The 144179-nt window shown below is 40.8% G+C and overlaps 4 protein-coding genes across 4 annotated transcripts; 3 read left to right on the forward strand and 1 right to left on the reverse strand.

The window, feature by feature from the left end:
* The first annotated feature begins 227 nt into the window (after nucleotides 1-227).
* smad1 (SMAD family member 1) lies at nucleotides 228-16761 on the forward strand. Its single transcript, XM_054603888.1, has 7 exons — nucleotides 228-311; nucleotides 8338-8910; nucleotides 11122-11394; nucleotides 11500-11616; nucleotides 13787-14008; nucleotides 14244-14500; nucleotides 15147-16761. Exons 2-7 carry the CDS (start codon nucleotides 8511-8513, stop codon nucleotides 15288-15290), a joined length of 1413 nt encoding a protein of 470 aa, XP_054459863.1. The 5' UTR covers nucleotides 228-311; nucleotides 8338-8510; the 3' UTR covers nucleotides 15291-16761.
* A 1389-nt stretch (nucleotides 16762-18150) lies between these two features.
* Nucleotides 18151-27534, forward strand: mmaa (metabolism of cobalamin associated A). The gene is made up of 7 exons (XM_054603923.1): nucleotides 18151-18243; nucleotides 18547-18961; nucleotides 20349-20471; nucleotides 20708-20878; nucleotides 21732-21817; nucleotides 23217-23366; nucleotides 26375-27534. The coding sequence occupies exons 2-7, from the start codon at nucleotides 18568-18570 to the stop codon at nucleotides 26663-26665; spliced, it is 1215 nt and encodes a 404-aa protein (XP_054459898.1). The 5' UTR covers nucleotides 18151-18243; nucleotides 18547-18567; the 3' UTR covers nucleotides 26666-27534.
* Nucleotides 27535-44844: 17310 nt separating this feature from the next.
* znf827 (zinc finger protein 827) lies at nucleotides 44845-112268 on the reverse strand. The gene is made up of 14 exons (XM_054603924.1): nucleotides 111931-112268; nucleotides 91608-92882; nucleotides 89127-89299; nucleotides 88335-88830; nucleotides 79623-79901; nucleotides 70468-70707; nucleotides 67400-67454; nucleotides 67162-67262; nucleotides 61456-61593; nucleotides 60053-60224; nucleotides 59121-59287; nucleotides 55729-55938; nucleotides 48471-48648; nucleotides 44845-45970 (listed from the first exon to the last, which is right to left on the reverse strand). The coding sequence occupies exons 1-14, from the start codon at nucleotides 111971-111973 to the stop codon at nucleotides 44950-44952; spliced, it is 4548 nt and encodes a 1515-aa protein (XP_054459899.1). The 5' UTR covers nucleotides 111974-112268; the 3' UTR covers nucleotides 44845-44949.
* A 13243-nt stretch (nucleotides 112269-125511) lies between these two features.
* lsm6 (LSM6 homolog, U6 small nuclear RNA and mRNA degradation associated) lies at nucleotides 125512-128499 on the forward strand. Its single transcript, XM_054604836.1, has 4 exons — nucleotides 125512-125612; nucleotides 126030-126135; nucleotides 126337-126450; nucleotides 127778-128499. Exons 2-4 carry the CDS (start codon nucleotides 126042-126044, stop codon nucleotides 127810-127812), a joined length of 243 nt encoding a protein of 80 aa, XP_054460811.1. The 5' UTR covers nucleotides 125512-125612; nucleotides 126030-126041; the 3' UTR covers nucleotides 127813-128499.
* Nucleotides 128500-144179: the final 15680 nt, after the last annotated feature.

The following is a 144179-nucleotide window of genomic DNA, read 5'->3' on the forward strand; positions in this document are numbered from 1 at the left end:
ACAGACTCAGACATCTGAAAAAGAAACTCTCCAGTGGCGAGAAGCCCTTCGTACGTAGCGAGAAAACGCCATTGTTTCAAGGTTACATAATACATTTCCACACAGTGAATGAAGATGTTAGATGTGTGAAAAGTAGGTCTTGTTATTGTCAGGGCTGCATGCTCCCGCGGCGTGATACTGGCGCTCAGCGGAGGGTGAGAGGGCTCCGCGACTGACTGACGCCAGGCCGAGCAGACCCAAGACGGGCTGAGAGAGAGAGCACACAGGGGGAGACACAGGGAGAGAGAGAGAGAGCAGCAAAGGAAGGAACGGTACTGTAAACTTTTTTGTTTTATTTCTACAGCATGCTAAATGAAAAGTTTCTTTATGTGTATTTTCACCTGCAGTGGTGTGCATGTTTCTGTTTCTCGGGAAATAGATCCCAGTGGTTATCAACTCAACAGTGAGTCAATTGGCAGCTTCAAACTTTTTTTTTTCTTTCCCTTAAATCACACTATCAGACTGGAGCTGCTCATTTAGCCTCATTTTCGTGATAGTGTAAGCTTATTGTTTTAGCTACTTGTGAAAAATATCAGTGTTTTGATGCAGAACTCTAGTAATCTTGTGATCATGTAGATTATTTTACTGTATATTGCAGAAAAGTTTTTTTTTAGAGGAATGTTGTAGAAGTTCTGCTTTTGGACACTAAAAGGCTACAAATGTGGGTTTAATACTCTTTAAAGCTTGTATCAGTAGAAGCCCTAGTAAATGTGTAGGCATACTGCTGCACACTGATGATTCAGGAGGGAATAAAGATGAAACTGCAGGAATTGAACACATGGTATGGGGCTATTGGGTTCATGAAGCTATAGGTTGTGCCATACTTAATGAATTACATGGTCAACGAAATGTCAGGAAAAATGTGAAAAATGGCCATCATAATTTCCTAAAGCCCCATGAAACGCCTTCAAATTTTCCAACCCAAAGATTTTCGATTTACAATGATATGAAGCCAAGATAAACAGCAAATCCTTAAATTTTCTGGGAATATTTTGCATTCTTTGACAAATATCAATCGTCCTTGACAAACGTCTTAAATGACTGAGCAATTATCCTTTCAGCTCTATACAATATAGATTCATGGAGGTAAGCTTGTGGTTTGATGTGTTTTCTTTTGCATCATACACTTGTTAAGTGATCATACTTTGATGTCACTAAACCAGTGTAATGAATAAGGAAGTACACATGCAGTATATATAGCCACACATGTCATACCTTTACATCTTGACATTTTACATTTTTAAAATCATTTTACTGTCTTTTGGCTGAGGCTGAAGCTTATCCAACTGGTGCACTAGTGTGCTGCACAGGACATTTCTGGTTTTAGTTGTCAATATGTTAATGAATTTGTGTACATGTGTGTGTGAGAGAGAGGGAGAGAAAGGAGGGAGAGAGAGAGAGAGACCTACAGCAGCTAAGGCTTGATCTCCTGACATTATTGAAGATGACATATCAGATTACCTAAAGGACAGGAATTTGTCCTTGTCCATGATTTACATCAAATTGTTTTTTTTAGCGTTGCTACATTCTCAGGGTTATGCGCTTTTGAATTTGGTTTGAAAATTAAACAAATTGTGTTTTTAAAGGATTGAAATCACAGCCTCCTCAGTAATACAGATATGATTGTAAGATCATTTTATTAGATGCATTACAAACATATTTTTTGCCTCTGTATACTGAAGTCGAACATCTATCTATCTATCTATCTATCTATCTATCTATCTATCTATCTATCTATCATAGCAAAGGCAAAAAAACCTACTCAACAACAAGGTGTAAATATAGGTTAGCAGCATTCCTGTATCCAGACAGTCAGTCACAACAGTAGTGAACAACGTCAAAACCCTCCTGTGTGTGTGCACGGCCCCGGACTACATAGCCTGCCATGTGTCAGGGTGAGGTGTCCACCCTAACACAACACTAACCCAACACGGAGTGCCAAGCATGGTTGAGATAGCTGCTGGAAACCCCATGTGTTTGCTAGTTATGTCTGCAGTCGTGTGTGGGACTGGTGTGTCTGGGACATAAAGAATCTGATCCCAGTTCAGCCTTTTACAGTTGGTATTTTGTTTGGAAGAAGAGTGACTAGTTATATTCCTCTCACTTGTACACCAGTGTGATCTTCACTAGGTCCAAAGCTATGTTGGTGTTGGAAGAAAAGTGACCCCAGCAGTGAGTTTAAGGAGCCTCGCAGGTCAAAGCCATGTCTAGTCGCTAAGGGCAGCACCTCATGTCTGACTGTGGTTATTTCAAGCTTTGCTCTTCCACTGTTTCATAAGACACGAGAGGCTGTGGGAAATATCTGCATTTGCTGGCTACTAGGGCTGGCTGTTAGACATGGCTTAGTAACAGTTGTGCTCAGGATGGAATGATATAGCAGCCAATATTGGGTTATTGCAAATGCTGTAATCACCTTAAATGTTGGCCAATAAGTAGCAAGAAATTGCATTAAGATATGTTGCCGTTGCAACATTTCTTTGGATATATTTTTCAACCATAAAATGTCCCACTAAGTACGTATTTTGAATTATTTTTAAATTTAAAAAATATTTTTCAAAAATGATTTGAAATTTGTGTTCATTTCTTTTATCAGATAGTTCCTGATTAATGTACTTTTTATCAATTTTATAAGTCAGTTTTTTTAAAAATATGTGGCCGCAGGTGATATTGAACTTTGCAACAGCTGCTACTCTGGAGAAGTTTTCTTAGTCATTGCTGTGATTTATATTTGTGTAAAAGCATATCCTGCATCCTCGTAGTGTCACTTTCTGCTTAGTAACGACCCTTAAAGCCACTTAATCGTGAAGTGCTTGGTGAAGAGACCAGATAGATTGAGTCTTTTCCATATCTCTCTCTCCAAAACAATCACTATCTTACTTTGCCGTCACTCTCACTTTCTTCCTCTCCTTTTCTTTCTGCATCATCCCCCCCCCCTTCCTCTCTCTCTCTCTCTTTATCTACCACTCTCTCTCTTCCTGGACTCCTCTGTTTATAGCCAGTGACTCCATTTGAGCGGGGGCTAATGGAGGCCCCATCCAGGACCCTGCTGATAAATAATGTAGCTTCTTTATAATGCTCCGTCCCCGGGGAGGTTCCAAAGAGCATCATTACTGCCTCCTCATCCTACACAGCCCAGGCCTAAATTGATTAACAGACACTGGAGCGGTGCAAAATGATCCACGGGGCTAGTGTAGTGGCTATAAGCTCGCACCAGGTGGGTCAAAGCCTCCGCCTGCCCGTGTCGCATGATCCCATTCTGTGTTCCCATTAGCCTCAGTTACTGTCCGGTGGACTAACTGATGGCCATAACAAGCCACCGCTAACACAATAGCGAGAGAGAGCATTGCCCGGCCTCAGCTTTAGGGAATGTCAGAGTGGTTTTTATGGAGCTGTTGTGTAAATGATGGTTTGTGTTTCAGCTTTTATAGGGAGGAGAGCAGCCAAGGCCACTGCAGGGATCTTTGTGACTCTTCATTGACTGTGTTAGACATGGGCGATGAGGCTCAAAGGTCGATGACTACATATAGTCATACATATATTTGACGAAAGGAATGGATGTTGATAAATCAGTCTACAAAATGATCTACAATGAATGATCATCAGTTAATCGTGTAAGTTCAATCAATCCATCACCCAAACATTGCTGCTTTTCTCTGTTTTGTATTGTTGTAAATGTGTTTTAAGCAATTTAAATACAACAGCTTTGTCTGGATGTCAGGAAAAGTTAACTGACATGGAAAAATAATCCATACTTGCAGACCTAAAGAGAAATGTTAGTAAGAATCTAAATAGCTGACCACATTTCACAGTTTCAGGTCTAGTGGTTTTGTCAGCTTCAGTTGGACAACAACCAAACCAAACAGAGCCCTGTAGGTAGGATTACCAATGGGGATTTCCTCTCCCTGTGCCAGTGCCACAGATTGTTTATAAGAAATGAACATAGTCGCCATAACGTCACCCATTGGTTTTTGGACTTACGTTTTGAATTATTGATGTTCATCTTGGTTTTTGTCGGCTACCATCTTGGCTTTTTGCAAGCAGAAGTAACACGAGAGGGTGGAGCTAAGTACAATCGAAAGCTGAAAATACTTTTTTAGGCGCTAAAAAGGTTACAACTCACTCTCATGAACTGATAACACACTGTGAAAGGGTTTAAAGTGTGAGAGGTAAATACAGATAACGCTCACACCAACAACGCTGTGGTAGTTAACTGCCAATCACAAGATAGCCACGCCCTAAAGCACACCCTGCTTTATCGTCTTTTTTACTGATTGGGATCATCAGGCTATATTGAAGAAGATTTAAAATATTTGATTGAAGAAACTTTCGATTGAGACCATAAACCATGGACCAAATAGTCAAAGAAGTACGTGAGTCAGAGAAATTCTGTCATGTTCAGAGATCGTGACAATTATTAAAACCAGCAATGTGAAGTGCAAGCAAAGAGACAAATCTCTTTTGAGCAAACTTACCCACTTAAATCCGAAATGAAGGCAAAGAAAATAAACAGTGTCTGCACACAATTTTCTCTTTTTGACATCACTTATCACTTGAATTAACATAATTTAAAGCTGCAGGGCAATTCTGTTCAATTCATTTTTCTAAAATGAAGTACTTTAATTACTTTAACTCATTGAATTTTAATTGAATTTCCATGCCAAAAACTTATAAATCAAGTGAGAAGTAGGGTCATTTTCTAAAAACACTTCCAGTTGCCACCTGCTGGCCATAGCAAGCATTCGCGTTGGCTTCACTCATTAGAACGGGAGGTCGCCGCCTGATCAGACCGTTTAAATAAGCATGCGCTCAGGCCAGCAGTCAGATATTGCTAACTGTCAGGATATGAAATATCCAAGAGATATGGTCTCCAGCTGCAGCTGAATGACAGCAGAGGGTTGTGAAGACTGCTACAGATGTTACAGTACAGAACTTTCTGGAATCTTACATCTGAAATGGATTAAAGGTCGTCTTTCTGCAGCCAGTCGTGAACTGATAACTCTGGCTATTACTGAGAGGCCATCAAAGCAGCTTTGTGACTGGAGGTGGATCAAAAAGACTCCTCAAATGTCTGACTGATGGTACAAGATAATATTGAAGTTATCACTTATTGAACTTCCTTTGCTTTGTGTGAAGATGAGTCAGGTCTTGGTAACACTTAAAAATGCGACTTTTGACGTCAGAGAGTGCCTGGATGCAATAAAAGCCAAGTCTTTGAGCTCCAAGATCGGATCATAACATGGATGCAAAGTGTGGACACACATATGTGGACAAAGTGCAAAGAGTTCTGATCTGCTGCATCCGATCCCCAAAGTCACATTGAAGAGACAAGTGTAACCATGACTTCAGTTTTGCATCAGACACCGACAAGGTCACAATGTGGTGCACACATCAGCTTTGAGAACGTTCAATGATATAACAATAAAAAATGAGGATAGATAATATGTAATTGGAGACAACAGCACAGAAATCTAGAAACTTTGATGGCGGAACCAGTAGCGAGGAGAGCTTCATACCAGACTTTCTCAATGTACAGAAAATCATAAATAAAAAAGAAAATTGATCAATCCTTTTCAAAGGAATTAAGGTTTTATGGTTTTGACAATATGTTTTCATTAGTTTGGGCTCTGGCAACTTGTGATGGGCATTTTACATTATTTTGCAATATAAAGATGAATCATTACGTATTTCCTTATCTAATTTACTTAAATTCTTTGATAAGATATTTCCTGACTTAAATCAGAATTTTGCCAAGTTTGGTATATTTAGTTCAGGCAAATTTCTTGATCAATGTTTAACATTTGTAGAAAAACATGTTTCAACATTCCTCAAAGTAAGGCCTCAAAGATAGGTATAAAAATATCTGATATTTGGCACTTTAGTCTGGTATTGTGTCTCCCTCAGTATCAACATATTGGAAAGGATGCCCAGCCCTGATAACGAGAATATTTTGAGTTTTTTTAAGTTGTAGGCGACATCACTGCAATAAAGCTACTCCAGTGACTAAACAGGCGGGAACAGAGGCCACACCTATGACATTTCTGACCCGTCCTCCTCCGCTTTTAAAAGAAAACTTGTTAGAGAGAGCGAGAAAGGATGTTAATGGTCAGGGGTTGTCGTTTTAGGAAACTGCTTATTTTCTCTCCCACCCTGCACCTGTGTAAAAACCTGCAGCTTTCAGCAAGACGAAGTGATGTCACTGCTGTGCAGGCGATGACAGATATGAAGACATAACTACACACTCAGTTTCCTGTCTCTGTGATGTTGGAGAGTTGTTCTCTTTCTAGGATGCTAGTAGTTTGTGGTATCATAGTTTGGTTGTGAGACACAAGTGATATCAGTGCTGAGATGTATTCTCTATTTCCCCTCCTCACACACAAACAGACACAAATACACAACCCCAGCGTCCCCTCCCTTGTATGTTAGTAGTTCAGCGTCACTTTTGATTAGCCAATGTGACTCGGGTGGCTAAGCTAAGTATAGGTGTAACTTGCTGCCTTCCTGTCACTGTGGTTAGCAATAGTAAGAGTCCAGCCCCCCCCCCCCTCCCAACACACACTACACACAAACATATACACACACGTTGTCAACAGCACCTGTTCTCATCAAACTTCCCTGTCTGTTTGTCAGTGTGATGTAGTTTACACATGCAGTAGCTGACAAAGATAGAAATCACTACTCATCCCATAATCTGAAGGGGCCAAGAATAACTACAGAGCAGTCTTAATGATGTATTTGTTCCTGCTAGTAGGAAATCCAATATACATCAGGCTTTACTGACGGAGAGAAAGCAATGAGTCAGTGTGGATAAAAGCTGCTGGATTTTTTAAAAGCTGTTTATTTGATTCTAGGATTACATCTGAACGGTTGTGCAAAGCCAAACCCCATAACCATAACAAGGTTTCTATCTTTCCTAAATGCATTTAGAAAAACTTAGAAAGAAGGTGCAACTGGAAGAGCTCAATGTGCTTTTGTTTTCCCCTTTAAAAGTTAGAATGTGAGTACGTCCTGGTTACTGAATTGCTCCTGTGGGACCCGAGTGAATGGGCACATTTATCCTGGGGTACACATGCACTTCCTTTTTATTGTCCAACACATTGCCAGATTCCTGCTCAAACCCAGCGTTTTTAAGTTGGTGGTGTTGAAGCTTTATAGAACATTTGCCTCAGCAGGCGGCTCATTGAAAGTCTCCATATGAAAGACCTTTTCAAATTCCACACATATGCAGAGTTGTCAGGCAAACACTTTTTCTCACGTGTTTGTGACAGACCAACATTGAGGATTTTAAAAATCTTTGACTTTCAGTCATACTAAGTAAAACTACGTTTTCAAGCACTCCTTACAAAAAGTCTTCTAAATGAGGTGTTCACATTAGTGTTGACAAAAATGAACTGATTAGTCTATTGTCATATTATTAATTGATTGCTTTTATTAATTTGGATTGATCATTTAAGTATTTTAAATCCATCTTTATCAATCTAGCTTTTCAAATGAGAGGATTTGTTGCCTTTTTTTGTTTTACGCTAAATCGTGTAAACATTTAAAATTGTGAGGTTCATTTCCTTCCATGTTAAAGATCATTACACAGTCCAAATGTGTCCCAGTTTATTTCCTGTTGCAGTGTATGTGAATGAGATAAGCTGACTTGAAGTAAACATGGACCCAAGCTGCTGCCAAGCAATGAAATTCCAATTAAACGTTCATAGACTAAATTATTTGAGTAATTTTATTAAAAACTGATTACTTTTTTCACTATTTACTGACAATTTATTGGCCATTAGCTTACAATATGAAATATATGTTGAAGAAATGGCCAGAATAGCAGATTTAACCTCTGAAAGGGTATACATGTCCGTAGCGTGAATCAGGTGTTAATCCTGCAGGACAAATTCCTACAGGTTGTGTGGGCCACATACTGTAAGTGAAGTCCTTTACTGTAAATTACATTAGTGAGTGGTGGTAATGTGACAAGCCGTACGGACAGGAAGCTATCTGGAGAATGCCTGGTTGGGGACGACATTCACAGGAAGGTCTCCGTCGTGACTCGTCTGCCAGTTTCCTGTAAGCCATGACAGACATGGCTATAACGCCTATAATGGTAACATCATAGCTTCATCAAGGGTTGTAATAGTTATTTTCTGGTGAATCGTCAGTGCTGCTATAAAGGCAAAAGGGGGAGAGGTTAATGTGTACCAACTTTGTTAGAGAATGGACAAAGCAAGCAGGACTGATCTCCAGAAGTATGTTCGAAATCTCCTTTATTACTCATAGATGCTAACCTATCTCTCTTTTTTCTTCTAGCAAGGGACTGTCAAGAGGACGTGATCTTACATCGCTGAAGCTGAGGATGATCTGAAACTCCAAAAGGACACACACTTTTTTCACCCTTTCTTTCGCAAGACTAGACTGTACACTATCGCTGCTCCCACTTCTTTTGGACATAAAGGAGAGGGGAGGAGGGCGGCTTGTCCAACATGAACGTCACCTCGCTCTTCTCCTTCACCAGCCCGGCGGTCAAACGGCTGCTGGGTTGGAAGCAGGGAGACGAGGAAGAGAAATGGGCGGAAAAGGCCGTAGATGCTCTGGTAAAGAAACTGAAAAAGAAGAAGGGAGCCATGGAGGAGCTGGAGAGGGCTCTCAGCTGCCCGGGTCAGCCCAGTAACTGTGTGACAATCCCCCGCTCCCTGGACGGAAGGCTGCAGGTGTCCCACAGGAAAGGTCTGCCGCATGTCATTTATTGCCGGGTGTGGCGTTGGCCCGACCTGCAGTCCCACCACGAGCTGAAGGCCCTGGAGTGCTGCGAGTTCCCCTTTGGCTCCAAACAGAAGGATGTGTGTATCAACCCCTATCACTACAAACGAGTGGACAGTCCAGGTGAGTGATATGGTCCTGAAATAATTAGGGATACACCACATTGTCAGTGATATTAATAAACTATTACAGTTATAAATTTAGCCATGGCATTCCTTGTGTTACATAAAAATGATTCATGATCCAAGAATTTCCAAACAAAATAAATCAAGGACATCCTGGTGTCCTAGTAGTTCAGACACATACTATTTACTATGATTGCAACATTGTGACATTTTTTCTAATAAAGGGAAAACCTTGAAGAAAACTTTCAGGAACTTTTTAAGCCTGAAGTTCTTGAATTTACCTTTAATGACATGCAGGTAATGACTTATGACAAGGTCAATTATTTTTATATGCTTTAATGTTCAAAGAACACTTTTTTTATTATCATACTGCATCTAGACCTGCTATGTAAATCAAAAATACTCACTTTCTACAACATGGGACCTTTAAACACAAGTTACTTCACACAGTCAGCAAATTAAAATCATCAAATTATCATCAAATTTACAAAAACTTTCATAACGAAATTTACAAAATCAACTCCAATAATATAAGTAGAAGAAATAAAAAGACAATTCAAGTAAAATCTAATAAAAAAAACTAAAATCAAACTATGTTAAGCTGATAATGCTAGAAGAGATATAAAACAGATTCCAGAGCTGCAGTGCCCTCACTGCAAACGTAGAGCAGAAACAAGACAAATCAAACACTACTTGGCCTCTTACCAAACAGAAAATGAGGGTCAGCTGACAAGATAGAAACAGCTGTGTGCAGGGTGCTAAGTGTGTAAAGAGCCAAGAGCTTGTGTGTCTGTGTGTTCTTTCATGTGTGTGTGTGGCGCAGGAAATTCCATCTGGGGGAGAATAAGGGCTTTGTTTTGGGCATGCTCTGTGCTGCTGGCCTTGTTTTTAACATTTATGCACACATGTAGACACACACAGTCACACACACAACCTCTAGCACTTGCACGCATCTTACAAAAACCAGGATACACACACATACAGGACTGCACGCACAGTTTCTCTGAGGATGGCTGGAACAGGAAGCCAGTCACCCACACACAATGGGAGGAAAGAGTTGTTGCCTGCCTTGCACACTTTTTGTTTTATCAGCGGGTGGAAGACAGAGGGCTAAGGTGATTAAACCCCACAGCACCTGTCCGTCCACATGAACCCCCACCCCTTTTCCCCTAACACCACCCGCCTACACACACATCCTGTCAATCTGCCTGCACTATTCAACCAAACACCTGCTCCACACATAACCTTTGAAATAAACTGCTGCATTGATGCATTGGCCTGCTGCAGCACACATGTTCTACCTGCAGGAACACTGACAGCAGCGTGGGCCCCCCGTCTAAAATTTCAGCACAAGCTTTATTTGTCTGAGCAGGTATTTATAGACACAAGTGGAGCGTATCTCTGTAGTTTGTATGTACTGCACCTGAATAGCCCTCACATCAGCCAGGGTATTTATTTACCCCAAGTGATGAATTCCTCAAGAATGGCCTGCCTCAAAATGTCTTTTCAGATCAGAAACCTGAGAGTCTGGGCCAAATACCTCTGGCTAAGACCAACATTCAGGAAACTGACATTTAAAAAGTGCAGAGAAGAGTTCCAGAAATATCTTTTTGATTATTATGTTGGAATCAAATACCACAGTTCTTTTTGAGTTTGTATTGTTTTGTTTTGCCTGTGTGTGACTGTACACCATGCCTTCTTTGTTAAACCCAGTGGTCAATTAATTACCCCACTAGCCAAGTCACATAAATCACAGAACAATAACATAAAAACACCAGAAGATGAAGGTAGAAAACAAAATATAATAAATGATATAAAAGTTGTATATTGCCTTAAAACAGTCGTGCTCTTTGATTTACAACATTTCCTACAATGGCAAATAAACAGTATGGCAAAATCTGACAGTTGAAACATTTATTTTGTCTCAGTTTATGGCATTGTATCACCCAGCCTTTATCAGAAGGGAAAGAAAAAAACTCATAAATGTATTAAAGTCATAGTAATAGTGCTCAGTGGACTGAATGTTAAAAATGTTAAATGAGGTTTTTAAAGCTTTATATCCTGCGTTTGGTTTGACCTATTGGTTGAGTGTCTTTCTGATGGATTTAAAGAATCTCTACACACAAGAAAAAACGTTTTGGTGAAAGCACTGCCGATGCATCAAAGCATTTCCTGTTTTAACCATCTCAATGTCTTTCTCCCTCCTCAGTGCTGCCCCCTGTGTTGGTACCGAGGAACAGTGAGTTCAACGCCAAGCATACAATGCTGCCTCGCTTCCGCAACCCTCTACAACAGAATGAGCCGCACATGCCGCAGAATGCCACCTTCCCAGAATCCTTCACTCAGGCCAACACAATGCCCGCCAATTTTCCTAATTCACCTGTAAACAGCTACCCGAACTCGCCGGGAAGTGGCAGCAGCAGTGCCACCTTCCCTCATTCGCCATCCAGCTCCGACCCCGGCAGTCCATTCCAAATGCCAGGTGAGATTCAACGGTGAAGTTTTCTTCCCCTTGTCTTCCTTTTCCTCAGTGCTGGAAAACAACTAAACTTCACTGCTCTTTGTTTTTGCCTCCTTCCTGATGCAGAGACCCCCCCTCCTGCCTACATGCCCCCAGAGGAGCAGATGACTCAGGATTGTCCCCAGCCAATGGACACCAACCTCCTGGCTCCAACCTTGCCTATAGAGAGTAACAACCGGCCAGGTAACCATGGCAGTTGCTATCTCACACACACATACACGCGTCCTTGGGTGCAAAGTGATATCATCCACATAAAGATGTCTGCACCTGCTACCCTTGATCTGCAGGTGCAAAGATTTCTGGGAAGTCTGTTTGTTCTTAAAGTTTTTTGTTGTTTTGTGGTCAACCTCGAAATGCAAAAAAAGAAAGGAAAACCTCAGATGAGTTTGTATGCCATATCCTGTCAGATAAAACCTGAACAGTTAGTGGAAAGGATCTGCTCGTTGACAGTGAGGCTCTGTCTGTGGGTGTGAGCCCATGGGAAGCTCAAAGCCTCAACAAATTAAGCCAGGCCTCGGAGCAGTTTTACGAGGTCTTTAAAAGCCAGGGCTTATGTCATCTCTGCTGGTGGTAATGGCTTGAAACTCGCTACCAATAAGATTCACTAATTACCTCCAACTTTCAGATCGGAAATGTGGTGCCATAATTGCTGCTCTCTCGACTTCGTGGTTTTGGTTTATTGTGCTGGAGACACATGTGAACCGTGCGTTCATGAACACCTAATAGACCAGACAGCACAATGGGGATGAGTTCAGAGCCATGATTGAGTGGATTGTTCTTAATGTTTCTGCTATTGCACTATTTTGCTGGCTTGTCTGTCGAAGCACTTTGTAAACCTTGTTTTTAAAAGGTGCTATATAAATAAAGTTATTATTATATTATTATTATCTCATTTAAAGGGTCATTCCAAAGGCTGACACAAATGTTAAGCTTCAACGTCGAAATCATTATTCAAATAATTAAAATTAAAATAGCCCACAAAATAAGGAATAGTCATCTTACATTATTCATTATGTATCAACTTTAATTATTATGAGTAATTCTCAGGCGGATAGCGCTGTTTGTTGTGTGTGTGTGTGTGTGTCTTCCGGGTGCTGAAACGCAACAAAGCCAGGTATTTTATTTTAGGCCTATATGTTTTCATAGACTACAGTTTATTTATGCATCCATTTGTTTTATAGCCTACATATTAGCAAATAGTTTTAAATGGACTTATTATTATTTTGATGTGATTATTGCACATTTTGTAGCCGTTTTCTTTTCAATTACAAGGCCATCCTTGAAGTTTTTGTTCTCATCTCACATAAGGTAATAAAAGCAAAACCCCGATAGTTGAACAGGATGCTGTAAGTGTAAAGACACAATGGCGGAAGTTTTTTTTTTATACCCACCCATCCTGCTATGACTAGCAGCTTTATATCTTATTGAGAGCTGTTCCTCTTTCTGACTGAATGACTGAGTGGAGGGTGAGGGGATATCTTGACGCCTGTTTGTCTTCGTCTTTTTGGATGATATGAAAACCATATCATCAGTTGTAATAAACCAATCCTTCTCTTCAATGGTTCAATTTTGAATTGCTGAATTAAAACACAATGCAGCTGTTTGCAATCAAATTTAGCTTGCCAAGCATTGGAAAAACTGCTGAACTCTGGTCTGAACTTTAGTTTTCCACACCTGACCAACAACATATTTTTTATTTTATGAGCATGCACTCAAGGCCCAGAAATCCTGCCCACACATTGTGACAGCAGTACCGGGAAGAGCTGTTGAAATGTTTGCTGAAAGTGGGAGTTTTTTGTTCCACAAGCTGCATCCTGAACAGGGGAGCAGGTTTCTATTGTAGTCCAGTTCTGGGAAGGGGACAGACAAAACACACCTGCTAGCCAGTCCCATGCTACAGGAAGTAAAGGAGAAGTATGTGCTTGGATAAACATGATTTATTCCTCTCTCGGAGTGGGTGAGGCCGGCTGGCAGTGGCTCAGAGAGCATGGCCAGGCACAGTCTATTGACTGTTTTTCTGCTCAATAAAGGCTGGCACGCAGACCTCAGACAGTGGGCATACTTTAAGATGTATCTGCATTGATTTTGGTCAGCACAAATGTATACAAATGTAGCCAGTGGGTCCTATATATTTATTCAAATGATTGTTAATGGGCTACTGGGGATAATTTGCCAGAAATAATTGTGCGGATGAGTTAGATTTACAGCTGGCATCAGCGGCTCCTGGCAGCTTGTCTGTACTAGAGTCTGCTCTGAGGAGTCTTAAATGTGCATTAAATGTGTCTGCGTCTGACTCTGCGTGTTCGGTGTACTCAGCTCACCCCTTTGACCTGTTAATATGTTTCCTGTGCAGATGTGCAGCCCGTGGCCTATGAGGAACCCAAGCACTGGTGCTCTATTGTTTACTACGAGCTCAATAATCGTGTAGGAGAGGCGTTCCAGGCGTCCTCCACCAGCGTGCTCGTCGATGGCTTCACAGATCCCTCCAACAACCGTAACCGGTTTTGCCTTGGCCTGCTCTCCAACGTCAACCGCAACTCCACCATCGAGAACACCCGGCGGCACATTGGCAAAGGTGCAGTGCAGAGAGCGCGTTAATGACTGCAATGCACTGACTGTCAGACGAGCAGGGGAGACTAAATCAATTCATGTTGTCAATAGGAACAATAACAACAAATTGAGTAAACATTTTAGTGTATTGACTTTAAGATGACCACACTGATGTTTTAGGACCTTTTTTATCTTTGCTTATAAAAGTGACACAACAGCTCTGCTTCTCCAACATTTAATTATCTCCCGCTTCCTCTCAGGTGTCCATCTGTATTATGTTGGTGGGGAGGTGTATGCAGAATGTCTGAGTGACAGCAGTATCTTCGTCCAGAGTCGTAACTGTAACTACCACCACGGCTTCCATCCAACGACTGTGTGTAAGATTCCCAGCGGCTGCAGCCTGAAGATTTTCAACAACCAGGAGTTTGCTGAGCTGCTGGCCCAGTCCGTCAACCACGGCTTCGAGGCCGTTTATGAGCTCACCAAGATGTGCACCATCCGCATGAGTTTTGTTAAGGTAAGCTAATCAGATTCAGTAATATGACTTTTTTTTGAATGTCTAATGCTAATAATACCTTCCTACAGTTTATTTAGTATAAAGGGCTAACATTTTTACAGTAGAGTCACTGTTAATACTTAGTTTTTTTAAATGTGGGAATTTATAAATGTTTATTTAGGTGAACATTGGATTTTAAAAAATCACATAAATCTGGCTTTTTAATTATATTTGCATTGCAAACACTATAGTTGAATTATTATTTTATGTTGAACAATGTAATAAGTTGTTTTTTTGTGTTTTCTCCTCACTTTCGCTACTTTCTATTAATTGATTTGGATGGATCCTTGAGGACATAAAGGGCGGGGGTAAAGATTTGATTGAAAACCTGTTTTTATCTTTTTTTTGTAATTTCGTTGTCGGGAAAAATCACTAAACAAAAATCAGTTATTCAAATAATCTTTTTTTTTATTGGGTATAAATATCAACTATAAAATGCGACATCATGATGTAAAATATTAACATGTACTCAAGCAGAACACAACACTAACACTGGACAGGCTAAATAAAATTTGGACAAGCCTTAAAAATTAGGAACAAGTACAACACGAACTTGTACAATGTTGTGGCCTTAAATTCAAAATGTATGTGTTTTCATGTGTTCCAGGGTTGGGGAGCAGAGTACCACCGCCAAGATGTGACCAGCACACCCTGCTGGATTGAGATCCACCTGCATGGTCCCTTGCAGTGGTTGGATAAGGTGCTAACCCAGATGGGCTCCCCCCACAACCCTATATCCTCCGTCTCCTAGGCTTCACTGTCCTCAGCCCCGTGGCTGTCCGTACCCCAGCATTTCGGTCAAAGTAGCAAGAATAGGGTCACAGATTGGCTCGTTGTTCAGCCAGCCTGCCTTTTCCCATAACTGATAGACATTTTGACTGAAACACAAGCTGATCTGGGACCAGTAGGGCTGGGCGGGTTGTTAAATTGGTTTGTTCTCTACTTGAAGGATGTCTGAATTGGGCACATTTACAGTCTGGGAGAGGAGTAAGCAAAGCGAGCGTGATGCAACTGGAAGATACTTGATCTTTGTGACCAACTGTAATAATTAGACCATCAAACTCAACATGACGCAAGTATCCTCCCTGATCTTGCTCCAACAATGTCTCTTTTTCATTGTTCTATTATTCTGAGTCATTACTAGTTTTCATATAAATATTCCCTCTGAAATCCAGATATACTTGTGTAGTTACAATAATCATGGGACATTCCAGGTCACCAAAATTGCAGTCGGCTGCTGTCTACTGCCTGACTGCAGTGAGGTTGACATGAAATGTACTTAAGCCATGTAAAAAGTTAGCAGGGACTTGACCAGTATGACTGAATTTTTTATCATATCCAGATACTTAAACAAGACAAAGTGTTCTTTTTTTGGGCTTAATATTAAAGCACTACAAAGTTGTAATATAAATAAAATCCCACATCAGAGATCTTAAAAAATAATCAGAGAGCTAAATTTGGGGGAGTTTGAGAGTTAAGAGTGGGGTTTAGTGTGGGGCATGGCACTAAAAGGGCATTTCAGATTATTCAGAAAAAATGGACTAATGTTTAAATGTTGCTCATCTTGTGTTTCAAATGAATTTTCAGAAAAAAAGAATAGTGTTTAGATATATTCACTATTAGAATATGTGCTGTGCAGTATGGTTTTTGCAAAGCATAGTTTGGTTAGTGTAGTGTTACACATTTAAGACTGGTAGCTGAACACCACATGAAGCAGAGGCAAATAAAGGTGCAGTTTAGTTTGTCCATTGCTGTATACTCTGCAGCAAAAATCAAATGTGTCAAATACGGAGTCACATTGAGGACATAAATATTTCAGTGACTCCTCATTCTCTTATTACATCGACTGAGCAAAACATGTGAGATGACTGTTATGGGAAAATGTTGAGCATTCGAATTTTCATTGTTGACTGAGAAAAGAGTATCAGTTACTGATGTCCTTATATGATTTTCTTTTTTTAATTAAATGCCGATTTTGCCATTCAGTTATTTTATGCTTTGAGCAATCCTCTTTGCTGTTAAACTGTATTACTCTTTACATTCTTTTTGTATTTTTTGAACATGTTTTCTGTTGTCTGTCTGCACTTTCACACATTGCCCCTTTGTGTTGTTTTAGTTTTTCTCCTTCTTTGTGTTTTTGCTCAGTAAAACTCCCAGAAAAGCAGTTTTATTCCATGAATATCAAGCCTCTACTGGAAGATTCAATAAATTTGTTTCAATACTTCCAATATGTCTGTCTCTTTTATGAACACTGTGTCAGGGCATGTGTTTGTGTGTTTTTGTGTGCCTGTCTATTTAATTAGAGACCACCCATGCAAAGAAAATATGCATCATGGTATTGTCGGTGACTTTCAAAAACACAAACCAATCTGTGTGTGTGCATATGAACGCAGACCTTCAATTAGAGAGGCACAACAATTACAACTGGATCTGAAAGCCAACTGCACTAATGTTAAGCATGATTGCATTTTCCAGTAAATTGCAGGAAAATGCATGAAACGATGTGTTCTCCTTTGTTTTATGGGGCACATTGTGACAATCCTGGAACACTTACAACAATTTTCCAGGAAGCTCCCTGGAAAGCACCGATTCAAATGTATGTGTGCATGTGTGTTTGTGCGTGCATGACGTGGGTGGTATGGTTGCACAGTGGTTGGTGCAGCTGCCTCCCAAGAGTTTGCATGTTTCTCCCAAATTCCACAGAAATGCAGGTGAACTAGAGACTCTGAATGTCTGTTTTTTTTCAGGGAATATTCAAATTTGTCTCGTAGTATGGTTCTATAAAATGTATTTTAATGGATGTAGATTCATGCATTTTCCAACATATTTTGTGGTTTTATTTCTTTTCAGTATTGCAACAAAAATGTCCGTTATTTTACTAAATGAAGGCCAATTTATTGTATTATTGTCTGTTATGTACTTTGTGAGTCCAAGAAAATTTCAGAAATTACACAAATTAGTTTTACAGTATAGCCCAACTACATCAAAGTGTAAAGATTGAGGATTTTAAGCGTAAAATACATATTAGAAGTTGCAGCTTTAATGCATTATCTGTTTTTCTGATGATTTTTTTTTAATTCATTTAGGTATCACTACTCCAATTCCAACTGCTATGCTACGTGTTTGCCTACTATTTTATTGTCTGTAATGTCCTTAATTATCTCAACAAATGTTAATCCTTTATAATCAAAGCTTTTGGAGTAGCCTTGGCTAGTACTCTCTTAAAAACTTAAAAAGTCCCTTTTCATTTTACAAGTGCGTAGTTATAAATAAAGAATGCATTGCCAATAATAGCTTCAAAACAAGCGAAACAAGCAAATAATTAACAATCTGGGGGTCAAAACATATTGCTCCATGTTAAGGGAAAACAACACTTGTTGGTTCAGGGATGTGAAGATTACCCTCTGCTACCACCTGCTGGATAAACTTATTCATTTGAGTTACATTTTTAATTAATACTTTTACATAAACGACTCATAATGTACACATATTTATTTTTTAAACAAATGCTGATTTAAAAACACTCTGGATTTCTTCAGTCATAGAGGTTAACGTTTTTATTCCGGTGACGTAGTGCCCTACGTAGTGACGTAGTGCCCTACGTCCCCGGAAACAGGAAGTGGATGAATGGACTGTTGATATGTAACGTTCACTAGTTCACTGTAACCTTTGACCGTAACACACCTCCGTGCAGCTGGGACGAGGTCAGCCTGAACTCTCACTACAAACAATTTGTTATGTCGACAAGTGTTTTATCAACTGTATTTGTGACAACTGTATTTACACGTAATGTTAGCCTAACGTTAAAACAGCACGTGTTGTTGTCTGGAAGTTATGCTAAACACCGTTAGCTAACAATGCATGTGTTAGCATAAGGTAGAGCTAAATGTGTTGGGCAGAGTGTGCAATGCTCAAGTCATTTTGTCATTTAAATATTAAAACAATGTAGCTTATAGTCTGAAGAATCATCTCTGACTCATTGTTTTTCTTATTGTTTCTCCTCCTAGATTCCCCACATTTACCATAAAATGAGGTGGGTTGGCTTCTCCCTCCTCCGCCACATCTCTTCTCTCCCCCCCTCAGGCACCAGGACATGCTGCCTCCACCAAAGGGTCTTCACTGGTTCCCACACCTGTTACAAGACCACCATCCCTGGTCACAGTTCCCAGCACAGGAGGGGTGTGAGCACAGCCCTCAGGCCGCACATACAGGACCTGAGTGGGCCTGAGCAGAGACTGTTGGACAAACTGTATGTGGGGCTGATCGGAGGTCAGAGGGCGTCTCTGGCCGAGTCCATCACTTTGGTGGAGACCCAGCATCCTAGGAAGAAGGAGCTGGCTCAGGTGCTGCTGCAGAGGGTGCTGGCCTACAGGAGGGAGCAGGAGAGTCGGAATGGAGGGAAGCCGGTGGCTTTCCGAGTAGGTGTGTGGTCTGTGTTTGAGTGGCTAAAGTAGTTTGTTTTTTTAACTGGGCTTTTGTGAAGACGCCACCAAGGGAACTGAACTATACTATACACTCCCTGATCACTTAATTAGGTACACCAAACCAACAGGTCGCTACATATTCTGCATTAAGTAAGACTATAATGTTCAGTTTGTGTTTACACCGTCTGAGATATGTTTATTATTGAGGTCGTACTGGACTACATTATATTGAAACAAGTTTCTGATATTCTTCATCCCTCATGTTTGTAAATAGGGTGGGTAAATCATTACAAACACCTTTCAGTTTAATGCAATCCAGTATAACACAAATAATAATAAACACGTGTAGTTAACGTGATTCCTCTCTGTCCCTGTCAATCAAAACTAAACATCATCTTTTTAAAGGTACATTGTATGGCTGAGCTGTTGTATTGGATTGCATTCGATTTTACAAGTGTACCAAATGGCCACTGAGTGTATGTATTTAGATCACGTCTCCAAGTTCCTAGCAAGTACAGTAACAGACATACAAACTAACTGACACAAAGTAAGCCTATACTTTGTGTCAGTTAGTTTGTGGTAATTTGATTGAATGCAACGTTATTTATGAATGCACACCTGTGAGCACAGTACAAGTTAAATGATTAATTTCTTTGGAAAAGGATTTGAAACAGTGCCGCAGCAATGCAGGCTGTTGGGCAGAGTTGCTGGTTGTGAATGAATTTGTCCCCACTTTAAATTCCCATTTCAAAGTTTTCTTATCAAGATATAGCGTTCCTCATGTTCCAAAACTAAGTAACACAACAATCTCCTGGATGATTTAACAGTACTATAGTTTTATTGTAAGCCATATGTAAAAAATAAAATGCAACTTCTATAGTCAATTATTGCTTTGTTGTTGCAATTGTGAACAGAACATTGCACTATAGTTTATGAATTATTTCAAAACTGAACTAAAATGCAAAAGTTAAATATTTTAAACTGCTTAATGTTTTGAAGGTTTCTACAAAGTGTGAAACAGAATTGTAAACTTGGTTATTGGGTGTTCCATGAACCTTTGCAGTTATAGTTTTTATTCCAAACAGGCTTGTAACTTCTCACACTGTTAATGCTGTTAAAGTCATTCTCCTTCTCCGTGTCCACAAAGTTAAATGCAGTAAGTAAGAGCAGTGCACCACACTTCAAGGTCACACACGATTGTCTCTACACCCTGTCATGTTTTCTTATAAGAGATTTGATCTCAGTCACCAGTGTTAGTTTGAAACCTGTGGAGTTGAGATATACACTGTTTATATTTTATCTGAATGTGTTTTAAATTTATATTAAGTGATAAAAATCAGTTCTTGGTGCCATTTGTTGATAATTCGATTGATTTAATTTCTCAGGTCTGTCAGGTCCTCCAGGAGCAGGGAAGTCGACCTTCATCGAGGTGGTGGGGAAGATGTTAACAGCACGTGGACATAAGGTTTCAGTGCTGGCTGTGGACCCGTCCTCCTGCACTACAGGAGGTAAACACAGATCATTATGGTATATGATTCTGATGAAGAGCTGCTATGGATCCTTTACAATACACATTACATTTGTGTGTGAAATTGTAAGGTTATGTGTAAAGATTTAAATGTTTGATGTATATTTTGATGTCATAATTAGGCTACAACTATATTATTTGTAGACTTAACAGCAGTCCTTTTACACTAATGAATGTTAAATTCTTGACACAAACTGACTCGTCCCTCATGTGCAGGGTCTCTGATGGGTGATAAGACTCGTATGACCGAACTCTCCAGGGATATGAGCGCTTTTATCAGGCCATCTCCTGCCTCAGGAACACTTGGTGGAGTCACCAGAACAACTAATGAGGCCATTGTTCTCTGTGAAGGAGCGGGATATGACATTGTCCTCGTAGAGACCGTAGGTAAGACACTGATTCTCAAAATGAATATTCTCTCAGGCTATAATACTGTATTTTTACCAATTCAAGACAGATTTCTTTGATTTTTCTGTTGTAATATACAACTTTTTGAATACAAAAATAGGAATTTTCTGTCATTTTCTGACAAATGCTCCTCCCTTGCCTCTCCATCATATTAAACATTTCAGTAAATGTTTTCTTAAAAAACAGAAATGGTAACTCAACACATTGGCACATTTTCTTAGTAGTGCTAGATATTGATACAAAATGTTTAGATGCCAATGTGAAAATTTCAAAATGCCTTTTTTTTGTTGAACAAAATAAACCAAACCGCATAAAATTCATCAATGCTTGGTGCTGTTCTAACATTGCCTCATAATAACTTTCCAAATCAAATACACTATAGAATTTACAAATTTGTGTTTTGAAGACAGTAAATATCTGACCTAAGAATACGAAACAATCACAGCAAGCATTCGTTGTTACTCTCAGTTCTCATTTTTTGACATAGTCCTACAGAAACAATTTGGTCAATACTAGCTGTTGTGGTTTGAATTTATTCAGTGTGATGATCTTGAAGTTTGTGGAAGTTCATGATTATTCAAAAGCTTTTTTGAACCTCTGAACAAGTCTTGACCAAGACATTGTTTACTTTCTTTATTTTTTTTATATGGTGAATTGCTTTTATTTTTCTCCTGTTCCTCATACATGATACTGTAGGATACAATATTCAACTCAGGGCTCTTTATTATGGATTTAGTTTTAGATTGTGGATTTTCACTTGGTGAGAAAAAGCATTGCATTTTGTCATATTGCTGATCAGTGGTGACACTTAAATCTGCCTTTTTGTTGTTAGGTGTGGGCCAGTCAGAGTTTGCAGTGGCTGACATGGTTGACATGTTTGTGCTTCTGATTCCGCCAGCAGGGGGCGATGAACTCCAGGTCAGTGAAAAACATGATCAGCAACAAGCCCATCAGTGTCCAATGTTGTTTCAACTGAGCTGGAAGAAAGAGACTATAAGATGTTCCAGGCTGAAAAATGTTCATGTCCAATCTTGCAGGTTATAAATTTGGTTATGATAGTGGCATTTAAACAATTTATTGAATATTATTCTTTACTGTTGTCATTCGATAAACTGCAGATACATTTGTTTAATTTTGCACACACAACTTCTGAGTAAAAAGTTTTTATGAAGTGAAAACACTTTTTTTTTATTGAATAAAAATTAAATATATTATTAAATACATTTTATTATTTAATTTTTATGTAAAGATGAGTATATTGACAAAAAATACATGCTAATCAATTTATTAATTAGCTAAATTAATGACTTGATTAGCCTAACTCATTAGTATTGATATTATGGTGATTATTGTGGGACATTAAGCAGCTCAATTGTCATTTGTTTTGATTATTTTCATGCATCTTAACATGCATTATATAAAATAAACCTCATCAAACTAACATATAAACAATAAACATATTGCATTCAGATTGTAAGTAGAGTGTTTTCAACAGCACAGTTTAAATTGTTTAAACTATAAATGAATGAGTGCCACAAACCTATGTGACATATAGACATTACATAACTTAAGTAGAGCAAAATAACTTATAAAGTCCAAACGACATTGACAGCTTACATTACAGACATTCTCTATTTCTGCTATAGCCTTAAGCCACCAGCTGAATACAAAGACCTGACCTGAAAGGACATTTCAACAGGTGAAGGACACTCCTTAGAGCAGTGGTTCTCAAATGGGGGTACGTGTACCCCTGGGGGTACGTGAAGGCACCCCAGGGGGTACGTGAGATTTAAAATATATATTTAAAATTAGCATCCATTCAAAAATCCTTTAAAAATAGTTATTTAATAAATATTCAATAAAATATAAGTGTAAGTTCATAAACTGAATTCAATGCAACAATGCAATCGTCAGTGTTGACAGTTTAATAAATCAGACACTGATGGCAGAGCGCTTAGTATTACATCTTTTTTTCAACCAAAAATGCTTTGCGCTGGTTGGGGGGTACTTGTCTGAAAAAGTATTTCACAGGGGGTACATCACTGAAAAAAGGTTGAGAACCACTGCCTTAGAGTAACCGCTACAATGAGCTCAACTGCGCTCCTATGTTTCGGATCACTCAAAAGATGACCAGTGAGGGCTCGATAGAAAGCAACAATATCAGAGTAATAAATTAGTAAACTGGCAGCCAACCACAGCTCCATCCATCACTCTGTACACAGACCCCTCAGCAGATTAGCTGTCTAGACATCAGATTTATTTACAGTGTTTTGAGACGTGAATGACCCCCCTGTTTAATGCCAAAATCTCTGTTCAGGGTATCAAGAGAGGCATCATTGAGAGGGCGGACTTGGTGGTGGTGACGAAGTCGGATGGAGACCTGCTGGTGCCAGCCAGGAGGATCCAGGCTGAATACACCAGCGCACTCAAGCTGCTCAGGAGACAGTCCAAGTCCTGGAACCCTAAGGTGTGTTTCAGTGTGTAAGGGAATGACTGTGTGTGTGTGTGTTCATGTGTGGAGGTATTGTAGTGAGTAAGGGAGCCAACATCAGAATTAATAGGCATTAAAAAAAAAAAAAAAAAAAAAAAGCATAATTGACAGGTGTTCAACATCCGACCTACTGGGCAGGCGCAGCAGTAGTATTACTGCTCTGTGTACCCAACAAGCCATCCCACTGAGAGGTCATTAGACCCCGGATGGGGCGGGAGGATGATGATGGTGATGGTGATGATGTCATGGCATCGTGGTTTCAGTACTGCAGTGTCCCACCCCTCCCTGCATGTCCCAGCTCACCCTCTTGCCTGTCTGCCTGCCTGGCCTTGTCCCTTTGTTTCCCCAGCCCAATGCAGCATCTGCCCACTGGGCGAGCTGCCAAGAAACACCCCCACCTCCCACCCCCTCCTCACCCCAAGCCCCTACTCCTCCTGCTCTGAATACTCGGCTGCTGTGTCATGCATTTCGCTTATTAGAAGCCTGCACACTCAACATAAAAGCTGATGGGCTTCTCTTCGTAGTCTGCTCTGTGTATTTATCCTTACTTTTGCTGTCTTGCTCTCTTTTGTGTCTGTCTTTTTGGCATACACTAGGGTAATCTGTGTTTTAGTCTCTCGCTGTCTCATCTTCGTCAGTCTGCCCTTTATTGTCCACCGAGCATGAAAAAGTAACACATGGATTGCATGACATTAACGCTACTTTGATATCTAAGTTTTTGGTAATTTGAAAAATATTGAAACCCAATGAAAAACCTACTAATACTTTTTTATTGTCCTTTTTATAACTTCAGAGCACTTTGCATTGCAGGTTTTGAAAAGTGAATCATGAATATACCTTTACTTACTCCCTCCTCTTACTTCTAATCTCAGTTTGATTTAAGAGATGTTTGAAAAATGTATGAAAGGTGTTTGCAAGGCAGGGATGATCTTAAAGGAATGCTTTTGAGTTGGATTATGGGATGTTGAGAAACTGGTGCTTTTGGAGCTGAATATGTCTCTTGCTAGTCCTTAGAAAAGCTCAATCTAAACCGCTGGAGTAGCCCTTTACAGGGTCATTTGTCCAAAGGTACAAAAAAAAGTTCTATCTCACTTAAATCGATCAGCAAAAAGTAGTTTATGAGGTCAGGAGATTATGCAGTGGAATAGGAACAATCGTTTCTTGAAAAAACATATTTTTAAAATCAAAATAGCTGTTAGCACAACAATCAAAATCCCATTCAACGCCATTGTACTGGCACAGATACAGTATCTTCAAAAGTAGATAAAAAATAAGACATCAGTTGGGCTATATAAGGTCATATGTAGTTTTTATCTTTTGGTACTAGCCCTTTAAAAGGATAATTAGCAAATTTGCAGTACGTTGATTTCCTGTTTTTGCATCAGACTCAAATCAAGTCCTTGTAAAATGATTAACTTAATGATGTAATTAGTGATTCTTAATTGCCTTTTGATCACAAGCCGCCAATATTTATCAGGCTGTCACATTCAACTTTGTCAAACACCAGTTGATATCAATTATCTACAAATGACACGTGTAATGTCAACATTTTAGCAGCCTGGAGACGTTGAGGATCTGTGGTTTTGTTTGACATCAACACAGAGGCCTACTCTCGCCTCTTTTCTCGAAACTCCCTTTTCTCATTTTTATACACAGGTGTGTAATGAAGTGATAAAAAACAGAAGGTTAACTTTTATATAAGCGGTTTCATGGGTCCTCCACATCTGAATGAAAGCCCTGACTTCTTTTGTTTTCCTAAATCTGTGGCTCTTTCAATTCTGCGTCTGAGTTGAATTTGAACGTTACCCTGAATTTCATCATGTGCTCTTGAATCTGCAGCAAGCTCTGAACAGAGACATTCAGTCACTTGAGCGAAGCACATAAGTGACATTTATCACCAGATTGCTTGTGTGAACAAGATGTTATAGTGAGACAAATACTCAAAGTTTATAAAGTGACATGACAGCTTCTTATAGGTTGAAGGTGCATCGCTTAAAAATCTTTAACAGAAATCAAAACAGAACTGAAAAAGGAGAAACACTCCAAACTCATATGCAATTAACTATATGCAAAATGTTATTTTATCCTTAAAAACAAAACTTATGCACCTGTGAATTAAATATCTTTCAAAAGAAACCCAAATTGTTTTGTTTTGCAGTGTAGACCAGTATTTCTTTTTTTGGTCGTTTTTGGCTTAACTTACTGCATATTGCCGTATCCTGGACTACCTTTATTGTTTGATTGCTTATCCAAATGCACATCGATCTAAACCGACATTTTAAAAATCTATCCTAATGTGTCAGGGTTGTTCTTGTAGGCCAAACATAATTAGGATAAAAACACTTGATAATGTGAAGTCTCATAAAGAAATAATAGGGAATTTCAGTTAAAAAAAACCCATTAGACATTTATGGGCATTTTTGCCTTCATGGGACAGTTGTCAGTACAGATATAGACAGCAAACAAGGGGAGAAAGAAGAGAGTATGACATGCAACAAGGATCCTCGGCTGTTATTAAAGTGGGGATATTGTAGTTATATATTATGTGTCGCAACCATTTGTGTACCAGCGCAATTTTAACCTTACTTTAAGTAAGATTATAAAAATGCTGTGTACAGTGGATTTTATAGGTAGAGTATTCCAGAGGTTTGCTGTTCTCACAGAAAAGGCTGATTGTCCAGTTTTGCAGGATCTGTGTTGGACAATACAGTCGCCTCTGGTAGCTGCCTTCGTTTTCCTGGAGGTACTGTCCACAAGATTGACAAAGTGACCCTAAAGGAGGAGGTTTTATTCCATACAGAATCTTAAATGCGAGACACAAGTTCACATCGCGTTTCCAACTTCCCATACCAAATAAAGAATTGACGACAGTTCGCTAAGGCTGAACAGTCAAATTGTCCAGACTACCACCTGGTTGTTGAAAAAGAGACCCTCTAAATTCACACATGCATCCCGAACCCCTCCCCCCCTAACTTCCTCTTCAGGTGGTGCGCGCCTCCTCATACACCAGTGAGGGCATCCCAGAGGTCTGGGCAAAGATGGAGTCGTACCGGGACGCCATGTTAGCCTGCGATGAACTGCAGGGCCGGCGGAGGGCCCAGCAGAAGGTTTGGATGTGGACATTGATCCAGGAGAACGCCCTCTGCCATTTCCAGAATCACCCCAGTGTCAGAGAGGCTCTACCTCACCTCGAGGAGAGGGTCACCAAAGGAGCCATCTCCCCGGGCCTGGCTGCTGACCTGCTTCTCAAAGCCTTCTCATCATCATCACCATAGTTATCAGTGGGACTGCACTTTTGGAGAAGGATGGATTGCTCATGTCGGATCAGGGACACTCAGTGCCAAGGAAAGCCAGGACAGAGTTGAACATGTGACCTTGACTCTGGTTTGCACAAAGACAAGCAGTCTTGCTTTTTTCACAGTAAAAACACCTAAGATGGAAGTCACCCCTCCACAGAACCTTCCTTTTCTGCATGCTTTAATCCGCATCAGGAGAGGAAGAGTGTGCTGTGAGTTGTCCCTTCTCAGCTTCTCTTTCAGACACTTTCATTTAGACAGTAGACCACAAAACAAAACTTTTCAATTGTGTTTAATATTGCTGTGAGATATGAAAATCTTACGCTGCCAATTGCCTAGTTTTTCTAAGGCATATCCTGGGATTGTCCTCTGTGACAAAGACCCTATAGACCCTTGTTTTAATGTGATTATTGTAAAACATAGAGAGAACTGTAAAGACTGTTGTTACATTAGGAGTTTGCACAATACCCATCACCTTTATGAACGGGGTCATTAAATGTGACTTGTTCATGCCCTAAATATTGACGTGACAAGTACTGTAGTGGTGTGATTTTATTATTAGTGGCACTCTTGCTCACCCTCGTCATACATGGATCAATGATGCACACTATTTGTAACCCAAAAAGAAAAGTGTTAAAGAGATGATCAGGCTCAGAGAAATGAGATTTATTATGGCCAGGTGGTTCTCTTGTTGAGCTGCAATTGACATTCTCCCTTTGAAAAGCAACTGACCTACAAAATGTTTTATTTCACTATTTGGGTTTCTGAGTTGAATATTATATTAAAAGAATGATGTGAATCTTAAATGGATAAGAGAGTAACATTAAATCTGTCAGTACAGTTGCCCACGCTTTTCTCTCTCCTTGTGTTTGCTCATGATATGAAAAAAGGGGCAGTGATTAATTTTACCTCTAAGAATATTAGTCCTTAGATTTGTCAAAGACTTAATTAATTTTTTTTTTCTGCACTCGAGCCAGAAATGTCAGTGCTAGGTATCACATAAATGAGTCTGCTGCTTCTAATTCAGGCAAAACACACTTTTAATATTTTCCGAATTACTTTCATAATGCACTGCACTCCTGGACGCCACCAGAGAATTATAGACAAAGAGAAGTCACACATTCATAACTCCACTGCAGCTAGTTTATTAATTTAAGCAGGTGTGCTGCTTCTTTCAGTGTAAAGCAGAAGGCTCCAGTGTCAGTGACATATGCCAGTACATTCTATTGTATGTCTATTCTATTCACAGACATCGGCCATTGTAAAAATATAAATGCTTAAAAATATCATAGCAAACTAGGGATGCTACAAACTGTTATTTGGTCAATACAATTCCAGTTAAAAATAAATCTGAATTCCTTGAGCTTAGGTTGCTAGAAATTGTTTGATTTTTTCCCACCCAACCAAAACAGACCACTAACCATAAATAATGATGATCTAAAACTGAGGAAAGCGGCACATTCTCACATATGAGAAGCTGGAATCGATTTTTTTTACATTTTTGCATAATAAATTATTTGTATGGTAAATTGCTCATTAAAATTGATACCTTTTCTGTAGATGGACAATTGGTTCAAGCTCTAGTGTGGACACAAGTTTTTCCAGGAGTTTTTGTTTTCAATTAAGCCAGCACCTTACACGTATACAGGATTACAATACAGAGCAAGCCAGTACAAAAGCCATTAAACACTACCTTTTGTGAAGCCCAAAATCTATTTAAAAAGAAAAGTTTTTAGGTGTTTATGTGTTGGACCGCTTAATAATGTGTTTTCCTGTATAGCAGAATTCAATCAGAATCAATTTTTAGCCAGCATCTGAAGAAAATTTGACATTTTAGGGCTGAGGAATAATATATTTTTCCATATATATATAATCATTCTCTCTATATATTATTCTCACATATATATTTCTCTCTAAAAGTGGTCACAAGACAGTTCAGTGAAGCAGTTAATTGGCCATCCTGAACTATTGGACATTCAAGTCAACTGTAACTTGGAGCCAAAGAGATCAATAGAAACTTTATATTAACCATAACTGGAAGCCAATGGGGACATAATGCAACTGGGGTATTTTTTTTCTTGTCTCTTAATTAGAGTTAAAAGTCTAACAGCTGTATTTTGAACCAACTCAAGACGGCTTGGAGCTTCTTTAATTAAATGCATATTATAAAGAGTTACAAAAATGAAGATGAGATGAAAAAAGGCGTTAATAACTTTCTACAGGTCAGCGGCAGACAGTAGGGATTAGATTTTTTAATATAAAGTATGTATTTAAGTACATGATACTGTATCTCTACCCCCTGTGGGCATAAGTTTCTACTTTCTTCAGCCACTAGAGGTCTCCCAAATTCCACTCATCTCTGGATTCATTATTCTAATGACTGGGCCCTTAGTGCCAACCACCCTCCGCTTCATAATGCCCCCGCCTCCTGCCCTCCATCCATTCTTCATTGAGGTTGCCTAGGGTGCCAGGTCACTCAGAGGTGAGGACATCAGCAGCTGCCACTCTCCTGGAGCACAGGCTGAACTGTAGTCTTCGCCTTCAGTGCCAAACCTTCCTCGGCTGTTCTCGGTCCTCTCTGAAATCTGAAAAGGAGCCGTGCTTAGAACAGAACAGGAGGCATGAGTGTGTGACTGTACGGCTTTCAACCTCAGGCCTCTCTTTGAAAGTAGGCTATATTTCAAGACGAATAAAAAAGAAAAATTCAGTCCTAATCCATGCCTGTCCTTGCTGGTCTGCTCTGGAAAATACTGAGCATGAGCCCCCCAACCGCTGGACGAGCTCCCAGGTCGCTGCTCGTTTGCTCCCGCCTGCGTACGAGAGGAAGAATGCCCCTTGAATGCAGATGGATTCATTAGGTCTGAGTAACACCCTTCTCCTCCATCATGCTGACACAAACACATACACACTGTACTGCTCTGGCTTTGCAAAAGGGAACAGTGAGTTCTGCAGCCCTGGACACACTCCACACACACGCACTCGCACACATGCATATACGTACACACACAGTTGTCTCCAGTGTAAACAACGCCATGCGGTTTCACTAAGGAAGATTAACTCAAATGCTGCCGGATCGTGTTCGGCCATTTTAGCCTAAACACAGGACCCATCCACATGTGTTTAGCATTTTGCTGGATCTCTTGAATGTAAGCAGACGACAGAGACCAGCTCTTTGAGGTTTTTTCATGTTTAATGGAAGGGGCTTACGTTGACAGCCTTTCTTTGTGTCAGCAGTCTGAAATCAAAATGCTTTCCTGGCTCAGAACAAAACAAAACTCTGCCCTCATTGTTGTAATTGCAGTCGAAATACTCAGTTCCCTTTTTCCACCAAAAACCTCAAAGTCTGGAATAAGCACTGAACAATGGGGCTGCTACAAATCAGCAAACAAAGTGAGCATATCGTAGCACGGATGGACATCTATGTTTGTCCCTCTTGTTGGTTGTGTCAGAGTTATAGTTTGGTTGTTTTTCTGGTCGGATCAGAGCGCGAGGGGAGCCTGACACTGAGGGAAATGTCAGACTGGCCCTCCTACCAGGCTGATTTGGGAGCTGTGCTTGTACTAGTGTGACAACCGGTCATGGGCTGCTGATCCACAAAGCCTCACCCTGTCCCCGCTCTGTTTGCTCTGCACCTCCTCACACGCAAGCACATACCACCACACTCACCCACCCTCCCCCCTCTTTGAACACCCGTCCTGCTCACCTTCTACACATCTTGTACATACATACAAGCCATCCATCCCCTGTCACACACACACACACACACACACACACACACACACACACACACACACACACACACACACACACACACACACACACACACACACACACACATGCACCCACCCACACGTGCTGCCTGCCTTGTTGGCCAACTGGTTGCTCCGACTCGGCTGGCTGCACTGCTGTCTCTCTGTAGTGACAGATGAGTGTGTGAGAAGCATTTCCTCCAGGCTCAGGACTCACTTTCAAGACGGCTGCAAAACGATACAAGAAGCCACACGCTAATGGGGTTGGAGTGCTGCAGCAAAGCCCTAAGTGAGTGTGTGTGTGTGTGTGTGTGTATGTGTGCTTGTAGATGTAACACCCCACTCATTATGCTGCTCTGATGGGGCACTGTGCAGCCTCTTTATAAGAAGACCCTTATGGCAACATGTCTTATTATATCAACTGCTGAGATGGATGTTAATACCAGGCTGTGCTGTGCATGCTGTGTGCTCTCCAGCCCGTAGAATGATGAGACGTGGTTGGTATTCCAAGTCCGTCTCATTGCATGGGCTAATTCTGTTTAACCTGGTGAAGTCTGCTAGATGGTACGGTCAGAATGCCCCAGGGAGACCAGTATGTACCTCTGCTTTATTACCCACCTGAGGAGGCTTGCTCTCCCACACATACACACTCCACTGTTTGCTATGTGTAATTTACTGGGCAGCCTGTGGGCCAGGCCTTCATCTGCAGGAAGGCGCGAATAGAGCCTTGGCGCCAGTAATTGGACTTTAGAACTGATTGGGGAACTTGATTGACCCCCGGTAATGGATTTGAGTGAATAATTATTTGTAGTTATGGTTGGAAGATGATATCAGGGAGAGAGAGACCAATCCCACCAGTGTGACTCACCCCTGCCGCCAGAGCAGAACGCTGCCAGCACTTAATTAATGAAATCCAGCTGCTCAGACTCCCCACGTGTAGTGGCTGATCAAAAAAACACACAGGGGTCTGGTCAGAAAAGGGGTTATCTTCATCCAACCTTTCCCTTTCGCACAACCGGCAGCCCGTGGCCCATCACAATAGTGATTATAAAATCTTCTCCACTCCAGGTACAAGACATTAAGGTTGATAATGTCTCCATTATTTTTTAACTGCCGGTGGCAGTGCTCAGCGCAGCCCACGGCAGCCATGTTAATGAGACCTCTCAAGATGGCAGGCAGCGCCTCCTCAGGACACAAAATGCAATCACTCTTAATCCAGCACTTTAATTGCTGGCCAAGCCTGCCTAAGTGAATTCAGCTGTTCCATATCTGCAGGCGAGTTGCTGCACCTCGAGAACGCTCATCATACTCGCAAAGATAAACTCTGCTTCAAAATAAATGGGAAGTGATGCACAGTGGTCTGTCTTGTTAAAACTGAGGCTTTTCTGGTTTGAGTTTGGTTTGGTGTGGAGACTGGGAACTGAGAAAGCACTTGTCATATTTTTATTTTCTCTTCTCTCACTGCCTTAACTCATAATTTAGAAGGTGAACAGCAGCCACCTTCCTTAGCATACCTCTCTTTTATCCTCCTCTCTTTGCTTCTTGATTGATCCACATCATTATCCTCTCAGCTCCCCTCACTACAGTACATTTCTTTTTCCTCTCCTCTTCTCACTCTCCTGCCTTCATCCTTTGCCCAGTCCTCCTGTCATATGTCCTTGTCTCCTCCTCTCTCCCTCCGTGTGACCCCTCGTTGCCCTCTTGCCAGTCTCTATTATTTCTGGCTGCCCAGTGGCCTGGTCAGGCTGGTGCTCCGGGGCTCCAGGCAGCCCTTGTTATGACAGGTAACACTGGGCCGCACACTCTCTCTGGTAACATGCGGAGGTCAGCCTGTCATACCTGTCCACAGCTCCGCTGTGAACACACATGCACAAGTGTGCACACACACAAATGCCATGATTCACTGTGTATGGATAACTGCCAGGCAGCCCTGGCCGTAACCTTAGATTCAGCAAAAGTGAGTGATGAGGCGCAGTGGAGTAGAAATACACCTTTCCCCATTCTGTTCTTTAGTGCTTGCAAAACAGTGTCTTTTTTTGCTTAAGTTCTTTACATGATGTGTTGCTTTTACAGCCTTGGCAACCAGTAGGAATGCTGTAGTTGTTCTTGTTTAGCAAAGAGGAGGATTTAACTGGATAGTGGCTGTTAACTACCGCTACACTCCTCTCTCTCTCCTGGCATGGCCAGCTCCCCGTGTTAATGGCCACTCACAGTTGCTGTCCTGAGGGGCTGCAGGACAGAGTCAGCCAACATCAGACCCTCACAGCACCTCCAAGACCATCTGGTCAAACAAGAGAAAATATGTTCCGTATGTTTTTGTGTCTTTTGCGTCCATTGTTTATGGCTTGTAAAAGGATGGGGAAGTTACAATTTGTTTCATTCATAACAATTTTTAATCGGATGGGATTGCTTCAGCGGAGGGTCCAAGTGTGTTCCCTGAATGGATTTCCTGCTCATGATGTCTCATTTATGTCCAGCTGCCCTCTATCAACTACTGAATAGCCAAGTTTTGTAAGGTTCAGGGCCAGTAATGAGAACGGTCATCCTCTACCCGACCGAACAAGCTCTGTCCACCCCGGACAAGATGGTAGCGCCCCGGTAGTCGATCAGCGGTTGTTGTTAGGTGGCATGTTCCTGGCTCCCTGTCTGATCCAGGGCAGCGCCCCACACTACCAGGCCTGTGAGGGCCAAGGGGCCGGCATGGGTTTGTCACGCCAGGTTGACATTTCAGGGAACTTTGCCAGGACACCACAGCACATTTCGTCCTCCTGGACACTGGTGCGGGAGCAAACGTTTCAACTCGGGCAGATGGGCAATCGTCAGTGCCAACCGCACTGGACCGTACCGGACCGCTGGCCTGGCAACTGTCAGCCAGCCAGCCAGACGTAGCGCTTCCTGGCACATAGTGGAGGGGCAAGTGTCTCCCTCTAGCAGCGAGCTCTGGGAACATTTCTGTCGGCAAACAGTGTGTGAGGCTTGGTGTGTGAGACAGTAAAAAAAAAAAGATCAAACCATACAAGTTATGCATCTCAAAATAAGAATGCAGAATAGAATTTAACTGACTTTGATAGTAGTTCAGGGCTGCCAATACTAAAATGAAATCATTCAAACAAACCAGACAGTGCAAAGAAAGCACATGGTAGTAAAAACCAAACTGAACACTCGATCTTCATTTACAGCCAACTCTCTGAGTTTAGATTGTGAAAGTCTAAAGCTGCTAATGCTTATTTAACATCCATTTTAAAAAGAAGAAAAACAGAGCTGTTACCAGACTGCAGTATCTTTATTTTCAAGCCACTCTTGACTAAAAAATATCACCTGAATTGTGTCAGGTAAGAAGAACTCTAGATTTTCAACCTGCATAAATGGAGCATTCCAACAACATCCTTACAACCATCCCAGACTAAAATAAATATACCAGAAGTAAACAAGAGTGTTCTGGACTTTTTCCCTTTTATTCAAGGAACTCAGAACAGACCCAGATTTTGAAGGGTGTGGTTTTGTTACTGAACTTTGGCAGATTTTTACAAAAGTGGGCTTTAAGGAAAGTGTCATGAAAGAAAGCCATTTCCATATTATTTTTATTATTTAAAATGTAAAGGTCATGCTTGTAATTGAATTTTTCAAGTTTAGGCTGCACATTCTCTGCAAAGAAGAAAGGGAAAGTCCAGTCAACATTTAATTTAATTATCGTTGTGACAGTGAGTGTTATGCTTTGCAGTAAACAGAAATATGTTAGTGGAGAATACAGGCTAAAGCTATTGTTAGATCAAGCGTGTTTAAGAATTATTTGTGAGTATATATATGTACATATATGTTTGGATGTGTGCATACATCTGGTAGCATTGCATCCTCTGTGTTAGCATACACCTGTGTTTCTGTAGCAGAAAGCCTGTGTTTCGCTGCGTGTCTCATCCGGGCCTGCATGGAGGGAGGGCCATTAATCTTAGCTAAATCAAATAAATCAAGTGCACTTTAGAAAAGAGCTGTCAGTGTAATTGTTGTGATAGCCATTCCCCAGCTTCTCCAGGGTGAGCTCTATTGAAAATTGTGCCAGGGAATGCACACTCACTGCCGTCCAAAAAACGAAAGGGCTCTGGAAGAAGATATAGCCGAGGCAGCCCTCTGAATGAAGACTTCTGAAGCTACTCAGTAACATGAGCACCACTGAGAGGGATGAGATTGAAGTTTGCGGCCACGTTTGTGCCGCATAGTCCATCATAGTGGGATGCTCGGACAAGGCCGCCGCAGTGTAGTGAGCCTGTCTTTGTGTTTGATCTTCCCCAGTGTTAAATGTGACCAAAACGCCCCTAATGCTCCTCTATGCAGTTGTTGCTGCTGTTAAACGTTTTTTGCTCAAGAGAAAGTCACCGCTGTGATAAAACATTAAACCTAATCTCCAGCTCCATCCTGTGCATCTGCGCAGAAAGGGCACAATTTGGTATTTACATTTAAAAGAATGCGAGACCCTTTCAAGGAAACCATATTGGTGGTGGCGGAGATGAGAGCAGATAATGGGGATGGAAAGAGCAGCATGTGAATAGGCTGCCCTGCACTCGGCGTCCCTCATAACCAATGAGGGTTAAATGACTATCTGGGCACCTTGGCAACCATTTCTGTGCTTCTTCTTCTTCTTCTTCTTCCTCTAATTTGGCTGTGAACTAGCTGTGGTGGCAGCATTCATCAGTCCAACACGCCTTTGCTTTTCCCTCAAAAATAACCAATCTGCTAATAAGGAGTCTTGAAAAATGTTTGCGCATGTTTGATCTCAGTGGAACAAATTTGTAATTTTTGTTTAAGGCTTTAGGGATTTTTATAGTTTACTTTATTACAAATATCCTCTCAAGCTCCTACATGTTTCTCAAGGTTCCAGCAGATGGTGCCAAACAGTGTGTGTTTGTGTACAATAGTGGTTGTTTGTGTGCACGTTGATCACTTTAAGTGTGTGTCTTTGTACTAGTGTTCTTGAGAGATGAAGAGACCCACTGTCACTCACCTTCACATCAGGTATCACAATAACCAGCAGAGAGGAGCAGGACAAAAGGCTTTTAGATAAAAGACTGCACTATATTTATTCAAGGTTTCAGTAGAATACATTATAATCACAAGTACAGCACTCGTTTGTGCAGATGGAGGGGTCAGGGTTTTGGAGACGTGTATTGATTTTATTTATAATGAAGTTAACATTATTTAACTTTAACCCTTTTTTCATAGAATAATCCGCCCAAAATCTATTTTGTTGAGGACACGGAGTACAGCGATTCATCCAGAACAGATCCTCGCCACACTCTAGAGTTACAAAATATAAGTAACAGAAAAGGTTAAAAAAATGCAAAAAAGATGGAAAGACATGGATGGATGCGATCTCTGTTAATTTGTTTGACCCACTCTCTTCTCAAATGAGAATGGATGGAGGGATTCCCGATGTCCTGATTTGAAGATGGATGAGTGTGCAGCTATGGCTTTAATTGATTGAAGACAGGAATTCAGTTAGGGATAATTGAATCACGGAAATCATTAAAAGCTCAAGTGCATGAGATAATAAGGAGAGCTAGCCAGGTTGTAATCAACCCTCATTACAAATCATCTTTAGGATACAGACTAAAAGGAGCTTGTTATCCTGCAAGATTTAAGGTTTTGTGACGTTTGATGTAAAACATCAAACTATTCTTTGCACATAAAGGCACATTTAACACCTTTGAAGCTTCTTTTTTGGATGACTCTGATCATATTTATTAATAAATGACTGCTCTTTTTTAATATTTCCGTTGACTTAAAGCTAATTGGTCTCCAGGCCAGTTTTCTTTGCTACAGATTCCCAGGGTCAGCCGGGGGTCAGCGTTCTACTTCATTACTCCATTCAGGGAAATGAGGAGCCTGATTAGTTTGGGCTTGACCTTGCTATTCTGTTAAGCGCTCTGTAACAAAATCTCCTTATTTCAGATCTCAGCAGACTTGAATCATTTAAATCGTTCGTCTCACAGGTGAAAACGATTTTCATATGTAGATGTTTTAAAATGAACATCATGTCGTGTTTCAGTCACAGATATTTTACTTGTAAACTGCCGAGAGTCGGTGGGCGATATCTTCAGGTTTTGTGTCACTGAAGATGTGAATGAAGTGCAGCGCCAACTGTTACCCATAGAAACCAAGTAACCTATGGCTGGTGACTGTCATAGAATGCCATGGTAACAGCAGAGCTTAACAACAGGGGAGTTGGCTGGCTTGTGTCCTATCTATTTCAAAGACACGATCATACTTAAGTAGAGCTGCTCTCCCTCTGCCCATTACCATCCTCCTCCTCTTCCTCCCCCACCTCCTCCCCCCTTCCTCTCTTCTATAATGTGTTTGTCATCCAGTTGGAATGGCCAAGCACCAGCTTTATATTTGAAGCAGCACCCAGCAGGGGGTATGATCTGTCCTCCCCACTGATGCAGGCTGCCCTAAGTCTGGATATGCTAGGCCCAGGGACTTGTGGGTAATCCCCCCCCCAAAAAAAAAAAAAAAAAAAACACCCCCCGCAGGGCTTCCTGACTCAGATTGCTGCTGACCCCCGCCGAGTGATGTCTCACCCCAGAGAATGGGGAAGGGGCGCAGCGGGGGGTTCGGGCAGGCAGTGATGCTATGCACCAAACATGCATGTAAATACATGTTCCACCATGCGTGTCCAACCCAACTCAGTGGCGAGTGAGTGACGCACCACACGAGCCTGCAGATCATCTCTCTCTGCTGCTCTCCCTCAGGTGGACCTTTATGCACAGACTTGAAGCTGCCATCTTTGTTTTTTTGGCTCGCACTTTGCATGTATTTGTAGTAGCCTGTGCAGACTTGCACAACTTCTAAACACTATTAAGGACTGAATAAACATGGAATATCATATTCACTTATTCATTTTGGTGCCTAATTTTTTCAAAGATTAATAGATTTACGAATCAGCAAACAGCCTCAGCGGAGCATTGTTCTGCGGAAGTTTTTGACCTTGCTTCAACCCATGCCAAATCGATTCCAGAGGTCATCTTTCCTTCCATCCTTGCTTAATTTTCTCTTCCCTTTGTGCCAGTGGTCCTGCTCTGCAGCCCGTACTGAAGGCTGTGTATAGCAGGACTTTGTATGTTTTTTTCCCTCTGTTTGAGCAAAAAATGGAGATCTGTCTCCACTTAGCAAAACCTCTGCTCATTCACAGGGTAAAAACCTGGATGGTGGATGGTGGTGAGGAAGGGGGAGTCCTGGAACTATTAGTGCTGAGAGAAGCATGCATGGAGTTAACTGTAAGGAAAGGGCAGAAAATGATGAGGTATATCGGAGAGAAGAAAAGAAGAGTATCGAGTGAGGGTAAAAGGAGAGATTCAGTGTGATTAAAAAAGATGTATATGGAGCTATAAAAGCGGGGGAGAGTGTGAGGTGGATGTAGTGGGCAAAATGGAGAGAAAAAGAGAGAGAGGCCAGGCAGCTGGGAGCTCCCACAGACACGCACTTCTGTCTAAGCAGCTTTCCTCTCAGGGCAGGGTCACGCTGGGTCACGGTGGGATTACACTTTTGGCAAACAAGAGGGAGCTCCTCTCTCACAAAGCCGTGCACGACTCCCCCATGACTCTCAGCAGCTGTAATAAAGCCAAGGCAGCCTGAACCTTCAAACAAAAAGCTAACACGCTATCGATCGACAGCGGCCAACTTTTGCGCGGTGGTGTCGAAAGGTCGACATTGTGCAGACAGCTCGGGCCGGGGTGAAGGGCTATTATTGGGATGAGGGAAAACTCTGGCGTTTAGTCTTATCATAGAAGTTCCTCACTTAGTTGACAATTCCACCAAACTGTCAGCGCAGGAATGGAGTTATTGTTATTCGGCAAATGAAGAAAAACAGCCCCTGTGTACAGTGCGGTATTCCAATCACAAAATCCAAATGAGGTTTTCTATCCTTTCAATCAATAGCCATCCCCTGCAGTGCCTGCATGTCTCTTCACTTCCTAATCAACACTTCCACTCATAGGGAGGTCAGCTGAGCAGGCGCACAGTGCCCCGAGCGCTGCTTTGAACTTAATTAAGCAGCTTTAAACACAGCCGAAAAGATTCATTATAACACGGGCAAGATGAGCAGTTAGATGAGAACATGGCCCTTCAACAGAAGAAATTCAGATTCTGATGTCTGTTGAACTCACGTGGGTCAACATTGAGGGTGTGGTGATGGACGTCCCGCAAGGACTACCAAATCCTTTAGAAGTAACAAACCCTTTTTTTTTTTTTTTTTTTTTTTAAGTTAAAACTTCACCTCAGTTTGTATAAACCCTGTGGATGAGACTGTTTACACATATAGATGTAAACAGTGATATTATCTGTTAAAGCAAAGCAAAATCTGCAACGAGAAAGAGATAAAGAGCGGTAAAGATGGCGGTGTTCATGTGCCTGGAAGGCTGCAGTGTGCCACCAGGGTGCTGTGAGGCAAGGCCTGTTAAAGGAGAGCTCCAGACCAAGGTGTTCTATAGCTCGGGGGCTAACGGTGATAAATGAGTCCCTTAATGTCGGCAAACACTTTATCTCTGCTTCATCTGTTTTCATTAGGCAGGGCCAACCTTTGGCTGGGCGAGAACGTGCTGTAACTTTCATTACTACGACACAGAAGAGAGAGAGAGAGAGACCTCCCATCGGTCTAATAAAAACACCAGCTAGACACCATGACAGATCCTATTCCTTATTATTATGATGGCACACCACCGATATAAATTAGTGAATGCTATGTCCCTCAAAGATGATCAGTGCTGTTCCTTAACTCATGTCCCTACCGCCCCACTGAATGATGTCCACTCTTTTCTGCTGCCCCTTGAAACATGCTTTTGTCTTTCCTTGCTATTCTCTCTGAGAGGAATATTGAATGGGTACCAAGGTTTTTGCCAATCTTTTAACTGGATTGCAGGAAATTGTATTTAAGTGTGTATTTGAATGTGAGCTAAATGACGACACTAATAACTAGAGGGGCATTCGGAAAGTGCCGACCTGGATTTAGGCCAAATGTCCTATCTTGCAATGTTATTGAGAGTGAAAAATAATTGTATATCCACCCTGTGTTTCCTCTAAAATGCAATGCAATCTTCCTTGGTCCATGCTTCACACTTCCACCAGGTTTCATGAAAATCATGGCGTTAGTATTTTCCTAATCCTGCTGTCAAACAGACCAAAATGAAAACATAACCTCCTTTGTTGATGTTAAATATGAGGATCCTTGGGCTGAGCAATATTGAATATTATTGATCACTGACCTACAGTGGAATCGGATTGTGATATAATTTTTTCATAACCTAGTTATTTTTTTGTATGTGATATTGCTAACTAATTAGCTATAGGTAATACAATCAATTTCAATCAGTCAATGTCAACAAAATATATAAACTTGTGGTTTGGCTTGAGTAAGTCAGCCAGTGAATTAATAAAATGATACAACACAATTCAATTAAACCTACAATAGTATAATAGTATGCCATAAAATGTCTTTAAAAAGTCATAGTATAGTATGCAAATACATTTTTTTTATCAAAAAGTCAGTAAAATATAAATTATATTAAAAAGCAATTAAAATGTTATAGTACATAATGTCATAAAAATGTCATAAAATTACAGTATAGTAGCGCATACAAATTTCATTAAAAAAGTCATAGTATAGTAGGTCATAAAAACGTAATGATAAAGACATGATATAGTATGTCAGAATAATATCAGAAAAAGTCCTAGTATCGTTTGCCATAAAAAAGATCATAGTAAAGTATGTCCATAAAAAAAAAGTCATACTGTAATATGTAAAATAATTAAAAAGTGATTTTAAAGTACGGCATTACAATGTCACAATATTATAATACAATATGCAATAAAGGAAGTATTGTATGGCAAAAAGATGTAATAAAATGTAATTGTTTAGTATGTCTTTAAAAAGTCATGGTATATGTCACAAAATGTCTCAAAACAGTCATAGTGTAGTATGCCATAAAAATGTCTTAAAATGCAATTATTAGGTCATAGTATAGCATGATATAGAAATCGTAAACAAGTCAATAGCAAAGTATAATAAAAAGGTGCCACTAATGCCATTAAATAGTTATAGTATAATATGTCACAAAACCGTATAGTATGCCATACAAATTTAATTAAAAAAAGTCATAGTAGAGAATTCTTAAAGTCATAGTTCAGTATGGCATACAAATGTCATTAAAAAAGTTTCTGTATGTCAAACTTTGTAATGAAAAAGTCACATTATAGTAAACCACAATATGCCAAAAAAGAGATATAAGAACTGTTAGTCTAGTCTGTATATTATAGTATGACATACACTTTACATGAAAGAACTCATAGTATCATATTTAATGAGTAATAGTAGAGTATATCATATAAAAGTCATAGTCTAATATGTCATAATAAATACGTCATTAAAAATTCCGAGCACAGTATGTCATATAAAAGCCTTCTTATGTCACAGAGGAATTAAAGTCATGTATAGTCATACTATAGTGTGTCAAAGATTTCATAAAAAGTAAAATTATAGTGGGTCATAAAAATAGTCATAGTATTGCATGTTCATTGAATAAGTCATATTATAGTATGTCATAAAACGCCATAGTAAAGTTTGCCTTAAAATTTAAGTCATAGTGTAGAATGGCATTAAAATGTCATAGTATGTCCATGTATAGTAATACTGTGGTTTGTCAAAAAGATTTCATATAAAAAAAAAAGTCAGTATGTAACAAAAATAGTCAAATTATCGTAAGTTATCTAAGAGGTTATTGTATACTCTGTCATGAAAATGTCATAAAAACATTGGGTAAATTATAAAAAAGATGTCACTAATTATTTTTCGGGAAAAGCCGATTAAAACTTTAAAAGAAGCTAAAATAAACGTCAGGACCTTTTCACGACTAAAAAATATTTAAATTCAGGGGATGTTGTAGAATTATATTTTCATATTTCTTTATGTAAGGTTATTTTTAAGGACTGTGTTTTTTGGACTTAAATACTTTAGATGTCAAATGTATTTATATGAATAGTGTTACTTTTTTAGTTGACAAATTATAACCAGCGTCACCAGTATTCTGTCCTTGCTAGAAGCTATAGCTGCTAGCTCACAGATGGTTGAATTGTGTAGATCCACATGCATGCAACAGGGTTGTGGGTGTTAAGTAAGGGATCTGTTGTATGTAGCACAAATATGAAAAAATATACTAAAACAGTCGCTCTGTGTTTATGCATTAGAGACGATGAACAATTTTGTCCCTATTCAGGGAAGAAACAGTCAGCTAGGAAGATGAAGAAAACATTTTTGGTATGTGTTTAGCCAAATGCAAGAGTGGTGCTGACACATGATATACACCATCAAACGAATGAGCAGAGAAAAGACAAACAACTGACGTAATATCTGATGTAAGCTTTACTTTCAAATCCTGTTACATTTAGACCTGGCAAGTTGAACATAAAATAATGCCAAACAAAGAAAACAAATACAAAACCAAAAAAGTACAAATGATCTATTTACCAGTTATCGTCACAACCCTGTACAGCCTTAACAATTGAGTAATAAAAAAAAGCTTTGTACAGCACATACCAATCTTTACCGAGTGCCAAAAGATAAGATAGCTGAGCCTTTTCTAATCATAAAATACAGCCAAACTTAAAGCTAACTGATTGTAGACAGTGCAGTGGGATGCCAACTAAATGCAACCAAGGGAGTTAGTTTTAAACACAGTTAAGTGCCAAAGAACTAGAGAGAGGGCAATGTCATGCATACTCTGAAGTGCTGAAAAGGTAGTCAAGCTTTAAAAAAGAAAAAGTTCGCTGTGCTGCTTACAATTGGGCAAAAAGAAACAATAAGTGCTAAAGAGTTATTGGTTTTCAAACGGATAGAGCCCTGTTGCCTTTTTAAACATTACACTCAAACTAGGAGGGACATAAAGAAGTGCAGCCATTCATGATTTAGCTGTAATAAAAGGCAGACATTTTAAAAAGGTGTCAAGATCGGACACATTCTTTTTTTTTTATCGTTATATCTTTTGGACCCTGACAATTAGTTTGACTTATTCTCAGAAGTCTCAGGTGGTTTCCTTCCACCAAGTGGCACTAGAGTATAAAAGATAACGTAGATAGTACAAGGAGGGTGTGTATGTGTGTGTGTGTGTGCGTGTTGGAGAGATGCTCCTTTCACTCCAGAGACAGCATGCCAGACATTGACAGAGCAAAAAGGAACAAACAAACAGCAGTGTAAGGGGGGGGGGGGCGCAATTGAGGCATCAGTCCAGAGCAGGACGTGACGGATTCAATCCTAACATCACATCCTGCCGCGAGTTACATTTTGGTCTCGACAATTCATGTTCTCTGCCGTCCAAACACTTTTCTGACATGATTTAGGTAGAAAAATAAAAAAGCAACAATGATTCATTGCAGGAAAATGCATGAGTAAAATAGACAAAGGAGAACATAAGGAAATTTAAAAAAAAGAATCCCTTTACAATAAGAGATTTTGGCTTAAAGACCACTTAAAAACACAAGCACTGGCGATAATGGTTAAAGCTTTATTTCAAAATAAAATGCTTGTACTATGCTGCGCTGTCTCGCAAAACATACTTATTTTTGAACATTTTACGGATAAATACATATTCTCTTAATCAAAAAGTGCAGCACTGTGCAAAACTGGCTATCACAATTTAGCCTGGGACCTTTAGTTGCCAGGGAAAGCTTGACCTCTACTGTCTAATTCATGCAATTTGTATTAATTTACGTTCTCCGATTTCACAGAGGCAGGCCCTTTTGCACTGCTAGAAATGCTTACATGTTAAAAACTAAGGGTTGATGATTGAGTAATTTCCAGCAACTACTGTCCACATCATGGTTACTTGGTGGATCTAAGTTTGCACTTAAAAAAAAGGAAAATAAAAGGTTTAAGTGCTTTTGGCTTGAAGTGTAACTATATTAAGTGCAATTAAAACTCAAAAGGTTGAAAAGAGAGGGGGGGAGGGGGCAGTACCATGTCTGCCGGCCTAGGGAGCCAGTGCCATTGAAAACAATGCTGTACAAGTGAATGGCTTTGCTTCATCATTGCACCTTCAGGAGCTTTTTTTCCACAATGGGTTCTCTATGAATGTTAGTAGAAAATGTTTTATTATGATGTAAAAGGCTCAGTAAAAAAAGTAAAAAAAAAAAAAAAAAAAAAAAAAAAAAAAAAAGATAGACAAAAGAAAAAGACACAGAAGGCCACCAAACACACTAACTTTCCTGTCTTTTCCAGCACAGAAGACGTCCCTGCTCACACTTCTGTATCGCTTCTTTTTCATGTACATAAACAAAAATACATTCATTCAAGTCATTTTGGAACAGTTTTTTTCTTTTTTTTTGTACACAAAAAATTACAAAAAGCTCCAAAAAGCACCATTGAATCGGCCTGTGGTGACCCTGACTGTGGGTAGCTTGCTAACCCAGAGCTGGTCACCTCCACAAAACAGTTATCTCATATATCTCTTCTAAGTATAGGTGCGTGATACATAGTTCTGCATATGAAGCTGCGCTGATCTCCACCTGGTCTCAGAAATAATTATTGAACGTTTCTTATTATTTCTTATTATTCACATGTGAGTGCAAATTCATTGTCAACATTTTACATTTATATTCAAATGAAATTATTAGTAATAAATGTATAATGTTTCCTGTCATGATAGGTCAGAATTTCCTTATTTACAATATCACAGCTTATCTTCTGTTTTGTGAGCTTACAAAAAACTATTACAATTAGCTAGTAACTAATTTAAATGATATTTATTCTGAGACAGAGGGGACATCAGGCATCAGCTATGCATTATATGGTTTCACCATTATACAAAAAAACCAACAGAAATCAAAAAGATGGGATGGGGAGGGGCTACAAAACTATGTACAAGACTGATAAATAAGTAAGTGCGTGGTTTGAGGCGTTGCTTTGGAAACGTGCCTTTAACGTTTCATTGGTTCGGTCCGCATTGCACCGCTAACACTTCAGGATATCTCGAATTTAGCTTCCTAATGACGTCAAAGCTAGTTGAAACACAGGCATGCTATTTCGATGCATAATAGCAATAGACAAAAATGCACTAAAATATAGCACTTGCAAGTTTTTGTTTCATCTTTTTATCTCGTCAAACGACTTAAAGAAAAATATCTATAAAACTGAGATACGTTAGTTTCCTCAGATAATGCAACTGGGTCCAAGTCATTCAGACATTTCAAAACAGAAAAAAAGGTAATAGAGAGTAGTAGTTGAAGTAGTAATAATTCAATTGATAGAACTAATAAGAAAAGCAGCTTTTTGATATAAATGCATTTTTTAGCATGTACAGCCTTTTTGTCTTATAAATGTTTTTCTTTTCTTTTCTTCAATATGTTTGTCTGCTCCAGCTTATCCTGCTGGTCTGATTGGAAAAGACATTGCCCCCGCTGCAGTGGTCAAGTGTCAATTCACACCACCGTCCGAGGAGTGAGGGAAAGAGCGAGGGGAGGAGGAGGAGGTCGGCGGGGTCAAACAGTCTTGGCCCTCTCCATCAGTCCCAGGTAGGCCAGGAAGGAGTGTTTGTGGGAGGAGGGTGAGGGGGAGGAGCGGGAGGGCGACTCTGAGTTGGAGGAGAAGAGAAGAGGAGATGTGGCGGGCCGCCATCTGGAGTGGAGGTGCGAGTGGAATGTGAAGCGGCTGTTGTGGGTGAACAAGGTGGTGAGGGGGATCAGGTGCGCACGGTCGCAGTTCCTGTACTGCTCGAACACATGGCGGGAGTAAGGGAGGAAGAGGGAGGGGCTGCCGCTGCTCGGGCCGCCGGGGTTTCTGGTGGCGTTGTTGCCGTTAATGCTGACCAAGCAGTGCAGGGGGCCAGCGGCATCCAGCTGGTGGGACTTGCCCAGTGTGAGTGACAGGGCGACGGACTGGAGCGCCTGGGACGCCGTCAGACTCATGAGAGGGCTGTTACTCCCACTCCCTCCACTGCTCCCTCCTCCTCTACCAAACAGGAAGTTCTCCTGGCTCTTCTGCAAGGAAGAGACCCCTGGCGATGTTCCCTGGAGTGGCAGCTCCTCCTCTCCTGCCTCCTCATCTTCCTCCACTTCTTCTCCTCCCAAGCCTCCGTCCAGTCCCCCCGCTCCTCCACTCTGGTGTTTCTTGAGGTGGCGGCTGAAGACAAACGGGTGTGTGGTGGTGAAAGGGCACTCTTGGCAGCCGAAAGTCTGGCGCGGCGCGTGCTTCAGCTTCTTGTGCAGGTTGAGGTTGTCCTTGCGCTTGCAGCTATAAGAGCAGCGGTCGCAGTGGAAGGGCCGCTCGCCGGTGTGCACACGCACATGCTCGATCAGCTTATTGGCCGTCTTGGACAAGTAGCCACACTGCTCACACTTGTAGTGGTTGCCCAGGCGGTGCCCGCGCATGTGGGCCTCCAATGAGGCCTGGTCGGCCCACAGTCCCTGGCAGATGCGGCAGCGGTACTCCATCTTACAGTGCGTCTTAAGGTGGCACTCCATGGCCGCTGGACGATTGGTGGAGTAGATGCAGAAAGGGCACCTGGGTAATGCAACAAAAGGGAAGTAGGGAGGGAGGACACAACACACAGAAGCAAAGGACAGTTGAGGGGGAAGTGTACATTCAAAAACCACATAATACACCTTGAAATATAACAACACAAATTGATGAAGAGGAGAAGGACGGGTAAAGGAAAAGTGTGTATCATGTAGAGTTCTGTGTGCTCATGGTGGTATGTGTGGCAGTTTAATGGTTGGAGAATTGAGGTGATCAGGTATATGTGTGTGTGGAGGAGGAAGAGGGGGTGACAGGCTGGAGAAAGGTTTGGAGCAGTAGGACATGAAGGGAAATGAAGGAATGGAGTGGCACTTACATTTAAATAGCACCTTTCATCTGCTCTGGGCCCCAAAGCGCTTCACAAACCCTGCAGAACAGAATCACCTCAGAAAAACCTCGAAATGGTCAAGGCCCTCTCTCCCTTTCTACACACTCCTACATATATAGAAACACTTCACATTGCTCAAGTGTATACACGTGTACACACTAGTCTAGAAAAAAATCTGGATGTCGGAGGTCAGTGAATGTAGGAAATGGGAGTTTATCTAAAACCTTTTTGCCCTCCGTGTCCATTAAATAATTCTACACCTGTTTGGTTAAATCCTGCCTGCTTTAACATAAATGTAGTTTACATAAATTAAGAGATGTGTAAAGTTTATATAAATAACACAGCATAGAAGGTGATTTAAAGCAGATTTTCTGATAAAATGTAATCTAAACAAAATCAAAATGATCATTCCTTCAATCTCTTTTCTTTCTCGGTTGAATACAAATATTCTAAAATACCCACAACCTCCTTCCTTCCCTTTTGAATGATAGCTGAAAGAAATTAAACCTGGCTTTGAAAACATTAACACCAGACAGAAGAAAAATGTAAACCGTCACAACTCCTTTACATGTATTCACTCACACTGTACAGCTAGCAGCAAATCCTGAAGTTAGGGACTAAAGATGGAGATCTTTGAGCTATGAAGGGGCTTCTTGTGTGTTTGTGATCTGTTAAAATATAATCAATGTAACTGTGCTGGCAGCTTCCTAGTTTATATTTAGTGAAATGCTACCATTTCCAAACATTTAGCAATGTTAAAAACATCCTAACTCCACTGATGGCTGCACAGAAAAAAGATATCGAACACAGATCTTTGTTTATGACAAGATGAGGCGATAATCATAATGATTCTCAATGATTCTGTACATGCACAGACTGGTTATGAGAACAACTCAAAAACAAAAAATGGCTTGTGTTACTTGCAATGAATGTTTAATGTACCTAATTTTTCCTTATTATGAGGGCAAATAGTCATGTGTTTTTTATTTGTAATCACAAATGCTGTTAACTGCAACCCTAGAACTGAATCTGTGTGAAAGTGCATTATTACGATTGACCTGAACTCAAAAACTAACATCACCAGTGTGTGGGGTGGATGGTGAGATCAACAGATGGGCTTAATGTTAGCTTGACAGGCCTGTTATGGGACATAAATGTGTTACAGTACAGCAAAGGCTCCTGTGGGACTGGAGTATGGAGATGGGGAGGGAAGAATGAAAGAGGACTAGAGCTACATAAAAAGTTTGCCTTATCAAGAAATGTTAAAATCTGCTAGCTGTATGCAATACGCATGTGCATGAGTGCTTGTTCATAAATTTGTGTATGTATGGGGTTGGGATACAAACCACAGTGTGAGATAGGTTTGCACCTTGTATTTAAAAGCTTTGTTTTCACAAAATGCATGCTGGTTATCAGGAGGCACGCAGTAGTTTTTGATATATATACACTTGAATTGATTTGTGTCAATGTCTACAATATGATGTTGTATTGTGACATGATATGTGTGATTCTTCTAGGGGTGTGACAACATATATTATAAGTATCTGTATTGTAGATTTCTAAAATCCAGGTTTCATCAGATATTTTTCTTTGGCATAGCTGTCAGCTGTGGGCAGTGGAACAACAGACCCTGAGGGGAAGCCTGTTTCAATCTCCTTTCCGTTCTCCCTTCTGTTCATAGCAGCCACTGCAGACCCAGAGACCACTGTCTAATAAGTTATACTTGCCAAGAGAGGCGGTCGAGCAAAACTACAGCTTGTATCATTTAATTTGCTGGCTGCAAATAATGAGCATTAAAGAGAGGTTAACTGATAGAGCAAATCTGTGTTTCTGTCTTCAGCGGTATGGCTGTTACAATCAGCTCTTATTTGAAAGAACCATGATAATGTCAGCCAGCTTTATGTAATGGACCTGCATCTTTTTGTATACTTTGTTATTTTACATACATCCTTTTATATATGTAAAATGAGTTAAATATTGCATGTGAAAGAATTGAAACCATTGTGAGATGCCTGAAACTTTAGTTTGTTTCCATAACTTGCACACCCCTAACGTTGGTCTATGTGTTTTTGTGTGCAGTGAATTGACAAGGGGAGGAGTGACGGAGGGGGAGGACGGGCGAAGTTAGGAACCTCTGTCTGTACTTGCTTTCCTTACTTGAGCCCTCCGGAGGGGACGGTGTGGCACTTCTTGTGCTCCAGCAGCTGCTCGGGCGTCTTGAGGAACTTGTGGCAGACGTCGCACTCAAACATTCGTGTGATGAGGTGAATCTGAAGGTGCCGCTCATACATGCTACGCGTCTTGCACACAAAATTGCAGAAGACACATTCGAAGCCTGTATAGAGGGAAAAAGAAGAGGGTGAGTTTAGACTGAATCGGTTTTAATGATTTTAATGGTTAGATGATTATGTGCTCTTCAGACTCAGCGGGACTGAAATATGAGAGTGGATCTATAGAAACTGAAACAAAGTGATTTCAGATTCAGGCAAAAGTCAGGTCCAACAATGACCTCTTACATAAATAGAGTATATAAGCAAGATTCCGAACTGCAATTGCACTGCACTCCCAAGTAGTGGGACTCACAAGAGAGAGTCAAAAATGATGCAGCGGAGGATGAGATATGTTGAGCTTTAAAAACAATGGATTCCACATAGTAAAGTATGTAAAAGAAATATGTACAGCATGTTTAAAAAAAGTCATTAAAAAGCAATTGTATGGAATGTCTGAAAGTATAGTATTTCAAAAAGAGGCATTTTAAAGTCTATGTATAACATAACAATAATATATAGCATGTAAAAAAAAAGGGGAAATAAATCATAGTATAGTGCATTGAAAAAAGTCAAAGAAATCAGAGTATGACTATAGTATAATGAACAAAGTCATAGCATAGTATGTTGTATAAAACAAAACAAAAGTCATAGTACAGTATTTCAAAAAAGGAAAGAAATGTCAGCGTATATGTCAAAAAGTCATAAAAAAGGCCAAGTAAAACATTTAAAAAGAAAATACGAATAGTAGTAAAAGTCATAGTATAGTATGTCAAAAGTAAAACAAGTCATAGTACAGTATGTCGAAAAAAAGTCATAGTATAGTATGTCGAAAAAGTAAACAAAAAGTAATAGTATAGTATGTCGAAAAAGTCATGAAAAAGTCATAGTATAGTATGTCAAAAAAGTCATAAAATGTCAAAAATAAAAAAGTCATAGTCATAGTATAGTATGTCAAAAAAAGTCATAAAAAAGTCATATAGTATGTCAAAATAATGTCAAAAAAAGTCATAAAAAAAAAAGTCATAGTATAGTATGTCGAAAAAAGTCATAAAAAAGTCATAATATAGTATGTCGAAAAAAGTCATAAAAAAAAAAGTCATTCATAGTATAGTATGTCAAAAAATAAAAAAGTCATAGTATAGTATGTCAAAAAAAAAGTCATAAAAAAGTCAGCTATAGTATGTCGAAAAAAGTCATAAAAAAAAAAAAGTCATAGTATAGTATGTCAAAAAAATCATCAAAAAAGTCATAGTAAATGTCAAAAAAGTCATAAAAAAGTCATAGTATAGTATGTCGAAAAAGTCATAAAAAGTCTAGTAAAAAAAAGTCATAGTATAGTATGTCGAAAAAAAAAAAAATAAAAAAAAAGTCATAAAAAAAAGTATAGTATGTCAAAAAAAGTCATAAAAAAAAAAGTCATAGTATAGTATAAAAAAGTCATAAAAAAAAAAAGTCATCATAGTATAGTATGTCAAAAAAGTCAAAAAGTCATAATAATGTCAAAAAAAGTCATAAAAAAAAAAAAGTCATAGTATAGTATGTCAAAAATAAAAAAAAGTCATAGTATAGTATGTCGAAAAAAGTCATAAAAAAAAAAAAGTCATAGTATAGTATAGTATAGTATGTCAAAAAAGTCATAAAAAAGTCATAAAACAAAAAAAAAGTCATAGTATAGTAAAAAAGTCATTTAGTAAAAAAGTCATAGTATAGTATGTCATTAAAAATAATAAAAAAAGTCATAAAAAAGTCATAGTATAGTATGTCAAAAAAAAAGTCATAAAAAAAGTCAAAAAAAACTAGTCTTAGTAGTATATCAAAAAAAAAAGTCATAGTATAGTATGTATGAAAAAAGTCATAAAAAAGTCATAGTATAGTAGTCAAAAATAGTCATAGTATGTCGTCATATATAGTATGTCGAAAAAAAGTCATAGTATAGTATGTCAAAAAAAGTCATAAAAAAGTCATAGTATAGTATGTCGAAAAAAAGTCATAAAAAAAAATCTTAGTATAGTATGTCGAAAAAAAGTCATAAAAAAGTCATAGTATGTATGTCAAAAAAGTCAAAAAAGTAAACAAAAAGTCATAGTATAGTATGTCAAAAAAAACAAAAAGTCATAGTATAGTAAAAAAAGTAAACAAAAAGTCTTAAATGTCAAAAAGTCATAGTAAAGTATGTTGAAAAAAAGTCATAGTATAGTATGTAAAAAAGTCATTAAAAAAAGTCATAGTGGAGTATGTCGAAAAAGTAAACAAAAAGTCATGTGGAGTATGTAGAAAAAAATGTCAGTATAGTATGTCCAAAAAGTCATAGTATAGTTATGTCGAAAATAAGTCATAGAATAGTATGTCGAAAAGTATGTAAAAAGTAAAAAAGTCATAGTATAGTATGTCGAAAAAGTCATAGTATGTATGTCCGAAAAAAAGTCATAGAATAGTATGTTGAAAAAGTAAACAAAAAATAATAGTATAGTATGTAGAAAAAGTCATAAAAAAAGTCATAGTATAGTTAGTCGAAAATAAGTCATAGTATGTCGAAAAAGTAAACAAAAAATAATAGTATAGTATGTCGAAAAAGTAAAAAAAAATAATAGTATAATATGTTGAAAAAAAAAGTGATAGTATAGTATGTCGAAAAAAAAGTCATAGTATAGTTAGTCGAAAATAAGTCATGTCATAGTACGTCGAAAAAAAGTAAAAAAAAAATAGTCATAGTATAGTCGAAAAAAAGTCATAGTATAGTAAAAAAGTCATAACAAAAAGTCATAGTATGTCGAAAAAGTAAACAAAAAGTCATAGTATAGTATGTCAAAAGTAAAAAAAGTCATAGTTTTGTATGTCATATAAAAACAAAACAAAAATCATAGTATAGTAAGTCGAAAAAAGGCAAAGTATAGCATTTAGAAATGTATAAGTGTAATAAGTCTATTCAGACAATCTAGTTGATCCAGAATGCTGCAGCATGTGTACTGACGAGAACAAACAAAAGAGATCACATTATTCCAGTACTGGCGTCTCTGCTCTGACTCCATGGAAGATCCAGAATTTAAAATCCTTTACCTCACCTACAAACTGCTAAAGGTCATGCACCAAAGTATCTTAAAGAACTTATAGTAACTTATTACCCCACTAGAACACTGCACTTCAAGTATGAAAGAATAGGCTAAGGCTTGCCTTGTTACAGACCGTAGTTATGCTGCTGTAGGCCTAGGCTGCCAGGGGACTTCCTATGATACACTGACTTCTATTCTCCTATAACTGTTCTTTTTCATTTCCCATGAATGCATGTTATTAACTTGGCATGTTCCACGGATCTTTGTTCTCTCGTGTCTCACAGGTTTCCATGGATTGGGGTATGCCTGGATGAAGATGCTGCCTTCAACTGTGGCCCTGCTTGCCCACTGCTACTTTTATTAATCATATATTATATCCATTGCTGCTAATATATCAACCGCTAAATTCTATCTCTTATTCTCTCCTGCTCCCTCTGCTTAAAGGGGTACTTTTTTCCTGTAATGATGAATGAATAAAGTAATGATAAAGTATGTGATTAACATGCCTTACAAAAGCAAAATACCTTCATCTCATTGAGGTAAAAAAGACTAATTCTTTGAACGATAAAGACCTGCTCTATCATGTGGACAATTGTCCTCTGTCTCCTGTGTTGTTTTGTGTTGAATATAGAGGGTCATGTTTGCCTTAACTACAAAGAGTTCTGTGGAAACCAAGTAAAAATCCTGTAACTTCACTTTAAGTTTCCTGATGCATGAAGAGGCTTAAGTTATGTTGTTTTGCCTCTATTTTCCACACGCAAACTGAATCAAGGGCAAACATGTTGGTAGAAATGGCTTTGGTACAGATATATATATATTTATATATATATATAAGGTGCAAAAACATTATAGAAAGTATTTTAGTAAGTATGTCGAAAGAAAAAAACAGAATAGCATGAGCATTTCTTTTTAAATGTCTTAGTGTAGTATGTCGAAAAAATAAACAAAAAGTCATAGTATAGTATGTCGAAAAAGTAAACAAAAAGTCATAGTATAGTATGTCGAAAGAAAAGTCATAGTATGTCGAAAAAGTAAATAAAAAGTCATAGTATAGTATGTCGAAAAAGTAAACAAAAAGTAATAGTATGTTGAAAAAGTAAACAAAAAGTCATAGTATAGTATGTCGAAAAAAATAAGTATAGTATGTCGAAAAAGTAAACAAAAAGTCATAGTATAGTATGCCGAAAAAAAAGTCATAGTATAGTATGTCGAAAAAGTAAACAAAAAGTCATAGTATAGTATGTCGAAAAAAGTCATAGTATGTCGAAAAAGTAAACAAAAAGTATAGTATAGTATGTCGAAAAAGTAAACAAAAAGTAATAGTATGTCGAAAAGAATGTCAGTATAGCATGTTGGAAAAAAAAGTCATAGTATAGTATGTCGAAAAAGTAAACAAAAAGTCATAGTATAGTATGTCGAAAAAGTAATGTCAGTATAGTATAGTATGCGAAAAAAAAAAAGTCATAGTATAGTATGTCGAAAAAGTAAACAAAAAGTCATAGTATAGTATGTCGAAAAAAAAGTCATAGTATAGTAAAAAAGTAAAAAAAAGTCATAGTATAGTATGTCGAAAAAGTAAACAAAAAGTCATAGTATGTTGAAAAAGTAAACAAAAAGTCATAGTATAGTATGTCGAAAAAAAAGTCATAGTATAGTATGTAAACAAAAAAAAGTCATAGTATAGTATGTCAAAAAGTCATAGTAATAGTATGTCGAAAAAGTAAACAAAAAGTCATAGCATAGTATGCGAAAAAAGTAAACAAAAAGTCATAGTATAGTATGTCGAAAAAGTAAACAAAAAGTCATAGTATGTCGAAAAAGTAAATAAAAAAAACAAAAAGTCATAGTATAGTATGTCGAAAAAAAACAAAAAGTCAAGTATAGTATGTCAAAAAGTCAAAAAGTAGTATAGTATGTCGAAAAAGTAAAAAGTCAAAAAAAAAAACAAAAAGTCATAGTATAGTATGTTGAAAAAAAAAAAATCATAGTATAGTATGTCGAAAAAGTAAACAAAAAGTCATAGTATAGTATGTCGAAAAAGTAAACAAAAAAAAGTCATAGTATAGTATGTCGAAAAAGTAAACAAAAAGTCATAGTATAGTATGTCGAAAAAAAGTCATAGTATAGTATGTCGAAAAAGTAAACAAAAAGTCATAGTAGTATGTCGAAAAAGTAAACAAAAAGTATAGTATAGTATGTCGAAAGTATGTCATAGTATAGTATGTCGAAAAAGTAAACAAAAAGTCATAGTATAGTATGTCGAAAAAGTAAACAAAAAGTCATAGTATAGTATGTCGAAAAAGTAAACAAAAAGTCATAGTATAGTATGTCGAAAAAGTAAACAAAAAGTCATAGTACAGTATGTTGAAAAAAAGTCATAGTATAGTATGTCGAAAAAGTAAACAAAAAGTCATAGTATAGTATGTCGAAAAAAGTCAAAAAGTAAAAAAAAGTCATAGTATAGTATGTCGAAAAAGTAAACAAAAAGTCATAGTATAGTATGTCGAAAAAGTAAACAAAAAGTCATAGTATAGTATGTCGAAAAAAAAGTCATAGTATAGTATGTCGAAAAAGTAAATAAAAAGTCATAGTATAGTATGTCGAAAAAGTAAACAAAAAGTCATAGTATAGTATGTCGAAAAAAAACAAACAAAAAGTCATAGTATAGTATGTCGAAAAAAACAAAAAGTCATAGTATAGTATGTTGAAAAAGTAAACAAAAAGTCATAGAATAGTATGTCGAAAAAGTAAACAAAAAGTCATATGTATAGTATAGTATGTCGAAAAAGTAAACAAAAAGTATAGTATAGTATGTCGAAAAAAAATGTCAATAGTAAAAAAGTAAACAAAAAGTAATAGTATAGTATGTCGAAAAAAATGTCAGTATAGTATGTTGAAAAAAAGGGCTGCATGGTGGTGTAGTGGTTAGCACTGTCGCCTCACAGCAAGAGGGGCCCGGGTTCAATTCCCGGGCTGGACAACCTTCTGTGTATAGTTTGCATGTTCTCCCCGTGTCTGCGTGGGTTCTCTTCGGGTTCTCCGGCTTCCTCCCACAGTCCAAAGACATGCAGCTTAGGTGCATTGAAGACTCTAAATTGCCCGTAGGTGTGGATGTGAGTGTGAATGGTTGTTTGTCTCTATATGTCAGCCCTGCGACAGACTGGCGACCTGTCCAGGGTGTACCCTGCCTTCGCACATTGACAGCTGAGATCGGCTCCAGCTCCCCTGCGACCCTTAACTGGATAAGCAGGTTACGGAAAATGGATGGATGTTGAAAAAAAAAAACTCAGTATAGTATGTTGAAAAAAAAGTCATAGTATAGTATGTCGAAAAAGTAAACAAGAAAGGTAATAGTATAGTATGTTGAAAGAAAAAAAACAGAATAGCATGACAAAAAAGGTTTTTAAAAAAGTAATAGTATGTCGATAGTATGTCGAAAAAGTCATAGTATAGTATGAAAAATTATAAAAAATGAAATACTTTTTCTCAACATAACCTTAAGTTATGCCTTAATTATGATATCAGTTTAATTGTTACTTATCATTATCTCACAACAAAGTGAGAGATATGATATGGAAGTTGATGTTTTTTTGCCCAGGCATGACCCCTTATTGTTTTGTCGGTCACCCAGTGCTAACAGCTTTCTGACCAAAGAGCAAGTGTTCAGTCACAGTACAGCTCCAAATGATGATGGGTTATTCTACTTTAGACCAACTTGATGGCTTGAAAAGGACTGGAAAATCATATTTTCTAAATCATCTTACTATAAAGGATTGGGGCTTTATATAAACACACAGTTTCTGCCAAAGTTAGAAGAGGTTGGTTATTTCTTATAAGAGATTTCAGTATTTTCTTTTTTTCTGTGAACCTCTAGCTGGTTTGAGGTGGGCGGGGCCAGGTGAAAACGCATTTTAGTTATTAATCATTTGATGACAATTGGTTGGTTGTTTGGTCGCTGTCCATCAATCTTTAACTTGTTATAAATAATACCTGATTTATATATATATATATATATATATATATAAATAAATAAATAAATAAATATATTGTTGTTGAGAAGTGTATCTGGTTGCAATATTTCCCACAATGCCTTACCTTTGTCAGACTTGTCCTCAGTTCCTGATCCCGAGTGGCTTCCAGAGCTGGACTGGCTTCCTGCGGAGGAGGGCAGGGCAAGCAGGCCCCTGAGTTCTTCGTTAACGTGGGTGAGGTCTCCGCCCTCCGAGCTGTTGAGTGAGTCGCTGAGGGCCGAGAGGGAAGAGGAGGTGCTCTTTGTCTCACTGAGGGGACTTCTTGAGCTCAGACCTGGACACAAGAGAACAGATAGCAGAGATTAAAAAACCTTTATCATTACAATGTAAAGCAGTGTTGGGGTAAAATTATACCAGATCCAGCTAAAACTCATGCAATAGATATTAACTGAAACCCTGCAAAAAAGTGGGGCACCCTTTATGCTGAAGAATTTGGTTCAAGTACGCCATCATTCTGCACAGAGTGAGATACACACAAACAGAATTCAAACATGCAGCCTCGCTAGCTCTGACTGAGGCCCTGCTGCCCGTCAAATCAAGATGCAGTGTGCTTTTATTGATCCACTTCTCTAAGTCTGCAATTCACTGGGAAGAGCGAGGGAATTAGAAGGGGAGGGGGCAAGAGGGAGGGAAGGGTGAGGAGCGTGGGTCATGGCCGAAGGAGCTAAGATGGCGGGAGCATCTCAGGGCACAGCTCAACAAAGGGCATTCAGCAGACGGGAGTGAAAGGAGGGAGAAAAGGCTGCACAGATCCTGAAATGGTTGACCTATCTTTCTAACACAGGCAGACAGACACGTCTAAGACACACAAGAATATCCGCATGCGGTTCACACACAAGGAATTGTCAGAAAAGATATGATTAATTGCTTTCAATCACATCTAAATAAACCAGGGTCAGTCAGAGCGCAGTCTTCGCAGCATTTTGAATACAGTATTGAGCCAGCTCGAGGGGCTTTTATCTTCTCTGCTGCAGTATTTAACATACACTTGTCTTCTCTTACAATATCCAAAAGGCTAATGCTACAGAATATAAGCCTAGAGGGAAAAAAAAGGCACTTCTCTGAGCCAGCGGGCCTCGACCTTGAAATACACCTTTACCAAAAAATATTCCCTTTTCTCTTTTACTCAAAAGCTTTGTCTGCGATTGCCGGCAACATTTATGGAAAGGAAATAAAGAGACAAAGTCTGTCTATCTGACGGTGTATTCACGGTAGATATCAAGTAGTACCATCATATCATTCACCACCTTGCCCCCTACAGTTAAGAACACCCAACCAACTCTTTCCCCTATGTCAAAGTCCAGTCTTCACAGTGTGGTCAACTTGAACTAGGACACCTGCTGAGCTCAGCCATCTCCTGCCTGGGCGTGTCTACACAGTTGACCAGATAACCAGCCTTTTACAGTCAGTGAGGATTCACTCTGAGTGCTGCTCTGTCTACCTGACACTCTGAAGTACAGACACTTTAACAAAGCAAGGCTGAACCACGACAAATTACTCAAATCTCCACATGTAGAATGTAGACAGTATGAGATGACTGTAAGACACACTCCTGTGCATTTGTGTGTTTGGTTGTGTTGTCCATCTTGTGAGAGACTGAGATAAATGCCAAGCCAGGCTGAGAGACTTAAAAGATGGCCACAGTGGCATCGTAAACCGAGCTCATCTCCAAAGGAACCAAGGCCTATTGATTTTTTCCCCTCAGGCACGATAAGAGCCAACCTTCTCAGATAAACAAGGCCACTGTGGCCTCTGAAAGACCCCTCAGCTGTCTGGGCCGGACAATCCCACCCACCAACACATACACACAAACGCACACACACACACACACACACACACACACACACACACACACACACACGCACACACACACACACACACACACACACACACACACACACACACACACACACACACACACACACACACACACACACACACACACACTGAGGAACAGTGGAAGACCAAAAACGTCAGCAGTAAACTGGACAAAGCTGTTTTAGACAAAAACACTCATATTGACCACCGGGAGTTCACACCAGCAGCTTTAAAAGTCCCAGGAAGGTCGACTGGAGGCGGCTTGTTTGTGAAACCCAGTTCTACTGCTTGTCTTTCCCTGTGTCCTCTGAACTGATAGGAAACTACGCGTTTATGAAGTGGAAATTACTGTCACATTAGGATGTTCTGACCTGGAACTCTCTGACTTCATATATATAGTAGTTACAGTACAGTTCATTTAGACAGTGACGCATATTTGTAGTGCTGGTTCTGTACTATAACACATTGGATATGAACCCATATGTCAATTAGTTGATCAATATATCTGACCAGATTTTGCTTAATAATTTATGGTTTTAGTATTTTTTTTAAGCAAAATACAAAGATAATTTATCAGCTTCTTTAATTTGGGTTTTTACTGTTTTACTGACATTAAACTGAGTATCCTTTAATTTCCTTGGACAAGACTAACAATAAACGTGTCAATTTGACATTTTTTTCTGTTTTCTGACATTTTACAGACCAAAAAATAGTCGGCAGATGAATTGAAGACCGATATGGACTTTGAGTCTTAATTTGAGTGTGTTCTCACACACACACACACACACACACACACACACACACACACACACACACACACACACACACACACACACACACACACACACACACACACACACACACACACACACACACACACAAAGTGAATAGTGTATGAACTGTAACTTCATCATTGGAGGGACTTTGTATAAAAAGACTTAATTTCTCTAAAAGCCTTAAAGCCACTGTTTAAATTTAAACCCCATGTGTTGGAGTACAGAGCCAAAACAATAGAAAATGTGTCACTGTCCAAGTACTGCACTGTATTTCTATTCTGAGCTGTGAACAAGAGCCACAATGTGTAAGCTACCACCCACTCTAACATGTGAGAGTAATTTTGAAAATAACTCCATAAAGCATTTTTCTAGGGTTTGAATCATCCCCTTTTGGTAATACATTGAAAACGGTGCATGAACAGCAGTCACAGGTACATTACCCTAAAGCTGAAATTACTACACTGTTAATCGATTACTCAATCAAGAGAAAAGTCAAAATCTAAAAAGCAACTATTTTGATAATCGATAAACCAATTAATTAAAATATTTTTTAAGCAATAAAACCAAACAAGTTATTGTGTCAGCTTCTCAGTTGGGAGGATTTGCTTCTTTTTTGTGTTATGTAGTATTAAATAATTGCATATGTTTAAGTCTTTGACCAAAGGTTGGGGGAAAAAAGCGTTTTTACACTATTATCTGAGATTTTATGGACAAATCCACTTGTAAATTAACTGATAAAACAATGGTGATGTTAGTTCCAACCCTTCATTACACTAACACATACAGTATGAGAGAGGCTATCTTATTAATGCTGTCTCTCTCAGAACCAGTGGACCCCCATGCATCATCAGGGATTCTGTACCTGCATGTCCAGTACTAATGTGGTTCTTCATGTCGTTCTCCTCCATGCAGACGTAGTCACAGACGCTGCAGCAGAGCGAGAACATCCACTGCTCCTTGTCCACATGGAGCGACATGTGGCTGACAAACTGGGCATTCAGCTCCGTCTGGAAATCACACACATGGCAGCTGGACAGAGAACAGAGAGGAAAAGGAAGGAAGATGGCGAGAATAACCGTCAGTTTAAGTGTTATATTATGTCTGCATAAATTGGTAAGTGGTACATAGAGGATACATTTCTATTAGTTTAATGGACATTTGAAAATAATATATTTCCTCACTGCTGACATAGTGCTATTAAAACGTTTTCAAACATTAGCCGCATAAAAGTATTAAAGCATTAGCAGAACATTTTGGAAAGTACACTTATTCGCTTTCTTGCAGAGTTAGAGGAGAAGATTGTTTAAGGCTCACTGAGGAGTCTTGTTGTCACTGCAACACCCCGTATAACCACACACATTTTTACACTCGGCATATTGAATGCATCAAATAAACAAGAGTTAACAAGTTTATAAGGGAGATCAAGGTGTGCCAGTAAGTGGATTTATTTATTACTTACTTTGGACAATCCGTTTCAAAGCTACACCTTAACCCTGTATTTAACAAATGGGTACGTCTGATTTAGATTTCCTCATCAAACTTTTGTAAAGAAAAGCAAATAATAATGAATATAAATAATAATAATTTCCAGATCAACTACTCACAAAAACAGAGAAAATGTAAAATAAATTAACAAAATTAAGTAATTGGGGTGAAATAAAATAAAAAATCATATTTCAGGATTAATTCGGGCGTCAAGCAGCAGATACAAATCAATAAATAAAGCCCTGAATTTCTGCTATTGGCTGGATCCTTAATAGAGCTGTGTGCTGTGTTTCGGTCTATCATCGTTACCTGTAGTAGTAGGGGCAGTTCTTGCGCTCAGCAGACTCGGCTGTAACAGCGCTGACGATCTGCTCGGCGTCTGTGTTGACCAGCTTGACAGAGTGGATGGTCAGGTGCTGATTGAGGTTAGCCCTGCACTTGGCTGCATAAGGACACAAGTGACACTTGTACTTCCTCTCTTCTGCAAAAACAGACACAAGACCTCAGGTTACTGTAAACATGACCTCGGATGATATTTCATTAAGTGGCGCGTAGCCTCTGAGCCTTTAAAACAAGCTTCCACCTAATTATTTAATGCCTAACCCTGCCTCACCGTCACCTGACCCCAAATTTAACTCTGATCCTGGGAAGAGGAAGGAAAAACATCTTGTGATGTCTGACAAAATCTACTTTACAGGGAGCATCTGGTGATCCTGTAGATGCCACGAGATGGTGAAAATATGAGGCACATACAGACATAATTTTAACTCATTTGAAAGCACTCTAAAATCAACAACATTTACTTTTATGCCAAAACAATGTCTTCTCCCACTAGCTCCCCCTAAAACACACACACACAAACCATTTGCCCCAAGGACATGAAGCCAGGCAACCTTTATGTCGCCGGGGAAACCAAAAAGACCATCACACTGACATATGCCCCTGCTTCTGCTCTCTGTGGTGTGGCCAAGCTGTTCACAGCCAACACTCTCAGATGGCGTGTGTGCGGGTGCGGCGTGTAGTGTTTGTGTGCGCACGCAAAATGTGAGAGCATGTCCAATTGTGTGGGGGCATTTTGTACACGAGTCTCCATTTGTGCGCCCAGTGATTTAGTCTGCAATCCCAAGTAGGTTTCATTAATTTCTAATCCAGCGTTTAATTTGCTTGAAATAATATTGCATAAGCAGGATATTCATTAATTTATTTTCCTAATAAGGGCATAGAGAGGGATTGCAGAAGACAGTGATGGGATAGAATGGATCAATTGGGAGCAAAGAAGGGCCAAGTTTGAAAACACAGAGTAATCAGGACACAGGGGAGTGTACAGCTTCATCCTTAGGAAGTCTCCCGTGTCTGAGTGTGAGAGACAAAGTGAATGAAGGAAACCAATCGTGACTGCATCGGAATTACTGGTGTGTATGTGTGTGTGTGTGTGTGTGTGTGTGTGTGTGTGTGTGTGTGTGTGTGTGTGTGTGTGTGTGTGTGTGTTTACTCTGTGAGGCATACCTCTAGCCGGGTAATTAGACGGGCAGTTTTCCCAGAGAGACTAATCATGGTAGTAATCTCTTTAAAGGAAGGGTAATCTAGTCTAGTCAACCTTATTTACTTACTGTGGGAAGCACAAACACAAGCCCAAACTCCAGCAGCTTACATCTATACATTAAACAAAGAGATGTGATCATGCGGTGTTGTTGTGTATGTGTTTTATTTACCTGTGTGTAGAGATAGATGTCTGGAAAGCGTCTGCTGTCTACCAAACACTTTTCCACAGACAGGACAGGGGAAGAGCTGTTCGTTTAGTCTCCACTTGGCAATCCCGTTTCCCGGCTCCCCATCATCCTTTTCTGAGTCTGAAACAAACGCAGAAAACCAAAGTCATCATTCACCGCCGACACAGTCAGCCACAGAAGCAGCTACAGGTAGACCAAAGGCTATGAATCAAACAAAGTAACTTAATATGTATTGATGTTTAAACCGTAAAACTACCAAACCATAACACACTGCTGTGGTATGTGCTTATGTACTGAGGGGTTCATTAAATTATAGGGTAATCTTGATTTTTTCCATATTTATGTGACATTTTGCTTTAAGTTCATTAGCTGACAGTTGATAAGAGACAGGAAACGAGGGGAGGGGGGACATGTGAAAGTGTTCTTAAAGGAAAGATTTTGGTAAATATATGTATTTTCGCTTTCTTACCGAGAGTTGGGTGAGAAGATTGTTAATTCTCTAACTCTCTGTTTGGTAAATATTAACCTAGCTGCTAGCTAGGCTTAGCACAAAGACCAGAGGAAACAGCCGGCTTGCCAAAACATTGTCTGATGCACATCCACCAATAAAACAACAACTTGTTGTATTTAGATTTTGGTTTCTGTACCTGTTACTTAGTGAGATTTAAAGGTGCATGTAGGTGTGTTGTTGAACTTTTGAGAGAGCCAGGCTAGCTTTTACCTCCTGCTCCAATCATAAAATGACAGGCTGTGGAGAATAAGTTTATTTCCCAAAAATATTATTCCTTTCCACCCAGCTATAATAATCTCATACAGTATTCTCTTTCTGTGAAGGTGCCTTTTTACCCTCATACCACCACCATCAGCCCTATGGAGGATGTGTGGCTTCCCATACCTTTGGCCTCCACGCTATTGCACAGACAGGCAGGAGAGGCTGGAGGTGACCAGCAACGGGACAAACTACTCATGAGTTAAAGGCGAATACAAAATACAGATAATAATCAGAGTGAGAGAGAAAGGTCTGTGGTTAATAAGTGGTTCTTCCTTTGAGATTCAGTTTCAGTAAAACATTTCATTCACTCATTTAGAAACTTCACACTCGCTGTTAGAATATCACCTCGCCAAAAACTAGAAGTAAAAGGGTCTAATCTATCAGGAAAGGTCTCATTCCTTTTAGTTTCGGTGAAACAACAGAACAACTGATACACTGTGGGCTAATTTGCTAACCCACAAGACTAAAACCTGTCTGCTACCATTTGACAGATGCTCCTCGTCTTGCCTGCGGGTGGGATGAAGTGAGAATGCATTCTTAATGTCAACAGCAAGCACCAGTCCTTTGCTCTAAAGCCTGCAGCATACACATATCAGTGTAGCTCTCCGTACTGCATGTCACCCCAGCCTTCCCTCCCTCTCCACCCCGTAGTCAAAGAAATAAAAAGAACGAGAGTGACTTTTTTTAAGCTGCTTTGATAGATCTGAAGAATCAGAAGTTTCTGTTTTGAATTAAACCTCACCATAGGACATAGAGGAATTCTCAAGGATCAAAACATATAGCACTTATTGTACTATACTACTTATGCAGATTGAAGCATTTACTTAATGTCTGCATTGTTCAATAAACACACTACACAAACTGACTTTGGCTAAAACTTTTCTATTGGCAAGTCATTAGAAAAAAAGCTTCTTTAAGTTATTCAGATTGTTGTTCATGAAAAATGGAAAATAAATCTGCTGCTCAGTTTTCCCTCTCACTAAAAGTTTTCATTATTTGCAGATTGATATCAGAGCACATAAGCTTGATAGTCTAAGAATTCACATAATGTAAAATTTATATTCCATGGAAAGTCATGATAGCTTCTTAAAGTCACGTTCTACCATTAAAAAGGGTATTTTCTAAGTTGTCCTATGAAGTACATTGATGAGGTGTTTGTGGTGGTAAAGATACCACGATGAGGAAAAGCAAAGATTGTTTCCTGACATCTGGGGGTATGTTTACTGTTAACCAAATGTTAAAAACAGATGCATTGGGTTTTTACTGCTGTTGCACTGACTCAAAAACCCTTGAGCATTTCCTCTGTATCTGTATCACATATGTAATCATCTTTACATGCAAACTAGTGAATTTATGTTGTGTGCCTTTGTTTGTTTACTTTTATTTGTGTCACACAACTGTCAATGCAAAATTGCAGCACATTTTTTTTGATCCAGAAATTTAATTTTTGATCCTTATGCATTTTCTTATTTTTTTCAATGGACAGTAAGTATACAAACGTATGCAAAGTATCTAATATACATGCAAACAGTTGGAAACTAAAAAAGGACACAAAATAAGGGCAGGGTGTATGCACAATACCATGTATTTACCAAAGCCACTGCATATAAGATATATTCACAATACATTACTGTACATTAGTGTTTTCCAGTAAAGGTCCATTTGAAAATCACACATCAAAATTATTAAATCTTAATTTATACAAAGTACCAAATCTCAGATCAAACTATAAAGTGACAGCCATGTCTCCATATGCTGTTGTATAGTTTCTTTAGTTATACTTTTCTAAACCTCTTATTAATTTATTTTACTTTATCTATTTGTCTGTACTATTGCTGTCCTTGTGCTGTTGCACAAGGACAGCAATTTTTTATGTGCCACAAAAAGAGTGTTCTATAAGTGGTCAAACATAATCACGTTATTGCATTTTTCAAGTTATCTTGATTTGGAATAAAAGTCCTACATCATTAAGAATCGTTCTAAGAAATACTAGATATGTTCTGAGGGGAATAATGGAATAGAATAATTCATAACTTGGGATTACTGAAAGAATATTTCTATCAACTCAACTTTGAGGCGGTACATTACGTTCAAACTACTTTGAAGTAAGTAATGAGTTCACATTATTTTTGGCAGAGTTTATTCAAGGAAATGTACTATCTAAGATATAAGCAATGGGCTGCAGACCATGTTATATTGAATGAGCAGAGCCTGCTGTGACATAAAGATCAGATTTGACTAGAGATTAAATCAATAGTCGATTAATCAGTTGCTTATTTAGACATAATGTCTGAAGTAGATGCACATTCTCCACAGTGAAAATGTGCTGCTTCTCTCGGTCTTATATTATTTTAAACTAAATATCTTTATCACCTTTCTACTGCAGGTTTGTGACACACCACAGTCTATTAGGTGAAGGCACATGTGTGATGTTAAATACATATTAGTAGATCTTTCAAAAGCAGTATTTTGCTGTAAACTATGTAAATAATCAGCAAAAACAATATGTATGTTTGTGGTTACTCTCCAGGAATAAAGCCACACATGTGGTGAGGGTGTAGCAACACGAGACATCTCAAGAAACTAACTGAAACTTCGACAAACGTGGAAGTCACGGACTTCCTGACCTCCTGCATTAGCTGAAACCTGCCTCTCACAACATAAGCATCCAGATTCCTGACGGGCTGATCACATCTTTTTCATCCCTATGTTCTCAACTCATTGTCTGTGAGGCGTATTCTGAGAATCCTAGGCCTTCTTATGGGGGCTTGTAGCTAAAGCTCAGCACATAAAAGCATTAACTTGTCCTGACTCACAAGTGGGACTAGGGGACGGCCTGGTCACACAAGGTGATGAGAAGCCGCACGGCAAGGGCCCGAGGCCACGACCCCGCAAACACACTCATGATTAAGCCCGTTAGGGTGTGGCATTAGCCTCGAAGTGGTTAATGGCTTAATTGGTGCTTTCAGAGCAGGAAAGAGAGAGGGACACAAACAAGAAATGAGGGATTGTGCTAAACCCTAGAGTGAAGCGAGAAGCCAGAAACTATTACTCACTTGCTCTTTCTTGCTTAAATGCCATTACAAAAAGACGGAAATATAAGTGCCACTTATGTCACTCATTAAAAAACAATGGTTGTGGACAGAACGTCACTGTCCATGATGATAATAATGAAATTAAAATATGTTTTTTTTCCTCCTTTACATTGTCAAATACATTACTTAAATATCTGCAGTACAGGCTTTTCCTTTAAAATAGACATAAAAGTTTCATGACAATCACAATACAGCCAATTGTAACTAATCACTTACAAATCATTTTACAACCAGTACATGTTATATAATAGTAATAATAAAATAAACTTAGCTAAACCTGTGAATTTCTTAATGCTTGGTCCAAAAAGTGTAATAGATTGTGAGGGAAAGGTGGTGTGAACTAAAAAAGGAAAAGACAGTAACGTTCCCCAAACACTGAACAGAAAATATGTTTGAATAAAGATCTTCCTGCAGCTGCAACTAGAAATGCTCACCAATACTTGGCGCAGGGGTTGATAAAACGGGGAGAAAAAGAAAATGAAGACACAAAGGAAAAAGAGAAGGCATAGAGAGACACGCATGAAGGGGAGAAAAGAGTAAAACAGTACAACTGTAAAGCAGTGAGCAGCAGAGGCTGGATCTGAAGCTTAAACACACAAGGGAAAGGGGAGGTGGTCGGGGCGAATTAACTTTCAGGACACTCTTGACACCCAGAAGCCAATCAGATTTTCATTAACTGGCAGAGGGACAGGCAAAGCTGGCACAAGCTAATTAACCTCTGGATCTCTCACTGCCAAAGGAACATGGAGGGAAGTTCTGGGATGCCAGGGAAGAGGGGAGGAGAGGGAGATGGGGGATGCCCTGGGCAGAGGCCTTCGGGTTGGGGAAATCTTGAGAGTGCAGTAAGGCCGGACGGAGCTCTAAATATGAACCGGGGAGAGGGGGGGTTTGCCAGAGAGGAGGGGGAGATCATGTGAAGTTGGAGGTGGTTAATTGAGATGTGTCCTTGTGGCTGTATACTTAGATTAAAAGGTGTCTTCATGTGTAGTTTGATGTTAAGTAACTCGGCAGGCTACATGCTTCTTTGCAAGAGTATGTTGTGTGTGTACAAAGGCATGCACATGTCTGTTTGTGTATAATGAGCATCTCTGCAAAATCAATTATTTCTACAAGCTACAGTACAGTGAGAATAACTAACTAAGATTTGGAGTCTTTGAAGATACTGTACTATGAATGATGCAGCAGTTGGTTCTGGATTGTTTTGACCAGCTGCAGATCATTTTTTAAATATTATTTCTAAGGAGGAGAAATTAAATTTTCAAATGTTTGAAAAACAAGTATAAAGACCCCAGGGCGGAAACTAACAAATATTTTCATTATCGGTTAATATGCAGATTACTGTCTCAATTAAGAGTTTGTTAAAAAATAGTGAAAAGGTGCCATTCACAACTTCTTAGACGAGAATGATGTCTTCCATTTGCTTGTTTTGTTTGACTAATGGTCCAAAACCAGAAAAGATATTACATTTACAGTCAAATATGACAAAAAAAACACAGATATTTACATTGGAGAAGCTCGAAACCAGTAAATGTTCTTCATGTTTGCTTTAAAAATAACCAAAACGCTTAATTATCACAATTGTTGTGACTTATTGATTACTCAACCTATTATTGCAGCTCTAAAAGACACGACATGAGCAAAGATAATGTCCATCCATCTACAGCCTGCTATGAACGGATATGTCTGTTCCATTACTACTACTACATGTTCCTGTGTGTGTTTGTGTGTGTGTGTTGTGTGTGTGTGTGTGTGTGTGTGTGTGTGTGTGTGTGTGTGTGTGTGTGTGTGTGTGTTTTGTGTGTTTTTTTACATTAGTCTTACCATGGAATAGTGCCCTGGTAGAAGAGCTGGGTTCTGCAGGGGAAGAGCTCTTGGAGCGCGAGTTAAAGGGTGATTGTCTGAAGCACTCGTCCAGGAACGGACTGAAACAAGATACATAATACTCACAGTTAACATAGCTACTAAATTAAACACATTTTCAAACTATATTGGGAGAAAAAATGCAGGATATTACAATAGTATTATGATGAGATAAATAGAGAGGGTATCATTGACTCACCTGTTTATTCCCACCATGTTACCGTCTTTGTGGTTGTTGGCTTTGCTGACTTTTTCTGGGGGGAAAAAAACACACAAAAAAAACCATATTAAACACAGCCAATACAATACTATTTATATATTTATACTTTACAATTTCTATTTATTCAATACACTATTTATTCAAATCATTTTTCCCCATTGTAGAACTTTAAACAGACACAGGTTATAATCTACCTCACATGTATGACTGCCTGTTATCATGTGACTGAAGTTCCACAGTTACGTCACATGACGACAACTGAGCCATCTCCATGACGATCAAGCAAACTCTATGTGCTGTTGGTGAGCTTGGTTGGAGGCTCCATGAAAAGTTGGTAAGTGGACTTTGAATTAAGAAGCTAGTGTTTTTAGTTTTAAGTCCACTGTGTAGAACAGATATTTAGATTAATTTAGATGCCACTATAAATTACTCTTTATGTTATTAAATAGATACCAAAAAAAGAATCCCAAAGCTTCCCTGCACATTGTCCATCATAGAACTGAGAAATAAACACTATATGATCCTGTTCCTTAAAGCTTAACTAGGCTGGTAAAGCACAGGTTGGCCATGCCAGCAGGGGTGTACTAGCCATCTGGAGTAGTGGGAGTCTCTCTGGTGGACTTGCCGACCCGTGAGCCAAAAGTTTGCCCAACAACACAGACACGAAAAGGGTTTTTTAAAAATGTGCATGGCTCTTCAGATCAGACAACCCAGATGGCTCATAAGTGCGTTTGTCTACGTTTGCACTAGTGTATGTAAATGGGGAAACAAAAATTGACAAACACCTCTCAGGCTCAACATTCTGGAGGTCAAAACAACACCACTGATTGCAGCCTCAAAAAGTTGCCAAGAGTTGATCAACACCGCTAACGCCATGCCGAGAAAAAGTGAAGACCGAAAGCTTTAAAAAGTTAGGGTTTATTCCAAAGGTTTTTTAATTGATTGCAATACTGTACATTGTAAATATATACAGAGTAGCTTTTGGTCACATAGGGAAAGTCTGTTGAAAGCTATTTATCAGTGTGAAAATATTCAAATATTTCAAGGTGCTACTTTTGGAGGAATAAATGCAAAATGTGTGTCCGACTGGTGATTATCAAACCAACCTGTGTCTGACCTGAAATACAAAGTTTTGTTTTTTTTCCTCTCACACATTATCACCTGATTGTAACTAGTTGTGCGGTTCGTCTCCTGCACTTTTCCCAACTTCTAAAAACTCAAAAAGATTCTCTTTTTTTTTTAACGACATAGCAAATCACTGTTCAGGATAACTAAAGTGGAGGGTCAGAGCAACACTGTGACCGATCAACCATGCTGAATTAGACAACCAATGACTTTTCACAAAAGTGTAATCATTTCTCCTGATAATACATTAACACTAATATTAAAGAGTAAAAATCAATAATTGCTTGTGTTTTCCAAAAGGCCTCTATGCCTTTGTGACAACTTAACAGTTTTGGCATTGTTCACTGTTCACACCTAAGATCACACCTGTTTTAGAGTCATCATTACACATTATGCCAATTCTGTTCACAGGCAAGGCTAGTAAAGTTCAAACGAAGGGCATTCAAGTCCACTTCCGTATGCTAGAGATCCACAGTGAGTACAACAAATACTGTACTTGTAACTTAGCAGTGATTGAGTCTTAAATAAAACATGTTTTTAAGAGGTTTCTAAGTGGTAATAAAGTGAGAATGTAAAATCATCTAATGCCATTACTTGACCAGCTGATGTGAGCATACATGCTATGGGTTTTCAGTATCAAGCCGTTAAGACCACTAAACATAACGCCTGAGGACGGAGCCATATGTGTGAGCTTCAAGGCGATGTATTGAAGGGAATTTCAAAGCAGCAACCATCTCTGTGTTCAGAGCGACCTTGCTACTGATGTGTCTCTGAGGTCCCACTGCTCTGGGTAATTCATATTGATTGCTCATTGTGTGACAGCAGCCCACTCTGTTCCAGTCCCCCTCACATTCAAACCCAGTTCTAAGGGGGCGGGGGGGGAGGGGGGTTGTCGCCGTTGCCAGGCGAGCGATGCCCCGGCCTCCCTGGGTGGGCATACTGTGTACCCCCGCTGCCCTCTGTACCCTCCTTATCCTCTGCCCCCACGCTACAACCCACCACCACCACCCTCTAAACACCCCACTCCGTCACACTGCTCGCCAAGGACAGAGGTCTCTTTCCACGTTGCCATGGAGATGCCGCACGGGAGAAATGTAAAGGGGAGGGAGGAGGGAGGGGAAGTGCAGGGGGAGAGCGTGTGCAGCCAAGTGTGCTTGAGCCGGCATGTCTGAAAACGAGTCGAGGGAGAGAGAGAGAGAGAGAGAGAGAGAAAAGAATGAGAGAAAGGAGGAGAGGGGAGGAGGGGGCATTTGTGCAGACACCACTCCCCATGGGGCCTTGTGCGAGTGTGTAAAGGTGTGCATGCAAGACTGTGTGGGAAAGAAAGACTGCCAATGTGTGAATTTGTGAATATGTGTGAGAGCAAGAAGAGGAAAAAGATTTTACACAAGCTCGTTTCTCTATTTGGCATTTAGAGGCAGGATAAAGCCGGGGTCACAGCCCAGGACTACAAGCGCCACACACACACACACACACACACACACACACACACACACACACACACACACACACACACACACACACACACACACACACACACACACACACACACACACACACACACACACACACACACACACACACACACACACACACACACACACACACACACACACACACACACCTTTCCCCTGGGGAAGGTGGGGGAAAGAGGGGGTCCACCACAAAGCTCTATCTTAATCTAGCAATACAAACAGCTGTCTGCTGCTTCAATGTCACTTTCATGGCCATACAGGTAAAAAGCAGGATGTCATTACATGTAATATATCCTGGACTTTACAACAGAGCCACCAGAGGATGGCAATGGAAACATGTAGGTTTTATGGTCGAGAATCAAAACATGTCCAAGGTTTACACTGCGATGCTGCAGGGAAAAAGAAGATGTGTGTGTCTGACAGCGGACATGTCTGCGAGGAACTTACCTGACAATTTGAACAGTAGTTCGGAGGCCATTTTGACGGATATGTCCTGTGAGAACAGGTCTTTCTGGGGGCGGGCCAACGTCTCTAGGAGGTTACTCATTGGCTCAGTCTTCTCACTTGCCCCTAAAGTGCTGAAGGCCCGCAGGTGAGAGGCAGGTGGGGTGAGTTCAGCGGGGGGTGGGTCCACCTCCATGGGCTCTGCCTTCACTTTCACCTTCTGGTAATGATCTTTGTTGTTCTCTGCAGAAGATGATTGGACACAAGAGGATTCACTGGTTAGACTTGATTAGCTTGATTTATGTTTGTAAACGGAGGTTTTGATATATTTTTGTTGTTGTTAGACAAAGCCCCCGTTTGATTCAGTTCACTGTTAAGGCATTCAATAATACCAAAGTCTTCTTCAAGAATTCCAGGTAACACAGGGAGAGTAATCATTATTCCTTGAAGTAGTACTTTAACACTGTGGTATTGGTACTTTACTTAAGTAAAGAATCTGAATGCTTCTTCTTCAACTGGAAATTGTTAACTGCTACAATTTGTGGGGCTTAATTTGATGTTTTTATCAGTCCAATTCCCTGTCGGATGTGTTTATACTGAACTAGTCAAGACAATTTTATTTATAAAGCTCAAATTCACATATCACACACCTGTCTAAGAAGGTTCTGCAATCAGTAAAACATACAACACCCTCTATTGTTAAAGCCTACTTAAGGGGGGGAAAAAACATAATCCTCAGGTCATATAATCAAAAGAAAAATTTAAATAATAAAAACACACTATTGACCTTAAATACAGCTGAATAGAGATTCACAACACATTCAGCACAAATGTTTTAAGATATTGTATAGATGGAATTAACACTTAAATAGGAAAATCCAAAAAAGAGCCAAAACATTACAGCTAAACCCGAGCTGAGCCGGTTAGCATCTAGCTGTGTAATTAATAGGGCAAGAGAGCACCGGGAGGTCACAGTCACTCGGGAAAGGCTCCAGCAGCTCATGTAGGTTCACTGAAGCAAACAGGAAATACATCAAAACATTTTAAATGTAACTAAGCAGCCATGAACCCTTTGTTTATAATAACTAGAGGTGGTCTCTGATGGATAAAAAGTTTTCAGCACATGAACAATGGACTGAAAGGTGAAAACAGCTGTTGACTCAATCCTCATACGAGTTCAGGAGGTGAGGCGAAGTGACCAGCCTAAAAATAGTGAAGATGGCATCTGTTAGGAATGTCCTGAGCCATTCTGCAGAACCAAACACTGACTCTCCTCTCTCTGCAGATTTTAAACAAAAGTCTATAGGCCCCCATAAATCCTATTATGGAAACTATTAAAAGGAAACAGTGATGCAAGCTTTGTTTTCTTCATGCAGGAGCTATTCTGTTGTCAGAAATGTGTTCTCTAATGGCCTCTGTGGCTCAATTTACTTGATTAAATGTAGGCCTATTTTAGGCTAAAGTAAGTATACACTATGCAGCTGTATGATGTGGAATAAATAAATCAATTAATCCTTGACTGGTACATCTGTTAGCATCTGAACATCCAAGGTATCTGATCTTTGACTGCAGGGATGGCTGGAGGCAGCTTCTCAGTGTGGTGACAAGCAGGAGCAAGACAAAGCAGTGGGGTTGATACAGTGCTGCTGACATGGCGACTCAGCACGATTATGGGATATATGAATTTGGCAGGGCATCGGGAGCAGTGGGAGGGGCGGGAGACTAGAAGAGCTGGGGAAAGAGTAGGGAGGGAGGGAGATACAAGACAGTGACCCTGCGCTGACCCTGCCCCCCCCCCTCCGCATTCTCCACTCCTCTGCTGAACGAGGCCAGTGTGAGACACCAAGACTGGACCTGCAGTAGATTGTGCGCATGTGATGCAGAGTATCTACTGAATCAGTATGTGTGAATGCGACTGTGTTTATGTGGGTGAATTAGAGTGTAAACTCCCCCCGCCCACCCCCTTGCCACCTCCCTGAGGTCCAGGTGTAGCCAGCATGTGGGGGACACTGACAACCATCAGCCTCACTAATCCCTTAATCAGGTGGCCAGAGTTGGCCAAGAGTAACCTAGGAGAGGCTGATGGAGGGGCAGAGGAGGAGAGAAACGGGAGGGAGGGGGGGCAGCTCTCTAAGGGTCAACAAAGGGACACGCTAGCTTCCATCATTGGATCACCACCCTAACGACGAGATGCTGAGTGGACTGCTGCGCCACAAAAACACACAGTTATACACAAAAACACATCCCCATACTAACAGGAGAATACATGTACTTGAGCTCCCAGCGCGGGGACAAACATGCTTACAAACTAAAGAGCCATTACAGACAGGTCACGTGACACAGAGAGAAAATATTTGATCGTAAACACACCACATTGAAAGCATAACATCACAGCAGGACAGATCAGAAGTGTACCTGTCACACAATGGAAATGTGGTCCTACTCCCACACTGATAATAGCCATGGCTTTTTGGTCGGGGTCATGACCTAATGTTCTGAAGCCATAAAAAGCCGCCCTCAGACTGCCTGAATCCAGCTTGTGTGTGTCTGTAAGTGGGAGCGTGAGAGTGTGTGTGTGTGTGTGTGTGTGTGTGTGTGTGTGTGTGTGTGTGTGTGTGTGTGTGTGTGTGTGTGTGTGTGTGCCCTCTGTGTCACTATGAGAGTATGTGTCATACCCTCTGGTGCAGAAGCCTCTTCTGTGGTACACCAGCTGCCATTACACCACAGAATCAGGTCTGAAAGAGTGAGTGTATGTGTTTATATTAAAGTGTCCGGCCCTCCTTCACTAAATATAATAGCTTTCCTCTTCAAAATATACTAGTAAAACTACAAATATTTTCTAGAATTATGGGAAGTAAATGGGGTTAAACTGCAGGCTATTAAGTTATGTGAGTGGGTTTTATAATTTTTTTATGATAACTGTATCACCACCCAAAACATTTCTATTATAATATTTTAAAAACCAACTAATTTGTTGGATTACATGAGAACTGTTTTGTGGTAATATTTGAAAAATATTAGAAATCAGAGAAACTGACTTCTTAAGTATTATTTGATTACAAATAAAGGAATATAAAGTCCTCTGTCGATTTTGGCTGGCTGTCTGATCGTTACATAGGGAAGATTCGTTCCAATGTAACCTAATCTACATCATGGGGTCAATTGTTCTATTCAAATATAATTCCAAAAACTTTTAGTGCAAAAGTTATACTCCTTTTTCCCCCTGAAGGTTTCAACATAAACGTTTTTTTAATTTAAGAGCAGATGTCACAACTAAGTACACATGAACACATCTTTGTTCTTCTGGCTTTTGTTTGTTTGGTAAATAAACTTGTAGTTTTATTTTATTTATATTTTGAGGGCTTAAAATACGTGTCACTGCTCAAACAAATGCACAGTGTTCCTATTCGTAAAGCACTGCATGTGCTAATGACAAACCATCGGATTGGGAGTCTGTCTGGATTAGGTGGGTTAAAGTTTGTCCAACTGTGACCTTCTATGTAAAACGCTGCAACCGAAAGCTTTTTTCAGCTCGTTTTACAATGTGTTTGAATGTGATCTTTATGCCCAGTTACTTCAAATGCACTATACATACCTTGCTCCCTCTGAAGCACCACTACTCAAGCTTTGAGTCAGAATGAAAGTGATTGGGTTTTGTGCTATGTTCTGTTTTTAGTGATCAACTTTGACCTCTTGTGTCTGCTTGAATCTGTGTGGACGTGACAGCCTCTTTTCGCTGAGAATATACAGTAGCAAGGCCCAGACCCTGGACAGATTTGTTACTACACACAAAAAAAGTCACACACCATTAGTGGCTTAATGCACGCAAAGTCAATTTATTGCACCACTTTGATGCATCGATGGCACAGGATCAAAAAACTTGGACAGACAAGCAGTGAGGGAGGGAGACAAGAGGAAGAGGCAAGGAGGAAGGGTAAAGAAAGAGAAAAAAAATTGTCAAACAGTGCCAGAAAAAGAGCACCCGAGGGTAAGAGAGGAAACAAGAAAGTGGGATGAGAGAGAAATGCTGGGGGAGGACAGAAGGAAGAGGAATGGCTAGAGCCTAAATGACAACCTCTCCACCTCTCCCCCCTCCCGTTATCCTAGTCCACCTTCCTCCCTGCTCTGTTATTCCACATCTCTCCATCCCTGCCCCCATCCCTCTCTCTCTCAATCTCTCTATTCTCCTGCTCTCTAGCCGACCTGCTCAGACAGGGGTGAAGAGTTCATGCGCTTCAAAGGCTGCAGTGTGGAGACTGCATGTCATGTGGGAGCCACAGCAGCCTTGCCTGCAGACTTCACAGACAGCTGCTGCTACAATTGATCCTCGACCAGCTAGCTCTCAGTAGTTCAGCCTTCCAACGGTCGCAGACCGAGGTCTGCATCTGACTCTAGAGCAGCGTGCTTGATAAGCAGCCCATAAGGAACCAGATATGGCCGTTATTAAAGCAGTCCTAAACAATAAAAACATTTGGCACAAGCCACAGCTGATCCAAGGCAATTGAAGCATCATCATATAATGTCAAGACAAAAAGACGACAAGTGATGTGCCTCGGTCATTCTGTCAATCACTAGCCACCAAAGAAACAAACACCTACAGCAGGTGGGAAAAGGAATCAACCCTGCATCTCTGTAAATAGAACAACAGGCAGTGATGAGGAGCCGGTGAGACAGAAAGAAAGATGTAGAGGTGGTGGTGGGGGAGTTAGAGAGGTCAGCGAGCGGCCACACTGAGGGGGCATTACGAGGACACGGTAGAGCTTAACATAAAGTAATACTGTACAGTAATGCCAGTGTTGTGAATTAGACTGGTGTAATGTTTACACAGTCTGCTGTGATAAGCCATATTGAGTAAATAGCGAATCCGTTTATGTGAGGTTAAAGATGAAGTTATTGGGAAAGCCAAAAGACAGTAAGGCTGCTGATATCATCCCAACTATTTCTGTTGGTTTAATAAAAAAATTAAAAAAATGTCTTTGTCACATATAAACTGCAGACCATTGCAACCAGGGCTAGGATATGTTTTCCAACTTCCTTCAACTATGCTTTACTACCTTAGACTGTATAAAATATGGAAGTACAGTTGTCATAAAAAGGGAAATTAGCTATAGGGACCAAAATTGTTTAACTCTTACACTTGTGCATTGGCTTCATTTTTCAGCACCGAAAGTTGCCGCTTGTTTACCACCCATGGTGCAAAGTCTGTAGGAGTATTGCTATGACATGTGTGCTCCATACAAACAAGGTAGTGTAAGGTGTTGGTGAAGTTGCCTGTTTGAATATTTGAAATTGAATTGAGGACCACCCTTGTTTTCAGTGCACCATTTAAATTAGGTCATTCTATCATCAACTGCAATCGATGACAGTGGTGGAAAGAGGCAGAAATCAGATTAAAATGCTGATAAACGTAAATAAACACATTCTCCAACCGGTAGACACATAAAGAAAAAGCACAGATTTAATGCAATTTAAGCAACAATGTCAATACGCCTGTCTGCACCTGTCATCCTAAACTGCTTGTAGAATTTAAGAAAGCCTTCCACTTCTGTCGACTAAATCCTTCCCTGAAGCCAGCAGGAGATGTACGATGTGTTTCATCTGTAACAAGTGCGGCATCAAAGAGCAGAGACATTTCGCACCATAATCCAATGTGGTTCGAGGAAATCATGCAGAATCAACTAGGGTGGTTTTATACGTGGTAAAATGAAGTGTTGCAGCAGACATAAAACATAGAATGTTTTAATTCAATAGTAGACTTTTAAGCTGAACTAACCCCCCACAAAACTCTGGATGAAGAGCTGTGTAACCGTCCGATTTATCCAGCTCACAGTGTGTTGTCAGTCAGTTGTGGCTCTTACAGTAGGAGCAAATATTTTGGGGGGAGGCCAGGTACACTTTGATCAGCCTTGGCCACTGCTGCAAGAACTGCCAATGCTCCTGGAAATCAACACCCACTTTCCATCTCCTTTCTGCGTTCAGCTAATTGCTCTGACGCACACACAAAAGAAATAATACCATTTTTCTATGAAAACCAAAGGCATCAACTGTCACTAGAGCTGATGGATCAAACCAGGGATTAACACCTGTTTATTGAAGCTACATTTTATTGGTAACCAGAAAAAGAAAGTCCATGTTGCTTTGTTGGATGTCAGTAGGTTGTGGTTTCCTATAAAAACCAACAAAAAAGAACCACATGAGCTAAACATGTGTAGCTGTCAGTTTGGTTTCGAAGTGTTTCTGCTCCTTTGTGGTCAAAAATTGCTTAATGCAACTTTTATTAGGAAGGTAACGAGCACTGCAGAGGGGAGAGGGCCTTTAAAATGTCCTCAGAGATGGAAGGCCTGTTCCTTAGGAATGAGGAATGAGTTAAGCAAGTACAAAGTGTGATTTCACACCTATAGTGAGGGTGGCTGGATGGTGAGTGGGTGGCACGGCTGTTGCCCACACGATGCCAGTCTGCCAGGGCACCACCTAGGGCCCCGTACCCCCCCCCTTCCCCCCATCCCTTCCTGTGACGCCATGTTCCCCTTGCCCTGCAACACCAATGCCCATCTGCTAGGACACGTTAGCCTCTGGCGCCAGGGACTATTTAGCCCGGCGTAATTAGCCCCCAGACACCAGCAGCCTGGTTTTAAACAGATGTGGGGGAGGTAGCGCTTGCAAGGCGACTCAACACGACCAACCAATGTTTGATAAGGAAACGAGGAGAGGGGGAGGGGGGGAAGAGGAGAATAAGTGACCTAGTTAAAGGGATGATGCAACTCATGTTACAGCACAATGGGCAGTAATGATGACAACCCCACTTGCTCGGACTGTCCAACGCCGTGGTTGAAGAGGGATGAGCAACGAGAATCTAATTAGGCTGTGTCCATTTGCTGTACGCCAAGCATGGATGAGGAAATAGGCGCCTTTTTAACAAGGAAAATGCTTAGTCTAAACTCCCCAATGTGATTTCCCTATTTAAGTATCCCTACTGGGTTGTTGTGCTCTGGCGCTGACCTTTAACAGGGGACAGAAAGAGGTTACAGTGTAGACGCCCTTGAACCTCATGACCGTAATCACACGTGACTGTAACGGCATTGACCTTTCCCTGTCTCTCTCCTTCCCTCCTCGCCAATCCTTTCTCCTTCCCTTCCCCCCCAGGGTCATTTGAGGGTCCAGACTCTTGTCAAGGCTGTCACTCTAGACAGCCCTCTCCATCTACCGCCCCCGCTGTTGCCATGGCAATGGACGGCACTGCGCTCCGAGGACTGTGTGAGGGGGCAGAGGGAGCCAGCGGACAGATGAACGCTGCAGCATCTTTCCCTAACCTAGGTCAACCTTGCAGAGCTAGTGTAAGTGATGGGTGGGGATAAACGCTGGCCATGCTGCTTGAGGACCAAATACACCGGCAGGATAACATCAGTGCAGGGATTGGAAATGGCAAAATTGATGGGAGAGGAACAGGGATGAAACAAAGAACATAGGTGGAGGCAGTACACTGGAGGAATTACATCCTGCCTACATGATTCTCTCAGCTTCTGTCTCCAATTTAACACAAAGGCCAGCATACTAAATCTGTTTTGTTTTTTTGTAGTTTTAAAGTAGTAATCATGTCATCTCTGTCTTCCTCAAACACACACACACAAAAGCACACACACACAGTCACAGGGAAACGTGACCTGGGGGCAGGCAGTGGAGCAGCACACGTGTAGTACCACAGAGCTCCCAGCCAACATGAGTCACTTCGAACACCAGTCAACCCAGAGAGAACAATGGCAACCGGTGTGTGAGGTGTCTGTCAAGCACGCATACACTGGCACAGGATGAAGAGCCGCAGATGGAGTAACGCCCCACTGCGCCACCATCAGACTGCCATTTGCTTTGTGCTTTTAAAACATTGTGCATATTTGCACCAGTGTGTCACACGTTGTAAATTTTATGTCTGCACAATTCTAGCGTACTATTCATTCCAATGTTGAAACGGGCCTGTATGATTTTCTTAAAGGAAAGGTAGTTTTGAACAATGCATTCAGTATTGCAAATAAATGTTGAATCAGGAGAAACATGTTCCTATAGCAAGGGAAGCCAACTCCATACTGATGAATACTTACATTATACCACAAATTTCATTCTTGTCTGCCTGATCGATACTATCCAGCAGCCCACAGCAGACAAACACCTGTCCATAATACACTTGAACTGGATCTGGCATTCAGTAGTGATTGAGAATGTAGGCTATAATAAGCAGCGGCTTTAAAGTTTATTTAGCAGTGAAACAAAGTGTGTAGTAATTGAAAAATAACAGTTAAAACAACAACACAAGTGCAGCAGCAGCAGCACTGCAGCAAGTGCTTCAAAATAAAGAACTAGGCTTGAGTCCCTGCCTAAGGACTTGTTACTAACATTCATGATGAGCTCAAACCACAATTTGTAAAGGCTAACTCATGCTGCATTGGATGATGACCGAGTGGTCAACGCAGGTTGAAACTCTTTAACTCCCCTTCATGGAACAAGGGTTGAGTTTTGAGTTCAATATAGCAAGCAGATTGATCTTCTGCCATTTGACAGCACTGTTTGGAAGACAAAACCGTTGCACAAAACAAAGCAGAACTCATCCTCAACGCACCGATTCTTGTTCACATTAACTTGGAATAAACCATAGATGCCTAGAGTGGTAGAAGGGTTACCAAGACACATGTAGCCACCATCTAAAGCAGAGGCCTCAGAGAAACAAAGACTATTTCACCACATATACTTTTCCCCCACAGGTACACTTTGGTCACCTTTGAGAAGGCCCCAATTTCAGCTTAGATAGGTGTGTCATGGTAAAAAACAACAGAACCTTTTTGGGAGTCGGTGTCATAACCTTTGGCCTAAAACTAACTTCCTGAGCCGTTATTGGCTCATCTTAAACTAAAACAGCCGACCAGCACAACAATCATTGATAACACAGTGCATGGTCTGTTCTTTACATGAAATAGTTGTGTATGGAAGGGACTGTTGTTTTTCTATGCATCTGCATACATTGTTGTTTTAAACAAACTTAACAAATACAGTATATGCACCCAATTTCAGAGCACATATTTAATGTTTTGCTTGGATTTAGTAGAATGAAATAATTGTGTAGACTGTAGGAAACATGCACAGATCCATAGAAACAGTTTGTTCACACATACCTGAAAGCTTCATCAGCAGCTCAGAGGCGACCTTAATGTTGATATCCTGGTTCAGCATGGTGTTCTTAGCCATAGGACTTCCTTCCCTTGGTTTCAGTGACCCTGGGCGCTCCGTGGCTGCTGCAGACCCCACTGGTCCGTCCTGGCAGAAAGTTGCAGGGAAGCTTGGCTGTACCTGGATCTGGGACTGGGAGCAGGGTCGCGGGCTCAGCGCTTCCTCCACTTTGGGCTCTTCCTTCAGGTGGAATGGAGACTTGAGCGTCTCCCTCTGGTTGGCGGCTGCAGCCAGAAAGAAAAGGAGGAATGAGATGACATTAAGAAAGAGAATTTGAGGGCAGCAGGGGGAAAATGCAGTTTTTGACAAGTTAAGTTTGTTGGGTATTTCTAAAAAGGTGTATGTTAAGTTTAACCCAGAAACAACAAGAGGCCATATGGATGCTCCGCATTCTTTCTATAAACGCATCAGCCTTACATTACCTACTGAGTGTATGGCAAAAGGTCTCACAATCCATATAGCACTCATCATCCTTAACCTGAAATTGAATGTGGTCCTAACTGAAAAAACAAAAACACCTGAAGTTTAGTCCACTATGCCACAAGGACATCTCATCTAAGTTTCTTATGAGTGAAGAGGACAATGAATACACAAAATAAAGAGTAATACATTAAAATGCAAATTAAATGGAACAACAAAGTTGTCCACAGTGGATTTTCACAGCCCTATCTCTGCAACAGACACCACAGTTGGCGCGCTGTGGGCTGACACAAAGGGTGCAACCTCATGACTGTCCTCTTCTCTTGGTCTTGAGGGCATCCACAACAAATGCCCAAATCATTTCCCTGCTCTTTTTCTCCTTCACACTGCCCCTCCCCCCATCCCATTCATTTCTGAACACTTCATTCTCAGCTCTTTTCTACTTTACATCTTGTTTCTTCATCCCTACTCGCTCCGGACATCGGCTGAATCCTCTTCAGACATAACGACATAAAGTAACCGTCCTTCTGTAGAGCGCGATAGCAATCGGCTGAAGTCTTATCTGCCATCTCTGCAGCGTGTAGCCTAGGTTAGGGAGTGAACTGTCACATGGATCCCTCTGCTCTAAAGCCATCTTCAAGAGAAACTGGGCCACATCTAATCCGCCTTAGATGAATAATTAATAATTAGACATGGAGCAACTTCCCATCGCCGCCAAGAAAAGAACAGCGGGGCAAGCGCCTCTCTTTGTGTCTCTCAGCACGTTCCACTACACGCTGCACTAAAACAAAGGTTTACACGGGCTATAGCTTACAACATTGTTGACATTTAAGATGGCTATAAATCTACGATAGAACCAGCAGAAATATGTTTTTAAACACATTCTATATGCCTGTGCTACTTGATATCTTCATTTCATTCAGTGCAACTATGGGAACCGTGGGGAGGGTTAAAGGATACTATTGTCCACTTTTGGCACGTGATTTACAACGGGTGCACCGAGCTCTTTATCAGAAACAATTACAGCACTTCATTAAGTAGATTGGCTTTTGACAGAACAGATCTGATTACATGAAACTTAAAACAGTTACATGAATGTGTGTGCAAGTTACGCTGTTGCAAAACGTATATCTTTAAATATATAATATGCCATATTATTGAAATTTAACGTTTTTAACAATTTTACTTATAATAAATGATAAACACATGTTTTAGATAGAAGTGGGGGAAGCAAAGTTTCTTTGAGGAAAAAGTTTGTAGAAGTCTGTCTAGAACTTCATGTTCTCTGCAATGTTTCCATGTTATTGTTTGCCAAAAGTAAAACAAATCAGCCTCGATGGATGAAAGAGTATCCACAACTGTGGTGTTGTGATTTGAAAGACTGTTTCACACGTGAGTCACAAAGCAGAGCCTCATTGCTATAGCAAACTTTAAACGGCAGGCCATGGAATATGCTAATGATAACCAAATGTGACAAAGGTTCCCATCTATATTTGCCTTCGTTAATTGTAAAAATATATGCAGCTCAGGGAATATTTCTCCTTATATGAGAATACAATTGTGATGTTATCTAATTGTAAAAGTAATGGTCGTGCATTCAGCAATGATCAGAATCCTATGCTGATGCTACAACTGACACCACAGCTGCTTAGGAGCTACACGGATTGTTAAAGTTCAACTCTATAATAACAGATACGTTTCATTTCAAAGAAAAATTCAATCAAAATTTAAATAAAGTTAATTGTTGCTGAGTAGGGTACCAACAAACTTATTCATATAACTTATCAACACCCTTCCCAACCTTTGACACAGCAACAGTTTTCAAACATTCTGTAAACTACTACTATCTGTCTCATACACAGACACAGACACACACACACACACACACACACACACACACACACACACACACACACACACACACACACACACACACACACACACACACACACACACACACACACACACACACACACACACACACACACACACACACACACACACACACACACACACACACACAGGCATGGATATAAGAGAGGCTATCACTCTTGGGCAGACTGCTGTCCAGTCTCCTCTGGCCCCAGCAGAGATCTGCTCCGCTCCTCACCCTACCGTCTCACCTAACATCTCTAACCGCCACAGGCCCGCCGCCCCCTGCCCGCATCATCAATCTGTGCCGGCTCCGGCCCCTCTGATTAATGATGATCTATGCTGTGGGGGTAGAGGGCCCGGGGATGGGGGATAAGGGGCAGGAAAAGGGGACAGGTGTTGGTGTTTTGACCACCCATGTGGTGCCACAATGCCACAGTGCCACACCATGGCGGGCCAGGGCTGCAGTTCAAGAAGGGAAGAAGGGAGAGGTTGAGCGTGGCGGTGGTGGTGGGGGGGGCAGAGACCTTCAAGTTCAGGGGCAGCGGCACAGGGTCACACGCAGCACCAGCTGGAAATGTCACACCGTCAGATGTCAGCGGGCAGGCTAAGTATAACCTGGTCAGCACCTGGAAGGACGTCCTCTAATTAGAAGCGTGTTGGGCCATGTCGGATCAGACAGGGACAGCATACTTGGTCACCGCCTTACAAACACACATAAAATTACACATCTAATTTACCCAGGCAGACGCACACTTATCTATATCTTTGGGAGAAATCCTTGCTGTGTGTTGTTAAATACGACAACACACGCGCTGTGTCATGCTGCATTCAAACCATATGAAAAATGCTGGGCTTCACATAAACCACTGACAAACACAGACTCAACACATGCTTACGATTTCCCAATTCTTCTCCTCTGTGGCCTCACGAGAACAAAAACAACCCCAGGACCTGCACTCACACACAAAGTCTCACCACTTCAGTGACCTTTTGGATTGTCGCTATAAATAGAGTGAATTTCCACTCAGAATCTATGTTACAGAGCCCAATGAATTATTTAGTAGCCTAATCCAACTGGCAAGTTTTTTTTTTTTTTTTTTTATTTTTTTATTCTTCTAAGCTGATGGCTCAATAACAAAAAAGCCGGAGCACACTACCAACAGGAACAGTTCAGCCCGCAATGCCAAGCTTACACTTTGGCCTTTTGCCTGTCAGAATTTCACAATAGCATCATGCGCGTCCAGTCTCTGGCAGAGCATCTTGTAGAGAGAGCACAGATCTGAGGAGGAGATGGGCATCTCTGGGTGACTGGGCATCTCTTCTGTGAGCTTCCTGCCTGTGCGAGCACGTACCCAGGCCAATGTCAGCTCCCTGCGCATGATGCTCTCCGGCTGGTTCTGGTTCAGGGTTGACGATGCTATCAGTTTGTCTCCATGTTATCACACTCTTCTGACACCTGCCACCAATGCTACTTTCATCGCCGTTCTCTTCCCTGTTTTCTCTCCCCTTCCCCGCGCTTCTCTCTCGCGCGCCTCATCCGTCTCGCTGCCAGACGCTTGTCCACTCCGCCTCACCTCTCGCTCCGTGGCCAGGGCTGCCGTCAAATAACTTCATTAGCTTTCCACCTCTGTCACGCCGGCCTGCTCCCCCTCTGACAATTGGCTGCTGTTTTCTCCCGGAGAAAAAAAAAAAAAAAAAAAAAAAAAAGCAGAGGGCTACGTGGGGCAGGTTGAGAACCCGACAATAGCTGACAGTGTGCTAGACACCGGACAGTGATACTGATGGCTGCAGTGGGGATGTATGGACCAGAGGTCACGCACAAAAGGCCTGCCTGTGTCTGCTCATGCAGAGCTGGAAAGCAAAGGACATGCAGATGAAATCTTGATGTTCACAAAGTGACATAGCTGAAGACGGGACATTTCAAAAAGCACTAGAAATCTATGTCAACTAAGATGGTGAAACATAGCCAAAATGTTTCTACACAGCACAATGCAATACAATACTTAAACAGATGCCACTATTGTGTATCCAAATACAAAAATAATGTGTATATCTAGGATAATGACACATTACAAGGGGGAAAACCCTAAAGGATACTCGAGATTTTTCATGTACCATGATACAATTCTGCCAGTGCCTCATTTCACTGTAGCAAAGCATTACATGTGAGAAACTCTCCCAGGAAAAGGATAAATAAGACAACTGCAGAAGCATCATGACAGATGCAACACCTCCCACAACCGCCTGCATGCCAATTATTCACACCCAGCCAGGGTCAAGCTCGTTGTGCCTGTGTCACCACAGCGGGGGGTGAATATGGGAGGGGGGGTGCAGTGCCCACTGTCATTATTAACTCGGGGTCCGCTGGGCATAGGGTAGGGACTGTGCATTTCAAAGTACCTCTGTGGCTTTCATCTCTAAATCAAAATGTGGATCACACTGGATAGCTAACGGTTGTGTCAGCATGCAAGGATAAAAAATCAAAGGGTATCAGTGTAACACTCAATGGAAAGCAGGGCAACCCCAAAAAATGATATGCTTATTATGTCAGAGGTCGGGAAGAGTTCACTAGCTTTTTTATGCCTGGGGAACTCGATGCAACTCCCTCTCTGCCTCTTTCTCCCTCTCCCCCACTTGCTGTCACTTTATCTGTCTCTTTTTTATCTTTCCCTCTCCACATTTTTATACCCCCCCCTACCTCCCTCCTCCTTCTTCTTCTTCTTCTTCTTCCCCTGTCCACTCTCCCTCCCTCTCGCTCCCTCGCCAAGGCCTTGTGGGATCGAGGCACTGAGACAGCAGTGTAAGAGCAGGAGGGATGAGCTGCTCGTGTACACATTCAATCTGGGTTGGCAGGGAGGTCAAAAGAAATGGAGTCTGGAGGTCCCAGGAGGAACTTCCTCACCTCTCCCTCCCTGGCTGCTCCGTGGCATGGGTAAGTCTCCCAAAAATCTTAGCCCAGTTCTTCTCAGTTTCATAACCCTCTTTCTTTAACTCTTTCTTTAACTTTGTGATCAAAGAAGCAGTATTCATTAAAACACATCATCATGCATTCAAGTTCAACATCCTCTCGTCCTGTCTGTTTTTTTTTCATCCTTTCTCATTCTCCTTGAATGATGCCCTGACTAAGATGTCCGCCACTTGACACTGGACTGACATTGCGAGGAGCCATCTTGGCTCCTCTGGGAGTTGCCTGGGCTCGATTGTGCAGTCTGGGAGTGAAGTGCAACTGGCACCCAGGGGGCATCCATGTGGAGCCCGGGCGTGCGAGATTGAGGAGGAGTTAACTAAGCTGGCCCAGTCCCTGTGCATCCTGGCGGGGTCACAGGATGGCGCTGAGGGCGCTAATCATTTCAAATTATGAATTCCTTTTTAATTATGAATTATGCATACATTTTTAATTAATCTAATGTTCCCAGGGTTTTTTCCTCCCATCCTCGCTCAAGATCTCAATCTAATTACACAGCATTAAGTGGAAGAGTGGCAGCCGTAGCCTCGACCCCGACGCTGAACCTCAGTCAACCTTTTTCCATCAATCTTGCCATCCTCTCCAAGCTCATCCTTTGATATGTTGCAACATTGGGAAAAGCATCTAAACACTGTCTGAGCCTAGTATACCTTAGAGCAGCATGTTTGTCAAGTTTATTAAAATAATGCTGTATCATTATGTTATAAAAGTCAGGATTCTGTGTCACATTGCAACTTTACCAAAGGTAGATAATACTGAGTTTTAAGTCTTAAACGGTTTTATGAATGGTAAATATTACTGCTACCACTACTACTAGTCATGGGGTTTGAGGTGAGGTGCAGACAACCAGGTCTTAGTAACAACAGCAAGAAAGGTTAAGACTTGTGTGTTTCATTTTTTTTAAATGAAGCTTTTCACCAAAGTACAGTAGATCTATGTAAACAATCCTTAATGGAGGGCTCCAGAATGACTTGGAGAATTGTTAAAAGGAGAAAGATGCCTAAAGGTCACAGATCTTCAACTCCCTGACAAATTGATAATATGAGGGGGAGAAATGTATCCCCCCAACAAGTTGTCGAGGTGCCCTTGAGCAAATCATTTAGTCCCCAACTGCTTCAGTGGAGCTAATCAGTGGCCAACCGCAGATAGATGAGGATGTACAACTGGGTAGTCATCAAATGTCACTTTAACTATGTGCAAAAGAAGATAAAAAAATATATATCCTACAGTATTCAACCTTGGATGGACAACTAATCTCCAAAATAGCAGAAGAATTTCAGTATTGTTATGGCATTTTAAGCAGATATGAAATGTACTAACAAGGCCATTTATTTACAAGATTAGATGTGAACATACTGCATCTGCTCTGATCTAGGTCATGCCTTTAGTGCTGCTCAGTGGTGCTTCAGTTGTTTTTTATGTGCAAGTTCTACTCTGTTACCACCCATCACTGGAGACTTGCCTTTAAAAAGTAAAAAAAAAAAGAAAAGAAAAAAAAAGCTGAATATCAGAAAATTCTTAATCAATTTACTCCTGCATGCTTTTCTCCCTGAAATATTGTATATATGCCAAGAACATCTCTTTTTTTTGCTTATTACAACATACCTTCATTGTACAAAGAAGTGGCACGGCACAAGGAAGGTGCCAACTAATCAGTTAGATGAGCTAAGCTTTACAGTATCCACCATTTATACCGAGTTAGAGCCTCCGTCATTGAGATGCATCATCTTTTGAATATATATTTGTAAAAACAGATCTCATAGGTGGCATCTTTCATGTGTTTATCCCAGTGTTGCATCAGTCTGACAGGTCGTTATTGTTATATTATTGGAATATTTCAAGCTTTTGTATCTGTGACTGACTACAACAGTTTTCAATAGCTATATATACACACACACACACTGCGCATTGCGTTATATAGGTTGCACTAGTCGTTTTACACAATGGAAAACTAGAGGCCGAGTGCATATTTTCAAATCTTTACACTAAAAGGCTGTTCAAAGTTCCAGTGCTTGTTAAACTACTGTTTATTAAGAAACTCATCTATTTATATCAAATTACGTTGTCTAAAAAAAATACTTGTAGGCACAATTAAAATAACAGAAATCTATTTAATCAAATATACAGTATGTTGTCTTCCTCAAATCAGTGTCCTAAGAGCAAGTTTTGAATTATTTGGGTGTTGCCCTTACCGGTTGAAAAGGCTAAAAGTCCATGGCCTATTTTTCTATCATTCTCATGGGAGACACACAGAAACCAAGGTTGTATGGATGAATAATCCTGTGTACAAGTACAGGCATCCCTGATACCCTCAAATATGCACAATGATAGCTAACGTCTGGAAAAACAACAGCTCAACCAACTTTAGCACACGTTAACTGGGTTCTACATTTGATTGCTATGTTGTTGCCAATTAAACGTCTAAATAAGAATGTTTTTGCCGTTGTCAATGCTAAAACTATCTATTAACTAAAGGATTGAACTAACTCTAAGACATTTTTGGATCCCATTGTTTTAAATTCCATTAAAAACAGCTCGGAGAGACACACTGCGGCCTTGACCTGAAACGTTAAACATAAAACTGTTTAAACTTCTTACGAATGTTATTTCTGGTGACAGTAAAGAATCAAAACAAAACTTAAGGCAAAGGGGAGACAACATCTAGCTGGAGATCAGAACGGTTGTCTTCACGTTCAAGTCTGAAGGATGTGAAATACTTTTTATAAAAGTGCCACAGCAATGAGCGGAGTTAGGAAGTCAAGTTGAGAAAACAGCAAAACAAACAAAACAATTATGGATTAAAGGAGTCAAGCTAGTGTTCCTCTGCATGCTGTTTTTCCATGTATTTCTCAACTTGATGCAATATGTCCTCCATTTAGACATAAGCTTTTACCTGCAGTACACAATATCCTGGTGGGTTTATCCTTTTTTATATAACTCCAATAAAAGAAAACTAACTTGATGCCCATCTCGTCCTCAGATCTGTCTTTACTTCACAAGATATTCTGTCAGAGGCTGGTGTTAAACTTTTAATTCTTTTAAGTCTCATACTTGCTACTCTCATTATACACAGGCTACCAATTTTGTAAAAATATACAAAAATGGATTGACTGAATTAGAGGTAATTGCATTGGTCTATTAGGTGTATCAGTTAGTCCAAAGGCAGAAAATAAAACCGGCAACTGTAACAGTAGAGCGAAAATGGAAAAATTAAACTGGCTCAAGGTTTCTAAAAGTGTCAAATTTAATCTGTTTTGGGGTATTTCTTTCTTTGATACCAGACTGAAAAGTCTTTGACTTTTCGAAAAAGGAGACATTTTCATGTCATCAGGGGCTCTGTGAACTTGTGATGGGTATTTCTTAGAAATTTTCCAAAGAAAAAAAAAATCATGCTAACCTGAAAGCTTCATAAGCAGGTCAGTTGCCGTCTTGGTGGTGATGTCAGGGCTGAAGATGGAGGCTGTGGTTGGACCACTAGGACTGGATCTGACCCCGACTCCTACCCCGACTCCAGGTAGGTCCAGGGAGTTGGCACTGCTGCTGGGACGGTCCCTGCACATGCTAAAGGGGGAGAGCACGGACAGATCTCTCTCCTGCGGCTCCTCCTTGATGTGGACGTGATTGGAGGAGGCCTCGACCGGAGAGGACGTCTGCTGCTGGCTGTCTGAGTGCAGCGGGGACACCTCCGTCCCTCTCAGGTCTGCGGAGCCGCTGTCACCCATCAGGGAGCCCTCGCCCTCCGTGTCGGTGGTGAGCTCCTCTTTCACCTTGACGTCTGTGCGGGGGAAGTGCTGGTGGCAGCGCATGTGAAGCTTCAGGCTGAAGTGACGAGAGGAGGTGAAGGGGCAAAGTTCGCACTGAAACGTCTCGCCCCGGTCCTGGTGCTGATGTACCTGAAAAAGGAGGACAGGTTTACGTGCCAAACTGTTCTCTTCTCATCTGGTACTACAGGACATCGAGAGGAAAGACATGACTCTTTGTTGTAGATCAATTTAACTGAAACGAAGCAAACATGTAGTGTTTAATTATTCCATGTAGAGGATTATAACACATTTAACTAAAGCATGCCTATCCCTTAATGTTGACAATTATATTCCAAGTGCCATAATTGGCACTAATTAAAGGTGATGTGGGTGGGGTCGACAAGAGTTGCAGGGTCACAAGATGAAATAAATCCATATCATCTCACCTTCATGTGGGACTTAAGATTGTCTTTTCGAGCACAGCGGAAGGGACACAAGGGACACTGGTGGCTTTTCAAGCCTGTGTGGATGACCATGTGTCTCTTCCAGTAGCTCTTGCGTTTGATGACCAGTCCACACACAGGACACTGGAACGGTTTGCCACCATCCTCAGGAGAGCCTTGAGGGCACCAAAGAACATTGTTACAAGGAGAGTCATAAGTGTTTTCGTGCAAGGAAAAATTAACTATGTTTAGCTGAAATGCACCTTTGTTACTGTAAAGAAAAAAAACCAACTATGCTTTTCCAAATACAGACTATAGTATTCACCGATCTGTAAGAGACAGCTACTCCTCACCTAATGGTGAAAACTATCAAGGAAAATGCCAGCTGGAAGCAATGGAACAATGGAAGTGAAAACTCAAGCATGTTTTAGTGTCTCGATTATTGTTGTTGGCTTCATATCCGGCATCCATTACTGTTTAATTGGTCTTATTAGAAAGAGGCATGATTGCATTACAAATTCTACAAGGGCCTGTCAGGATGGCTTCATAAGTATTCCAGTGCCGTTCCTTGAAAAACATCTGGTAATCAGTGTTTGGTGAAATTACTGTGCTCAGCCATTCATTGACCTGGGGTGTAAAACCTCGAGACTGCCTATTTGCAACAATAAACCGCCATCTGCGGCCCTACCTCTCCAAGCACAGCAGAGATCACAATGCAAAAATTACTTCTGCTTATTGTGAGTTGAGCCGAGTGAGGCGGAAATAAACCAGGAGAGAGGGAATGTATGCGTTTAGTACCTTTATCTTAGTATTTAACACGCCTCTTTCCTACGCAATCATCACCACGTTTAAGAAAAAGAGAGAAAGCTTTCCTTATACATTCAAAGTGCAGAACATGCCCGTGGAATAGAGTTTTATAGTTGAACTGGCAAGGGACGACAATAAAACAAGATATGACAGTCAATAATCAAGGTCACATTCTTCAGTCTGGCGACCAAACAACTACCTGCATTTTTACAGCGCTGCTCGACCTTGACGGCTCGCGGGTTAGAGCAGAACCCCTTTTTAGCATGCAGATCACAGAATATTACATCGACTGCCTCATCTGTCTGAAGTCAATTTGATCCAGCCATTTTAGATTTGGCGGGGTTGCGACACAATCCCTCAAAAGTGCCCATCCATCTCCCTGAAAACATTCTGTTCTCCCTAAAGGCTACTTAGCAAGAGCCTGCACTTTGAGGCTTTCTCTCTCCCTGTGCAAGAGTGAGATCTCTGTGTGCACCCTTGTTTGGTTATATGTCCACATCTGAGTAGACACTTACAGAATATATGGCACGGCTATTTGTGAGTAACTGAGAGAGAGCATAGGAGGGAGAGAGACAGAGAGAGAGAGAGAGAGAGAGAGAGAGAGAGAGAGAGAGAGAGAGAGAGAGAGAGAGAGAGAGAGTGAGAGAGTGTGTGCGTGTGTGTGTGTGTGCACGCATCTGTATCCAGTCAGTGGAAATTATGATGTGTTTGGCCTTAAGTCTGCTGTGCTGCTCAGTGCAGAGGGCTCTGGCTAGTGGGGGTTGAAGCCAGGAGGAGGCTGCTGAGATGGATATGGACTCCAGGGCTCCCCACTGTGCCGAGCACACACTGACGGCCCCCTTTTGGCAGCACGCACATCCGAGCACAAACTAGCTGGTCTGGGAAGGCAGTGAGGTCTCAGTCGGAACCCCCCGTCGAGCCCACAGACCATTTCCCAGACTAGAAGGCCAGCCAGGGCTGTTTTCTCTCGGCTCTGCTCTCTGCTCGGCTGACAGTTAAGCTGAGGCTACACCACTCGCTACTTCGGCGACAGTGAGGTGAGAACAAAACCATTAGAGAACCAGAGAAAACATGTCACGGAAGTCCAGAACTGTGCTTTTTTTGGTGACACGCAAACGTGGGACAGCAAAGACTTTGTTGAGCTTCCATTGCAGTACTAACTTTAATTTATCAGCACTAACAGTTTTGATTTGTGTGATATGACATAAGTGGAAGTTGTTCTTTGGTAAATGCTGAATGGTAATAAGTATTATGATAGGGGAGATAGTTCACTTGAAGATCAGGTAAATTTGTATGATTATTTTTTGAAAGAAAATGCTATGGTGTAGGAAAATAAAAACTTTACATAAATGAGGTTCAGCTGAAATGATCTTGAACCTTCATACTCTCTCTTCCATACAAACACAAGGTCCTTTTATTTCATTGTAGCAATCTTGTTTGAGCTTAGGTTCCCTGATTCTATGGCAAGACACAAGGCAATAATTCAATGTGTTTCAGTGTTTTGTAACTAAAGAAAAAAACATTTTGTTCACAGGACAAATATCATAAAATGTACCTAACCTTTGCTCAGCTCTCGTCTTATTATCTGTATTTGTGCAACCATTTTTTTGATTGATGTAGTATTACTATTAACATGAATATAGTGATTGCTATGCATATATTATTACTTTAGATTACCTGCTTGGCTGTTGGGTTTGCCTCTGCTCTTTGGAGTAGAGGGCAACAGCAAGTCTAGGCTCTGGGTGGGTGTAGAGGGCGTAGGAGCCTTCTGGTTCTTGTCCAGCAGGGGCTTCACATCCTCTTGGAGGACTCCAGCAGTCGCCAAGGAGGAACCATCTTTCTTCTCTGCCAGCAGGTTTCCTGCTGCCCTTGCTGCCACCTCTTTGAGCAAGGCAGCAGAGGAGGTCATTGACACGAGCGAGAGGAAGGAATTGGAGGATTGGTGGTCAGTAGCAGCACTGGTAGTCGACGAGGTTTGGCTCCGCTCACTGACTTTCTTGGAAAGCGCAGCAAGGGTGGAGCTAGCTGACTGCGGGCTGAACGGAGAGTTGAAGGCATCAAAGCGCACCACATCATCTCCTCGACCACCCCCTCCGAGGGCGGGCACTGCAGACGAGGCAGAGGTGGAGGAGGAGGAAGAAGTCGTTGAGGAGGAGGCCACGGCATTTTTGTCTTGAAGCACAGCATTGGCTGCAGCTTTTAACTTCTGGATTGCAGAGTCCGGGGACAGGCTGGAGCCGCAGGGCGTGGAGCAGCTGGCTGGTGGCCACTTATCTGCAACACCTGCCCATACGAAGCCACTGCCGTTGCTAGAGGTGACAGAGTTAAAGGGATCATGGGGCTCTTGCTTAATGTTGGTGACTGAGGGTGCCAAGGAGGCCGGTGAGGCTGAGCCGCTGTTGTTGTTGTTGTTGGCCAGTTTTCGGGCGAGAGCACTTAACTGCTGGGCATGGTGGGAAGACGGGGAGAGGGTCAGAGGTGGGGCTAGACCTATTGGAGGCGACTCCCCCCCAGCGCATCCCCTGGATGACCGACCCAGCAGATCCCCAGTGTCAAGTTTTAGCGACCCAGCCTCTAGGAGGCGACGTAGGTTGCTGCTGAGGGGTTTCCCCAGGGCACGAGATGCTGCCTCGCCGTACAGCGATGATACCACAGAAGACAGTGTGTCCTGGGCCGAGAATGCACCTCCATCCAGTCCGAGAAGTTCCAAAGAGGCACGATGGACGGGTGTGGGGCAACCCAATGAGCTTTCACCTCCACAGGTATCGTGGTCCCCGGACCCGGTGCTGACTCCAGGCCGTTCATCAGGAGAGGAGCCCCTGGCCAGGAGGAGTTCATCCTGGGTGTCTCCATAGGACGACGACTCCGAGCGCGTGTCAGAAGCATTCCCATACCAGCCTTCTTCCTCCACAGGACCGTCGTCAGGCCCTCCTTCCTCATTGCTGTCCACATCTGGAAGAGGAGAGAGAGCATACGTACAGATATCAACATGCTATAGTGAACAGTAAGATTAAGCATCATCCTTCAGCTGAATACCCGAGTATCCTGAGTTTGAATTGTGAACATCAAACACTTACTACAAAGAGTTAAGTAGAGGGCATCGTCAAAGCCTCTGGCTTCACAGCTTTTAAAATTGGAAATTGCTATTTACTATTCACTGCTATTATTTCCCATCCTTGCTTGTCTAATGCTGCAGAGCAATAAGTGATCTGTACTCTTTGGAACCAAGACCACTATTTTGAAAATTCATAAAAACTAACCTGCCCAAAACAAAGTCAAATGGCCATTAAAAGGTGCAAAACATACAACACTTCATTGCTCAGCAAGGAGACCACTAAAATGAATATGAACACAGATTCAACCTCGTTTTAATACAATGGCAGCTTTCCACAAGGTGCATCCAAGACATTTGAGTAATTTAGATTTTTCTGTCTTTCTTTAACCATATTTTTTCCCACCCTTGGTCTGGAAGAGTCTAGTAAAGGGGTTACCATGACAACGGGTCCTTCTGGGAGGCTAGACAGCAAAGATTAGGGTAATGGAGGTTACAGAACTAGATTAATATTCATGAGCCTGCAGATACCACCGGGGAGCCAATAAGGATAGGGTTAAGGTCACCAAGGGTCATTAATATACACTTCATGTATCAATATTCATAAGCAAAACATTACAGCTTGCCAGACAAGGGCGAACAAAGAAAAAGTGAATATTCCTAATACATATTAACAAACCTCCATAAGAACATGTCAAAAGCACCAAGCCAAAACAAAATGTCGAAAAACTGACTTTTTCACCTTCCTCTTTGGGTTTCCATCCAAAACCCCACAAAACATCTGATGAAAAGGAACTGGCTGAGATTTCTGAGAAAAGTCTGCACTCACACAGTTGCAAAAAACATGTGGCTTGAAAAATGCCTCGCACACCAAGATACAAACAGTAAATTCACACACACCAAAGCTGCCCTCACCCTCTAAACCCTGACAGAGGCCTGGTGGGCCTGCTCTCTGTTTACAGGCAAAGGCATAACGGTTGCCAGGCAACCCAGCCCTGCGACCTGTTGGGATCATTAGAGTTGGCTGACATCTGGCCAGCGTGGCTCGCCATGGTCCACAAAAGGTGACCACAATCACAACCCTCTATGACCGATACTCTCCTGCTGCAACAGATATCAAACAGGGCTCACACACTTTCAGACATCTTCACATCTGCGTCTCACACACAAACACATCTTTTTCAGTAACACAGATATACAAAAACTGACAGGAAATGTCAGAAGCCAATACACAATGCAACGGATTATGCTATAATAATGGCCTCAGGTCTTTCCAACCAGTCTATGAACCCATATCTAATGGACTTCACCTACACAGACAATGCAAGAGGTATGAGACTGATGAGCATACACAGCAAGCGTGACCCTTCTCTTTTCTTTAGGTGAATGAAAACGTCATAATGTGCCGATAGTGAACCCAATCCTCCCGTGCTCCTTGAAGCCATTTTGCCACCTGAGTAGGGTTAACAGGAATGAAAGGGAGGGAGAGGGAGAAAGAGCCTGTGAGTCATGCAGGGCAGGGCTTGACCCATTTATATGTGACATGTGAAAAGCAGCGAGAGCCACTAATGGCGATAACGTGGTTAGAGGGAAATCGCTAGATTGCTGACCCAAGGTCTTAGCTTTTGAGGCTGAACTCTCTGGCTTCCTAGGCTCACTCTTAAACCTCAGGGTTAGGTACAGCTGAACGCAGCCCTACACCACTATCGTTCTGCAAGAGTGCTACAGAGCACTGATGCACTCCACTACCATGGCTTTGTGTGTCACAGGCGAGCCACCACCGTGGGCGGAATGACATTTCCCAAGGTCATGGTCTCCGGCCCAAGCTGTAAGGGGGGCTACGTCTGAACTCTGTTCTCTCAACCGCTGCTGTATGCCCACCACACGCATGGGCGCAAACATATGCACATACATACGTTTAGACTACAAAACACTGAATGCACAGCCAAGAATGTAATTTAATGCTGATGTCCTCCCCCACCACTGCATTTCTGACACGCATTCAACTGCTTTGCCTCCAGTACGGTGGCTGGCTCTGCGACAGTAACGGCAACGGCCCCCCAAGAGATGGAAGCATGGAGATACGGACCGAGGCGGCGAGCGTCTGCCACTGAAAGGGAACCATTTAGCGGTGTAATGGCGGGGATGACTTGCATGTTGAGACAAACAGCTGCGGGGTGCTCAGCAGTCTGGATCTGTTATCACTCACACACGGGTGATTCAGTGGTGCAGCAGCGGGGTATTTTCTCTCTGGGCCACAGAGATGTATAGCGCCACCACATTATAGACAAAGAGAGAGCCATAACAGGTCAAAGGGCAAGCTGAGGCTACATAAAGACAAGGCCGAGAGGCTTCGAGACCGGCTAGAATTAACTGCCTTGAGCTTGAACACAGATGTACACTGAGCAGCTAAAAATGTTATGATGTAGCACCTCTGTGACTTACAGTGTTTGGAAACCTGTGTGTTGTGTTAACCTGTCACAAAAAAAATGCTCACAGCCTGCAACTACAGCTAAAAACAGTTGGACATTACAGGTAGTGTACTTGTTCATTGTTTCACCGTGCGGCGCTGTCAACAATCTCCATTTGTGAACTTGGCAGGAGTATTTTGGCCGTGGCTTTTCTAGGTCAGAGAGGGGTGCATGTATGTGTGTGCGCACGCACATACGTACAAGTTTAGTACGCGGGTGAGCCAGATTTCCTTGTCAAACAGAATGAGCACTAGTAACGGGAAGAGTGTGAGTTAGAGAAGGGAGAGAAGAGCAAGGGGACTGGAGTAAAGGTAGGTCAGGAGGTCACCCACCACATGACTTGTGTGAGGCTGCTGACTAGCATATTCCCTCTAACACACACACACACACACACACACACACACACACACACACACACACACACACACACACACACACACACACACACACACACACACACACACACACACACACACACACACACACACACACACACACACACACACACACACACACACACACACACACACACACACACACACACAGCTATTCTGTGACTTAGCCAGGCATGAAAATTGGCCTCACTGACCCCACCCTGAACTGGGTAGGGGAGAGGAGACGGGAAGGCGAAGGGAGGAAGGGACAGATAGCGGGATGGTTAAGGGAGGGGTTGATTTGTCTGGGCAGGAAAGAAGAGGAGGCCATTAGCCGATTAAGGCTGGACAGGGGGTGCATCAATACTGTGCCGATGTCAAAACGAGAGTCATGCCCATGAGCTAATATAGCAATGAGAGTAAGAGAGGCAATGAGAGAGGGAGCACGAGCTGGAGAGATAGTGCAGGTCAGGGAATCACTAAAATAGCAGAGATTGCTCACCGCAAAGCCATAAAAAGTGAAATAACATAAAAGATTGCAACAACATACCAAGACTCAAGCCATCACAGCCACATCGGCAAAATGATTAGTCTTACAACCACCCTGCTATGAATGGGTGTAGAGGGCTGGCGGTGGTGTGTGCATGTCTTTGGGAGTGGGTTAAGGAGGTAGAGCAGGGGGGTGAGGACGGAGGAAGAAGGCCAGCGAGTATGGATGTAGTGAGGAAGGAGCCACGGCGGTAATTAAGTGTCCGGCTGGGCCCTGGCGGGAGTTGCCACGGCCGCGGGCTATGCTAATGAGCACGCCCGGCGGTCAGGGCTCCCTTATTAGCGCCTGCTGGACAATATGGTGGGAGAGACTAGCGGGCTCACGTCTCTGCAAATGACTAACTGTCCTCCCGAGGAGGAAGGTAATTCCATTAATTGGGACACACCGGATCAGGATCGCTTCCCTTCCCTTTTCCATAATCTCTCACTTGCTTGATCTCTTTCACACCCACATTTTTTTTTCTTTTTCTTTCCTTCTTGTATTTCCCTCCCTTCATCTCTTTCCGTCCTTCTTCTGTCTTCATAACACGGAATTCAAATATTAAAAATAAATATAGCACAGATGCTTTAAATAAATCCAGCTGGATGTGTGGGAGCTATCAGACATATATCCCCCCCTTCACATTAAATTATATGCCATCAATCTGTTAAATGCTGTCTTTTGCTGGAGCAACATAATTGCTCCAAAGTTTATCCATCATGTTATTTCTATTAGGAAGTTGATGAAACATGACAACCAACAAGGGTACGGGGGACATGTGATCACAAAAGCAGAATGTCAGGCAACGTTGCAGGTGACTTACTTTTGATGAACTTGGAGATGATGTGATAGCATTTCACTTTTGTTTGGAAGTAACACCACTGTTTTACATTATCCTATTTAAATATACTGTCCATTGGACAAACTGAAGGCAGCACTTCCAACTACATCCATACAGTATACATGAAATCAATTATATAGGTGTCATTCATGTGTTGTCACACTAACGAATTTATGACTTTAATACGATATTCTGCCTAAAAATCTCGACACCAATACTGAAACTATATCACTACAAAAATCTTAAAAAGTAAAAGGTATAATAAATGACAGAACATGGAAGTTTTTTTTTATTAATAAAAAATGTTTTAAGCAAAAAATAAACATGGTTTGCTGTCCCCTATACTTGAGTTTGTGATTTCTTTGATGGTTAACTTTATATTTGCAACGAGATTTCACATTTTACAGGCTTTTTTTTGTAAAACATCACCCCCCACCTATGAATCACTAATTATTCAGGAGGAGAGTGGCACTGCAGCTCGGGAGAAGGCAATAGGATTCTAAAACGAAAAACCAACAAAATTATAATAAATTCAAATGAGGTTCTGTGAGAAGTTGATGAAAAAGTTGCTTAATACAGGAAGACGCCATAGTAACTGTAGTAAGCACTAGTTTTTTATGTCTAAGTTGTGTTTGTGTCACTTTTCCATCCATGTCACATTACTGAGAAACACAGTAAAAAATACTTTAACACATACTTGTTTGTGGTTATGTGTTTGACAAATTACAGGTGATGCTTATAAAAGATGGTGAATCTAATTTTATCAGTAGATTTTGTCGGTAATTAGAACCGTGTTGATATTTTTGCAGATAACAGTCACCAGCTCAGAGTGGGACTGTGCAGCCAGTGAGCAGTTCATGATCTGCTTTAATCTTCTTCTCAAATGTATTTGTTGAGTCCATCCTTATGGTAAGGCGCTAGCTAAATTCTGGAACTTGCATTTTGTTGTTGTACTGTTGCAAAGATAAATTGCCCTTTCCCTGGGATCCAAACCCAATGCTGTCCTCAGGTAGAGCGTTGTGCGAACACATTGCCCCGCTGTCACAGATTGACGCAACTCATAATAGCCTACAACTCTTATTAAAACAGTTTTCATTCTTAAAGAACCGCATCAAATAAAATGTGGTATCTTACCATTTTCTGCGACAGGATACTGCGATCCCTTTCTAGTATAGGTATGACGTGCATTCATGTTAGACATAAAAAAACATTATTACAAACTCAGAATCAACTCTTTAATTTCAACGCCAACTATCAACATCATCCCGTACAGCTTGTACCCTGTTACAAAGATGTAAAGAGCTCATCTTTTAGCTGGAATCTGAGGTGAGGTGATACTCTCAGTGAGGATCAGAGTTCAGGCAGCAGGGCTATATATAATGGCGGTCGAGTCGTATTGAAATGTAGTGCAAATTACCATCTGTGTATTTTCGGCCTTGGCCTCCGTGGTTTGTGGGTACTTTGGGCTGCATGCCAGAGGTGAAACAGGAAGGAGAAGTGTTCTTGGAAGAGAATGAGACGACTGAGAGCCCCAGACCTCTGAAATTCCTCATTGCAGATGAAGTGCACTTTACCCTCTGGTTTATTTTTCCCTTCCATTTTTAGCATTTCATGTAAAATAAATAAAAAAATACTTGCTCATAAGCTCAGATGTGTCATCAAAGCTATGGACCTAAATTGCTGGAGGCAGACAAGTCGTATGTCTATTGCATCTTTGCAGCATAAACACAAAGATTGTGATTAGGGAAACAACTGAATGTGATTGACTTTATTTTTCACAACACACATGTTTTTATGCTTGGGAGAACAATGTTGTGTTGTACATAGTATTTACTGTGTTTTAAATGTTGTAACATCTGAATATTAGTCACATTTATTACAGCATTTAAAAAAAAGAGAATAGAAATTATGATTAACATACCTGTTTTCAAGTCCTGTCTTAATATTTAAATTCAGCTTAACTTGATGCCAAGTATCACAGTATATGAAATTAGTTCAATTGCAGTGAGCTCTGCAGTTAACGTGGCTCCTGCAGTTATAGTAATTTAACATTTTTCCCCACATTCCTTCGCAGAGGGAGTCCATTTCCATTTCACATGAAACAACATCCTAATGCAATTGTGGGAATTTGGAATGAGATCATTACATCAAGGCCTGTATGAGTAGCTAATTGACATGTATTGCATATAACTTAATCATCTCATGGACACCCGCTGTAGTTGAACACAGAGAGTACTTCACAAGATGTTTATGATTTTTTTCTTGCAAAAATCTCTTAATTATCAATAATTTTGATGTGGCAAAAGTAATGATGCTATAGCTTCTATGAATGGGGGAAGAACTGCGACATCTCAGGAAAACTAAAATAGCTTGAAAAAAACTACTGCCCATAGGAATCAACAATGAACTGACCAATGTAGTGGATAGTCAGTGGTGTTTAAATATTGGCCAAAGAAAGCCTGAAAGCATATAGAAACCTGTTTTGCTGGTTGTCTGTGGACAGATTTGTAAAAATATATTTTAATTTTATTGCATGTTTTATTTAGAAAACTGTTTACTTAGTTGTACAGTTATACAGCCCGTGTGACTGTGTTCTTCTATTTAGCCTTTGGCTGTTTGTAATGACTTTCCTTCTTTCTTAATCCAATTGCGCAGTGGATTTAGGTTGTAAATGTAGATGCAAATGCTGAGTGCCAATTACAAGGAGTGACTTCGGCAACTACTGCGTATAGTGATCTCACAGACATCCCCTTCATAATGACAACAAGCCGTTGGCCTCCAACATAGCAAACTGTTATCGTGACTGTCAATGGCAGCTATCGGTCAATTAACAAATTATTCAATGCATAAAACATCTGGATGAGAATGTCAGTTTTAGCTTATTAAGTACCTCACAAATAAGTCATTAATTGCGTCGCTGAAAAACTATAATTGAATATTGCCCCAAAAAAACTACCGTAAACAGTCCTGCTCACTGGTTTACAATAACTGCCACAGAAAATACTGTGTAAACACAAAATACTGTGTAAACACAGTATTTTCTGCTAGTGCCAGTTGTGGATATTGTGTGCGTTTGCGGTAAGAGAAGGCTCTGTTTAAAATCTGACAGATTAATCCCACTAATAACACTGGCAAATGTATGAAATGCGTGATAAATATCCCAAGCACATTGATGTGTGTATGGCATGAGTCACCCTTAATGGTTCTCAAAGTTATTGGATCCCTGACTTACTCTGAGTCGGCATTGGTTCTGGCTGGGTACATAAAACACAACATAAAAAAGAGAGTGGGCCTGTGGCACAGCAAGTGGCAAGGATTAACTGGCTAATTACAAGGTGAGTAATACTAAAACCAGCATACTGTTATTCCTAGTGAACTGGTTTGAAAAACCAACAGGCCCTAGGTCAGCGTCTCACTGTATGGTTGTATTGTAAAACACTGCCAAAGGTTTATGAATGACTTATATTTGGTAATGATGAGTCATGCTTTTTTTATTTTTATTAATTCTACCTTGCAAGTAGCCAGTAGAAAAGAAGATCTCATGTCCGACAAGGTTGTCTTCTTGTCTTTGAAAGCAAAGTACGGTCTTTCTCTATTGAATTAATAAGAAAATGATAATTTGACCAAAAAGGAAACAGCTACAAGGACCATCTGTGGATCACCAAACTCCACACAACAAAACTGTTAGCAGTACCATTTTAATAAATAATTAAAAAAATATTTGATTTCAGAGGTCAAATTAAATATGTATTGCGTATCACATGGTTAGTCTCCCACTCATTGGACATCATTTATTGGTTTGTTGCTAAGTGATTTTTTTTATTGGTTTGATTTTACAAAATAACTGCCTGGGTATTTAGAAAGTACGTTTGGTTCTTTAACAGCATGGTGTCTGTGGGGGGTATTATTCAGCAGCATAAATGCAATCCAAGCATTTAAAACTGTTGACCAGCCATTCTGCTCAAAAAAAGTAATTTGGTCACATGGGTTTGTAAAGTGTTACATTTATTCCAAATATTTACATGTTGCATTTCCCTATTTTGTCTATTTTCCTTACGTCTTTTAGACCTTTATGTTTTTTAATTGCTCTAATGTTCCATTGCTTGTAGGCTAAAAACACAATACAATGTTGGTTTGATTTCAATATAGTACAAACGCTCTCTATCCAAAATTGGATATCATGAATCATAATATAACACATTTATTGTGGATAATAGCCAGATGCCAAGTCTGTCCATAACCAGCCAAAACACCATCAAAAAGCAGTAGGCCATTCAGCAGGATGCTGTTGAGCTGGCATGTTTTTTTGTTTGTTTTTTGACCGAATGATTTACACCATAGATTTAGAAACTCATGTGATACTGCTGCACGTATGAAGATTGTTTTTCATTTATAAATATATATACACACAATAATTATAATAATTCCCAAAGTTCCCAGTATCCTATATAGAAGAACTTGTGAATTAAAGTTATTTTTAAATAAATTGTTTGAAAAATGCATTCATAAGTTGCTTGACAAATGGGGCTCATTGCCAGTATAGTGTCTGAACACTAGATACTACAAAGCAATCTTGATTCTGTGGGAAAGAGCTGTTCATATTCATCAAGACTCAAGCCGTTCCCTCTCACAGGAATTGGCATACGTGGGTGGCATCGTCTTTGTGAAACTGAATACAGGCAGCACATGTAGCACACTTTAAAACACCACATACCGTGGACAAAAACTTAAGTGTTTCTACTTGTGTGAAATATAAAATAATTTATGCCTCTGACACATGAATGCTCACAACAACACAAGTTATTTTTCTTAAATGCCCAATGCTGGATTGCTTACCTAAAATGTACTTGGTACCATTACGATCAATGTTGTGCTGCAGTTTTTTCGGTGTGTCGTGTAGTGTTTCCTACAAACTGGCATAGAAACAAATCCAGAAGAATCCACAACAGTAATATTTTTTTAGTTTCCTATTCTCAAACACAGAGTCATTAGCATAAACCTGCAACTGTTCAAATAATATTACTGCCCCCCTTTGCTTTCAATCAGGCAAAATTGTCTTGAACACAGCTCAGATTACCATTTCATGTGCTTTTGAAAACTACTAATTATGAGCCACTTGACATACTAGTCAGATCCCATCAATTTGTCTTCCGGTTGACAAAGTAACCTCATTCAACCACGACGTGGACGTGTCGCGCTAGCATTCTCAAGTAGACAGGGTACATTCTTTGGAACAAGTGAAAAAAGAACAGGCCATCACCCTGCTGCGTTGTTTTCTGGCATACTGAAGCTCCTCGCAGAGGTGATTGCGTGTCTGTGGAAGAGAAGTGAGAGAGAGTGGGAGGGTGGAAGGTGGGAGTGTGTACAGCGTCCATGTATTGTTTGTAAATCACCCTGCTGGCAAAAGGGACACTCGGCTCTATAGCAGCCAGTCCACCATGGGATACAAAGCAAGGTCCGGTGGGAGGTGGGGGTAGAGTGAGAGGTAATTCTATATGTGCATGTATGTAAGGGGACAGTGTGTTAGAGCGAAGGAGAGAGTGTCTATTAGAGACACTTGGAATGGATGGCGAGGGAGAATGAGCAGAGGAGCGAGGAAAGACGAAAGAGGGAGGGAATCTTGAGAATTGAGGGGGAGGGGGGAAAGATGCCTTTTTTTTTATGGTGGTATTGCTTTGACGGCTGCTTGGCAGAGGCGCCCAAGGCAGTGCCTGCTTGGATTTTAGCCTGTCACTTAGGACAGGGACACTAATCAGGATTGGTCCCGGTCCCTACCCCAGGAAAGGGGGAGCACTTTCAGGCCATTATTTACAAAAAAAAAAGGAAAAAGAGCGAGCAAGAGAGGGAGAAGAATTGCTGTGGCACAGCAGGAAATGCTAACCGCTAACCTCATTTACATGCAGGTCCAGGGAGAATGGGGGGGGGGGGGGCTTATTCCGTTTCCAATCTCCATGTTAAATGCTGGCCAGGGCAGCTGATGGGAACGAGAGGCATTGTTCGCCCCATGCTGCTCTCCATTACACCAATACCTGCCTCGCTTTCTTTAAGGTATAAAAAGACATTTCCTTGGTAATTTTAACCCCCCACCTGATATCTATATGAACTTGACATGCAACGTATGCGGCCGTTTACCTTGTTCAGCCTGTGTACTGCTGCAACCAACCTTCATTGGTCTATCTGTTCTGTCATAACCAGGTTGTGACCTGAGGCTGTCGCATTCAAAGCCATCCTTCACCCACTGAGTCTGTTCTGTGGCATAATGATTGCTATGACAACCATCACTTAAAGCCATGGGTAGGTGGAGGAGAGATGTCAGCTTCTCGTCTACTCTTCTGATGATCTCATTTCTGGCTGGCAGGTACAACAAGGTCAAACACTGAAACTGGAAAAGTGGCTGCTTGCTACATGCAAATGACGAGACCGAGTTTCCAAACAATTACACTGCCCTGTCCAAATCGACATGGGGCTAAGCTCTGAGAACCACAAGGTGGGGGGATAAAAGAAAAAAATACAAAAAAAAAAAAAAAAAAAAAAAAAAAAAAAAAAAAAAATCAGGGGAGTTAGAGAGAATGAGATGTAGAGGGAGGGATGTCTGTCTTTGGCCAGCTATGAGCACAAAGTCTAGCTGTGCGTGCCAAATGAGGTTTTTAAACGGTTTTTCTGGGAGGATTTGTGCTAATCTAGAAAACCTTCTGGAGGAAGTGCAAATACATCTGCCGCTGACCACTCCCCTGTAGAGTACGAGGGATTAATGACATGGCAATCTGAACCAACATGGCCCCCATTCAAAACACTCGTGGGGAGTGGGAACATACGGGCAATCATGAGCTGGGCCGTCAGATTCAGTCGATTTTTAGAAGAGTTTGCTACCTACAACCATTGATTTATTATCCTAGTCTGCTAATTTGTCCAGCCTCATTTGTTTCCACGTGTGGTTATGGTGCTTACAGGTACCATAAGCTACAAGGCTCCTCACTCAGAATGAAATATCCAGTGATTAGCTAATCTCATTAGCATCACAAGGACAAAAACCAAGTGACCAAATGCCCTTGGTAAACAATGAGAGGATGAGTCCTGAGTCACATCGTTTCGTTTAATGCACTAGGAGATGCTACGACCACATTGTGCAAATGGGGAAGCCTCCTCTACGACACTGAATTAGTCAAGACGCTCACCTGCGTTTTTCAGCATCATAAATAACCCACACGGCATTGACAATGGCTTTCTCCGAGATGACATCACATCAGGATTTTTGTCCCGGAGCCAAACACTTCCACTCTCCTATTAGAGGTGATATATTGTTTCCCTAGAGAGCTGTCACTGCCTTATGGTCCTACTATCCTGTGTCTGTAACAGACCCCCCCCCCCTCCCCTCTGTACTTTTAATCTCCCTATAAAACTGATCCTACTTCCCAAAAAGCTGCAGACACACAGCTGTTAGCGTGGCTAGTTAAAGACATTAGCCTGTGCTTTGCTCTTGACTGCCTAAATGAGCAATGTGGAAACACTTCCACACCAAGAGGAGAGAGGTGTTAGCCCAGCTAGTGCATCACAGGCTAACTGGAGCCAGTGCTTAAGAGAGAGAAAGAGAGAATCAGTGTGCATGTGTGTGTAAAAGGCCGCCTGCCCTACTCTACCCACACAGGAAGTGAGGTCACCTCATAGCACTGCGCCGTGCAGAGTGCATTCAGCGAAGGCGACAAAGATCAACGAGTTGGCCAAAAGCCATTTTAATTTTGCCCCCTAGCAAAATATACATACTCTGATGAACTAGACTGGATTACTACGCTTATAAAAACAGCTTTAGGGACAGTTAACATGTGATGTGCTGTATAAGCAGAAGGTTTGTAAGGACAGTCAAAAAGCAATATTATTGTCAGAATACATACTAAAATCAGATGCCACAGTATGCTAAAAACGTTGAATTTCACGCACTAGTTAAAGATTCCCCACATGCTCCAAAAAAATCCCTCAGAGCCCTCAGGCAATGGTGTTTCTTCGATCACAATTTAGGAAGTACTTCATCTCTTTACAATGTAATTTTTGTGTCTTCCTAAGAGTGAAACGTGAGACAGAGTCCAACAATAAATCACATCCCTGTTTAGAGCGGGCGTCTGGCACGACTGGCCGGCTTCAGCTCCCCAGACCACTACCTCCTCCTCCTCCACCTCCTCCTCCACCGCCGCCTCCTCCTCTCCTCTCATGCTCTCCATCCCTCATGCCTGTTAAAGGCTTGTCCTGCAGGGCCTGGATGCACTTGTGTGGTACAACAACAGAGAAACCGCCCAAAGCTCTTAACAGCTCTTCCTCTCCACTTCCTCCCTCCCTCCATCTCCACTGCTACCACACCACCACCACCACCACCAGCTCCTCTCTCCCTTTCCACCCCGCTCTGTCTTTCCCAGCTGCACCGGCGAGCTGTTCCGTATGAACTGCTGCCAGCTGAAAGCCTGCTACTCCTGTGAGATTGCTATTACTCAGTGCAAGCAGGGCTCTGCGTAGCCAAAGGGCTGCTCTCCGAGCTGTAGATCTCCATGTTGTGACTTGTCAACACGGGAAAAATCGTTACCAAGGCTGAGGCACTTCCATTCCACATAGAGGGGGATCTGATTGAGACCAGGCAGACAGGCAGGTTACTGCACTGGAGGCATTAGGACAAACACTGTTACCTGACTTTGTGCTGCAGAGGATTTTCTGCTCAGAGAAGGCACTTTGAATTTATTGAATAACAAATATCTGAAGAAAAAAAAAATACATTTCCACAGTGAATTTCAACTTATGTTACTGATGTTAAATCAAAAAAAACTTGTAGCCAGATGTTGGACAAGATAAATCAGAAGCTCATTTGAGATTCAACATTTTAAAAGTTGACCATTACAGGGTTTTTTTGTGTTAGGATTTGAACTAAACTGTGGTGTAAAGTAATAACATTTACTTTTTAAAGATGCAAGCAGACAACTAAGAAAACTGGAAAGTGATAGTATTCTAATGTTTTTCTCTAACATCACTGGTAAATGCAGGACTGTGTGGAAGTTTTTAGTACTTATTATTATTATAAATTAAAATAACTTATCTCTGCCGCATCTCTGTTAAGTGTTTACAGCAATATGCCAACACAAGAAAAACTGCACAAAATGAATAAAAGAAAGTCAAAAATCTGGCTAAAGTTGATAAAAGAAGAAGCACACTTCACCCAGATTGTGACCAAGCATTCAGTACATCTTTGGTTTGACAGTTTTTTTATAGCTCGTGCTACAAACCCGTCTTAGTTGGTATCCAAAAATATTCAGAGTAAACTAGCCCTTGGTAAACGAAACCTCTCTATCAAACACCCACTGTACACATATAAACATCATTATGGCACATAATAATATTTAACAATCAAATAAAAAAATGGTCAAAGCTTGAAGCACGAGATTATTTTTCTCTCAATAAAGATTTTTTTCACTTATTTGTTGCTTTGCCATTAAATATGTGAGAAACTTGAGACTTGTGGGACACAACGAGCCTCTTAAATACACATGTAAACACGGACTCTTCTACTGCAAACACAATTGTTGATCCTTCAGGTAAACTCAAACATTTTCTTTTCAAGAATTAAATATCACAAATAACTTATGGGTAGAACTAGACACACAGGTTTTGTCTGATCCGCTACTTGTCGCTCGGAAAGCAATATTTCACCAGGAGTCCACAATGCTCCCAAACCGGAGATGTAAATGAAAAAGGGGCGGGACTTCGGGGTCTGCCGTTTCTAGAGCGGGGCTTTAAATACAAAGTGGACATATGACAACTATGAGAAACAAAGTTTGCTCAACGTCAACGCTATATTTTCTTTGCCATTAGACTAATGAAGTGGCCTTGAATTCATGAATGGGATGTGAAAATCTGGCTAGAGGTAAATAAAATGGGTAGTCTCATTACATTACAGTCATTTAGCAGACGCTTTTATCCAAAGCGACTTACAATAAGTGTATTCAACATAAGGTCTCCTTCAACAACTATGATCAATGTGATGATGAACAAAGTACTTAAGACAACATAACCAAAACTTAACAAAAGGGGTTGTGATACCCACCACCAAACAAGGAGCTTTTCCAATATTCATTTTTTATTTATTTCATGCATTAGCGACACTTCAAGGTGCCATGTGAAATAAATGGGCACTCAAATTCAAATGAATATTCTATCGCGATGTGAAAGAGGTATTTCTGAAAACGTTCCTATCACGCGTCATTCTTGGGTTCCATACAGACCCAACCAGAGCTTTGACTCTTAAGTGACATTTATCTTTAAGTTGAATTAACTATGAAATGCATCACTGACATCATGATGATATACCACCCAGCGTTTATCTGGTTGGCCGATTGTCTAAAGTAGCAAATGAGGTTAATGTTTGTGTATAAGATCGACACCCTGAGGCTCATCTTGACCAAATATAACCCTTTACAACTGCCTGTTTATTCACATCAGTGTTTTCGTTTACCATCAAGCAACACACAAAAGACAGAGTCCAGTTTGGCCAATGAATGTCCAGTGAAAGCCGGTTCCTCTGCTCTCTGTTACAGTGTATGGTGAGCGAGACATCCACAACCTTTCCCCTGCCCTTTAATTCATTTCTAAGTTAAAGCCTGTGTATCATTATTCGCTTGAGCTCCACTCGCCCGACACCGCCAGAGCACCCAAGCCCCATCAAGTTGAGGGGGGAATGTAGCGGTGGTGGTGAGGTACGGGATTCTTGGCAGAAATTCCCCACAAATTTTATGCCAAGAGCGAAATGGAAACCTCCTCTAATTTTCCTCTCCCCTTAATCCAATGTTTTTCAAGCCCCAGCCCCACCAAGGTCATTATAATCATAGCAAGTGGAAGGGAGCCAGTGACCCGCCATTACAGTGAGGTGCAGAGCCACCCAGTCAGGAGGAGACCATATCTGTCTAGAAATGTTAAAAATCTCTCCATCTTAAATGTAGATCACCGGGGGGATAAGTAAGCAGAATACAAATGTCCCCCCTCAATACACTTAAGTTTGTGATCCTTATGATGTGGACTCCCTCTCAGTCTATACTTTCAACATACTCACCAATTTACTTCTAAAGACTGCTGAGGACAAGAATAACGACTGGATGAGAAACGCCGACTATAAAATGAACATTTTAGAACATAATATACCAAAACAACACTGAATATTAAGTCCTATTCTGACTTATTTAATGTCATTTTTTTAAATCACAAAGTCACAAACACAAAACAATAAACCTTACAAGCATATTCACTAACCCTAACTTTAAATGGGGAGTAATAAGGCAGTAAAAATTACACAAACAATAACACACTGCAAGGTCATAAAGAATGGCAGTTTTCATTGTGGCACCAAAGGTCATGTTTACTTGTCAGAGTGAAGGCGCCATACTGTACTGTGACCTCCATAGCTGGCTTATGTACCCACACACACACACACACACACACAAACACACTGTTCACTTTCGCATGTGCGTGCCGTGCACATACACACTTAAGGAATAGTCTCCTCTCACAAGCTGTGCCACAGACAGTAGGTAAGTGCACACACACTGGGCTACACAACCCATATATCTGGGTCTGTGCTAAGATAAAGCACCTCCAGCATTAAAGGCAGTGTATTAGCTTGCCCTTTTTCACCACAGATGAAGAGATTTGAAGCTCGATATTGTGCTCGTTGGCTGGCACACCACCCGGGTGTTGTTGGCTGAATAATGAAAACACACAGACTGACAGCGAATGGCATGAGGTGACACTTCCATTCTAGAGTGGGAAGATCCGAAACAAAGCGCAAAAAAGCTTCTGACAAATTCATACTTTCCTGTGACAGTTTGTCGACTGAGGAGGAAAACAACTCCTAAATCAGAAAAAAAATAGGCTTTCATTTCAACCCAGGAACACAGGCGCAGCAGTGCTCCAGTACAGAGCCTACACAGGAGGACATGATTTCAGATACGTGGGTGAAGGCTATTTTTGCTCCAGACCAATTACAAAGCAGATTAATTGAAAAGGTTGAGAGGGGCTGTCTTTGGTCTTCTTGCCTCAAAGACAGAAAATATTGGACTTCATGTTTGACTGATCCAGCTTTAATAAACACAACCTCTCACCGTTTTCCTAGTGTGCTATTATGTCTTTAAAAAAAAACTCCAGGGTACATTTCAGTGTTGAAATGGACAATAATTTACCATTAGCTTAGGTGGGCAATTACAGTACGTGCTAAAACATGATATGTCATAAAGACAACAAAATGAAACCCATTTCAATCACAATACATTAAAAAACTGAGTTAACACGTATCCCTGTTAACACAGGGCTTGATAGTAAGGGATGCCAGGTTGTCGTTGGCAACTATTTTGAGAAATTGGCGACCAATTGTTGGCCTTTGGTTGACAACCACTTTTTGATATATAGAAAAAAGGGACAGCAAACAGTAAAACGTGCACCCCAGTCTCTTCAGCTTTAAGTAAGAGGGGATTCAGCTTTCCAAGCAGAATCAAGACAGATTTGAGGTCATCTCAATTATTTTGTGACATTTTCATTTTTAAGCAGATGTTTAACTGCATAATATCTTAATTACTAAAAATATGAGGTGAAAATGGCAACCATATTTTCAGTTTCAACGACCAAATGCTGATGTGACTTTAAAAAGTAAGTTTTAAGCCCCTCAACACATGAACTCATCCGGTAAACTAAGACACTTTTTTTCTTATTTGGAAGAAAAATATACAACTTATCAAAGAATCAGTGAGCCATACTGAATTCTGTATTGTGTTATTCATATGAGCATAAACAAGAGTATGAATGTCACAATCAAAGAAGGGATATTCAGGTTCTGAAAACGGCATGTATTTCACCATTACACTGTAAATACACTTCATAAAACAAATATTCTGGTAACTGATGAGGAAAACATATTTAGAGAAAGAGTTCCTTGATGACTGTCTTCTTCCGTTGTGCAGAGTTCAAGAAAAAATGATGCAACAGTTTATACAAAAATCATGACCCTGTTCTGTGCAGTTCAACGATACAGCTTACATTCTCTTAATGCTGCATATAACTGTCCACATCTCACTCAGTTAAACACACAGACAAACACACACACCTACAGATACACTCACAGTCACACTCACTACTGTCACCCAGTCTCCACCTCTATGCCTCAAAGCCAACCCCTGCTATTTCCCAAGTTCAACCCTAGGTCAAACACCTTAGCAGTAGATCAAGTATATTACAAAAAAAAAAAAAAAAACAGCATTTGTATATATTTCGTGTGAGGCTACAGGGACAATAACTCCATAATGTACATTTTAAATAATGTGCCAGACATATTAAACTGTGACAGGTGCAGCAGGAGCTCATTCACAACGCAAACCCTTTGAAATGAGACGAAAGCGATGTTAGAAAACTGAGTAAGAGAGGCAACTTAGTGGCTTATTTTTCATGGTGGCTGTGACTGTGATGAACAGCTGGCATGGTCTGACATTTAAGAAATGAAGAAGATAGTGTCATAAGATAAATGCATCAAGCCCTTGTTGATTTAAAGATGAATCACCCAATTATTCACTATATTTACATATACCAATGTGACTAATTGAGCTGTCCGCTTGCGCATGTATTGAGCAGAAATGATCAAGAGCAGGAAATGTCACTCTGGGATGATTCCTTTAATAAATGGTTGTCATTGCCCACTACCCAGTGAGCAATCCTCTAGTGGCCGGTGGGAGCTATGGCAGCTTTTCATTATCTGGACCAATAAAAGGCACAATACGAACATCCAAGATACGGAGGGTCAAATGTACAAAAGTAAATCAACCTCCCACCAAAATCGAGATTTACTATAGTTTGTTTTTTCTCTCTCTGTTGCGGCACAGCGACGTTTTCAAGCGACGTAGTAGAGCACAAAGTGTCGTTTCCCCTTTTTCTACCCGCGTTATTGATCGTAGTCTGTCTGCAATGAATGGCTGCAAAAAAAAAAAAAGGAAGGGGGGGAAAAACCCTGAACTTCAGGTGACCGACCACGGCTCTGACACAGCCCGCATGCAGACTGGGAGGGGTAGAAAATATAGATATATATCAGCTCAGAAAAAACGCTACACACACTTACTACTTTTTTTTTTTTTTTTATTAAAGTCGGCGACAAACAAGCGCGAACAAATGTCGGTTCAGCGAATTTTGTAAAACTATGAAGGCGAAAGTTACACGTTTATCGCCGAGGAAAAAGGGAAGTTTACTAGATATCGCTGCTGCTGCTGCTAACGAGGAGCACCAGGGTACGGGGGGAGCCCAGACTCCGGCTCGTCTGATCCGACTGACCCTTCGTTTTATTGCGGCCAGACTCCCAGATCCTCCCCTTTTTCTGCCCGAAAAGCGACCCAGCGGTGGCGAACACATAAGCGAAAAAAAACAAAAACCCGCTCGGCCGCTCTATTCCTCGCGCACAACCGTCACGCACACATTTGCCCACTGACCGCAACCTTTAGCGGAACCGGACCTCTCATCGATTGTGCTCTTAATAAAGCCACGTATCGTTTTATCCACTCTCTGCCTAGCTAACGTTACCCCATCGCCAACAACATGGCTGCCTCGCTCGGACCTAAAAAGGGAGAAATAACCTACGCCGAGTCTTTTGTCTGTTTCACCTCTTTAACCCTAAACTACTGCGCAAAACACACGGAGAGCCGCTAAAAAAACCAACAAACGGAGCGGACGACTTACGTGAAGGCAGGCGCTTGGGTTGCTCCTGCTTCCTCCTTGGCATTTTCCCCCGTTTTTAATCACATTCTCGTCCTTGTTTAGGGATAAGAAGAAAAAAGGTTTTTCCCATTGAGACTGGAGGCGCCAGTGATGGCAGGGACTCGGTCGTGCACCTGGCTTTGCTCGGTTTAAGAGTATTGTTGGGGGAATGGGAGCTCAGGCGGAGGAGGCGCCGCTGTTGTTGTTGCCGTGTCTTGACTATGGCTGCTCTCGGTGCAAGTGTGTCTCCGAGCCCCTAACTAACACTAATGCAGGGATCAAAGGGCAGCAACAGCAGAGCAGCCGCACACACACACGCGCGCGCACACACACACACACATACACACACACACACACGCACATACACTCACTCACACACATTCACACACTCAGGCGCGCACGCACACATTCGAGGAGCTCGCCCCCGAGAGCAGCGGACGGACAAGGTGCCCCCGAGCTTTCAGGGTGTATTGCTGAAAAGAAAATGTATTTGGAAAAAAAAAAAGAAGAAAAAAAAAGCAAAGAGGGTATAAATCAGCAGAGAGACCATATTGATCGAGTCGAATTACATTAACGGAATCTATTTAATTAACTTCAAAAAAATAATATAATGGTAAGTGACGATAATAATTTATACAATAATGCGAATGATACAAATATGAACGCACACGTCAATTTAGACGCGATGAATACAAAACGCAGAGGCTTGTTAAACATGCATTTAGCTTGATTTATCAGAACAGACAGTGAATCACTATAACCAAATCTGTATTTTAATCAAAGATAAGAATCTCAATTGCATTAAGGTGAAATTGAATGCTGAAAATTAATTTTAGTAGGCTAATATTGACTGGATGACATTTTTACACCCTGGTTTTGGCAAACGTACATTACATACATCAGATATGGTGCTATATGATTTTAACACTTATAATGCTGTGGCATTTTTGAAGTATATTAGTATTATTTGTAAAGCCATGGTATTTATATACATAAAGAGAAAGATATTTCAAGCCTTAGGCTTAATAGATCCACTCCTATCCCAGAAAAGTCCATTTCACCATGATGGCTTGACTATAAAAAGTTTCTTAAAGAACAACTAAAAGCTTCATCTGCTGATTGACTTATAACCAAAACATAATCATGATCAAACATCCTATATTTTAATTTGGTTTATATCTGTCATCACCCCCCCCACACACACACACACACACACACACACACACACACACACACACACACACACACACACACTTCTCACACACAGGCTTAATACATGTCAAGCTGCTAATTTAAAAACTGCCTGCTGAGTTAGACCTACAATTTGTCTATTAAAAGAACAGTATATAAAAAAAAAGAACATTGTGTGGGAGCCGGTATCAAATCAGGTGGGGACAATAACAGGTGTCAGAAAAGTGTCCAACAATTATCAAACCCTATGTAGTCATCTCCTCATCAGAGTTGAGAGACCAAAACTGGCCAGAGCTGAATCCTCCTCCCTCTCAGCTGGGTGTTGGGGTTTTTTTCACAGCGCAGGCTGTCCCCCACTCCCTGCTGTTGGACTCCTCCAGGCTGCGTTCTGTTGGCCTGCCGCGTTCTTTCACACCTCGGCCGTGTGTGAGGAGAGCTGTGTCTTCATCCCTCCGTCCTTCCATCCTCCAGTCCTCCTCCTGCCATGCCTTCCACCCACCCCCAGCGGAGGCGCAGGAGGCTCGTTACCGTGGCAATTAGTGGAAAAGCCTAAATTAGCCCTCTTGGCTGTCCACAGGTGACAAAGACACTTTGCATTTCTGCTAATTAGGAAACAGAACAACATGATTAAATGGGGCCTATCAGGAGGAGAGTGGACAAACATGTTCCACAAATAGAAAGGAGTAATATTTTATTGCATCTCCTGCATGAAATGATTAAGACATCCCATTAGGTTTTTCATTTGTGGAGGGGATAATGTCGGGTTGTGGTACTGAATATTATAATGGTTTACATTACAATCTTCATAGTGTGAATGAGTTTGCCTTTGTCTAGACAGCTGGGTTTTTACCTTCACTTGCGGATGGATGGTCTATGGACAGGTGCTATGACCAAAGAGTGGATGAGCTGCTACAAGGGAAAGGTTAAATCCTTTTTTGGTTTTCGCATTTCTTGCACATTGTCTTTTTTTCCTGTCAGCACAAAATATGCATATGGCAAGACCTCTAGGGGAAGTACTCAGGGGAAAAGTACTTAGATATCTACTATCGTTCTCCTGGTACAACATTCAACAAAGACAAAGAGTTTATAATTAAACAGTTTAAGAGCATACATTCATGTTTTCTGGTTCAGATCTGTTACCATGTCTATAAAGTTTTTTAATATCACACCAAATCATTGTTATGCAGCATCTCTGGTTTGTACGTCTTGATGAAATAACAGATGAATGTTGTTGTTCTTTGGGTCTCTAGATTTCTGAGAGTGAAGTTTATGCAGACAGATTTCGCATTAACAATCCTAGGGAAGCAGAAATTGTCCTGCTGGACGGCCTAATCAGTGCTAAATCTTGCTCTGTGTATCCAGGCTTTGCTTATTAAACCACATTAGTGGTAATTAATGATTGCAAACTCCATGTAATATCAAACTTAATTTACCAGGCTGCAAATCCGTGTAGGAATCTTAAACTTATGCGCAGTGCCATCTTTTCCACTAAACATTTTCTAAACAGAAAATAATCTATACTAGACTAGAAGTGTTTGTCTTGATGGTGTTTTTGTCCCCAGTTGAGTTTGGTAACCACAGGGAGGTCACAGCCTGTTCTCTGACCCTGACAATGCCAGGCAGCTGAGGTAATGCTGGCAACAGCACAGTCTGCTGATAGTAGCCATGGCAACACTGCCATGACCTCACCCGGGGTTGAACCTAAAGGTCATTCCTCATTGCTCCGGGGAAGAGTGCTCCAGCTATTACCAGTGACGGCGCTCAAATTTCCCAGCTGGAACACTGTAGTACACTATACGCTAAATCGAAAATGACTTCCACTGAATATTCCTTAAAGAACAACACAATAAGTGCGCTTCATTTGTGTCGGCTTTTCTAACTAAGTGAAGATGTAGAATACACTCAAGGTCAATTAGAATGGTTTTGTTACACTCACCAATAACTGGCGCAGGTTCCCCGCTCTGAAAACGGCTCATATTGTCAGTCGGCATTATTACTACTTATTAAAATGGTTCCCTATAGTGGCAAAACAGTTAGAGGGGGCTAAATTAGTTTCAGGTGCTTCAGTGGAGGACGGAGCAGACTGGAGAGAAATAAGCTAACTTGCCTCTGTGCCTTGGGGGCAAACTGAACATCCTCCAATTTTCTTCTCCCTTTCACTGCCTCTTTTTTTTTTTCTTCCTTTCCTCTGTTCTCCCAGTCCCTGTCCTGTGCGGGTAGGGCTGGTCGGGCTAACGTTAGGCTCGGCCAGTCAGATGTTGCCCTGGGGTAAACAGAAACATCTGTCCCCTGCCCAGCCGTGACTGTCGCTGAGTGATAAATCCTGGGGTGGCTTGTGCCAGTGCTGTCCGGTGTGCCACCTGTCCCCCTTCTACACAATATCCCTAACTGTGCACACACATACGCACACACACTTCACCCTGTTTGCACTCGTTCGCCTTCATCCTGACAGTGTGACAGAAGCAGGTGGTTCACACCCTTTTTGCCCTCTGGCCTTCTATGCTCTCGTCCCCGGTTGGCACATTTAATGCAGGGAGCGAGAAGGGTTGTCGCCTCTAGAAAATACCAGCGGAGAGATCCCTGTAGGTTATTCTGCGGTGGTCCTAGGAAACTCAAAAGCCCCGTAGCAGTCGTTTACTTTAATCAGACATAAAGTCTGCAGATCAAATCAACTGAGTTTCACAAAGGTCAACAAAATGCTCAGCGAAGGAAAATAACATCAGAAAAGTGCTGGAGGTCTGAGAGGATGCAACTTCAATTACAATGATTTTTACTTATTTAAGGATTGTTATGCTTTAACCGTTCTGACCTTCTTGTAAATTCAACTGTCAGACAAAAAGCTGAACACAAACTGACAGATACTTTTACTTTCTCTCTCTGTTGCATCTTCTTCATTCTGCCGCCACTTCTTTTACAAAAGTGACAGAGGCAGGTGGCCAACTTCCTGCCCTTTAACCTTCAACAGTTTCCCCTCAGTAAGACGCCAGCGCAAACCCACACATGCACTCACACACTCACACACACTCGGAGGAGGAGCCTATAGGTTGGCCTGGGTGAACTGGGGCAGAGGTCTTGCAAAAGGCCCTGGAGGGAAGCGAAGGTCCTTCAACTCAGGGACAAGAGTTATTTTAGCAGTGCCAAACCTGATAGGCTGAATGATAATCCCCGCAGTGCCAACGCCAATATGCACATCAGAAAGAAAGAGATATGCACAGTATCAAATGCAGCCCTGTCTAACTAAAGACTGACTAAAAACGGCAAAGGAATCAGTGTGATTAGTGGCCCACTCCTAAAAACATTGTGCTCTTTTATCATTTCAAGAAGTTTGCAAACTGAATTGCAGTACATTTTTCACAGAGAGCCACAAAGCTCTAGGACACTAACACTGTCTGCCAGCTTCCTCTTAATCATTTTTTTTATTCCAGAGGCTCTGTGAGCAAAAATTATTATAATATATAATATGATGATTACAAAAAGTGTTATGAACAGCTATTCATATTTCCACCCTTCCACCCTTGGCTTGATATACCTTTTTATCTTTACAATTTGCCTGCATTCATCAAGCAAATGCCAGCGATTAATTCTCTATACCATTTGAAATAATAACAGATGAATGAGCACTTCAACACTCAAAACATGTATTCTTTTGAGCTGTACTTTAGGCTTATGCACGTCTGTGTGTATGATTTGCATGTTTGTTTTATGCCTCTATGTGTGTAAGAGGACCCTCGCTGATTAATGTCACTTCGTACTGTAATGGAGCGTGCTGAACGTGTTCTGATATCTGTAATGTGTTACCAGTCTCAGCTTGATTTTATTGCCATGGTCTAATAGGATATTGCCACTATCACAATTTGGATTAACTTCCATATCACTGCCGTTAAACCGAGAGAGATTTGTATGTGTGTGTGCACACAAATGACAGAGAAGTGGGGATGTCTATCAGGGTGGGTCGCTCTGGTCGATTAATTCCACATTCAGTACCTCCTTCATAATGTGTCTTTTCTGTTTGTCAGAACAATAGTTTTCATTATGGACAGTTACAGCTGCTGTTTTTTCCTTTATTGATGTTTTTGACCATGTGTAAAATAAGGCACTGCTGTCTGAATTTGCTACAGGGGACATTGCACTGGCAAGTGCTTTCGTTTTTTTTTTGACCAGTCTTTTATGACTGGCTTGCATCTGACGCACACACATCTGACACACACACACACACACACACACACACACACACACACACACACACACACACACACACACACACACACACACACACACACACACACACACACACACACACACACACACACACACTCAGGTATAACGAACCCTATTAAAGAGGTCTGGCATGCTTTTGTCTGGACATTTTTCTGCCAGCAGGAAGCAGGGAACTCTATGCAGAGGAGGCTGCCCTTGCTCTGTGAGTCCTTTGTCTCCCTACATCCCCAAGCTCCACCTCTCTCTCAGCCAGCCCTCCAATGAGAGTGCCTTCAGGTGTTGACCTTATCGGGTGGAGGTCAAAGCCAGGTCAGGGATCTGTTGCTAGGCTACCATCAGATAAGTGGCTAGGGTAGGCAGCAGTGGATAGCTCTGTCATTCAGGGCTTGTCATGTAATCTTGTTCATTTGCAGACAATTGTCTGGACGTCAGAGAGGCTATCTGGCCCATACTGTTGTAATGAAACACATTAAAATATTAAAACCAGCCATGCTGAGCATTGGCAGCTCCACTTGGCACATGCCTTTTTTTTTACTGTCATGCCAACTGTCATGCAGTAACATGAACCCCTTAAATACGCTTGTGTGGTTGGCTGTGTGGAAATTGTTGTAGAGGAGAGGATGATATTCATTTAGAGTTTTTTATTTTGTTTTGTTCTGCATCATTGGAATGTTAAGCAAATGCAATAATATGAATATTGAAATGAATAAAACCTTGTAATGAATCTTAAATTCAGCAGATTATTTACATAAAAAAACCCAAAAATATAAAATATATAAAAGACTTGTAATCTTGATTGGGAAAGAACAATTATATCCATCTCTCTACATACAGTTTGTATGTATTTTTCTTGCAAATACTGCACATAAATATATGAATTCCTTCATGACTTGTGACTCATTTCGGGGTACAGGTGGGAAGGCATCTTGTTGTTTGCTAACCTACAACCTTTAAATAGAGTACAAAGAGTGCTACAGCAGTCTGATTGAAGAGGGGAAGGGAGGGAGGGAGGGAGGGAGTGAGGGAGGGAATAAGAGAGAAAGAAAAAAAGAGAGATAGTTGTTGCATCTTCACACAAACATGGTCTGTTCTCCCACTCTGCCATTCCACCACCTGGACCGAGCTATGTGGGAGACTGTGCCACACAGTGATGAACGACACCAAACAGGACAATTTCTGTTCACACTGTGGGTCATATGGAGTAGGATGGGTTGACACAGCGTCTGTGTCATATCACAAGTTCCTCTTTGGTGACACCTGCATTTTGTCAATGTCACCCACTCAGCCGCTCAGGTCAACCGCCAGGTCTGGGAGGAAGTGGCCTTCGTGGGGCCGTTTGAGGAGCAGGACCTCAGACAGTTAGACATAAAGAGACCTAGATAAGGCACGTGGCAATTTATCCATGCCAGTCCTTGTACTGCAGCTCCAACATGGGATCTCGTCTGTTAGATTGGCGCATTGTGAAAAGAGGTTCTCAGTGTCTGGGCGCTTGCCAGCTGACATTCCACGGAGACAAATTGAGAGAGAGGCTCCGGCAGATTTATCGGGCCATTGGCTCGCCTCAGGAATTCTCTTGTAACATGGCACTCCTGTGAAAGGGATAAAGAAATTAGTGTAAAACAGCCCCCCCTCCCCCTCCCTACGCCCCCTCTCCCATAGCACCGGTTTAGATATCTAGTAGTACTTGCAACCCCCCTCCCTTATATATATATATATATATATATATATATATATACACAAATGTGGATGAATAGAAGGTGGACGGGTCTGAGCTTGAGTCCTCTTACTTCTATGAATATTCAAGAGGGTGGGCAAGAGAACGCTGCTGTATTCTGCCTGATGAGTCACAGGTCCTCAGTGGCAGGAAGCACTGCTGGTCAAATGACAGAGAGAGAGAGAGAGAGCGAGAGAGAGAGAGAGCCATGGAGGATAGAGGGAGATCTGCGTGTGTGTGGGATTTGAAAGGAACTGCTCCTGGCTGTCTTGGATATTTATTCCTTTCTAAAGCAATGAGGTGTTTGGAGAAAGAAGCCAGTTATGTGAACAGAGAGCATTCTTTTTGCACTTGCCCGAACAGACTATGGTGTGTGAATGTGAGAACATGTCTTTGCTTCTGACTGTTGTTGATCAATAGAGACATTTGATTGACTTTTTACCAAAAATGTCTGGAGAACACAATCATCCGAATGCACAATGTGACCTTTTTTAATATTCATACAAGCATACATTATATACTCCATGAAATAATAAGGATTCATTATTAATTACTGGTAGAAGCACCCCTGTTGGAATTCCACTTCCTGGTTTTGCATACAATAGAGCCCTAATGCCTTCCCCCATATCATCTGTCAGCATCTAGAGGTTATCTGCCAAGTTGATGAACAGAGAGATTGGCTATGAAACACAAGGTGTGACAGTATGGCAATATGTTATAGTATGCAGGCAGAGCTCATCAGGAAAGAGAGGACGAGCGGCTTTGTTCCAAATGTCACGATGCATATTTATGGGCGCACTGGAGTGGCTCCTTGTATAAGCACCATTCACCATCTATCAAGCAAAACCACTACAGTGTCTCTTTGACAACTTGGTAGGATAGTGTTGTGTGACAAAGTGATCAAACTGGGCGATCTGCTCACGGCTCGAGCCAAGTTTTCTTGTGAAACTGAGTGTCATTTTGACAGTCAAGACAATAAAGCATGCTGAGGTTAACAAAGTGTAATTATTAGTTACCGCGCACACAATTATTTTCATGACAGGATGCTTCTAGTCAAACTTATCCACACAAGCTTTTCATATTGTTTAAAACTGTTTATTTTAAGGATTGCATAATGCTCTTTTGTGTCTTCCTAATGCAACAAAAAGGAACACTGGATGTGGAGCTTTAAAATGCATCGCCTCCTTTGCCTCCCGGATTGAGATATTAGAGGGAAGTGAGAAAAATAAGGTGACATGAGAGGGTGTCAGACAGAAAGAAAGACAGACAGATACAAGCAGCATAAGCTCCACTGAGCTCTCTTTCCACTAAGGAGGATCTCAGGAGAGTTGTGCTGGCTGACTGCGCCCGGGCCATATAGCAGAGGATGGGCAGTCTGACTGTCTGTCTGCGGTGCGACTCCTTGGGGAAAGAACAAGGCTCCAGAGCTGTGGCGGATTTGAGATGGTCCCAGGACTAACCCCAGGGGGACACCAACCAGGGAGAATTGGTTCTCTGAACCTCTCTTTTCAGGCTTTTGAAAGCAGTGGAGCTTGGTGGCTGCAGAGAGACGAAACAAGAGGAAGGCTTTCATTTTCACTGTGAGCAGCTCAGTGGATTTCCTCCAAATTACAGGGAGTGATTACATCCCACCTCGTCTGCCTCACGCCACCCCCTTCTCTCAGCATGGGGCCCCCGGGCAGCCAACCACTGTCAACTGTCAGTGCTCACAGCTGAGTCATTAAGTGTAAGTTGAGCGATGTGTCATTGGCACCGAAATAATAAGGAGCAAAACCCAAAGCACGGGGACACTGGTTGCACCCAGCGGGTAATTTACCAGTGCTTATAAATTTTCTTTACTGCACAGTCGCGGGCTTTGACGAAGGAATTCAGAACGCTTATAGAGGATGGATAGAGGGTGGATGTGGAGGTACAACCACCTGTTTTGGTGAGCGCTTTTACAGCTGCACAGTCATATGAACCGACATGTGGGGAGTCACAGGAGCTTTGAACAAGTCAGCCATTTAAAACAACTCTTGGTGCCACAAAGGCAACTGATCCAGCCAAGCCACGGAGGTTTCCTGGCCCCTTTTTTGACGGAAGAAAGGTTTCCCATCACTTCCAAGCTATTACCTCCATACAGTTAGGGATTACATAGAAGCAAGAACAGGGACACTCTGTCTATCAATCTGTTTTTTTATTTGAAAACTCCCCCAAGCTTTTCCATTATCTTCTCCATATCAAGCTTGACCTGAAGAGAAAACCTGGCTTCAGAAGGGTCAATGCAGTCTAGACTCTCTCTTCATCCTGTACAGGCGACCCCCACCTCCACCCCCATCCTGCATATTGCTTTAAGATACAAGAGGGATGTGGCCCACCACCCTCCCCCTTCCTTATTCCCGCTCACCTCAAGCCTCTGCCTCCTTTGGTCCAGTCCCCCATTTCCCACCTACAATAGCATCTCCCGTCACCATAATCTTTCTATTTCACTAGCCCGCCCCTTGGGCTTAAGGGGTCTGGAGATGGAGATGGGATTTGTCTCTCAATTGACAGCACTGCCAGTTTGCTTTCTGACTGTCTGTCCACTCTTATACTAGATGGTCAGAGCATTCTTTTAAGGAAGAGTCGCTCACTGTTGGTGCAGACAACGGTGTGTTAGATGCTTAAGAAATGTGGCCTCATAGAGCTGATTAGTAGAAGAGCCACACTGAAGAAAGGGGTTAAAAATAGCTGATGTAAAATACTAATAATTCTATCATGAGATAGATAAAAGATCATATGTAGGGTTATTGCTAATTATAATGTTGCTGCTAATAAACCAAATGCTATATAATTACTGCTGCTGCTTATACTACTGCCTGAAACTACTACTATTACGAATATAATATATTGTTGTAGTGAAGTACTGAAACCAACAGGAATTTAACCTGCCTTAACTGATTATGTTTTGGCCACTTAGGGGCGGTTGAAACAATGTGTGAACACAACACTGAAGTTGATGTTCAATAAAAAAAAAAAATCAATTTCATTTATTTGTAAAGCCCAAAATCACAATTCACGAATTTGCCTCAGAGGGCTTTACAATCTGTACAACAAAAACATTCCTATGTCCCACGACCGTCGCATCGGAACAGGCAAAACTTCCCAGAAAACCCTTTTAACAGGAAGAAAAAAGAAGCAGACCTTAAGGAGACCAACAGAAGAGGGATCCCTCTCCCAGGATGGCCAGAAGTGCAATAGATGTCATGTGTACAGAATGATAAAAAGAAGTTAAAATTGTCATCAAACAGTTGCTTATTTACACATGTAGCAACATTATCATTCATTTGGAGTCGTGTTTCTTACCACCTGATGAATGTAAGTTCAATACTCAGTCTCTTTTAGCTCTGTTTTTGGTCTTTCCCAACTCTTCAGGGAAATATGTGGCTCTTACTCTGCTAAATGCGGAAGTTTCTTCATCAGCTAGTCGCTAACCGTTTCAGTGCGTGATTGTTGTACAGTGGGTTTTTAGACCATTTTGTTTTTTCTGAAAACATCTGAATGCTGCTGCTGAAAACAATGCTTACAAGAGCAGTGAGACTGAGCAAAAACAGTTATGTTGTGTGCCGAGTTTGATAACAGTACACTGTGGATTTTTCACTAAAAGAGACCTCTTTAATGTTAAACATTAACGATCAATTTGAGCTGGTGTTAAATAAAGCTGGCAGGTTTAAATAAAAATAAAATAAGAACAAACAATCATAAAAAAATGTATAAAACCTTTTTTACCCCTGTTGATAGTTATACAAAATTAAAAACACATTAAGACAGAAAAAAAAAACCTAAAGCAAATTAACACAAACAGGTGGACTTTAAATAACATACTTTAAATACTGACTGTCGGCCATTGGATGGGTCAACGCTAGAAGCAAAAAAAGAAAATGCTTATGTATTTAACTGCTATTACAGGGCATGTAAAAAGGCTTGGCATTTTAAAGGTGTACTCCTACACACTTCAATTCTAAATAATATATATAGGCCGCAGAAAGTGTGGCCATAATTGTTGACATGTGATCCGTGGTGAAATGAGATGTGATGTTGATGATGAATTTGGACCACGGTGTCAATGTTTACAATTAACCCCCATTTCAGCTGAATCATTATCTATCCTTGGTGAATTTTCTGCAGGTTACAAGCAAAACACACTTATCTCAGGGCCCCTGTATACCAGGATTTCTCTGGGATTGCTCAGTTCACTCATATTGACACATTGCCTGCCCAGTTACCAAGCTGCATATTAAAACCTACACATCTACCAGTGAGGATGTAGCCTTGGTCGTAAGTTTAAGTTTTATTTTAACCACAAACTTTATGACCTAGAAAAAAAATGATCACATTGTTATTATTATTATTATTGGTTTTATTGTACTAAGCAATCAAATTATGGATAGTTACATTTGGTGCATTCAGGGACAGAGCTGCATAATGAGCATTGAACATTTCAGATAGCAATAAGCCACTTTCTATTACGACTAAGGCCATCTATTATGATAACAAAGGACGAGTAAATGTAAGTGCACAGAGGTCATTTCTGAAGGCTACAGAGATAAACTGGGATTTTTTTTCTTTCCAAAAAATTCCTTCAAAGCGAGAAACAACGAAGGGAACAGGGGACAAGGGAGAAAAAAAAGTCTTCATTGAATATTCATTAACCGGAGCCTAGGTGTATACATGGCTCTTAACCACTCTTGTTTATGACTTAAGGACTTGTAGTACTGACCTTAGTTTAACACAGCAGCAGATACCAAATTAACCTCTAGCCTCCACAGGGCTAGCCATGCCCTGCTAACAAGCAACCTGTCTAGACACACAAGAGGTACTTTATGATTCCACCTCTCACAATCCCCCTCTCTCTCTCTGCCTCTCTCTCTCTCCCTTTCTCGCAACCTCTCTGTCTCTGTTAACACGTACTGGCACATCCTCCCTCCCTCTGTCCTCTTCTATCTTTCACCTCACCATTTCATCCCTATTTTGCCCCTGCACCATTTTTCATGTACCTCCCAAGCTGTGCAGTGTTTGGGTCGTGCTCCCAGCAACCAGAGTTTTATCAGATGGTAGACTTTTTCTTATCCTTCACAGCACAGCCCGGCCACAGCAGAAAAGAATAACTAAAAGATCTGAAACCTCTAGGCTGCTTAATTTCAATATCACTCGCAAAAAAAGAATCAAACTGACGCTATGATGCATTTCTTTAGAATTATACTATACACATTTCAAAGCAAATGTCCCTTTAAGGATAAAACAAGACTTGGAAAAGGATTTCTATAATATTGTTTTTAAATATGTATAATCAAAGGTGCAATAAGGTCACTGAACTCACGTTTTGTACCATATACACAGTATAACTACATTGTTCCAGCAATATTATAATGATTTATGCTAAAGGAATATAAATGAGAAATCTTCTAAAGTTAAGGGAAAGTAAAATATAATTATCTGTCAAAAAGATAAATATTGAGGTATTTCAAATAGTTTTACTATAATTTATTTTGATCCCACTAATGTCTTCTGTTCTATTTTCAATGAAGAACAAAATACTGTATTGTACTGTACTGTAGTTTAATAGTTTTGTCTAAAAATGTCAGAAAATAGTGAAAATGCTTATTATAATTCCCAATAACCCAAGGTAATGTATTGCTTGTTTTATTCAATCAATAGTTAAAAACCTAAGAATATTCAGTTCACTATCACACATGACAAAGAAAAGCATAAAATCCTCACATTCGCTAGTGACTAGAATGATTTATCACAAATAATAACTGCTGATGAATTTTCTGTTAATCAACTAATTTGTGCAGCTTGTCTGTACTTACAGTCTGCTCTAGGATCCAGACATTCCCCTCTTTTCTCTCTGGCAGCTCAGACCTCAACCCAGTACTGTACATCTGGTGACCAGCTACAAGTCCACTGTCCAGAAGCAGCCAAAGACTGTGAAAGTTGGCAAGGGTTCATGGAGGGTTTGCTGTAAAAACTAAGCACAGTGCAGGAACACATGTATCCATCAGATTCTATCCGTCTATGAGAGTCAGTGCATTCCAGAAATTACTTTGACATGGTACAATACGGCTGGGCAAAATGTAACACTAGCTTCTATCTTCTCTACATATTAAAGTTTTTTAAACTGTCATATTGAAATGTTATTGATCATATTTCTATCCAAAAGAATGAGGAGTATAATTTAAGATCATTCATTAGTACTTCTATAGGACTTATAGGAAATAAATGTGTCAATAGGATGAATTATAATTTTAGTATGTATTGTGTCCTTTCATCAACAAAGACCTGTAAGGTAATGTGTATAAGTACAATGCTACTGTGTTGCAAATCGGTGATCTGCTGACTGAACATGAGTCTTAAACACAGTGAAATGTGTCAAACTCTCACTCCCGAGTGTCAGTCCATACAGTCTGAACCATTGCGATCTTTAGGTTTTTGTCCTCACCCAGTCTCCGTACGGTGCCCGTCTCTGATTGGTCAATACGCGGTCCATGCCAAATACAATCGTTTGGAGAACGTCTTTCGGGTAAGTAAAATGCTACCAAACATGTAGCTTTCGTGTTCATGTGCAGTCTGTGTCGAGTCTAATACACGTATGACATGTACTCACCAGTATAACAACCCTCTCACACCACAAAGCGATAGCATATTCATCAAAGAGTGTGCAGTTAGCCTGTTAGCTACATCAATTAGCTAGCAGCTAACGCTACTTGCCCACACAGTATTAAGCTAATAACATTTAGCTGTGTGCTACTACATTACTCTTAGACAACAGAAACATAGTTACGTGCTGAAACGCTCAAAACATGTTGTAGAAAATACTACGTTGTTGGATTTAATGAATGAACGCCAGCGTGCACGAGTTAGCATGATGCTAATGTAGCTAGTTGAAATAAACTGCGATCATAACATGTAAGTCTCTGCTTGTCTTTAACCCGTTCAGATCACAGTCAGGATGAGTCTGAGAAAGCAAACCCCGAGCGACTTCCTGAAGCAGATAATCGGCAGACCTGTGGTGGTCAAACTCAACTCTGGTGTCGATTACAGAGGTAATCACCCTGACACACACACACACACACACACACACACACACACACATATATATATATATAAAATATATAAATATATATATATATATATATATATAAAAACCCATCCACCTGTTTTTATTTCCCATAATGCCATTTTAAAAGTGATGAAGTTCTCGTTTGCCAAAACACTGCACGTGTCTGATCTGTGTAACGTTACAGGAGTCCTGGCCTGCCTCGATGGTTACATGAACATTGCCATAGAGCAGACTGAGGAGTATGTTAATGGGCAGCTCAAGAACAAGTACGGAGATGCTTTTCTAAGAGGAAACAATGGTAAGATTCTCGTATTTATAATCATATCTCCAATTTATAGACACTTTGGTACTCAAAGAATGTACTTGGTTCTTGTCATGGTTACATGTGTGCAAAATGTTATAGATTAGAGGTTTTAGACACAAACGTTGTCCTTTTTCCCAGCAGACATTTTTGTCAGGTGTCATAATGGCATTAAAAATGTTTCTGTTCTATTCAAGTGTCCTAGTATGACATTTAAATAAAGTTATCCTTTTAAACATGAGTATTTTAATTGCAGTGACACATTATATCAGGTCAGTCTAAGAGCATTATGTGCAGAGATATCCCAGGAAGTGCATTAGATAGAGCTTCAAATAGTGCCAGTTAACAGCTTAAGTGACAATACAAAGCCCTACATCTGATCAAACAAAAAATACCAATGGCAGAGAAAGACTTGATGGATAAATCAACAATAAAAAAAAAAACCCATTGCACTCTGATGTTTCTTAGTTTTAAAATGTTTCTTTAGCTGTCCCCATTCAAAAATATTTAACCGTCCCTTTTAAATCTATTAATCAGGCTTTGATTATTGTTGGAAGCTTAAAGCAACTGACATTGGCTCTCCTGCTTTTTATTTTTAACTTCCGTCTGCTGTCAATCCTCGATAAATAGAGGATTGTAGTAAGTGTGTTTCATACAATCTGTATTCACCATAGCAGTCAGAAGAACACATCTTCTTCCCTCCGATATCTAGATTCTTTCCTTACACCAGCCATGTACGATATTTACAGTCTGATTCCCTCTTGAATATGAGTCATGCTGGCCAGTGCAGTTCTCACTGTGATAAAAGGGCCAGCAGCTGAAGATGGGGCTATTTTAGTCCAAACAGAGCAGGTTGATAATATTAGATTTTAGTAAAAGATGATGATTTACCTGACTGCTTTTCTGTACAGTCCAAGCATTACACCTCTAATCCACCGGAAAGACTAGTGCAAAACAATTCAACATATCTCAGAGGACAAATGTGACTCTGTTTTCACAATAAGATCTTCATCAGTGGGTCAGTGTTAACCCCAGAGAATATAGTTTTGGTATATCATGGGAAGTGAAGGATGGGGTGCCTGCAAACAGAACTGAGCATCGAGAGTCAGCTGTAAGAACATTGTAACAACTGTATTTGGTTGGGCCGGCTTAATAATTGGCCTCATATATTACCCTTTATTATCTCTGGAAAGCTGATGCATGATCAAATGAACAAAAAACAACAAATAAAATCAATACATTTCAGATTGGTCTCAGAGATGTCATTCAGCAAAACTAAAGCCTTTAATGTTGTTCTTAATATTGTTTCCCTCTCTCTCCCCAGTCCTTTACATCAGCACCCAGAAGAGGAAAGCGTAGTGGAGACCATTCTGTTTTTCATTTTTATTTTACAGTGGTTGATGTGTCAGTGGATAACTGTCCTGTTTTTGGTTCTGTAAACCCTGAAGTATGTTTGTTTTTGTAAAAGTGGAATTAGTTAATAAACTCTGAGTTTTGATTTGTGTCTGATATGGTTAATATTATTCACACATTTTGGTGTTAACGTCACAAGAAAAATGATGAGGTATTTTTTCTGTTCTCAATTGTTCTTTGTTAAAATGTAAATGAAGGGTTTGAACTAAGAGTATCATTTCAACAGGCTTCATTTTGAAATAGATTTTCATTCCTGTGAAGGGTTGTTCATATTTTAATATCTTGAGATTTAATTCTTGACTATATCAGGCTTCTCCACTGCCAGTGGAATAAAGAAGGGCGGTTTGTGGCCAAGTCATTCACTCAAAGTTTATCCCCGGAGCAAGCAAATCTACCACTGTTTTACCACAAGGCTTCAAAAGGATTAGAACATAATTTTGTAATTTGTCAGTACTAATGTGCTAATTGTGTACTTGATCTTGATACGACTTGCCTGCAGAAACCCATTACCGAATAGCCTGTGTACAGATGCACTCATCATCTTGCATTTACTTTACATCACAAGTCATTTGATGAACAGCTGTTTGTATAATAAAAAATAAAACTGTTCAAGTAATATTTCACATATAAAAAGAAAACAGAATTTCAATTGTGAGCTCATTTTTTAAAAAGCTTTTTTTTATGTTTCTTGTTTTCAAGTTTACATGTTGACTCAGTGCAGTAATGTAGCTACATCTGAACTTTGCCATTATCCAGTCTAGTAAATCATAGAGCATGTGACTGCATGATGGAGTGCCCATACATACAAAAGTAACTTGTTGCAGTATTGTGAAACAATTCAATATGCACATGGGAAAGAAAATCCTTCACTTACTGGCCATTTGAATATCCACTACTGAATCAAAAAAATGTGTCTGCAGGACCAATCCATAAATGGTGCCACCTGCAGGCTATGTCAAGCTGCATTAACATGTAAACAGATCTGTCAGACCAGCTCCCACCGCCCTCTGCAGCAGACTTCCATGTTTTAGTGCCATGAAATGTCCCAGAACACACAGCTTACCCTTTGTCATCTGTGACCGCACTGCGAGATGCTCTTTGTTCGTACGGTTTGCTCTGCCGTCTCCGTCGACGTTGCCCCTGTGAAAACAAATGCAGCAGCATATATGCAAAGAATTAGAAGTTTATTTCATTTGAGTGTGGCCTGTGGTAATATAGAAAATGAGTTCAAAAGTGGCATCACCTCATTAGGCTAAGATAAGAACGCTATAAATATATGATTCATTAGGCTCTTAATGAGAATGCTGTAGTGAGGAGGCAGTGAGGGGAATTCTTTCCCTTCCAAGGGTGGATTTTTTAAGAGCCTTGTTTTCCAACCTGTACATGCGCACTCTGGCCCCTGGAAGGAGACAAAAGGCTGCCAAGGTCAGGCCCGACTTGAGAATGAAGGACACGTTATTGATCAAACTCTGCCGAGCTGCAGCTGTAGAGAGGGAATGTTGGGGGGGTTGAGCTGCAACGCAACACACACACACACACACTGGCAGACATAGGCACTGAGTGATGTGTACACAGAAAGGCATTGTACACAGTGCAACACACAAAGAATCATTATGGCACCTAGCGAGGGTTAGAACAGGCAAATATTTACCCACTGGAATCATAACTGAGCCGCTGGCTGTGTGGCCTCACAGGGAACCCAATTAATACTATTCACGCAAATGACCTAGTGGCAGACGTCACGCTATTCAACCAAGAGCTCTTTCCCAAAAACACTGGACTGATGCAGTCACTTTTTCATTTCGCTTGTCCATGTCAACATCAGAGTATTGATTTTCATCCCTCACAGCCCCTTTTTAAGCCCTACAATTATTTCCTTTTTTGGTTCATCAATATAATGTGCACGATCAATGCGAAGAATAATCCTTTTTTTTTTTAATATAGTTTTTTTTTCAAGATGCCGTAGTTTCTTTTGGGCACCGGTTTCGTCCCCTTGCACCTCATAAAAGCAGACGCCCGGTGGAGGATGCTGCAGTGGCTCAGCGTTGACGTATGGAGGTGAGTGATGGAGGGGAGAGGACAAAGGAGGATAGAATAGGTGACAGCCTTATTATGGGAGAAAAAAGCAAGGGGGAGACTTAAGTCTTACAGCACCACCAGCTGCCAGAGCCACAAAACTACAGTGGAGTCACAGTAGGGAGAAAGGACGGAGGAGGGAGGGAGGGAAAGCGGCGTCTGACTTTGACCCTGACTGATCACTGCAGCATGACTGTCTAGCCTTTTCACAAGGGATCAAAGGATGACAAGGACAACCTGAAAATCTGTGATTTTCCTCATGTTTGGCTGTACCATATTCTCAAATAGACAAGGACAAATTTCGGTCTTCTTCTATGTAAATCTATTCAGAGTGGATCTTTTCATGTGGATGGTTTTGCCAGGGTTGAGAGTTTGCAGCACATTGCGAGCATTCAAGTTATCTTTCTCTCCCCCCTCCTTTTTTTTTTTATCTTGTTGCACATATTCGGCAGTATCAAGGTGAATACCCACACGGCAAATGAATGTGTCGTGTTTGCATAGACGCAACAAAAACACTGTGAATGCATCACAAAACCACCACAGTCTCATAACTTAGCATTTGGCTCAACCAACACCTCTCTGACCCTCTCTGTTATAGAAGCACAATAAGTTAAACAAAAAACATGCTTCTTGCATTCCATTAAACTATCATTGTACCCACTTCCTGTATGTGTGGATGTAAGTAGTTACCAGTTTCTCTATGTGTCAAGAGACCTCCCTCCTCACAGTGCACTGGGATCTCTGCAGTCCTGTGTGAACTTGACCAGCTCTGACCTCTCCCTGACAGCTTGTCATGTGTTTAGGATGTAAATGATGGCACTGACCTCCCACACTGTGTCTCTGCTCTCACATTCCACTGGCCTGGGTCAGGGGTCCTGTTAGATTAGTGCAGAATAAACAAACACCTTAGAAACAGCCTAACAATGGCTGACCAATGCTGAAAAACAGCTGCTACTGATTAATAAACTGAACGCTCTTTGTTGGTCTGTTCATCCATTTATCAGATGTGGTTGGTGCCCTTATATCAGGGTGAAATGTGTGTGGTACTGTGCATTACTGCTCCACTTCCTTGTCTTTCAGTAACCTAAATCCAAGTTCAAGTTTGACGGTTTGTTTTGATCCTAATTGAGTGTGAGTGGCCTGCGCTAGTCTCTGCCGCTCTGCAACCCCTAGGTTCTTTATTTAGCCCCGAGGACAGTCAACCTTGGCCAGAAATGTGACCCTTGACCTTCTTATCTGGAAGAAGCTATTCCCAGCATGGACAGTGGCTCCTGTGATTTATCTTGGCTCCAAATGGCAGCGTGATGCAGATGGTGAGGTTAGGGGAGCGTAACTAGGTACCCTTCAGGAGGCCAGAGAGCAGAGCCGTGGCACTCAGAGAGCATTGGATGTGTTGCACAGGCTCCGACGCTTTGAGCAACAACAGCCAGCATAAAAGTCTTGCGTGGTACAGTAACATGGTCCACGTGAGTCCTTGAACCTTGAACCCAAAAAGGCCTCTCCAGCTGTCCCACAACAGAAGGGTCTATTTTGGAAACACACTTGCTTGAAATCTCTTACTAGATTATGACCATATTGTATTATTGACCATGACCTGACCCACTTACACCACAATAAGCTGGGTGGATGTGGATACAAAGCAGATCGTCACCATTCTTCAGCTTATTTCATGTTCTATGTTTTTGGAGTTTCTTAATTAACTTGTTCATAACTGTTCTAAGAAACAGAGGTGAGTCTTTAGGGTTGGGGTAAAGTGTGGAAAACTTAATCAACTTCTGTATCCCCAAATGTAAAAAAGAGAATTATTTATTTTATACATTTTATTTAATGAAAGAGGCCATCTTACGAAGCTGTAGACTGTGACTCAAGTCAGACTTATGTCACAAGAATGAGGACTCTGACTTGTTTGCTCTGGTATTGGACTTACTTAATACTTGAATGTCAAATTATTGAAACTGATGAAGAGTGTGTGATATGGTTAAAAGCTCCAGAACAGCTACTAAATATACATTGACGTGAGGTTGTTTTTGTCAACTGCTTGTTCCAAGGTTAAAAATAAACATTGAAACTCAACTTGTTAGTGAACATTGGAGGAATGGATCTGGGAAAAAGAGAAGTGCATGGAAAAAAAAGGTTTTGAGCAAACAGCGGAGAAAACTCTGACCTTGAGGGGAGAGTTGTCGAATTAAAGTTTTAGTTTTTGACCTGAAAACAAAAAAAATAGCAAAGCCAGAGAGGCCTTGAAAAGCCACAGAGCTTGGATATTTAATTATTTGGCCTATTCATTCAGAGGACCGTGCCTCACCTTTGTGAAAAACATGCTTGAAAGCAAAATGCTCAAATGTCGTGTCACTCAGAGATTTGAAAGACTTGCATTTTACTTGCCATGTGCTTTGACGAGATTTCCTCAAAATGTCTTAATTCTCCTCAACTTAAATTCAAAAACTTTCTTAACCTGAAAGACAATTCCACACAGGACAGAATTATCATATTGTAAAAGCTTCTGTTAACATGGAATAATGTTGCCTTCATTTTTTTCTTTTGTACATAAATGTATTTTTGGTTTTATTGCTGGTTGTTCCAGAACAAATCATCCTCCATTTGGGTTTAAAAAAAAAATCTACAGTCACAAAATACTTGGTAGCATAAAATATAAGGTTGTGGAAGTGTATTGAATGGCCGTCTTGGGACCTTATCTCATGAAATAGTATATTTAAGAAATGAGGTCATCAGTGCTTGTGAGCAATAATTAGTGAATATGAAGTAATCAGCCCGTGTCACAGAGCCATTTTCAATCGCCTTTTTGTTTCATAAAGGCGATTGCTTGTTCTGTTTGTCAGCCAAGTCTCACTACTATGCACATGAGATTTGCATGAAATACAAACTAACCCTGCACTCAGGCAATTAGCCTCCATTACGCTGGCGTTCCAATTGCCAATTTGTCTGCCATGCAAGGTAATCCGGAGTGTTGCTGGCAAGCACCCAAAATGGTTATAATGGTATTGCAAGAGTCTTTTGTTGTTGTTTCCTCTCAGACTAACGGCCACAGGCGGCCAGTTGTGTCACTGGATGAAATGTTGAGGAAGTGGAAATGTTTGCACGGCAGTCAGGAGTCAAGACACGACCCTTTGCCCTCGAAATGCTGCAGTCTAAAGGCTTCTAGGCTGCCGTTGTGTGGAGTTTAGTTTTATTTTGTCTTAATGCGTTATTCAGGGTTGGTCTTTGTTCTATTTTGGAGTTTTTTTGTCTGACTCTGTTTTTAGGAGGACCAGACAGAAAGGCTTCTATTATCATGTATCAATGTTTTTATATTAACAATGGATCAAATGACGTATGACGTGTGTATGTGAAAGATACTAATTGTAGTGACGAACCCACAGATATTTAAATATCACCCAATTGTGCCGCTCCCCTAAACTCTACGGAGAGTTTCACCATGTTTCAGCACATGGTTTTGGTTTTAAAGCTATTGTTAGTAACTTTACAAAAAAAAAATGTTTGTCATATGTGCTTAGATGCTAAATCCTGACAGAAGTATACATGAGACGGATAATCTGTGAAAAAATCTGGTTCTTCTGCCTTGTGACCGGTCCGAACAAAACTGTTTAAACATTTTACAGCTAAACAGTACACACATTTTTTTTCCTGAAAACGTTTGTTTGATAAAAGGTAATGCAGTAACAGAATCTTGATTCATGTTTGATCAGCGCTGCCTAGTTTGAGAGTTTGACCAGAATTCACAAGCAGTGATTGGCAGCTGAGTAAGACTCCTCTGCTCTGATTGGTTGTTTTTCTTTGGGCGCGGTGGAATCTTGAAAATGCCATTAGGAGAACTAAAGGAAGGCAGAGGAGCCTGTTTTTCCACACATTATCTGTCTCATGCACCACTATCAGGATATGGTGACAGTTTGAGCAAATATGACAAAAAAGTTATTTAAGTAAAGTTACCAACTGTAGCTTTAAGACCTGTAATTTACCTGTAGTGGTTAAGTCTCGCTGTCTATCTGTGTCGTTTCCAGCCACAGTAGGCAGCTATTTTAGCTCTGAAAACAAACAAAAAACAGGCAGACACAGTTAGCAACTAGCTCATGAACGTAGTGGAGACAAGAACATAACTAAGAGGAGAGTGAATATTGGACTGGCCAAAACTTATTTGGAAGAAAAAACAAAGGTCAAAGGTAAAACTATTACCTAAATTGTCTGTTGTAAACATCCATTATGGTTTAAACACTAACTCGATTAAACTTTGTCCGATGTGCTCACAGTATTCTCGAGGATTTTGTGGTGCTTCATTTTCAGGTTGAAGGCTTAAAAGTTATTTTATTATCACCTGTCTGAACGCTTTTAATTCCTTCCCTGTTAGTCTTTGTTGTAGTGATATTATTGTTGTAATAAGACCTGAGTTGTTATAAATAGGAATTACCTTTTAATGGTACAGCTTATAATGGTAAGCCTGGTATTGTTGGGGTGGTTGACTGTGCGTGCCCTTGTGTTTGTTTCACTTTGTGTGTCTACAGTTATGGAGACAGGCTCAGTGGTTTGTCTCACTGCACTCAGAGTGCCTGTGATATTGCTCAAGGGTAAAGCCAGACAGGAGAGTTATGACTTCAGCCCATCTCTGGCCATCAGGGAGGTCATAAGGAGGCTACAGTCACACACACAAACACACACACATTTACCTAACACTCAGTAACACACTCTAAGCAGCCGAATATTTTGCAAACACACACATGCACTAACACACACACACTGGACTAGGGCCAGTGTGAGAGTCAGGTCACTGTCGTAAACACAGTTAAAGCCTTTCAGTCTCTCTCTTCTGTCTGTCTGTGTGTGTGTGTGTGTGTGTGTGTGTGTGTGTGTGTGTGTGTGTGTGTGTGTGTGTGTGTGTGTGAACATTTGCGTCATAACGTATTATGAGGCAGACGAAGGGAGAGCACCTTTCACATCAAGATATGATTTCCCGTGCAGTGCAGGCGCAGGAACAAGGGGTCATTAAATTCAATGTGACACTCCCCAGGTTAGCCACTGATGCTTTTTTTACGTGGGCGTGTCATTTAAAGAGTTTTTAACGACTGTCATGGAGAGTGGATGTTCACACACACACACACACACACACACACACACACACACACACACACACACACACACACACACACACACACACCTGCAGAAGGTGCCGGAAGGATTGGAAGAGCAGCTTTTATAGGTAGGACACATATAAAAGCAAAAGCTGAGAGAGACTTTTATGAAGTGTCAAAAGGGAAGGGGGCATTGCTTTTAACCGTGCATACAAATTGCAACTTGAAACATATTGTTTATTGTGACCCCATATTAAATATATGCTCCTTAAGAAAATCTTGTGCAACCTTCAGTTAAATGTGTAAGGTCATGTTTCTAAAGGTTATCTGGGCCGTCACCGGTCCCTCGGCTGGTGCTCTGCATTGCTCTGAGATGTGCTTTCTTCTTTTTTCGAGACATATCTAAGCCCCGTGTGCCCTCTAGTGGCAGACCCCGGTGGTGATCTCACTCGCAGCCAGCCACTCAGCCCTCTTGTTCCTTATTTTAATTGACCTGGATTTGTTCCTTTGCTTTGCTGTAATGAAAAATCGAGAGGTGCCTCGAGACTGAAAATCCTGTCAGCTTCGCCCTGCAGCAATTCCCACACCCCAAAACTGGGTCCCCTTTACAAGATCTACTGTTTGAAGCTGAGCAGAAATAAAAAATTTAAAAGACCTGGGTGCTTCAATGCCTTGCGATGAATAATTAAGAAATATGCATTTCCACATAATGGAGAAGGAAATTTTAATGCAATTGGATGTAAATTCATTGAAGAAACACTTTGGCATATATTTGTGTGGGGCTTGTACATGAGTTTGTCTTGTATCCTTATTTCTCTGTGTAAAGAGATGGTAAAATATTCATCCAGCCTTTCACACTGAGTTTCCCTTTATGAACATAGAGAATGAGCGGGATGACTTTTTAAAAAACAGAAACCTGTACAAATGGGACATGTGCTCATTCAGGTCCTGCACTAAGAGAATATGAACAGGGATACTACCACCCACGCGTCTGATACATATACATATTAATGCAGTCTGCGTCGACTTCTCTCAAAGTGCTGCTGAGCGACTCATACTATCAATACGAGGCAATCAATAATCTACGTCATGAACAAGGTCATTCAATCAAAACATGTTGGATAAAACATTAAAAAATGATTCAATTAGCTTCTGAGAGAGACAGAGAATCAAACTTTGTAATTAATAGATGATACAATGATTTGATAGACACAGAGACCTCCAATGAATAAATAAAATACTATTTAAATATACAAAACACTACATGTATGTCTGATAAAAACAATCGTGCCTGCAGGAAAAAGATTTATAACGAGTGAAATCCTGCAGTCCGTAAAAATAAAGTAATTATCTCTTGAGTTAGCTTTATAAAAAATATTGATCCAATCATAACAATGCATTCGGTCATACATGTGACCACCTCCATCTGACAGTGTTATATCATATAAAAAGCATATATGAGGATGAATACGCCCTCGTTTTTTTCTCTTTTTTTCCCCTGTTGTCATTAAAGAGACAAACTTACAACTCCCTGTGCAGTTATAATCATAGACCATGGGCCTGTTTGATTTTACACATGATGATTCATCTTAACTTTAGAGCCTAGTGACAAATTTATGGCCTCCATACTGGAAGGAGAGTGAAAACGTGTTGTGCTGCAAAAGAAAGCTCTCTGTCTTCATCACTCCTCTCCTGTGATGGCAGAGCTGGATTTGAATCATCTCTGCTCGGGGCTGGTAGCAGAGAGCCTGGCACGGCTGGGGCTGAGGTGTGCGTATGTGCGTGCGCATGTGCGTGCATGGTATTTGTTGTGTGTGCGTGCGTGCGCGTGTCGTCCTAATTAAGCATCAGCAGCTTCTTGGACCAGGGGGAGGCAAGACTTCACAGCCATTAAATCAGGACAATGCTTTTTGTGTCACTGGTGCTGGCGTAAGATGCCCTGCTTCCCCTCCTTCTCCTTGCATCTCTTCTTTCTCCCCCCCCTCCCACCTCCTCACCCTCCGTCAGTCTCACAGCTGCCACGCAGCCTAGGGCTCCAAAAATAAACGATGGCTTCCCAAGTGCATGGTCAAGGCCAGGCAAGTTGGCAGGAGCAGTGACTTCTCTCTGGCATGCCCTCTACTGTTGGATTGTGTTAACTGCAAGTACACTTCAGGAGGCACACAAAATAATATAAGCAGTCCAATGCAAAACCAAAGTGTAAGGAAGGTGTTGGAATACAAAAGTTCAAAAAAGAAGAAGACAATCTTCTGGCAAAAAGCTGTTTGTGCCGCTAGTTGTTCCCACACATCGATCTTAACACGTACAAGCGTTGTCTATGTTTTCAAATTGCACCAATTGCTTCGTACCTTCTTCTTTTACATTACATTACATTACATTACAGTCATTTAGCAGACGCTTTTATCCAAAGCGACTTACAGGAAGTGTATTCAACATAGGTATTCAAGAGAACTATTAGTCACCAGAAGTCATAAGTGCATCTCCTTTCTTAAACAAGCATCTTAAAGCATAAGCCAGAGCAAAAGTATAGTGCAGAGGCAGATTACTACGAAAACAATAATTGCAACAGACTAATCCGAATATAGTAAGTGCTACAAACTACTACGAATAGGATAAGTGCAGTAAACAAATACAAATTCAATAAGTGCAGCGAACTGATACGAATACAGTAAGTGCAGCAACTAATACGAATGCAATAAGTGCTACGAGGAAGGCTCAGGGTAGTACTTCTTGAAGAGGTGAGTTTTTAGCCTGCGCCTAAAGATGGGCAGCGACTCTGCTGTCCTGACGTCAGTGGGGAGTTCATTCCACCACTGAGGGGCCAGGACGGAAAAAAGCTGTGACCGGGTGGATCGGCCGCAGGGACCTCTGAGCGACGGGGCAACCAATCGCCCCGAGGCAGCAGAGCGAACTACTGTTTCATTGTTGAAGCTTTTCTGACACAGTGTCAGCAAAAATGATTACTCACTTCATAAACTGGCCCCAGACAACATATCCAAAGGGATTTTTTTGTAATCTTATTTAATGTGAGCAATTTTGTTTGCATGTGTGTATGTAGGTATAAGTTATATGGGTTATATAGATGAATCAAAATCATTATGATTTACTCACATTTTCATTTAAGTACTTTTTCCTTGTGAAGTACTTTGTAATATCTGTTTTATCTCTTAAAAAAAGCTTTACTAACCTGTTGGACTTGATTCCATTGTACAGTTGTTCATGTTTAGTCGATTCAGCCTTGCAAGTTTGCATATGGATACTCAACCATCCTTTAACATGTCTTCTGGAGATAGATAAATGATCAGTGTACAATATAGGGACCTTGGGCTCTCGTTCACATGCTGTATGTCAGATCACAGCAAATAAAACAGTGTGTTTGGCACCTGTATGTGATCAATTTGTAATTTGATGAAAACAAACTGGACGGTAAAGAACGTACCGTCTCTCTTCGTCCAAACTCTCTGGGTGACGGGGAAGTGGAAGTGACTATTGAAAGTGGGTCAGCGTAGCGTGTTCCTTATAGAGGCATGACCTCAGGCTTAGTCGCTCTCAGGAGAACAGTGAGGTCAGCAAAGGACCGGTCTCTCTGTGAGAGATAGAGAAAGAGAAAGAGAAAGAGTATTTCAATTGCTCCGGTCTCTCTGTGAGAGATAGAGAAAGAGAAAGAGAAAGAGTATTTCAATTGCTCATTCTGTGAGAGATAGAGAAAGAGAAAGAGAAAGAGTATTTCAATTGCTCATTCTGTACACATGACATCTATTGCATTCTGTCCATCCTGGGAGAAGGATCCCTCCTCTGTCGCTCTCCCATAGGTTTCTTCCTTTTTTCTCCCTGTTAAAGGGGTTTTTTAGGGGAGTTTTTCCTGTGCCGATGTGAGGGAAGGACAGAGGATGTCGCATGTGCACAGATTGTAAAGCCCTCTGAGGCAAATTTGTAATTTGTGATTCTGGGCTATACAAAATAAACTGAATTGAATTGAATTGAATTGTCCAACTAGAAACATCCATAACATACAGAACTTAAGATGAGAGCTGTTATTATAATTCAATGAATCGATTTGTCCATTGACAGTTATATTAATAACTGGCGGCTGTGGCACATGAGGTAGAGTGCTTGTCCCGTTACCACAAGGTTGGTGGTTCAAACCCCTCTACCGGCAACATGCCGAGGTGTCCTTGAGCAAGACACCTAACCCCAAGTTGCTCCCCGGGCGCTTCATTGCAGCCCACTGCTCCTCCGGGATGGGTTAAATGCAGAGAAATAATTTCCCCATTGTGGGACTAATAAAGGCTTAATTATTAATTATTATTATAACTGCTACTTATTTAAATAAGTATGTGTGTGTATTCTTGTGTGTGGATTCTTTCTGCTTTAAATGATTGTAATTTAAAAAAAGATTTTGGTTTTGGACTGTTGATTACGGGACATTTGAAAGTGTCACCTTGAGTTGTGGGAAATTGTGATGGCCATTTTTGTAATATTTCTTTAGACCAGACAATTAATTGTTAAAATTGAGAAACTAACTAATCCACAGATTAATCAACAATGAAAATGATCATTAGTTGCAGCCCCAGTTCATACAATCACTGTTGCATTTCCACACTTCACTAGCAAAAGTTACTTGAAACAAGTTAAACCAGTGAAATTATTGGGGACATAAAAAAGGGTCGACAAACTTCTGACTTATTTCTCAGCAAAAGAGTTAATCTATAAGGTCGATATTGTCTGGCATTGCATGTGTTTATATTATTGAAGTGTATCCGATGCAGGGTACCCATCGGATGCACAGACAATATAACACTCCGGTTTACTGAACACAACATCACATGCAGATGAAATATACAAAGGAAAGGTGTCCTTATGGTATCAGAATAAAGATGCATCCACAAAAAACGATGTGCACGAGAGCAGGTGCGCGCACACACACACACACACACACACACACACACACACACACACACACACACACACACACACACACACACACACACACACACACACACACACAGACGCAGCCTCATCTGCCCTCCATCAAAACTCAGCACAGAGTTTTAGAGTAGATGAAGTGGCTGAGAGGCAAGTCCTTTGGTCTGGTATTAATTTTGCATACTCTGAGGAGGCCATTCATATCTTTTATCCATTTAATTAGTTCAGCTGTCTCTAAGTTGGTCGGATCTATTTTACCCTTATAGGCTGGTCCAGGCAGTCATGGAATTCATCAAATATATGCATTGCATCTCTGAAGACTTTTCCGGGCTTTAATACATATTCAATGTCTGAGTTATTGTTGTCAAAGGCAGACGCACTGAACTGCAGTTGAAGAGAGAATTGAGAGCAATTTAAATCGCATTTCTGTACGACCCGTTATTGACTTTGGCATGAAACTTAATGAATAATGGCTCAGTCTACTTAAATACAAATACATGTTCATAGACACAGGCCAGTGCTAAGGGCCTACGGCGTTATAGCTTGAATACTTAGGCAATAGGCAAAACAATTCAGGACATGTGTTGCCTGTGAAATGCAATCAAAACATTGCAATAGATGATTTATTCATTTAAACAAAATTTATACAAGTTTTATAGATGTTTTCCTTTTGCTGTTTTTGTGTGATGCCTCTGTAAATGGGAGTGTTGCAGCAGTGGGTGACTGATCGTCCACTAGGGGTCAGGCTGACACAAAACATTCAGCACCTGCTGTGTGCGCTGAAATAACTCCACACATGACAAGATGTTTGAACAATGTGAAATAATGTAGGATCCTAACAGAAAAACATCCCAATTAATGATCAGAAAAAATGTACATTTTGATCAAAATACGCTTTATTTATGTCAAGTATGTTTACAGAAACTATTAGAAACTTTTGGCATATTTTGTAGCAATAAATGTCCCATGAAGAGAAACTCCATAATGACCTGGAGACAAAAATAAATGTTTAATTTCTACGTAAATATATTCAAATAAAAGTCCTTGTTTGATTGGTGGCCAGAGCCTCATTTGTTGATCCTCATCCATCAACAGATCAGATATTAAATACAGTCTGTGCATTCACCTCAAGCACTAAGCCAATAGCAACACTATTAAAAATGACCTTACCCTTTATGTATATATTATGTTGTATACTGTATGCTCTCTTTTTAACAACCCCAATGTCTATAATCACATCTGCAAACCACTGTAGCAAAACAAATATATTCAGCGTCACTAAGAAAAGTTTAGAACCATTATTAGTTTGAAATTTAAAGGTGAAGGCAAAATAACATTAACCATAACAATAACAGTAGGACATCAAATTTAAAACTTTTCTTTATACCCAACATTAAACTCAGAGGTCAAATGTTAATCATAATTGGTCCTGTCATTCAAGGTGTACGTAACATTCTCACAATATCTGTTGTGAAAAAAATAGTCTTTATGTAAATCATAAAATTCGATGAGGTGAATCAACAATGCCCTTTCACTGAAACATTCCTGACTCAAAATGTCTCTTTAACTTTGCAGTTTTCTAATTGTGACAGTTCTTATGTTAAGATCTGTAGGTGAAGGGAGGTGAAAAACCCACTATCCCAACATGTCTGAGACAAAAGTGATGTTTGCAGCTTATTTGACAAGAGACAACATTTAAAGCGTTCTCACACAGATTTTTTTTTTTTTTAATGTTCAGGTGAGAGTTTATTTTGAACAATACAGTTACACCATTAAGATTTCTTAGGGAGGTCTGCAGCACTCGGTATTAATTTTATATATATATATATATATATATATATATATATATATATATATATATATATATATATATATATATATATATATATCTTTTAATCATTTGTTAGGTATGTTAAGATGGAAGGGACAGACCTTTAGAAATACCTGGTATTTAAAATGTATACTTATGTAGTTCTTATATCTGTACTAATTTGTACTTTATTTTAATGAAGGCAAGCAGTGCCAGAATTTGGTCCATCATTCTTTCATTGATACATCCCTCACAAACATTCAACAAACATAATGAAAAGACAGAACAGGAATTAAATTTAAGGTGTATAAAGATAAAGACATCACCACATATTTTTTACGAGGACGAGAAAGTAAAAAAAACTGCATGAATATCTATCTTGTCTGACTTTGCACTCTCACTTGTTCGCTAGCGAGAATATGTGTTTCCTGTATGTGTGTTGAAATATGTGTTGTGTATCGCAGGGTGCTAATACACAACACAGGGGGAGCAGCTCCAACATGGTGGAGTCTTTAACAAGCTGTCAGGGGCCATAACATTGTTCTACTGCAACAGTCAGCAACAGCACACCGGCTCCAGGTAGTGACACCCTCAGTGCACTAGAGAGAACCTCTGTGCTACACACACACACACACACACACACACACATAAAAGTGTGTCTGTGCAGCTCCTGTTCTCACTTCTGGCCCCATACACACCAAAGCAGCTAATAGGCGTCAGTGTTCTTGCTTAATGGAAGTGCAGAGAGAGTTCTGCTGTTGAGGTAGATAGGGCCCTCTGGGCAAAAACACATTAACCTATTTGGAGGGCGTGAATTCTAGATGGTGTTATTAGCAGAGAGTCTGAGCACCTTGAGCCGAGCTGCTCTTATACTCAGCGCGAGTTTGTGTTTGTGTGTCAGAGAGAGAGAGAGAGAGAGAGACGAGGTGAGAGAAAATTCTTGTTTCCGTCGACTGTCTCAGACCGGAGTGAAGGTCTTTGCAGAATCCATCTCTGTGATGGGAATCAGGCGGTCGGAGAAAAAGCTGGACTTCTTTATTAGCCATTTGGCCGCAGCACAACAAGTCAATGCAGTGCACTGAGAAACAGAAATTTGAGTTTGAAATAAATAAAAGTAAAATGGACGACAGGTGATGTTGTCTTGCCCTTAAAGATAGAAATAAAATCACTTCACTGCCACTGCAGTTTTGCCCTAAATGCTTTGAAAAAAGGGGGCAATTACGCTTATGCCATCCAACCATTCTATCCAATTAGCCAATTAAGGCTAATTACAGTTTTAGCTTTGGCACAAGGGTTTTCATAATTAACCATTAATCAAATCTCCATCCTCTTTTTCTCCAGAAGACGCCCAGGCAGCGGAGCGGAGCAGGCTTCCTCCTCCTCCTCCTCCTCCTCCTCCGCCACGCTCCCAAGTCCACCTTTCCCCACGGGAGTGAGGCTGTAACTGGGCTGCAGCTTGCATCATATTCCCCTGATTACCTTGTAGGGGTTGTAAATACATGTTTATTTGACCTCTTTTAACGGGAAATGTTAATTAATAATTTAATTTATTATTCTTTACACACTAGGAGCCTGGCTGTAGAATATATGGTATGAATCTGACTGAACTTAACATTGCCACCTGCACAGTTTGATCTCCTTAAGGTGACCAAAAGGTCAGCAGGGTCTCTAACCCGTATAGTTTCTCTCTGCCACACACACACACACACACACACACACACACACACACACACACACACACACACACACACACACACACACACACACACACACACACACACACACACACCACACACACCAACCACTCTATTGTCCTACTGCATTATCTACTTTTACTAAGATTCTCCAGTTTCACAGTGTAAGTGAATTTCTTCGAGTTGTGAATTATTAAAGGGCAGAAATTATTTATCTAATATTCATTATTTATATTTATACAAGGAGCTTGTCCGCAGGGAGCAGGTCTCATTTTCAGCCTCATATTTTGTAAACAGGCAGTCACAGAAGCGACAGTTCCTCTGATTTAAAGAGACAGGCCTGCTTATGGAGAATGATGCCTACCTTGAATTCAAATGGAAAGGTGATCAATTTTTTATATCATTTTTTTCATGCAGCATTTACATTGAGTCATTCTCAGATTCTGCCGCTGCTCCCTCTTTCAAATGGACGATGAGAGCAGACAGGTGAGCTTGAAGTGGAAAAAAAGGAAAGAGAAAAGCCATCTGTGCTGCAGCCGCCTGAAAAAACTGGATAACCCAGGCAGAAAAAAGGAAATATTCAGCCTTTGCTTCAGAAAATAAAAGGGGACATTAGCAGAAAAAGAGATCACCTTTTGCTCCATGCTCACCCTTTTGCAATTTGAAAGAATTATTGACAAGTGATTCAATTAACTAAACATAACGACAAACAGAATTAATTATTCA

The sequence above is a fragment of the Anoplopoma fimbria genome, chromosome 9, assembly GCF_027596085.1.
Source record: "Anoplopoma fimbria isolate UVic2021 breed Golden Eagle Sablefish chromosome 9, Afim_UVic_2022, whole genome shotgun sequence".
Classification (NCBI taxonomy): Eukaryota; Metazoa; Chordata; class Actinopteri; order Perciformes; family Anoplopomatidae; genus Anoplopoma; species Anoplopoma fimbria.

Bases quoted from the DNA above. Each gene is read 5' to 3' on its own strand.
- smad1 (XM_054603888.1), top strand. From the start codon at position 8,511: ATGAACGTCACCTCGCTCTTCTCCTTCACCAGCCCGGCGGTCAAACGG. The intron at 11,395-11,499 runs GTGAGATTCAAC...TTCCTGATGCAG, and splicing joins CAGTCCATTCCAAATGCCAG to AGACCCCCCCTCCTGCCTAC. The intron at 11,617-13,786 runs GTAACCATGGCA...TTTCCTGTGCAG, and splicing joins AGAGAGTAACAACCGGCCAG to ATGTGCAGCCCGTGGCCTAT.
- mmaa (XM_054603923.1), top strand. From the start codon at position 18,568: ATGAGGTGGGTTGGCTTCTCCCTCCTCCGCCACATCTCTTCTCTCCCC. The intron at 18,962-20,348 runs GTGTGTGGTCTG...TTAATTTCTCAG, and splicing joins GCCGGTGGCTTTCCGAGTAG to GTCTGTCAGGTCCTCCAGGA. The intron at 20,472-20,707 runs GTAAACACAGAT...CCTCATGTGCAG, and splicing joins GTCCTCCTGCACTACAGGAG to GGTCTCTGATGGGTGATAAG.
- znf827 (XM_054603924.1), bottom strand. From the start codon at position 111,973: ATGCCAAGGAGGAAGCAGGAGCAACCCAAGCGCCTGCCTTCAC. The intron at 70,708-79,622 runs GTATGTGTGAAC...CATCTTCTGCAG, and splicing joins GCTGCTGATGAAGCTTTCAG to AGAACAACAAAGATCATTAC. The intron at 67,263-67,399 runs GTGAGTCAATGA...ATCTTGTTTCAG, and splicing joins AACATGGTGGGAATAAACAG to TCCGTTCCTGGACGAGTGCT.
- lsm6 (XM_054604836.1), top strand. From the start codon at position 126,042: ATGAGTCTGAGAAAGCAAACCCCGAGCGACTTCCTGAAGCAGATAATC. The intron at 126,136-126,336 runs GTAATCACCCTG...GTAACGTTACAG, and splicing joins CTCTGGTGTCGATTACAGAG to GAGTCCTGGCCTGCCTCGAT. The intron at 126,451-127,777 runs GTAAGATTCTCG...CTCTCTCCCCAG, and splicing joins TTTTCTAAGAGGAAACAATG to TCCTTTACATCAGCACCCAG.